Source organism: Trichoderma citrinoviride, assembly GCF_003025115.1.
Source record: "Trichoderma citrinoviride strain TUCIM 6016 unplaced genomic scaffold BBK36scaffold_7, whole genome shotgun sequence".
Classification (NCBI taxonomy): domain Eukaryota; kingdom Fungi; phylum Ascomycota; class Sordariomycetes; order Hypocreales; family Hypocreaceae; genus Trichoderma; species Trichoderma citrinoviride.
The window spans coordinates 1-131183 of NW_020194715.1; the positions used below are offsets into that span (position 1 = coordinate 1).

A 131183-nucleotide genomic window follows, 5' to 3' on the forward strand; every position below is an offset into this window, starting at 1 on the left:
TTAATACTTACTTACTAACTAACTAACTTACTTACTTACTTACTTACTTACTTACTTACTTACTTACTTACTTACTTACTTACTTACTTACTTACTTACTTATACTATTATACTACTTACTTACTTATACTACTATACTATACTTACTATAACTAACTATACTTACTACCCTTACTATAACTACTATACTTACTACCTTTTTTTATTATACTTACTTACTTACTTACTATACTTATATATATTATATACTTATACTATTATACTGCTTACTATATTACTATACTATAGCCTTATACCCCCCCTTTAACCCTCTCTCCTTTTTACTGCTTTCTTTATATACTTAATAAGCAAGCATAGGCTTACTTACCTGCTTTTATCTTTAGCCTTTATCCTTTTACTTTTACTAACTTTACTATTTACCTTAAAGGCTAGCCTTTTATATAGTAGTAGTAGTGCTAGCTGCCTTTTCTTTATAGCTATCTGCTTAATGCTTTATAGTAAAGCTAAGCAGAAGAAGAAAAGAAGGGAAAGAAAGAAAGAGGAGGGAGAGGGAATTATAGTATAGTAAGTATATAGCTCTCTTATAGTTTAAAGAGGTAGGCTTAGGCTGCTGCTATAGTAATAGTAATAGTAGTAGTAGTAGTAGTAGTTAGTATATTAATATATAGGGTAGGTAGTAGGTAGTTATACTTTTATATAGATAGGGTAAAGTATATAAAGTATATATAGTATATAAGGCTAGCTTTATAATAAGGGGGGGTTTCTAGTTCTAGGGTTTTACTATAGGGCTAGTTATTTATTAAGCCCTAGGCTATTAAGTGCTGCTACTATAGCCTGGTAGGGTTATATAAAGCTTTACACTATGCAGCCGCTGCGCATAGGCCACCTATTTTATTAAGTGCTGCTAGCACTTAATATAGATTAGAGGCTAAGGTTATTTATATATTATTTATTACTTTTAGTTATACTAGTTTATAACCTTACTTATAATATAGTCTTAATAAAAGACTTTATTATAGTTATTTTTATTCTTCTTACTATATTTTATAATAAATAGGTTTTATTTTATATTAGCTTTTATAAAAAGAAAATCTAATACTATTAAATTATTTATGCTTTAATAGTATTATAGTTATTATTTATTTTATAATTTCTTACTAATAGCTACTTTTATAAGAATTACTAGTATAAGTCCTTTTTTAGTTCTTTTACTATATAGTATAAGCTTATTTATAGCTCTTTTAGCTATTTTATTAATTAAAGAGTAAAGTAAGATTATATTAAAGATTACTAGTTCTTAATTATTAAAGTAATAACTATAGTTATATTTAGTATTATTAGTATTTTAAGATTTATATCCTTTATAATATTTTTATTTTAGTTTTTTTATTCTTATAGCTTTTATAATCTTATTATTTACTTTTAATTCTTAAATTATTTTCTTTTTAAGCTAAGAGTTATTAATTTAAAGATTATTAATAAGTTAAGCTATTTTTAAGTTTAAAATACTATTATTTCTAAATTTACTATTATTTAATAGTTATATAGCTAAAGTATTAAGATATTTCTTATTTCTTAGTTTCTTTAAAAACTATCCTAATCCCTCTTTTTTACTAAGGTAAATCCTATAATTATTATTATAATATATAGTTTAACTAAAATATTTATAATTTATAATAAGCGCTATAGTATTAATATTTCTTTTCTCTTATAGCTTAAGAATAAGTAACTACTTCTTATTATTATTCCTCTTTAAGCTATAGTAGAATTTTATAATATATCCCTTTTTGCTATAATTATAGTATTTAATATTCTTTTAGTTATACTTTTTATAATTAATAGTATTTAAGTCTATTAGTTTAAGGTATTTATTATTTATAAATATAATATCTCTTTTTTTACTTTAGTTAAGATAACTCTTTTAATTAAAGTAGTAGTTTTTATTATTTAATTTTAACTTTTTTTATTATTTTTTTAACCTTTTAGCATATTAGTAGTTATTAATAGTAATTACTATTTATAAGTATTTTATAAAGGTTTTAAGTTAATCTAGTTTATATAATTTATTTTTAACTTTAGTCTTTAAGCTATTATAATATAATGCTATCTTAGCTTTTTTTAAGTAGTTAACTTTAGTAAGAAGTTAAATAAACTAAATAGTATATTTAAATAAAGCGCCTTTTTACTTAATATATAAAAGTTTTTACTTAGCTTTATATATTTTATTAACTAATTTAAGGGTTTTTTTAATTTAATTTATAAAACCTTTAAAGTTTTTAAAAGTAGCTTAGGTTTTTAATTATTAATTAGCTTTAGTATACTTATAATAGTCTTTTATAAGTAGCTTAAATTAATCTTTAGTAGCTTTAGTAAAGCAAGTTTTAATATACTTAATTTTATTATTATCCTTATTAAATATTTCCTTAAATAGTTTAAAGTAGTTATTAAGGTTTATAAAAAATTATTAAATCTTATATAGGCTGCTATTAAACTTTTTAAGGTGCTAGGCTTTAATAATTTCCTTAAGTTTTTTTTTATATTTTTAATTAAGGCATTTTTTAAGAGTATTAATAATTCCTTATTAAATCTTAAGTTCTTTTATAAGTTTTTTTATAGTAATAGGTTCTTCCTGTTTTTAAAAGGCTGCTTTAAAAATACTTATTTTATCTTTAAATTTAATATTACTATTAGAATATTAAGATATTTACTTTAACTATTACTTTAAAGTAATACTTCTTTATTACTTTACTACTTAAGGGTTTAAGGTAACCTTTTAAATAGGAGTTATTATTATATAATAAACTAGTGTCTTTATAATTAGTAAGAATAGTCTTTCTTAAAGGATAAACTTAAGGTTTAAGGGTTTATATTAGCAGAAAGGTTAGGTTAAATATATTAGCAGTAACTTATTATATAGCTAGTAATATAAGCAGTAAATATCTAGGTTTTAATTTAATTATATTATTATTACTATACTACTTATATAATAATAACTGTTTATTTAAACTATTTAAATAAGTAATATAAATAAATCCTTATATAACTAGTTATCTTAATATCCTTAATATACTTAATCCTTAAGTTTATTAAGTTATCCTTAACTTACTTAATAGTTAAGTTTATTAAGTAGTTCTTAATTAGTTAAATAGCCTAATATTTATCTAGTGCTATTTATTAAAGGTGGCCTATTATTATAACTATAAGGTTAAGTTATAATATTACTGCCTTATTAAGTTAAGAAGCAGTAATTTATACTTTTATCTTATTATTTAAGATAGTTACTAAGAAATACTTAAAGTATATTTTTATATTTATAAAAAACACTTTAGTCTTTTTTATATTTTTATTATATATAGCTAGTATTAATAGCTTAATAATTTCTTTAAGTTATTTTTTATTATACTAAGCTTATATATTATTAATTAATAATACTTACTACTAGTTTAGTTAAGCTTTTAAAGTTATAATAGTAACTTATTATTAAGCTTACTCTTAGTTTACTTATTAAACTAAGGCTTTAAGAGTTATAAGTTATTAAAGAGCTGTGTTTTTAGCTATATTTTAAGCTATTTGCTTAAAATCTAATTATATTAAAGTTATTATATTAACTTATTACTATTACTTTTTTATATAAATAATACTTTTCTTATACTTTACTACTTAAGGGTCTAAAGTAACCTTCTAAATAAAAGTTATTATTATATAATAAATTAATATCTTTATAATTAATAAAAATAGTCTTTTTTAAGGGATAAACTAAAGGTTTAAGGGTTTATATTAGTAAAGAGGTTAGGTTAAATATATTAGTAGTAACTTATTATATAGTTAGTAATACCTTTAGTAAATATTTAGGTTTTAATTTAATTATATTATTATTACTATACTACTTATATAATAATAACTATTTATTTAAACTATTTAAATAAGTAATATAAATATATTCTTATATAGCTAGTTATCTTAATATCCTTAATATACTTAATCCTTAAGTTTATTAAGTTATTCTTAATTTACTTAATAGTTAAGTTTATTAAGTAGTTCTTAATTAGTTAAATAGCCTAATATTTATCTAGTGCTGTTTACTAAAGGTGGCCTACTATTATAACTATAAGGTTAGGTTATAATATATAATTAGATTAAAACTTAGATATTTACTAAAGGTATTACTAGCTATATAATAAGTTACTGCTAATATATTTAACTTAACCTCTTTATTAATATAAACCCTTAAACCTTAGGTTTATCCTTTAAGAAGACTGTTCTTACTAATTATAAAGACACTAGTTTATTATATTAAAGCTAATATATAATTTATTTAAAAAGCTTTATAATTTATAAAATCTTAATTCTTATATTATTTATAATTATTTTTTAATATTTTATTTAGTATTTAGCTATTACTTTAATATTCTCTTTATATTTCTTTATATTTTACTTATAATATACTTTTATATATTACTTAATTATAAGTAAAAATCCTCTTTAATTATAATATATAAGACTGCTTATTACCTTTATATCTCTACTGCAAGATATACTCAAGCTCTGTTAAAATGTCTTCTATAACAGCTTTAGAGATAAGTTTGCAATTTCCTTCAAATTCAAGATCAAGGCTGCCTCCTCGTGGTGTAGCATAAATCTCCGGACGGCTGCGGGGAAGCAGTGGCCGCTCGTAAAATGAGATAGCGCTACGCGATCCAAGGAATGAGAAATCACTTTGTTCTTCTTGCTGGAATGAAGTCCGCCAACCGAAATCCATTGCATTGTCAGGCCAGTCAGTGCAGTTCTTGATAATCTCAACCATTCCTGCGGCTTCATGTAATGAGTCCTCGATAAATCGGCTGTGTAGTTGCGAGGCAACGTCTGTGAGCGCGCTATTCGAGTCTAGGGTCACTCGTACTGGAACCTCTGTCATGCAGGGGCCAACGACGTTTTGAAGACGGCTTGGTAGCATGGAACGGCCAGTCACAAGACGACCAAAGACTAGATCCGTTTGTCCGAACTGGCGTGATAGGACGATTGCACAGGCCGCGTGGAATACAACCGCCGGCGTGAAACCTCCATGGTTCTGACTATTCGGTATTGGAATTGTCTTCTTTATTGTCAGCCTATCGTCGGTTGTATACGTCTCATGTGCTGGACTGATAGAGCTCCATGCTGGGAATTTTGAGCCCCGGAGTCTAGAGGTCCAGTACAGCTCGCTTTCTTTCTTTTTCGCTTCTTTGAGCGAAATGTACTCAGCAAAGGACGGCGTAGCTGGCATATGCTGCTGCTGATAGATAGATGATAGCGTTTGGAGAACTAATCCCCAACTGAAACCATCAAATTGGGCATGCGAGATTCTGAATACAAGTTTGTGTTTGCCGGAAGAATGTTGGACGCTGATAAAGCGAATGAATGACTGACCTAGGCTCCGTGGCCTTTTGAGGTCCTGCTCGCAAATGCCGTTTGTGAATGTCAATATGTCTTCATTGCGTGCGTCGACATGATCGTATGTTGGCCTGAAGCCCGACAATAAGACCTGCCAAAACTGACCCTGAGCCTGGATAAAAACGGTGTGCAGAATGTCGAAATAGTCCACAAGTTCTAAACAGGCACGCTCAAGCCTTACAAAGTCGATGTCCACAGGCAAGTCGAAAATCCAGTGAGGGTATCTGCTTGGCGGATCTTCGAGGGCATCTTGAATTGAGCGCTGTTGGAAATCCGTCGCGGGTAACACGTTCTTGACGGATTTATACACAACGTCCAGCACTGGCTTGACATATTTCTCGATGAAAGCATGACTGCTGTCGGTTTTGATAAAAGCGAACGGCGGTGCCGACTCGGGAAGTTCGTCTGTGACGACCTCGTCGACCAGTAACGCCAATTCAGATAGACGAGGCGCCTTGAATATGTCCGCGACAGTCAAGGACAAATTTTGCTCGCGCGCCGCCGATACCAAGCGCATCGCGGCAATGGACTCGCCGCCGATGTGAAGGAAGCTGCTGTCAGCAGTGATACTTTCGGCATTGATCTCGAGAACGGAAGACCACAAAGCCTGCAACTTCTTTTCCATTACAGTAGACGGCATGTGGCTCGTTTTGCCCCGCGATTGTGATCTGGCCAGCTGCTCAAGGGTTCGCTTGCTTCCCAGTTCTCTCAGCGCTCTGCGATCGGTTTTATTCGTTGTCGTCATGGGAATATTCTCAACATGTATATATGCTCCAGGTACCATGCTATAAAGCAAGCGTTAGTCAATATGTATATATGATATGCATGAGTCGACTTGATGGGTTCAGATGCTCTCCCCAACATGGCATTGCACCCCATTCTTTCAACACCACTGCAGATAGAGCCAGGGGCGAATGCTTACTACTGTGGGACACGATCCCATAACTTTCCTTCCAGGCCGTCAATAATAAGCCTGAACCTTGACTGCAAATCGTCCTCGGACTCGCTTGGGTCATCTCTTCGAAGACTGAAGAAAACGGCTAGGATCGGGTTGAGACTGTTTCGCGGGACGAGGATTTCCGCGGCGATGCCGTCGCACAAGCCGGGGTCTAGACAGCAACGCACATGATATTCGACTTCGGCCAGCTCGATTCGCTGTCCACGAAGCTTGATCAACCCGTCTTTGCGGCCAACAAAGTCCATAGAGCCATCCGAGTTGTACCGTAAAAGATCGCCGGTCTTGTAGAGGGTCCCGTGGCGACCACCTCGCAGAAGCCACGCGGGATCCTGAATATAAGCTGCCTTGGTCTTGTTGGTATCATGGAAATATCCTTTGCTAACGGTTGGCCCCTCTATCATGAGCTCTCCCACAGTGCCAATCGCGGCAAGGCGATCAGGTTGGCCTGGTTGAACGAGCCATGTCCTCGCACCGAACGCATGTCCGACGTAATTATTGCGTGTCTTCGAGTCGAGCAACGCAAAGGACAGTGCTTGAGCGCATTCTGCAGGGCCGTAAATTCCCAGGATGGTATCCGCCTGAGTCCATCTCGCTACTTCAGAGGCCTGGATCGGCTCTCCCCCCATTGCCAAGGTCCTTATGCCTGGCATTGAGGATGGCGCCAAGGCTCGGGCCACCGATGGCGTGAAGTAAACATAATCGCACTCCATTCTATTGAGAGCACCCGAAATGTCATTCTTGCGCTCCCACTCCGAAGGAATACACAGACAGCCTCCGCAAATTAATGTTTGCAAATGGTTGGACCAGGAGACATCGAAGCTATATGACACAAAGTCGAAGACGCGGGTTCCGGTGCGTATATGCAGGATGTCCCGCTGATGTATCGCCGCGGAGGCAAAGTTTTCATGTGTTGTTAGGATACCTTTCGGCACACCCGTCGATCCGCTGGTGAAGACAACTGCATATTTGGGATTATTAACGTCAGCATGCTTACTGTTTAGAAGAAAAGGGAGGCGACAGAGCTATACGTACCGTATAAGATGTCGGACGGATGAACTTTGGGCAGCATGTATGAGGCGTCCGCCGGAATGCGACTACCATCAACGGCTACCACGGCAGCATCGGAGAGGCGGCTCGCCAACGCTTCATTGCTCATAGAACACAGTATAAGCGCAGGACTTACCTGCTGGACAATGGACCTCAGTCGTGACTCCGGCTGAGTCGAGTCCATTGCAATCGCTGTCGCGCCAGCCCGCATGGCCCCTAGAGCTGCGACCGGATACCACATGGACTTTTCGAAGCAGAGAGGTATTATGCTGCCTGGCGTGACTCCAAGGGAAATCAAATGAGATGCCAGGCGGTGTGACATGTTATCGAGCTCTGCGTATGATAGGTGCCCATCCCAAGAACAGATGGCTGGTGCTTGAGGCTGGCGCTTCATTGTTCTCCCAATCAAATCGTGAACGCAGTCTTGGACGGCGGCGGGCACCGAACCATTCCAAGCCCACAATTCTCGGAGGTCTTGCGGACTAAGGACATCGATATCATCCACTTTCCGAGTACTCGAGGCGCAAATCTGGCGCAAAACATGCTCGAGCTGACGGGCTATTCGATCCATTTGCGGCGCATCCATCACCTTGGAGTCAAAGCTAATCTCTAGCTTGAGGCCATCGGACTGTGTCAACTGACACATAACCATCACTGCATTAGGATTAAAGTCGTCGAGGCCATCGTGGGTAGAGACTACTTCAGGCTTGTGCTGGAATAGCCCATCACCCTCATTCGCATAGTCCGTCTCGCTCGGTGGCTGTACCACCAATAGGGTGTTAAAGCGGCTTGCGCGTTCGGTGTCTGCATTAATTCTGCGGATATGGAGAAGTTCCGTTTGTTCAAAAGCGATTGTAGTGATTGCGTGAGATTGCACCCTTTGCAGCAATCTATCCACAGTATCATTTGGCTCGATCTTCACTCTCACGGGAACAGCGTTGATGAGAGGCGCAATCATGCGATCGAGGCCGACCAGCGGAGCCTGTCGCCCCGTGACCATTGCCCCGAAGATCACATCGTTCGAATCGGTATAGCGAGCTGTGAGGATTGACCAGGCTGCTCGGATTACTGCCGGGCACAAATGTCAGTCATGGGAACCGGAATGGCAAAACCAGAGCGGTCATCTCATCAAGTACTTACTGGTGGAGGCAGTGGCTTCTCCCTTCTGCCACTCAATGTCTTTTATATGGCGCCTCACGGTACAGTCGGCCTTTGGCCGGTAGGTCTGATGGGGTAGTGTTGGAAATGGGATTGCCTCCAGCTCCGAAAACTGATCACTCCAGAACCTTTTTGCCTCCTCATCATCGACTTCCATGATATGCTGGATGAACTGCTGAAAGGGGGCCACGGGATCGTCGTTTATTTTACCGGCATATGCTTTGGACACTTCTGAAAGAAGCAGGTTCAAGGAGTAGCCATCATAGATTGCATGATGTTGAGTGATGAGACAGAAACGCCCTTCAACCCGGGGGCCTTGGACAACCGCGAGTCTTGTCAGGCGCTTGCCAAGCCCCATTGAGTGGCGCTGGTCATGCTGAAGGTATGTCTCGACGCTCTCATAGGTATGCCACTCCATCGGCTCTCTTACCTGCACTTGCACAAGGCCCTCCTGAGGAGCATCGACTATTCTATATCGCAGAATAGGCGCCGACGTCTCACTCACGCTTTTCCAAGCCAACTGCAGACGCTCAATATCAACATCGTCCCTCAGCCGCAAAGAAAATCGGGCGACATATGAAGTTTCTGACTTCGCCGTCATTGACAGAAGGGATTTCTGGACTCCGGTACACGGGAAGACGTCCTCGATCTGCGAGCCATCGATGCCGCACTGCTTACCTATACGCTCGATAGTTTGGTCTTTCTGGTCGGGTCTTTTTAACAAAGAGAACGGCTCAAGTGTCTTATCGTAACCCCCGGGGTTTGCTGACTCTGTCGAAGTCATGAGTTTTGCCATTTCAGAGAGTCGTGCCGCCTCGAGGATGTTTCGGACCGTCAGGTTGAATCCTTGGGTACGAGCCATAGCGACCAATCTCATGGCAGATATTGAATCTCCTCCAAGTCGTAAAAAGCTACTGCTTTTCCGAATCTTTTCCGCCGAAACCCCCAGCACAGCCATCCATAATTCTTGCAGACAAGACTCCGACTCAGTAAGCTGCGAATCGCCGCTACTTGCAGATTCCCCCGGCCATGCAAAGTGGTCCAGCGTCAACTTGGACCCCAAGACACGCAACTTCTTCCGATCTGTTTTGCCACTCGAGCTTAGTGGGATGTATTCCAGAGGTATAAAGGCTGTGGGCACCATATATGCTGGTAATCGCTGTCGCAAATCGTACTCCAAGTCATCTAGAGTATCCCTGATATTGATTTCCTCCTCGGTCGGTCCCATCTGCAGAAACGCGACCAATGCTGTTCTCCCAGTGGCCTTGGGCGTCACGACTTCTGCAACGGCGGTTTGGACTCCTAGGCTGGTAGGCAAGCAGTCGCGTATATGGTGCTCTACTTCAGTGAGCTCAATGCGCTGCCCTCGAAGCTTGACCTGAGTATCTTTTCTCCCAACAAAGATGAAGGACCCGTCAGTAGGGTCGTATCTCACAAGATCACCTGTTTTGTATAACCGACCACGCCTTCCAGGTATAGCTCCTGACGGACTTCCGTTGCGAAGCCATTCAGGGTCTTCGATAAAGGCGCCCTTTGCCTTCTCCTGGTCACCCAAATAGCCTTTGCCAACCAAAGCCCCCTCCAGATAGAGCTCCCCAACTGTCCCGATTGGTGATAAGCGCTCACTGCATTCCGGATCGACAATCCAAGCAACGACTCCTACTGGCTTGCCAATGGACAGTCTTGACGGCATCGGATCCGGCACGCTATAGTATAAGGTGCCTGCAGAGCATTCGGCTGGGCCGTAGGATACAAACACGTTCGCATATGGTAGCCAGCGTAAAACGTCATCCTTTGTGACTTCTTCCCCTCCTAGATGAACATTTCGTAGCGTTGGAGCTTGCGAAGAGTCGATCAAACGTGCCGTTGAAGGGGTGAGAAAGATGTCTGTGGCACAAAACTTCCGGATGCTTCCTGTCAGGTCATTCTTCCTTTCTTCGTCACTCGGGATACATAGTGTTCCACCAGCGGTAAGAACGTGGAAAGCGCTCCAGTACGAGGCGTCAAACGCGTAGGATGAAAAGTCGTACATACGCGAGCTGTTGCCAAGTCTCAGAACACTTCGCTGATGAAGTACTGCACTGCTGAAGTTCATGTGCTGCATGAGACAGCCCTTGGGCATGCCGGTGCTTCCACTTGTGAAGATAGCATATAGCAAGTCAGCGGGGCTAACATATGGCAGCTGTTTGGCAGCCTTTTCAGTCATAGCGTCTTGAATGAAGCTCGAGCTGCCTCCAACGATCAGAGTTTCCACACCAAAGGAAGCACCGAGTTTGCTTTGAAGAGCAGAAGTGACCACCAGCTTCGGATTCACTTGTTTCATCATAGCGTCGAGGCGCGATCCCGGTAAGGTGGGATCTAGGAGAAGCACAGCGCCTCCTGCTTGGATAACACCCAGAAACGCTATTATGGCGAACTTGGACTTCTCGAAGCAGACTGGAACGATCATATTGCGCTCAACGCCCATCTCAATTAAGCGGTAGGCGACGGCGTTGGCGAGGCGGTCGAGAAGCTCGTAGCTCAACTCACCATCCCATGCCGAAACTGCCGTGGCACCAGGCTGCGCCTGGGCAATCTCTTCGATGAGATGATGGACGCATGCTGGAATGATTTCCGGCCGATCGGCATTCCACTCCCATATCTCGTTGAGGTCTTGATCTGTTGCTATCATGACTTCGCCAGCTGGAGCCGCATCCATAGAATGGGAGCACAGCTTCTTCAGCAACTGTTGAAAGCTCGTTGCCATTCTCTGTACCGTTTCGACCTCGATGGCGGCAGAGTCAAAGCAGAACTCCAATTGCAGTTCATCCTCAGCTAGGGTGGCGATGAGAGAAAGCGCATACGAGACGAATCCATGGTAGCGATGATTTCCCATCTCGAGATCATCGTGGCCCCTAGTGGAAACAAACAACGCGCTGCCCCTCGACGTTTGTTCCTGGGGCTGTATGACCAGAAAAGATTGGAATTGGCACGCTTGCTGCGCTTCCTCGCTGATCAGGCGTATTGCGGATAGGCCCGTTTGTTCGTAAGGGATCATCTCAATTGCTTGGCGCTGCACCGCTTCAAGCAACTCGATAATGCTTCCACCATCAACCTTTGCTCTTATGGGCACAGTGGCAATTGTGGGACCTGCCAGTCTCTCAATCCCTTTGACAGGCGCCTTGCGTCCATCCACAACTGTTCCGAATACGACATCCGTTGAATTGGAGTATTGTGAGCATAGGAGGGCGAATGCTGTTCGCACCACTGTGGAAGGTGTTATGTCATCACTTCTCCAGGATACTTCCTGGATGGCATGAGATAGAACAGAAGTTGTCCGTGGCTGGTAAGTTGGGAACGGTAAGACAGGAAACTGCGAAGCCTCCAAGTCCTTGAACTGATCACTCCAGAAGCTGGCCTCTGCATTCTTGTCTCTAGCGCCGATATACTCGACAAAGACTTGAAAGGGACGGTGGATAAAGGACCCTTCACCCTGGTAGAAGTGCTCTAATGCTTCCAATATTAACGGTGCAGCATGACCATCATAGATGGAATGGTGCATCGTCAAGGCAAAGTAGCTGTCGACAGAAAGCGAGATACTTTCTTGACGACTTGGAATTAACACGCATCTCATGAGGGGAAGTCCAAGCCCCATGGGAAGTTGTTCTTCCTCTCGGAGGTATTCTTCAATGCTATATGCATCAGTCCAGCACTGGGTTTCGCGGACAATAACCTGTAACAGGCCTTGTCCTGGCAGATCGACAATACGTGTCCGTAGAACAGGCAGCGTCAGTACCACTCGTTCCCATGCCCGCTTGAAACGAGCGATGTCGATCGATGGCTTCAGTTTCCAAACGTTGCGACCGGTGTAGTCCCCCTTACATTTCGTGGTGAGGGCTAGTAGCCCTTCTTGTAATGGCGTGCAAGGAAACAGATCTTCGACATCTTCCTTCGCAATGTGGCATAGCAAAGCTGCTTGCCCACGCAGGAACTCGAGAGCTGATGTTTTAGCAAGGAGTGTATAAGGGGCGGTGATATTCTTGTGATAGTCCTGGTCTTCTGTCGGAAGATGCTTTGCCATATGCGACAAGACTGGGTGCTGAAAGATCCCGGCCACTGTTAACAACAAGTTTTGCTGACTGGCAAGTCCGACCAAGCGCATGGCCTGGATGGAATCGCCATATCTGAGAAAGCTATCATTTGCTGAGATCTTCCTGGCGTCTATCCCAAGAACAAGTGACCATAGCTCTCTGAGTCTCAGCTCCGCCGCAGTCGTCGGCTCTTTCCAAGTGCTGGCGGACTCTGCACGGGGAGGGTTGAACTCGGCGCCAATCTGCAGCAGTCGAGTGCGGTCTCTCTTCCCAGTCTGCGTCGTCGGCATGGCGGTAACTGGTATGTAGTAAGAGGGGATAGCATATGCCGGCAAGACAGCTTTGAGCTTGTCATTTAATCCAGCCACCAGTCTCTCCATTTCATCTTGGGTAGGAGCATCGACGAATGCAACCAGGGTGAGGTTGCCGCTGTGTTTCGGCACGACTGCGTCGACTACTATCTGGACATTGTCCTTATCAGAGATGCACCGCCGTATGGACTGTTCCACCTCTTGCGGAGCCACAAGTTGACCACGAATCTTGAGCTGGTAGTCTTTCCTACCCATGAAGATGAGATCGCCATTGTCGTCATACTTGGCTAGGTCGCCCGTACGATAGATGCGCCCAGATCTTCCTGGATACTCTGTTCTCCGCCCCAATTTCATGAAGCCCGGATCTCTGCAGAATGAAAGCTCGGTTCTTGTCCGATTCCCAAGATAACCATCAGCGCAAACGGGCCCTTCCAGCGCAATCTCGCCGACCGCGCCGAAAGGCACTAACCTGTTGCAATTTCTTGGGTCAACGAGCCAGCAGAAACTGGGATTGTTCGAGTTAATTCGCGCAATAACACCGCTTTTCCAAGTTTCGTCGTCAACGGCGCAGAAAGCGGCTGCAGAACACTCGACAGGTCCGTACCAATTGATGATTCGTTGGCTTTTGCCCTTCCACTTCTCGGTGTCCTGCCGAGTAAGGTTCTCGCCAGCGAATACGAGGGATGACAGGCAGGGGACATCTTCAGGACGAAGAAGTCGGGCCGCCGATGGAGTGACGTTGATGTGGTTGACTTTGAAGCTGCTGATAGTGGCTGGTAAACTATCCAGCCTCTGAGATTCCGACGGAATGCATACACACCCTGAGCTGGCAAGAGCAGACATGACTTCGATGGTGCCGACGTCAAAGTCGTATGATGCAAACTGGAAGATCCGCGAGGATGCGTCAATAGACAGATGTTTACTATGCGCTCTTACATTTCCAGCAAGTGCTTCATGACTCCAGAGTATCTGTTTTGGCTCTCCTGTGCTGCCAGACGAGACCAAGATGGCAGCTGGATCGCTCGTTTGGACTGCTGGTAGCCGCATTGGTATGCTTGAATCGGGCGTTGCCAGGAGCTTTTCGGTAGTAAAGCAGCGAACATGCCGAGATATAATGTCCACAAGAGACGGAGAGACCACTGCCAACTGGACTTTGGCAACTTCGAACACGGTGGCAAGTCGACGGTCCGGAACGTTGACGGACTGCAACATACTCACGGCACCTGCTTTAAGAACAGCAAGTTGAGCTACAGCGACCCATTTCGACTTTTCAAAGAACAGAGCGATGACGGAGCCTTTCGCAACTCCGCACTGCATCAGCTTTCGACAAAGAGCGGTTGATAGGTCGTCGAGTTCCCGGTGCGAAAACCGTCCGTCCCAGGCATCAATGACTATCTTATCCGGGTACTCTCCTGCTGCTTGCGATATCATTTCATGAACACACGTGCTTGTCTTGGCAGGGAGCTCCAGATTTTGGCTCCAGAAGAAGTCCAGGTCTTCACTGCTTGCTGTCTGAATAGCGTCCAGCTTGGCCGCTATCATATCCTCTGAGCACATCTGTCGGAGCACAGTCTCGAACTGACTCGTCATGCGATCCATTTGCCGCTTGCTCAGGATGTTGTTGTCAAAGCTTATCCGTAAGTGCACCCCATCTGCGACTAGCTCGCAAATGATCATCAGAGCGTACGTGTTAAAGGGATCAGTGCCCTGCGTGCTCAGACTCGATGAGTAACTTCGCGCTTTGAACAGTAGGCTATCTTCGTGCAGACTCTTTCCTTCGGCCACAGGCTGAACCACAAGCAGAGTCTGGAGGAATGAGGACTCCAGGCGATTACGGAGTTGTTGAATATTCTGTAAGCCGAACTGCTCATACGGTGTGATTTCTATCATTTGGCGTTGCAGGCGCTCATGGAAAGACGCAACTGTCTCGTCCCAATCAATCGAAATGGCGATAGGCACTGTCGATATTGTCGGGCCAACGCAGTGTTCTATGCCCCTTAGGCTTGCTTGTCGCCCACTGACTGTCAGGCCGAACATCACATCAGCAGATGAAGTGTATTGAGCTGCCAAAAGCGCCCAAGAGGAACGTAATATAGTCGACGGCGTGGTCCCTGTGCGTGGCCACTCCAGCGATATGGAACGCTCAAGATGATCGTTCGCCTGCGGCTGGTAGTCTGACGATGGCAGAGATGGGAACTGTCGAGGCTCCAAGTTGGCAAGTTGGCCTTCCCAGAAACTTGCTGCCTGTTGGGAACTTATTTGACTGATATGATGGATGAAGTTTTGGAAAGGTGTAACCGTTAATCCAGGCTCGCCAAGATACTGCGACTCTATCTCATCAAGGATCACCTTCAATGAATAGCCGTCATAAGTGCAGTGATGTATCGTCAAGATAAAGTTGCGGTCTATAATGGCCGCCCGGCATAATTCTGTCCCCAGGCCCATAGGCTCCAGTTCATCGTTGCGAACATAAGAATCAACGTCCGGGCCGGACCGCATAGAGGAATCCTCGAGGACTACCTGCACCAGCCCCTGGTCGGGGAAATCGACGATTCGCGTTCTCAGTATCGGCAATTTTCGAACCGTAGCCAGCCATGCCCGTTGAAGTCGATCGGCGTCAACGTCAGCTTGTAGCCCTAGCACACTCCGTGAAATGTATTGACCAGGCTTCTTGGCCCCCAGGGCCAGTAAGCCTTGCTGGAGCGATGTGCATGGGTAAATGTCAACAACTTTGGCTTCCGGGACTGAGCACAGCGTAGCAGCATACGACAGACTCTCAGCCTCACCTATGCCATTTCCCAGGAGTGAGAATGGGCGTAACTCTTCTTCGGGAGAGGTACTGTCGCTCGTTATCCTGAGTGCCATTTTCTCGAGCTGCGGCGCCTCAAAGACGTCTGCCACAGTCAGCAGCAAGCCTTGTTTGCGAGCGGTTGCTACCAGCCGCATGGCCCCAATGGAATCTCCCCCTAGGCGGAAAAAGTTGTCATTGGCAACTATGGCATCGCGGTCGATGCCTATGATCTGGCACCAAAACTGCTGCAGCTTCGTTTCCATCGCCCCGGATGGCTTTCGTGTTTCCCGGCGAAAAGGCTGCATAGATGCTATTTCTTCGTGGGTTAAAGAACTCCCAAAAAGGCGCAACCGCTGCCTATCTGCCTTTCCGGAGTGGTTCATGGGAATCTGGTCGATGGGGATGTAGACCCTAGGTATCATGAAGGACGGGAGGTGGTTCGCCATTTCCGCCTCTAGTTGGTCGGCCGGCACAACCTGCTTGATGAAGTTTGCAACATCTCCCATCTGATCCAGGGAGCCGGTAGGACTGATAAACAAAGCCAAGGTGTCATTGCCGCTGTCGGACGGAGAAATGATTTCAGCCACCACTGCCACGTCTCGACGGACTGATAGAAAAGTTTGGGCGCACATTTCGACCTCATTCAGATCTATTCTCTGCCCTCTGATCTTTCTCTGTGAGTCTTGTTTGCGGTTGAGAAAGAGAATGCTTCCATCTGCGTCATACTTCACCAGATCACCGGTTCGATAAAGACGCCCACGTACTGGAGTTGATTCATGGGTGTCGCGACAAAGCCAAACTGGAGAAAGGAAAGCCTCTTCGTTTAACCTGAGTCCATCTTTACCCGCGTAGCTTGCGAGAATTGGTCCTTCGATACATAGTTCTGCGATTGTACCGATTGCAGCCAAAATATTAGGGTTTTTTGGATCGACAAGCCAAGTGATGCCGAACTTGCTCGTGCCGACGATACCGTTTTTCCATGTCTTCTCATCGACCAAGTATGACGTTGCAACGGAGGCCTCCGCTGGCCCGTACCAATTATATACAGAGTCGAGCTTTTGCGCCCACCTGAACGCAGCCTTGCGCTGCAGCTTTTCACCTGCAAAAACCAAGGTTTTCAACAAGGGCACTTCGTCGGGACCGAGACTTTCAGACACAGAAGGCGTCAGACATAGCCAGTTTGACCTTGCATCATTAATCGCTCCGGCGAGTCGGTTCGTCCTGTCTGACTCGGACGGAACGCACAAACATCCTCCTACCGCTAATGTTGCAAGCGATTCCACCGTACTGACATCGAACTCGTAGCCAGCGAACTGGAACACCCTGCTACTGGCAGTAATGTTGAAAGAATTGATGGCTGCCTGGATGTTTGTGGACAGAGTCCTGTGGCTCCATAAGATCGGCTTGGGCGTGCCAGTTGAGCCAGAGGTGAAGAGTATGAGGGCGGGGTCCGAAGGGCGGCTCTCCCGCGGCAATAATACTCGATGCCACTCCTCATCGCCAGTTTCAGTCAGCTCAGTGAGAAGCAGGGCTGGTATGAGCCCCTGGAACCGAGATGCATCAGACGAGTCTGCCACGATTGCGATGGCAGGCTGTAGCTTGTCGACGACAGCCTGTGCCCGATTGCTTGACAGGGGTGCAGACATTGGCAGCACGATTGCTCCCATTTTGAGGGCGGATATCATGCATACAACCATCCATGGCGATTTCTCGAAGCTTAGTACGACAATAGAACCGGGACTGACACCTTCTGCCTGGAGACGGGACGCCAGACGGTTTGAAGTACTCTCTAACTGTCGATAGGTGAATTGTCTATCTCCCGCCGAAATGGCGGTGGCGTTTGGGCGGCATAGAATCTGCTGGTCTATCATGTCTGTTACCAGTTCATCGGATGGCTCCGACGAAGTCGTGTTCCATTCCCATAGCTGCTGGACATCGCGCTCGCTGCTGGCGGAAATATCGCGCAACGTAATCTTGGCCGGTTGTTCGGTGCAGAGTTGTCTGAGCAAGTGCTCGAACTGATGGGCAAAATGATGGGCTTGCGTCTCTTTGATGGCGCCTGAATCATAGTTCATCTTGAGCGTTACTCCCGAGCCATCTAGATGACAAATAATCAGCAATGCATACGAGTTATAGCCGCCCAGGCTTTCATCTTGTCCGTCTTTAGCAACCAGGCTGAACGAAGTCATCGAGACCTCCATGTTGGGCCTAACAATTATGCTCTTTGGTTGGGAAAACAGGCCATCTTTTTCTTCGCCCGTTTCTCGCGTAGCGGGTTGGATAACGAGGAGGACTTGGAATTGGCTTGCGTCTTCATTTTCGCCCTGGGCACGGTGAATACGCTGGAGACCAAACTGTTCATAGACCGAGAGCTCAACGGCGTGCTGTTGTATTTGTTGCAGGAGATTCTCTGCAGTATAGTCCCACTGAAACTTGGTTCGCACAGGAATCGTGGCAATTGTAGGACCGGCAATGCGTTCTATGCCAGGAACGGGCGCTTGTCTGCCGCTTACAGTAACTCCATACTTGACATCGTTGGAGTTGGTATACGACGCGAGAAGTAGTACAAGTGCCGAATGTATGATCGATGACGGTGTAATGCCGGTGCGTGGCCACTGCAGTCTGGTGACGCGATGACTTATATCAAGCTTCTCCTCTGGCACATATCCTGGAGCTGGGAAAATGGTGGCATCCAAATTGGAGAACTGTGATCTCCAGAAGTCTGACGCTTCTTGGCAGTTTGAAGACAGCACGTGCTTGATGAATGGTTGAAAGGGTTCAAGGGGCTGTACCCTTTTCCCTCCCTGCTGATAGTAAGCCTCTAGGGAATTCAGTATAAGCGCTATACACCATCCGTCAAAAATTGCGTGATGCATTTCAAGGACGAGACGAAACGGCTCGCCCTTTATCAAGCCTGCTCGGCAAAGGGGAGCCCCTAAGCCCATGGTCTCTGCGACGCCCATGAAGTTATCGATATCCCGAAACTGCCGAAGCTGCGTATTCTTGTCCGTAACGATGACTTGTACAAGTCCCTCTCCAGATACGTCCACGATCCTTGTTCGTAGAATCGGTGTACATGTGACGGTACTACCCCATGCCTTCTGTAGCTGCCCAATGTTGATGGTTTTTGGTAAATCAAAAGCAGTTCGGGAAACGTAATCCATGCTCATTGTGCTGTCGACTTTGTTCGTCATTGCCAGTAGACCTTCCTGCAGAGGCGTGCATGGGAACACGTCCTCAATCTGAGTCGTGTCAATGCCACATAGGTCTGCAATCTCCTCGCAGATATCTGTAGCGCTCCTTGCCCCAGTCAGCATGGAGAACGGCTTGATGATGTCAATGCCAACAGTTATGGGCCGGTTCAGGGTCATCTGAGCGAGATCACCGAGGGTTGAGCCGGTGAAAATGTCTGCAACAGTCAACGAGAAGCCACTTTCTCGAGCTTTTGCAACTACACGCATTGCAGCTACCGAGTCCCCTCCAAGGCGAAGGAAACGATCAGTTGTGCTGATAAGTCCTGCGTCTAAGTTTAAGACATCTGCCCATATCCTGCTAAGCTGTTTCTCCCTGTCAGTGGAAGGTTTAGAATAGTCCCCAGTCGACAAAAGCCTTGATTGCCACGCAACGATCTCGTTCCACGACAGAGAGCTCCCCATTTGGCGCAACGCGCGACGGTCCACCTTCCCAGTCGAGGCAACGGGTATATCATCAATCGGCAGGTAGACGCTAGGGATCATGAAGGCTGGCAGCACGTCCCTTAACCCGTCTGCGAGGACGTCTAGCCTCTGCTTGACCTGTCCAGCATCGGTGTCTTTGGTTAAGACAAACAAGACCAAGGTGGATGTCTCGCTTCGCCGAGGTTGTATCACATCAACGATGATGGGAGGAGAGTCGTCTAGGCAAGCCCGCACATGATGCTCAACGTCGCCAATTTCGACCCTTTGGCCCCTGATTTTCAGCTGCGACGCATCCTTCCGGCCCACGAACAGTAGTTTGCCGTCAGATCTGTATTTCACAAGGTCACCAGTCTTGTAAAGTCTGCCACGCCGGCCGGGATGCTTGTTGCTTCCAGCAGCTAGCCACGTAGGGTCACTGATAAATGCTGCCGCCGTCTTTGCTTGGTCCGACAAATATCCCTGGCCGACCATCGGGCCTTCGAGATACAGTTCGCCAACAGACCCTACAGAGACAAGGCAATTGCTGTCATCGGGGTGGACGACCCACGTAGAAAACCCGACTCCTACCCCAATGTCAGGGCGACTTTTCAGGTCCTTGCTCAAGACGGAGAAGGCGCATTTGAATGTACATTCGGTAGGCCCATATGTGTTAAGCAGCCTCACTCGCCCAGCCCAATCAGTCACATTTTGACGATACGGCATTTCGCCACTCAAAAGTACAGTCTCCAGTGTTGGAGGTATTGTACTTATTGTTCGCAAAATAGTTGGCGTGATGTTGATCAAGGTCGCGCTGAAATTCGCGATTGAAGATGAAAGGTCGTTCACCATATCTTGCTCCGCAGCAACGCAAAGGCAGCCTCCCGCACATAACGTGTGGAGAAAATTGCTCCATGCCACGTCGAATGAATAGGGTGCAAAGTCATATACGCGAGATCCTCGATGAAACCCAAGCTCCTTGCCTTGGTAGTGAACGGTGCTTCTGACATTTGAATGGCTAATGCATGCGCCTTTCGGCTGACCCGTAGTTCCTCTGTATGTGAATAAGGTCAATTTGGAATCGGGGAGATGAAAAGCGGTATTGCGCTAAAGAAGACAGCGGCAAAGACGGTGCGGCTTCACTTACGAAGTAAAGGAAATATAGACAGTATCAGATGGTGAGACAGCAGGCAGCGCGGGCGACTCCTCCTCTCTTGGGAGCACTAAGACATCCAATAAGTCGTCATCGAGTTGGAGCACTTGCACATTTGCCAGTAGAGACGCTCTAGAAGCAAATGTTGCTGATGCAATGATGATTCTGGGTTGAGACTGGTGGACAATTGATCGTAGCCTTGTATCAGGCTGGGTGCCATCAAGCGCAATTGCGCTGCAGCCTGCGTTGATGACGCCCAGCATGGCGACGCAAGTCCATTTTGATTTAGGAAACAATATCGGTATTCTTGACTTTGGCTCAATGCCGGACTGGAGAATGCGCTGGGCGACTTCGTTGGCCAAAATGTGCAGCTGTGAATAGGTAAAGTCTCCATCCCATCCGCAAACCGCCGGAGCGTCAGGCTGACTCTGAGCTACGTCTGCAATGAGATGGTGGACGCAGCCTTGTATAGGAGGTGGTATCGAAGCATTCCAACTCCAAATCTGGTCAAGATCTTGTTGTGAGGCAGAAGCGCCGCCGGAGTCGACGGGCACGGGTCGTTCATCCGCGATGATGTTGGCGGAGCCATCAAGGTGTGGCATTTCAGACATGGTCGACGGTGCAGACATTATCAACAGTCGTCACCTTGAGTTGCCTTCTCGGTGCGGGTGACACGTTCGAAGAGGCGAGACTTTTACACCAGGAAACAAACAAACACTCCACCACCGGCAGGCAATCAAGCCAGCGTTGGATTTAATCGCTCCGTCCCCGGAATCTGCAGAGCTGTCGAGTGGAGGGTTGCAACTGTTTGCTTCCTGATTGTAATTTTCGCGAACCAACTGCGCAGTATCAGCTCGTGCTTTTCGCAATGTCCACTGGCCTGGTAACACGACATGGAAAGGGAATAATGTAGAGGATAAGATCACGATGCTGAATGTTGTTCTTCTGAACAAAATGCTCTCTAGAAGAGTGGGCTTGGGTCTCTAATTTCCTTCAGACTACTATACATCAGGTAGTTTCTGGATACAGGATCGCCTGCTTTTAGTCGTTCCTCGTTTTATCGGCTCTAGAATGGTAGGATTCTTGCGCTTGCGCTTACTATGGAGCACCTCCTTCTGCCTTTGAGCCATTCAACATAGGTAAGGTACAAGTATAATATAGCATACCTTCCTTCCGCATCTCACACACATCTGTCAGTACCTATTCCCACCTTGCGGTGAGCCTGACAGTGGAGAACTACACAGTACAACTATTGCAGGCGGTTACAGAGTAATTGATTCCCTCGATGCAAGTATCTTAGCTCTCTCGATGGGCCATTCCCGTATGTAGAAGATTCTCCGTGAATCGTAAAAAGACCATGCAGTAGCTGGCGGACATGGGCAAGCAACTCTGGGCAAATCTGCAATTTCTGTGACCAATTCCACCTCGTATACTAGGTGCTCCCTGAAGTTGTATGGAGATCTAGCAGATTGTTTCCCCGTAATTGTGTGTGGAGTTACCAAAAGATCGTTCAACAGCCCAGGCTATAAACCCTCCCACCACATAGTTCCGAGCCGTCCCGGCGCCATGGCGCGACTTTGATCACTCTGACAAACACCCCCCCTTCTTCCCACCCCCGGGGCCATGAGAGCTCCCGCATGTTAAATACCGACTTGATATGATGGGATGATGACAACGAGCATAGCAGTATTACTATCAGGGATACTGGGACGGCACGCTGCGAGTGCCTGACGAACATTCAGTTATCTATCACACACCAAATCATGTTCCAGCAGCTCGATTTCTCCGTCTTTCACAGCGATAATGCCGCTGAGAGGGAGGGGCTTTGCAGTCAACTGGTGTCGAACCTGAAGCAATTTGGTTTCGCTCGATTGGTCAACGTTGGCATTCCGCTGGGAGACATTGACAGAGCCTTCGAAATAGTTGAGCAATGCTTTTTGTGTCCACCAGTGCAATGCGCGCACGCTGCTAACCATTCACCAGAGCCGAGTTTTTTTCCAACTACCCTTGAGCGAGAAGTTGAAATCTCCCCACCCTCCCACAGCCAACCCCCACAGAGGTTACAGTGCATTCGGCATTGAGAACGTCTCAGCCATCTCAAATCACGGCACATGCATAGCAAGGCCTCTGCTCAAAGACATGAAGGTTTGCTTGCCCATTGCAAGTCGGGGGCTTCAGTGTACGGCTTCAGTGTACGCGGCTTTCGCATGCTTCGAGCTGATGAGCAACCCGGTCGATTAGGAGTCTTACGACATTGGGTCCCAAGAAGATGCGCTCTATGACAATATATGGCCGCCCCCCGGTGTGCACGACGCGTTTCAACCGGCTTTCACATCCTTCTTCTCAACCTGCTATCGCGCTCAACTGTCCATCCTGAAAGCCATCTCCATTGGGCTGGCGCTCCCCGAGCAAACTTTGAGCCAGCTTCACACGGAACAAGCCAACGAGCTACGCTTGACCCATTATCCTACCGTGCCACGTGGTGATTTTTCCCACTCAACTCGCATTGCCGCTCACACTGATTTCGGTACCATTACTTTATTATTCCAGGACGACGTCGGTGGATTGCGTAAGGATCATGTTCCACCCTCTTGCTTCACAGGCGGCGCAAATCCTCCATCTCCCAAGCGCCGTCATCTCACCAGCTCCTAGTCCCCATCTGGCAGCTGCTAACAGTTATGTTCTAGAAGTGGAGTTGCCGTCCGGAAGTGGGAAGTTTGTTGATATCGCGAGTGGAGGACGATATGAGTGCATTCTCAATGTCGGAGACTGCCTGCACTTGTGGACCGGTTTGCGTAGCGCGAGACATCGCGTGCATTTACCTGCTTCGGGTAACGCAGGTAAGACGGCGGATTCAGAGGATGATGTGGTTGACGAACGCTACTCCATCGCCTACTTCGCCAAGCCCAATCGATCAGCGAGTTTGCGTCCTTTACTGCAAGACGCAGGGGCAAGGGCAGAAGGTGTGTCATATATGACCGCCGGCGAGTTTCAACAAATGAGAATATCAGGAACGTATTAGCTTTTTGTGCAACTTACTTAGGTATGGAATAGGAGATTGAAGCGTTCACCAGAAGCCGTCTTGCCATACCATCCAGTACTAAACTAGGCACGAACAGCAGATCATTTTTGGAAAACACAATTAGCGGTCGTGAAGATACCAAGTGTATGTAAACACACGTATCTCAGAGTAACCTTGTATACAAAATACAGATTTGTCTGTGTATAGGGTAAATACTATTGACGGTAGGTAAGCAAAGTTGAAGTACAAGTAGGTATTTGTCAAATAGTCAATTCTCCATCCTGCTGTGTAGTAGTACTGCTGTGTGTAGTAGTACTGCTGTCTTCTTTACAAGTTCTACTTCCCTGATACCCATGTCTAAGTCTGTGGAATCATTCCAGTAGTTCCTGTAAGCCCCACGGACATGGATGCAATGAAGCCGAAGACATAGCACGCTATGCCAATAATGAATGGGAATCCGAGATACAGCTGGCTATCCCATCCAAGCGCCATTGCAAAGGATTGGTTGAGTATGAACGCACCGGAGGCTGATCCTATGCCATCACAAACGGCAATAACAGCGTAGAGAATAGATATGTGCTCACGCCTGGCCAAATCAGTTAGAAGGGACTGCAAGGCTGGCCGTGCGCCGCAGCCCAGCGTGAACACTAATAACCCTGTGGCAATCATGTCAGTGGGTGTAAATTACTGACAAATTACGCTGGGAGAACGACATATCGCTTCGTAAAATATACGTACCCAAGACAAAGCCCCCCAAGGCTTGGGATAACGCCATTATGAGGCAGCCGAGACTCATAGCGATGAAGCCATATCGAGCAATGAAGAGGTCCACCTTTGCGGGTACGGCATGAAACTTGCCTTGGCTGACATTCTTGAGGATTGGCAGAATGGCGGCAAGCACGATCAAGCTTTCCGCTGCTTGAATGGACAAGGCGCGACTAGCCTGGCCTCAACAGTCAGAAGACAGCTCAACCAGCCGCGATGTATTTTGTACTAGATGCGCAGGGAGTATATAGTACTCACTGATGCAAGTGGCAAATCGAACTTCTTGGGAATATACTGAAGCATTAGCTCGGTGATAGGGTTTACGAGCTTGGCTACCGGGACTGTCACCAGCAGCGCAATCACATTCCAGTCGTGTAGGAGTTCAGAGAGGATGTGACTGCTCTTTCGAAGAAGGCTGTCAGTCGTCGCCTCGAGGATTTTTGCTGCTGGTTCTCCCTCTGCCAGTCTGTCTGGCTCGTATGCGGAACCTTGCGTTTGTCGTGTAGACGGATGAGCGGCGCCGGGACGGATTATGCAAAGCGTGGCCAAGCATAGAAGGCCGACGGGAAAATTCAGCAGCATCGGCGTAAACAAGAGCTCACGGTCAAGTAGCTCCGCAGCAATCGTGATTGATATGATTTCAGTGATGAGCTGTACCGCCATGAAGAAGAAGAAGCACAAGGATCTGTTGCTGGCATGAGCCCCGATGTCCCCATATCAAGATGCTGACCCATCGGTGCGAGGAGCTAACTTACCGGCTTGCATGTGGAGTGCTCTTCGCTGCGATTGAGTAGATAATTGACGAAAGAATTGGAGATCCACCACCGATTACCCTGAACAGCGGTGCCAACACGACGCTTCGGATGGGGAGCAATTGCCAGCAGTAACACACAATGATGATCCACGCACATGAGAGCAGATATCCTACCACATTGATCCCGGCGACTAAGCGTTCGCCCAAGTGGTCAATAAGCAGGCCATATGGGAGCGTAAAGACCAGGCCGACAATTGCTTCCAGGGTTCCCAAGTAGCCCCGCAAGTGGGCGAGTTGCTGTTGAATGCTCGGTAGTTTGCAGAGGATTTCCGGGATGTTTTTGTGATAATCATTATCGTCAGACCCGGGACCATTCTGGAGATAGTGCTCACGACAAATTCCCAGTTCAATCAGCCGAACTGTGGAGATGTACTTCAGAATGTCCGCAAATGCATATAAGACGAGAAAAGCTGCAGCCAAACCGACATTTCGGAGAGCGTCCTTGCCCCAGCCGAGCCCGTATGTGCGCTGCTGGTCATCCTGGGTGTGTATGTGTTCTTGGGGTTCCTGAATGAGTGGCGAAGCCTCTGCGTCCTCATCTGGCGAGGGCATTGTTAAACGTTGTCTTAACGTTGCATCACTGCCTCGAACAGTGAAGAAGATCCTTCCTTTTCTTGTTTCCTTTTGTAGGCAATGATATCGACATTAGCCGCGCTTACTCTTCTTACACATTTCTGTCGTGGTTCGTCCGTTTGTGGGAGATCCGCCTCTATAAACTAGACCGATACTAGTGAGATCCCTCGCGCTCCACTACGGATTCGTAATACTAAGATAAGGAGACAGGGAACCAGCTTACACTGCATTAGGGAGGTGCATTGGCGTGATGTTTCCGGGCGAGCAGTGATGGAACCTTTGTAAATGCCGAGTTTGATGAATTGGAGGCAAAGGGAGCAAGTGCGGATTTAGATCTATTTTCGATTCTCCGGGGAAGCACCCCATGTAGTAGCAGCAATTCGTAATCATACATCGTACCTGATTAACGGTCGTATCCTAGACCAGAAACGAACTTCTCCTGCATTGGCGTTATGTAAGAAGAATGACCCGAATCCGAGGTTCAGAATCAGAGGGGCGTCCTTCTTATTTCCCTTTTGACTCCTTTCTTGACATACAGCCTAGTGCAAGGTCTGGGTTGTATCTGAGGTTGTGACTTTATTAAGAATCGTTAGTTGATATCCCACCCGGCTATAATAAGTTCAAAAGAGGAACAGTGTTCATATACTTACTGTTTTCAGTGATCGCTTGTCCAATATTGCAATGAAGATTATCTCCTAGCTTTGACCTATTCATCCCTCACAGCTGCTCTGCACCCAGTTACAAGAGCACATTTGCTTTGATTATCGAGCCATAACAGCTACCAGATATGGAACCAAGTACGTCAGCGCCTAGCCGGCTCACGTTCATAGGCGGCGGTTGTCTTGCCCAGGCTCTTATACGTGGGATTTATTCAACAAGTAGTAGCTGGAAAGATGATTGCAAAATCTCCGTCACAGCGCGTCGGCAGGAGCAAGTCAGGGAGTTGAGAGCAAGATTCCCTCTGGCAACTGTTTCAAACAACAATCTAGATGCCGCCATATGGAGTACAGCCGCTTCAAAACGCCCCGACACACACGTTGTCTTCATTTGTACTCTGCCGATAGATGTGCCACAGGTTTGTCTGGAGTTGGCTGGCATCGTCGAAACTCTGGATGTGACATCGAGACCTACCGTTGTTACAATGTGCCCCGGGATTTCAGTGGCCCAGGTCCAGAGCTGGCTTCCAAAGGAAACCCCAGTTGTGAGATCTATGCCTAATACACCCGTCATGTGTCGCCAAGGGGCAACCGCTTTGTTCCCAAGCGAAAGCGCGCTCCCCCGGATAGAGCTTGTGGCCACAGTTTTCCGCGCAGTTTCGCCAGCAATCAGCATCCTTCCAAAGGAATCCTTGCTTGATGTTGTAGCAGCAATATCAGGGTATGTAACCATTAATAGCTCACTTCCTGTTCCCCCATAGCCCTTTGGCCAGATCAGGAGCAAAAGCTATATCAGCCGTGTTACAAGCTGCTTTCAATAACCCTTTGTGTACATCTGCTAACTCGTCCAAGTTCCGCTCCAGCACACTTTTACTATCTCATCGAGTCCATGATCTCTGTTGCGGTATCTCATGGCTTGTCCAAAGACATGGCAAGGAGTTTGATCGTTCAGTCTTGCGTCGGCTCTGGTCTGTTATCGCAAGGTATTGACAGATCTATACACGATCTGAGGAAAGACGTATGTGTACCAGGAGGAAGTACAGAGAAAGCCATCAGCCATCTCGCGGCAAATGGCTTTCCAAAAATCGTTCATGAAGCCGTTGAAAAAAGCCTACAGGCAAACTGGGATATGGCAAATGTTGGCTGAGGGCGTAACAACGACGGGGGACTGCATTACCCCCAAAGGTATGCAGCAGAGTGCACGCCCGTGCCGTGAAGCCGAAAACTCTAGAAACCCTGGAAGGAGACTATTGAGTCAAAGAGCACTATACATAAATTTACAGACTTTCAATCGCCTATGCAATGACTGTAATAACGAACGTTGGGGTATCGCTTTTACAGTGAGACGGGGACCGAACAATATTCTGAGAGAAACATATCATGCACATTGGAAAAAGCTAATGTAATATACACAACAGCATCATCAAAGCTGAGTTACCAAAAGGAAAAGTTCAAGCTAGTTTTAGGGACCTTCTCCCAGGCTTTGTAGGTTCACTAACTCGTAATAGCGGCCCTTGTGTTGCATAAGGTCATGATGAGTTCCGCTCTCAACTACATGGCCCTCGTCGAATACGTAAATGGTGTCGGCTTTTCTTATAGTACTGAGGCGATGAGCCACCGCGATGGTTGTGCGGCCTCGGGCAGCGGCATCTAGAGCTGCTTGTACAACCATCTCCGACTCTGAGTCAAGAGCCGAAGTTGCTTCGTCAAGAAGGAGAATTTTTGGATCTCGAAGAAGGGCTCGGGCAATTGCAACACGTTGTTTTTGGCCGCCGGATAGCATGCTACCCTTACTGCCGACCAATGTGTCTAGACCTTCTCTGTACTGCCGGTCAATATAACGCACGACGGAGCCGGACTATCGTCGGGGAAGAAGAGAGGTTCGAAGGGGAATGGGATGAACACATACGGAAGCGAAAGAATGAAGTCGTAGATATTGGCCTCCTTACACGCCTTGATGACCGCATCTTCAGTTACCTGCAGATCGTTGCTGCCCAGGAGAATATTGCTTCGGATCGTGCCCCGACATAGTAATGGCTCCTGACTGACGAGAGCAAGCTGGCTTCGATACGAGTTAACGTTCAGCTGTGAAATATCTTTTCCGTCAACATATATATGGCCCGAAGAAATATCGTAGAAGCGCTCTAAGAGCGCAATGGTTGTGCTTTTGCCACACCCGCTGGCACCAACTAATGCGACGAATTGCCCTGGTTTGGCTGTAAAGCTCAGACCCGCCAGCACAGGCTGTGTGGGACGCGTAGGATATCGGAAATGCACATTACAAAACTCGATAGAGCCCTGGATGTTGGCAATGACCTCGCCCTCTTTGGACCACACATCAATGAGAGGCTTGCGGTCGAAGAGTTTTTTCAGCTCGGCAGCTGCATTCTTGGCCTTTCCAATATCAGGCGCGTTGGAAAAAATTGAGCCGGCGGCTTGGGCACCGTATATAACCTCGCTGAAACAAACGAAGAACTGGAAAATTGTATACTCGTGCTTACCAAGGAGCGTACCACCGTACCAAAATCCTAAAGCCATGCAGAAGAACGTGAGTGCTTGCGATAGCGCATAAAAAAAGGAAGATTTAAACACCGATAGAAAACTAGCTCGTGCCTGACTTGCGAGCTGGCCTTGATATGTAGCGAGGACATCGTCTTCGCGACAGAGCGAAGCTACGGTGCGAATAGCTGCGGTTGCCTCGCAGGCATAGCTAGCGGACGCCTCATAGGCCTTCTTGGACTGTGCTTGGAATCGAGCAAGCATCGAGACTCTCCAAAATCCGCAGAACAAGAGCACGGGCACGATTGAGATACAAACCAAGGCCAGTTTCCACCCAATAACCAGGGCAACGACCATGGACGCCGTAAGAGTTGTCGACACCATGAAGATTGTGCCTAGTGTTACTCCACTAATGCCAGACAGATGCTTCGTCTCGGTGGAGAGAAAGGACGTCAGGGCACCAGTCGAATGCTCATCGAAAAAGGCAATGTCTTGCCGCAGTAAGACTTTGAACGCCTTACTTCTGGCGCGGCGGAGCAGCTTCTCTGAGCTGATCCCCAAGCAAATGCCTTGTATCGAGAAGAGGAAAAATTGAGCGATACCGAGTATGAAAAGCATCAGGGACCAAAAATTAGCATCGCGTCGGAGCTTCTTGTACAATTCTGGTGGTAAAGCTAATGTGTTGATGGCTTTGGAGTAAATGACAGCCTGAGACGGCTGGCCGCAACCTGCCAGAATCGCGAAAATGAGGCCAACAATCATGAGTAGGAGCTCAGGTCGATTGAAAGACGCGGTGAACTTGACCAAAGTCCAAGGCGAGTAGTGCTTTTCGGCCTTGGCTGTCTCTCTGGCTGACGAGATGGTTGCTCGAGACGCCGTCTCTTGCTCTTTGGTTCTGGCCGCTAATGGCTTTTCATTGTAGGCCGCGGCGAAACTTCCACTTTGAAAGGATGCAACGCGGGCCGCCTTCTCTGTGCACTCGTTCAAGATTACGGCTCCTTGACCCTGTGCGGACAGGCTTGCTGTATATTGCGCTTCGTTGATGTCGCCCAGTCTCTGTGCCTCAACGAGTTTGAAGTATTCGCCTTCTAGAGACAGTAGCTCTTCATGAGTTCCTTGCTCCGCAATCTCGCCGTGAACCATAACGACAATGTTGTCAGCTGCTTTTATTGTCGAAAGCCGATGTGCGATGATGATAGTCGTACGCCCCTTGGCAGCTTTATCGAGTGCTGCTTGCACGACTTCTTCTGATTTGGTGTCCAAGGCTGAAGTGGCCTCGTCGAGGAGGAGAATCTTCGGGTCGCTCACGATTGCACGGGCGATGGCAACACGCTGTTTTTGGCCGCCTGAGAGTAAGAACCCCTGTTCCCCCACATGGGTCTCGTATCCGTCAGGCAGAGACGTAATAAAGGCATGTGCGTTGGCCATCTCGGCCGCCTCTTCAATGCGCTTTCGTGTCAGTTCTGGAGGTTCATTCTCAAGCGGAGTGCCGGTAAGCCCAAACTTGATATTCTCGAAGATTGTCGCAGAAAAGAGTATAGGCTCCTGACCAACTAGCGAAATTTGGTTTCGAAGCCATCGGAGGTTCAGGGATTGTATGTTGTGTCCGTCCAGCAGGATCTCGCCGCTTACAGGGCTGTAAAAGCGCTCGAGTAACCCGATAATGGTGCTTTTGCCGGACCCAGAAGGACCCACGAGCGCGGTTGTGCGACCTGCTGGGACGAGAAGACTTATGCTCTTCACCACTGTAACTTCAGGCCGAGAAGGATATATATGCCTCACATTTCGCAATTCTATGCTGCCTATTACCTGCGTAAGCCTCTTGCCAACGTCGGAAGTCGGGTCAAGAGGTGATTGGCGATCAATGGTGCTGTATATCTTAGCTGCTGCTGCCACCGCGTTATTGAAAGCCTGGCTATTTGGAGCGACGTTTCCGAGAGAGTAGGAGCCAGTGAGAATGGCCATCAAGATGGTCAAGATTTGGCCAACGTCCGCTTCGCCATTGATCAGGAAGCGCGAGCCTTGCCAAAAACCGAGACCGTAATTCCAGAACATGACGGCGTAAAGAGACCCGATCATGGCTGCTTGTATAAGTTGCATCCTGACGCCCTGTCTCTCAGCCGTTCTCAGATATGTGTCGTATTGTTCTGCGAGCCGCTCGTGGTTCCCAAATGCGGTGACCGTTCGAATTGATCTAATCACCTCTTCGGCAACAGTGCTGCCACTGGCAACGCTCTGAAAAGACCGCTTGCCGAAACGAATGATGAGACTGGAGCCGCCACTCATGACCGACAGCAGACACACAATTGTCGACGTGCAGATTAGTGCGAGTTTCCAATACTTAACGTAGGCAATGATGAATGCAGTGACAAACGTTGCCACAGCCGTCAAGGTGAGGCCAATCTTCTGGGAGATGCCGTCTTGGATAATATTGGTGTCAGCTGTTATCCGTGTGGTGATCTCTCCGGCTCCAAGATTGTCGAAGTAGGCAATGTTCTGGCGCAGAATGGCCCTGAGATATTCTTGTCGGATTTTCTGGGTGATCCGCTCCCCAGTGTATATGAAACCCACAGTTGATATGTAGACTGTTGCTAACTCGGCAATGCCAATGTAGACGAAGTACAAAACGTTCTTGTTCAACTGTGCCTCGAAGTCATGGTATGCGATAGTATCGAGAGATACCCGTTGGAATGCAGAAGTCAACTGACCGAACAGAATCTGCTCAGAACACATCGCGTTTAGCAAAACCAGAAGATGTTAGCCGACTCGAATGACTCTATAGAAATCACATACGGATAAGAGAGGAAGAACAGCACCCGCAGCAATAGCACTGATAGCGCTAATGCCGATAAGAAGGCAGTCCCAAAAGTCCGCATAACGATAGAGTGCCAAATAGCTCGGCTCAACAATAGGTGAATCAAGCTGGTTCCTGATGATTTGCTTCTCAGCCTCCCCAGCGAATGTCGAGTTGTTCGTGGGCGATTGCGGTAATGCAAGTGGACAGTCGTTGGCTTCTGCGCCCACAGCTTCCCCCAATGTCATTCGCAAAGGGCCGCCGGTGGCATGATTGGAGATTGCGGCTTCTCGTGAGGGTCCGTTATCTTGCTCGCCCTGTGAATCGTCCATGGTTCGTCGCACTATTTCGTTGATATATATACAACCGCCATACTTTAATCCCTCCGTGTATTATGGTGACTGAGGCAGGGTGAATAAAATAAACCGATAGAGATGTTATGAGTGGAGAAGGAGGGAGCTCGGTGGAAAATGAGACGAAGGGCCTAAGGGTCCGTTCGCCCATAAATACCTGGACGACTGGCAAGATAAAAATCGGGGCTGTCAAACTGCAGCAGTCATCTCCAAGACCCCTGCTAGAACTTTTGCCACGATGGATAGCGCTGAAGGCACAATTTGGCGATTGGGTACGAAATAGTACTACTACATTATTACTATGGACGATTTACGCGGGTAGACATGAGCGTATACGCGTCCTCCTGCCTTAGATAAGGTATACTAAGCGATACCGTTCTATATAAGTCGAGCCTGGAGTTCACTGAGGTGAAGCAAGGATGATACCATTAAGGATGAACCGGAAAATCGATCAAGTCGTGACCCTTCGACGAGTAACCGGCTGCATATCGATCACCAAATGGCTGCATCCAATTGTCTGATAGACGTTAGTATGCGCCCTCAGGCCAAGAGCCAGATTCTCTCACCGTAAGTTGTGTCCGGTTTAGTCATGCAAAGATGAATAATGGACTCATTGAAATTAGAGCCAAAGCTGGTGCGTGGGAATTGTTCGACCAGTGCGTTCCAGTCAGACTGTGTTATTGGCAGCGATGGCCCCAAAAAGTCTGTCACTGCACCTTTGCTCACAAGCTGCACCTCGGGCTCTTTGTAATCGGCGATGGTGAAAGTGGAATGCAGAGCAATAGAATCCCACAGTAATTGCAGTCGGTGACTGTCCCATGCTTGGCCAATCTTGTGCTCCTCAACGAACTGTCTTGCGGCGAAAGCGCCGTCGACTTCAAATCGCCGATCTGGGGTAACAACTGAAGAGTTCACAGCTGGGTCTAGACCGATATCATGAAGGAGAGAGGCTACCGCATGCACTTCCAGATCAATGATCTCGCGGAGAGTCTCATTGCTGTTGATTATGATAGTCGACAGCAACCAGGATCTCATGACATGGTTGTAAATAGAATCAATGGTGTGGTCGCGAGCGAAGGCTTGTGCATCACGGACCAGCGGCGTGTCTATAACGGTGACGCCCGCGATTGTCATCGTACTTTGACAAGCGACGAGAGACGCATGACTTCCTGCAAATAAGCTTCCAGAGAAGATCAAAAAGGCAGTCATAGTCTTGACGGTGCAACAAAGCATTTTGTTAGAGTAAATCGGGGTGAGCTGGACAGGTTGGGATACATCAGATTGAACAGCAGCAGGGGACGTGTATACATACATACACACATAGGTATATATATATGCCATCGTTAACTCACCAGGAGTAAATCGGGACTGATTGATTCCAAATCATGACGATGATGGGCAATTTCTTTCGACAAGACGCGCGCTTGAGACAATGATTTGTTTTTCACATACGGTTTCTAGACTCTTGATAGCATTCGAAGCTAGGTCTTCCCGCGTATGTGACCGGGGTACAGCTTTCCTGGTCTGGACAGTGAAATCATTATCAGCGCTATTCAGCTGAAAAATGTGCCTCGACTTTCTGTAGTAAAATTGCAGATGCATCTTCACTGTCTTCATCACATAGGAAGAGGTGACGCACACTATATCTCAAGTTTTCCGGATGTTACCTTGTTCAAGTGTGATTGGAGCATTTGACTTAATAAGGAGTGCCCGATACCTGTCCATGCCGAAAGCCAGCACCCGTAATTTCTAGAGCAATGAAAATCCTGTGGATACTAGCAAAGTGCATATCTCCATCTCTCTCTACTGACAAGTTAGCCGATGATACCTACACTCATCATCAACCGATTGATAAGTCTTTAGAAGTTTGCAAATCAAACCTCATCAATACCACGTAAGGCCTCTCACCGACAAAGACTACTAAGGAAAAGGAAAGCAATCCTCAGTATCTATCTTTTTTTATATGTTTTTGCATAGTCACAAGATATGCTGTAGTCTATATGCAATCCTGTTAAACAGAACTTACATAGTATTCCCTATAAGGATAACAATGTCGTTAAGACATCAGCGGGGTTTCGTTTTATATCCAACAAATTCAAATGAGCTTATAACTTCAAGAGGCAGGACAAACAAAGTGTTGGAAAAAAGGGGCACCAACATAGGAAGTATCAATACATAGGCAGGCAGGGGGTCAATCCAGCTGTAGGCATAAGTAGGAGCTACAATCCGGTCTAGTTGTAGAGAGACAAGCAAGACAATTGACATACTTTTCAACACAAAGGATTCGCTCTTTGCAAGAGGTAACCAAATACAAGGGGACCATAACAATCCAAGCTTATCTAGAACTTCTTCATATAGCATCTACAATCGTGTTGTCCTTCGTACCACAGGAGCGCTTTAAAGAACAAAAGGTGGCCTGGCATGCCTCCGCCATGCCTTCTATTATGCATTATGCAGGAGGAGATTTGCGTAGTTTGGCACCATATTGCATATTCGCGTCTTGGCGGTGGGTGGTAGACTAACATCAAACCCGCTAAAAAAAGGTGGCATTCCTCTGAGAGTATTTAAGGCACTTTCAACAACCCATTGTTATATTAGTTGGTGGTAGAAGCGTTTTGGAAGTGACAAGAGAGCCTTAGGATGCATAACTAGCTTGCTAGGAAGGGCTTCGCTAGACGCGGTAGCGTAGGCAACCTCAGGACTCGTTAAGTCACTACAGTTTGTAGAATGTACATTCTAGACTCTGCTCGCCTACAATTGCTGTGATGAAGCCGCCACAACGCCAAAGGAGCGCGGTCCCAGGTACATTCTGGCAGCCAGGCTTTCCACATACAAGCACTCCGTACCTTAAGAGATAAAGCAGTGCTCTGGCGCCTCTTCAGAGTATTGACTGTTCACCCCCCAAGCGTCGGGTCAATCCGGAAACTACAAAGTCTTTGATGCAGGTCAGAGTAGGGCAGCCCAGTCAAGGTAATATTGATTAGTCGAAGATCCACAGCATAAGGAACTCGAGAACGATGCCAGGGATTCTTGACTTTTGCGTCACGTGGGCCTGCCTGGTTCTTTTTCCTCTAAGTATAAGGGATGAGGCATTTTCAGCTTACCAAGTTCTCATCTTCTAGCAGTTACAATCGCCCAGCAAGCCTGACATACAGCAGTATCTATATGATAGCGACTGCCTCTCGCGTCTTATGAGTCCAGGCATATACGAGGTCAGACATCACACAGCTGGGAACAGCTGCTGGTATGATGCTCAGCAAGTGGAAGCAATTTATCCAATCGGTCGAAGAGGATGACTGGACAAATGTGGAAGACAAGGCGGAAAGAAAACGAATACAGAATAGGCTTGCGCAGAGGGCTCATAGTTCGTGATTTCCGTTACCGAGGCATCGCTGGTGGTGCCGTAGTGCCGCATCTGAACTTTAGTGTCTAGGATCCAAATTCGAGCGACAACGGAAGTCTAGGGCCACGGGATCTTCGAAAGCTTCAACGAAAGAAAATTTAGTCCCAAATACTCGCGGGGGCGCTAACACCAACGCGGAGCAAAGACAAAAGGCCTTGGAGAAGAGCCTAAGGTCAGCGAACGCCGAGATACTCCCTGTTTCTACGACGGCTCTATCGCATATCAACTCGTCGACCACAAATTGCGACAGAAATTGCGACAGGTTAGAACAGATACTGGATCTTGAACCACATCTGTAAGCTTTCAATCTTGGTGGGAGACCACTTCACTTCACAGGGCTGAAAACCTTTAGAATCCAACGAAACGAAGATCGATTAGGACCTCTATCATCAGTCAAGGCGGATCTAGCGATTACTATGCCCGGAATGCAAACTTTGGCCGCTCTCTTGACGAACAGATATATTCTTTCAATCGACTGCAGCCAGCTGATTCCCGCCATCCATATACACCCTTCTACTTCCACTCCGCCTGCACTGACACCCACTAATCTCCAAGCCCACACAACACATCTCCCGTTTATTGACTTGATTCCATTCCCACAATTCCGGGATAGTCTTCTGTGCGCTGGAGATTTACTTGATGCTCGCAATTTTTGGAATGATCTAGTGTCCGGTAAGATCAAAGTTTGGGGAAAGACCCCTTGGGATCGAAGAGGCTGGGAGATGCAAGAAGACTTTGTAGACAGATGGCGTTGGGTGATAACTGATGATATCTTGGAGGAGACGAACTTTTGGAGAGTGTCTAGAGATGAAGCACCTCTTCTGCCGCGGTTGGCTGAGAACTAGAACAAGAGTGTATTTCAGCAGCTAATTGAGTTTGAAACTTCCAATCATTCGGAGCCTCCCAAGTGATCCAGGTAAGCATGCCCATGTGCACCTCCAATATGCCCAAACATCAGCCTTACCAACTCAATCGTCGAGTGTAGATTCATGGTTCCCAGAGCCCCAGATCGCAAAATTTATGTGAGAGCTCTATGTATTTAAGCGAACTTTTCGCAACATGTTTTACACAAGAAGCAGTCTCAAGTTTGTGAAGAACAATTGCGCTCAAAGCTGGCAGGTCGCAGCTATATGCTGGACATTGCCCTGCTTGAGAAGGTTGATATACATATGCTCCCAAACTGACCTTACTCAGTTAGGCATGTCTGGCAATCCATTGGCCCCGAATTATTAAGCGCGTAGAATCATCTGACTATTCTGACTACCAGGTATTCTGACCGTTCTGACCGTTCTGACCGTTCTGACCGTTCTGACCACAATTGACAGTCAAAGTATGAAGCCATGCTGTTATATGCCACAGACTTGGCTCCCAACCTCGTCATGTTAGCTCAGCATGACGATTTGAGTTGTTGATTTGTAAGGAGGAGTTGGCTAGATGCAGAGGAGGATATCAGGCAGAAAAGACATGGTTGACCTGATCCGGCCGGCCTGCGGATGTCCCAATGGCAGTAGGCCAGGCCTCGAAAGTTGAATCCTTCACTATTGCAGAGCATATGTATAAGGACATCGCCAATCGTTAGACAAAGGATTCAACTTGTGAATACAAAATATTCCTACCAATTCCCTTACATTTGAGCTTCTCTAGCAGACCACCACGCTCTCTGCTTCGATTCATACATCATGTCCGAACAACCTAAGTGGCTAAGCGCGCCGCATTCAGCGCAGACGGTTCGGGTTCGACTTATCGAGGAGATCGGGACGCTGAGCCTTCCGTCGGCATTGTTTCTGGACCCAGTTTCAGAAGGTCACGAAGTCACGAGCGGACCGGCCTTGGCGTTTCTGATTGAAAACAAGACTTTGGGAAAGATGGCTCTCTTTGACCTGGGCATCCGGAAGGACTGGTGGAACCTGCCACCGAACGTTCGAGATTCGCTTGCCTTTTGCGTCGGCGTCAAGGTGGAGAAAGGTGTCCCTGAAGTACTGAGAGACGCTGGCATATCGCTGCAAGATATCGACGATATTATCTGGAGTCACTCACACCTCGACCATAGGGGAGATGTATCGCTCTTCCCACCAACCACGACTCTGCATTATGGGAAAAAATTGGCGGCCTTGAAGCCTGAATCTACGGGTGCGGCAGAAGCTGTATTCTTAGCGTCGGATTTCGCTGGGCGTCCTAACAAGGAGGTCGACTTCAGCGATTCCACCTTTACAATTGGCGGCTTTCCTGCGCTTGATTTCTATGGTGATGGATCATTTTATCTTCTTGATACTCCCGGCCACGATCATGGTCATATAAGTGCTCTGGCTAGGACCACTAGCACAGCCGCGGGACAAGAGAAGGATACTTTTATTCTCCTATCTGGAGATGCTTGTCATTTCTGCGGCGTCCTGAGACCAAACGCTTCGCATCCGTTCCCAAGCCGCGAGTTTCCCGACAACGGTGTTGGACTTGCAGGCGTCGAAAGACCCGAAGTGCTACTAATGCGCCATCCCCAGTTCCCTCAATTTTCAGATGGGAGGGATTTGGTGAACGAAGCGGCTCGTACCACAGCATGGTACCGTGTTTCAAAAGGCCAACTCTCTACATTCGTAGATCCGGTAGTGGGTCAAGCCACAGCAGATCGTCTGAGAGAAGCGTTTGATGAAGCCAACAATGTTTTTGTTGCCCTAGCTCACGACACGAGTCTCCTTGTACATGTCAACGGAACGCCTCTGCTGCCCACGCTCAACAAAGCTCCGCAGGAAGACCTGAATGGCTGGTATCTGGAAGGTTGGAAAGATCGGCTTTACTGGACTTGGACTGACCAGCTGGGTAAGACAGATGGGAATGGAAAAGTAGATGCCCCAAAGCCGCTGGTAGTGGGATTTTGGATGCATGGGGTGAAGTACGACAAAGTCCAGGAGGTGATTGAACATGCATAGGTAGTCGAATACGCACTCCAGTACTTCACAGCATGGGATATTGGTTTGCATGTTATCATATTGCTTTAGCAGCCTACGGAGTAGCACGTCGTGCCTATTCATCATCTGCTGTTTGTAAGCACAATGATTAGCAGCTTAATTGGAAGATTAAGGCACCGTATTTGACAAAGTCATGCGTAGCAAATGTGCAAGTTTGGATAACATGATACAAGAGACACACAAGCTTACCAGCACAACCTCGTCATTTCAAGTTTCGATGTCTCGACTTGAGGAGAAGCCGAGAATGACCATATATGCCCAAATGGGCGTCTCAGAATAGTCTGCTGTTGCACATCTGTTGTGCTTGTTTCCTTGTCTGTTGTCAGTAGGGAAGAAGTGGTACATTGGATACGACTAGTAGTATGGGTATCCCGGGCAGTCAATTTGACGTTGAGTCACCAATCAGGGAGGAGAGACAAATCAGTGCGGTACATGGGCACCGACGAGCCGAGGCCACATTCTGCAGGGTATGTTCTGTTCAGCGACTCGATTGGCAGCCTCGGACTTTAGTTACTCCACTGCCTAGAGACGGCTGACGCACCAACGAGGGGAGATCCAAATTTTGCTACAATCCGTAAACTCGACGCCATCCAAGTTGTACGTGAAAAGAGCTCATCTGAGAGCTGTCCGTTTAAGCGCTGCATCCCACTCTGCACGTGGAGCACAATGGCACACTCCAAATCAACAAAGCGGAAGCGAAGTGCTCAAGAGAAACTCTCTCAAAAGCACATCAAGGTCGAAAAGGCAACATCAGCTGTTGCTACGTTACCTGAAGATGAGCGAGTCGAGATCAAGCGCCTACAGACAGTAATTTCGGATGAGGAGCTAGACATCACGATCGAGACACTTACAACTCTAGCACAACATCCAAGCTTGACAAAGTCCAAGCTCTGCAGGAACCTTCGGACGGCTGTCTATGACTTCCGCCAATCATGTACCACCGGTGTCAATGCCACCAGTAAGTCTGCTTCTTGCTACAGCACTTGACGCAACGGATGGAATCTAAAGTGCTCTCTAGAGGATAGTGCCAACTTGACGGCGCGCGTGTCTGCCGCACTTGCTGATGAGAGATTCCTCGAAGCGAGGATCTTGCTTGCCGAGATGCGGCTCCGAAGAGAAGAGCCCAAACTGGGAGCGCTGTGTCGTTGGGTGCGAGATCTTGACGTTGTGACGCAGCCAAAAGGCGTGAGCATAGATAATCCGAAACGGTCGCCCAAAGACGAGGAGCTCCTCTGTGTACTAGATGCTGTGCTACGTGTCAGCTGCCCAGTTGATCACAGTGTCGGTGTCACGAAGCCTCTACCTGGATCTTCCTCTCGCATAGCATTCCAAGCCACGTGGGATGTACGTCCCTCTGTTCAGCCACAACACGTTTATGATTCTGTTCTGGATCGGACTATCTTCTCTTCGGTACCAAGCTCAGTCGCTTCTTCTCTTCGCATCATCGAGACAACACCTGGCCACCTCCGCAACCCCCCCAATTACCATCCAGCGGTTCTGTATGCTTCTCAGCCCGATACCGTTCTGCTGTCACCGGAAATTCCCCAAATAACGCTTCACAAGCATCCGAACGTTCCCAATCTCAGTCTTGCGACGAATCTTCTTTCGCCTGAAGAATGCAAAGCCATCATTGCTGTCGGCGAAACGGTCGGTTTCCTTCCAGACACGCCAATACGCGAGGGTGGCGATAGTAGTGTTTTGGCACACAACTTTTACTGGATCATCGATACCGCATTTCACGACAAGCTTTGGTCGCGAATCGCTCCCTTTGTGCCATCCTCGGTTGATGGCCGCTTGGCCCGTGGCCTGAACAGACGTTTCCGCGTGTACCGATATGTTCCCGGCGCTGAATACCGATGCCATATCGACGGAGCTTGGCCACCCTCCGGCATCCGACCAGACGATACGTATGTGTACGACGATTCGCCTTTTGGAAAGAAGCAGAGCTCGTTATTTACGTTCTTATTGTATCTCAACGATGAGTTTGAAGGAGGAGAAACCACCTTTTTCATCCCAGCACCCATTGAAGGCACACTGAATGCCTACCGAGTACGCCCTGTCATGGGCGGCGTCGCCATATTTCCCCATGGAGAGACGCGAGGGGCTTTGCTGCATGAAGGATCAAGCGTGACAAAGGGCGCCAAGTATATTATAAGGACAGACATTGAGTATGATATAGATCCCTCACAATAGGCTTGGACGGCTTTGCTGTGAGACGAGTCTTTGCACCACGCACCTTTAGCGGCTGGCATCATTCTACCGGGAAAGCGCAGTGTATCGTATCATGACAACAGGTTTCCCGTGATACGCATTGTTTCAGTGAGAAGCATGCTACGGAATGGCTCAGTGACGCGGTATTTGCAATCATATACATGTATCTATCAAGCTATATACTTGGTGACGTTTTTACAGCTTGCATCTAGATGCGCACCGCCATTTCTATATACATAGGTAGAGAAGGTAAGGTATGTACATTATCAAGGGGGTATGTAAAGGTAATTCGTGGCTTTGTGCTCGCATAAATGCAGCTTAGTCGACATTGCAGCGTCCGTTGGTGCAGACAAGGGCATCAGAACAATCGTCGTCCGTGCCGCAGCTGGCACCTTGGCAGTGGCCCTCCCAGCTGCAAGATGATGGAGGTGGAGTCGAACCGCTACCCGAACCGCCACCGCATGTACCACTGATGCAAGTAAGGTCATCGGAGCAATCATCATCTGTGCCGCAGCTGGCACCTGCGCAGTGGCCTGCCCAGCTGCAAGTGCCACCACCATTGCCCGGGTTGCTGCCGCCGCCGTTTCCTGGATTGCTTCCACCGCCATTGACGGGACCGGTTGGTTGCCCGGGAGCGTTGGTATCGAAGTTGTACAGGGTCTCGTCCAGGATTTGCCAGGAGATGTCGATATGACCGGCATTGCATGCGTTTGAGTTCAAGGCATCAAGGGCCGAAAAGCTGAAGTCCAAGCCAGGAGCTCCATTAGGATTCCACTGGGTGTTGGTAGAGGATCCGGTGCCACATCGCTCACAGCCATCACCGATGAAAAATGGCGTGCTAGATGGCTGTCCGTTAACACTGACCACAACCCGTCTACCGCAATACTTGGCCAAGTTTCCGGCCAGAAGGGTGTGGTTCATAGCAACGAGGTTGTTGCTACCCACGTTGTTCAAGGTCCAGGGGAGAAACTGGCTGCATTCGACAAATCCCGTATTCATGTTCGTGAAATCGGCAAAGCAGGATTGGGGATGCTCAATATCGTAATAGTAGGTTCCAAAGCCGTTTCCGGAGTTGATAACCGACTGTCCAAGTGCCAGTTTGGCAAACAGGCCAACAGACGCGATAGTTTCAGCCCTCATATTTGCGGTTCGATAGATGAATATTGTAGAATGACCTTAAGGGAGTGGTGATGAAGATTGATCTATTGGAGGAGAAGTGCTGCCGGTATCTAGTTGATCAGAAGACGTTGGAGATACTCGGATACTTATAGCTCAAAGTGGTACACAGAAGCATTAGGAGTAATAGAGAGTAGACGGCCTGAAGAAACATACGAGAGGTTCAAGCATGTAATCCCATTGAATAAAGCTATTTACACACTATAGATTGATATAAGCTTATGAGCACCGTCGTCCTGCCATTCTAGGCCACACAAACATGCAAAGGACAATATTATCTGGCACTAGGAAAACCTTGCACCCAGAAATTACACTCGTAAATGGAATCGGAACTCAATCTGCCTTCCTCTTTGGAAGAACAGCTTCCAATCGCGTGTTAGACATAAGACGACCGGGGTCCATCAACAACGGGTCATCCTTGCGGAAGAGAAATTAATGGCCCCACCGACGCCGAGGGAAAATGACCTTTTAGCAGTACGGAGTAAATGGTGGTGCTTTGTATGGAATCTCTTTTGCTTCCCCTGAGGTTTGAATTGGAACGACTTATGGGAGCGGTAAAGCTACAGTTTGCACACTTCGTATAATCGTTTACAGCGAACTGCAAATATTCTTGCTCTAGCATTTATATCAGGCTGACCAACAGTTGGAAGGACACTAACACATGCATTATACAGTGTTCGCACCCTACCGCTCTTTCCTCCTGCATGCGATGTATAGATTTCGAGCTTTGCAGCCGCTGGAATGATTTAACAAGAGGCATGCGACAGGTAAGGTAGACAGGACAACTTTCTAAAATGCACAGCACTGAAACAAGGCCTCTTTCTATACAGAGTGACAATACGTATCATCAGACGTCAGGCTCTCGTACCTAACTAACGTAGTGATAGTACGGCAATAATGCTCGTGCTTATCGTAGTCCTCTCCTGCTTCTACAGTGCAAATTCACGTGTTCTTAAGGCAGCCCGCGATAGATGCAAAAACGGAGGTGCATTAGACACATCTAAGGTAGACTAGTGCCACCATGCCCAATCTAGAGGGATTTGCCTCACTGCCACCACCTTACTCGCCTGCAGTATTAAGTCAAGTTGTCCTTTTGCTCTGCGTTCTGGCCGAGTTGTGAATCTCGCCAACGCTCAGTTGTAGGCAATGGAGCTGACATCAATGACAATCCACTCGATCTCGCCGCATATTGGACTGCTGCTCATGCAATGATGCAGAGTTTCTAGCCGGCAGCATGTCTTTAATCGCAAGACATACGATGGTATGCTTTCTTGTTTAGTTTGTCTTCATGTAGTACGACCTGTCTCACACTGAGACTCTTTTTGTAATATGTATGAATTATTCCGGCTTATGACTGTCATTGCCGTTTAGAGCTGATAAGATGTCTCAAGTCTCTGGAGGTTTAGTGCTGACTTGATTTAGCCCAGCAAGGCGAGTTTGCGAACAGGTGGGATTCAATCAGCTGTCGTGATGAAGAGAATCCAAGATGTGTCTGCATGTTCTATTCTTCCTCTGTTTATAGCCCCTCTGTTTTCAATAGCTGCTTCAACCAATCTTTTTTCCTCGAACCAGCAGAGTATCCCTCAGCCAACGTGCCCTCTGTAGGATACGGCTCGCGCCGTGATTGGTTGTACTCAGAGCTTCCTGATTAATCCACGCACTCAACCTTCCACATTAAGCTTACTTTAGCGCGTGGCGTGGAATAACACAGGGGACGACTGGAAGGAATTCTCACCGCTTTGAACCTTTTCCGCATCTGGCAACACCCCATCCTACAAGCTCGTATTCCATGAAGGTGCCTTATGTTACGATGTATTAGAGTGCAAGTATATAAGGCTATTGTGCAATACAGATTGTAGAAGCATTGGTCTCTACCTGGTCCAATAATTCGTCCACCAGAGTTTTGAACAGCCGTTGTCACAATGCATTCTCCGACTTTCTTCACACTTCTCGCCACGGGAACTGCTTCTCTAGCTTACACTATTCCTGCCAATCTTCAAGCCATATACAATGCCCACAAGGTCTGGACTACTTGATACATCCGCGAAATTCAGTCTATACGAGGCAGATCCTGACGTTGATACATTAGGCGGGAACTTGCGCTAAACCACTGTCTGGAACCTCTTCTTCTGGAGCTGTCTTCTGCGGAGATATTCCCAACGCCATATTCTTGAAGGGAAGCTCCGGAAACTATGACAACATGGACGTCGACTGCGATGGCGCCGATGATAAGGCCGGCGATTGCTCCAATGACCCCACGGGATACGGCGAGACAGCATTCAAAGACACTGTGCAGTCATATGGCATCCCGGATTTGAACGCAAACATTCACCCATACGTGGTTGTTAACGAGAAGCCCTTTTTTGATGGCCAGCAGTATATCAAGCCCCTGAGCGTTATGGCTGTCGTTTGCAACAATCAGGTGGTAAGTTTGATTCTGTCTTCTCTTTGCCGTACCATATTTTTTGCAGGGCGGTATATCCCCTGCCACAAACCCACTGTCACAGGTTACTAAAATCATGAGTCTCAGTGGTATGGTATCTGGGGCGACACCAACACAGAACCAACAACCGGGGAGGCATCGATTTCACTTGCCCAGCTTTGTTTCCCCAACGAGCATCTTAACGGCGACTTCGGACATGGCGCAAAGGATGTTCTTTATATCGGATTCATCGGCGACGATACCGTTCCAGGCAAAAATGGTGCCAAGTGGAATGCTCAAAATGTTTCTGAATTCGAAGCAAGCATCAAGTCTTTGGGAGACAAGCTCGTCCAGGGCCTTGGCGGGAACAACGGCGGCACCACACCTCCTCCAACCACCTGTTCTTGGGAGGGTCACTGCATCGGCGCCTCCTGCGGCTCCGATGATGACTGCTCTGATGACTACGTTTGCTCCAGTGGCAAGTGTGCCGCGGATGGTGGCAGTGGTACTCCTCCCCCTCCCCCTCCTACCACCTGCTCTTGGGAGGGCCACTGCATCGGCGCCTCTTGTGGCTCTGATGACGATTGCTCGGATGATTATGTCTGCAAGAGTGGCAAGTGTGCTGCGGATTCATGAGTCTCGAAGATCCGACATTCTCTTTCTTTTCCATGAATGGAGCATGAGTTATGAGAACCTCTTTATACACTCAAATTTGAAGTATATGAGATAGCCGACGCTCTATGCTTCGGCAACTTACACCTTTATATAATTCAATAAGAGTAAGAGAAAGTGTCACACATATTGGTGATGTGTATCTGGAATGCTATAGTACATATTGTCAAACGATACTCTGCATCATGCTGAATTCAATGAACAGCCTCAAATGCCTCAAGTTTTAGTTATAACAGCGGACTAAAAATTCCTCTTGGCCTGATATTGCGTCGATGTCATCGGATATTATATTATGCTTAGGGTAACCCTCAGGCGTTGCTTCTGTGACGACCTCATGGACTATCTATGTCTCTAGGTTCTTTCCGGAGCCGTTGGTGGAGCCATTAGGAATACCGCCTCTGGCATTGTCTGCGCAGCTCTCATTCTCCCCAACTCCTTGCATATCTCCCTGCAATGGCACAGCCTCCAGCGAGAGATAACCGAGATTTCTGTTGTTTAGCATTATTCTACCTGCTTGGTAGCTGCAAATGTCACTTCCGATAAGAGCTACACTGTATCACGCACGTCCTTCTCATTCCCACACTGCCAATTTGGGCTGTGCCAATGTTTGCAATGTTTGCATTAGAGAACATTGAACTGAGAGACGAATAGAAAGGCAAAATTTGTTTATTACGGTGGAACAATCAGATACAGCCCAGGGCTACCATATCTCGTGACTCATTAGTACCTATGTAGTTGCGGATACTTGAATTGCGAGATGACTGACAGTGGCGTATATTAGGCGGGTTAGAGCGTCCTAAATGGGTAATCGATGAGTCGACGAAACCACTGCTTGCTAGTTGTCACGGGGTAAATGACTGTCACAGTGCAAGCACTGTATCTTGCTGAATAGCTGGCTGGAGGTGACTGTTAATATATATACCTTATATTGAAGGCAGTTTTGCTCATTAACTGGACAACATTGCGAACTCCAAGATCTCCTGGACGGCCTCGTGCTGCTCGACATATCATACTCTTACTACTCCTACCGGCGTCAAGCCGCTAAGCCATGGAATTCTGACCGCCGGAGCTACCAGCGAGCAACTGACAGCGAGAATGGGAGATGAATTCCCATCTTTCTGTAGATTATGCAATATACCACTGGCTGGCTCAAACGAATGGCGACAGCATGCAAAGAGTGATTCACAGTACGCTTCACGACCACAGAGGAACAGTTAGAGTACTGATCTTTTCTGTGTTTACAGTGTCTACAACCTTCGTGTGAAAATAGCAGAACCTGGGACCATTGTGCTGCCCTTATTGTCGTCAAATGGAAGAGTGGCTGTTGAGGCAGAGGGCGATACTCCCCATGATGGCGACAACGATGATGTCATTCCAAAGCCTTCCGAAATACCGGAAATAGATCCTGCACGATGTCTCTTCTGCGGTGCACGAAATGGCACCTTTGAGAGCAATCTCGCACATATGTCCAAGGAGCACAGCTTCGTTATACCATATCAAGACTACTTGGAAGTCGAACCAGAGACACTTGTTGAATACCTCCAGGTTGCTATTTACGGATACGGCGAGTGCATCCTTTGCGCCACGCGCCGTAATACTGTCGAAGGAATTCAGCACCATATGATGGCCAAGGGCCATTGCCGCTTGAACTTTGCCTCGAACGTCACAGACCTCTACAATATTCCGGAAAAGAAATTTCAAGCTGCCGGAGAGTTATTGCGACTGCCGTCAGGCAGACTAACCGGTCCCCGTGGTTCATCAACTGGAGGAACTCTTCGAATGAGAGGACGTTCGCTAGGAGAGAGCCGCCGTATGGAGCCTATAAGGTCACCGCTGAGGACGCCATCACATGAATCAAAGCTTATTGCGACAGAGTCTGATTATACTATAGCGGCCTCGCAAACCCAGCTCTCACGACTGTCCCGAGGTGATCAGCAAAGTCTGGCTCATTTGTCCAACCACGAATTGAGATCACTACTTGCCATAAGTGCAAGGCATGTCAATCAGTCAAATAGAGAAGAGAGAGACGCAGAACTCAAGCTTGGGATAGCAGGAAACATGAGCTTAACGGGGAACTTTAGAATGGACACATCTAAGCGATTCAGAGGCCCTTGGGGATAGACCGAAAGGAGAGTCAACTATCACTTAGATCTTGAGGCTACTAAATGTGTCATTAGCTTACACTATAAGTAGGTGTGCAGTATAGGAATGCAGGTGTAGGCGCAGGAATTTTCCTATATGCATAGACCATTACGGTTTGAATAGAGATTCTCTACGGTTTGAATAGGAGGACTCCCTGGAATATTTTCTGACGCTGTACTTGGTCATATTATCGCCTATCTTTGATTTACAACTGCCGATGCGTTGTCTCAATGTATTCAAGCGTCAGATGCAAGATGGCGTCAGACTAAGACGAGAGGGGGTCCATGAGAGCTTACGGGATGCAATGATCGTTCCGAGGCGCGCCACAATAACGCCCTGTCGCCGAGAGAAGAGCTGAAAGCCTTTCAGTTGCGTCTGGGTAGTACTAGGTATACATACACACATACATACCTAAAGGAGCACACCTATTCTCCGTACGAAGCACCTTGTTATTTCAATGGACGTGTAGTGCAATGTACTCAAGGTCTATAACGGCTTCTTCATCTAAGCAATGAAAGAAGGGGCAAAGCAAGCATCGCTCTCGTATGTAGCAACAATGTCATTATTCAACGTAATGCTGAAAGGCAGTTCGCGTCGCAGACCAAGGCGCTGCGAGTTGTCGGGAACGGTAGCACACAGACCGGGCGGCCGATATATGTAAAACAGCCACACACACTTTTGCGTCAACTACCTTAGATACCTACTAGGTACTTGTAAGATCTCATGCGCTCGACCTGTTCGGGATGCAACCCCTCGATTCCTTACGCAATTGCTACGCTCTTCGGACCTTGCCCCGAAGTTTGGCCTGGAAGTGAGCATGCTGCGAGGAATTAGCATGTAGATGAGCCGTCTCAGTACCTAGTACTTATCTTAACAGCTAAGGTACCTGAGGTAAGGTATCTGGTAGTAGTCGTACCTAAGGTACCCAAGGTAGTAGGTAGAAGTAGATACATCATCGAATTGGAACCTCAATGCCTCATGACGCACTGCTTCTCCGCATCCGAAGTCGAATGGGTGCCCGAACAGGGTAACCATCTCCAACCACCACTTCCATGCTTTGATCCTGAGGACGCTATAATGGCCGCTTCTCTAAACGTTTGAGTTGCCGCCATGTTCGTAATATTTAAGGGCAGTTCTCCCGTGCATCGCTATCTTTCAATTCCATTCTCGTGTCTCGCTTGGATCATTCCTTGGCTCGAAGTCTTTGCCTCGAGAAAGTCATGCGCGGTAGCTTGTATTCCGCATGTTTATGGCTATTTTACAAGCACAAGCATTTGACACAAAAGGAGAACATTCGAACCATGTCTACTCATTATGATGCCATCGTCATTGGCTCTGGCCAAGGCGGCACGCCGCTCAGCATGGCTTTTGCGAAGGCGCAGCACAAAACGGCGCTGATTGAGAGCTCGCATGTCGGCGGGTGCTGCATCAACGAAGGATGTACGCCGACCAAGACAATGATTGCGTCTGGAAGAGTTGCGTATCTAGCGCAGCGAGGTCCTCAGTATGGCATATACACCGGTGATCAAGCTGATGCTGCACAGAATTATGTCAATGTCAAGATGGAGGTTGTGAGGCAGCGGAAGCGCGACATCGTCGATAGTTTTCGCTCCGGTAGTGAGCGCAGAATACGCGAAGCCGGAGTCGATCTGATCTTTGGTACCGCATGTTTCAAGGACGAGCGCACAGTCCATGTACGCACCCTTGACGGCCCTGAGATGAGCCTCACGACCGATCGTGTTTTCATCTGTAGTGGAGAGCGCCCGGCGACACCAAAGATTGACGGGTTCGATGCTGCTGCTTTCCCATCCGGCGTTGTACTGGACTCAACCTCGATACAGGAGCTGGGGGTGGTGCCCTCTCATCTCGTGGTGGTGGGTGGAGGCTATATTGGGCTCGAATTTGGCCAGCTCTTTCGCCGACTAGGTGCTGCTGTTACTGTCATCCAGCGAGGCGCACAGCTACTGTCCCGCGAAGATGCGGATGTCGCCCAAGCCATGCTTAGTGTGCTGAAAGAAGACGGTGTCCGAGTTCTTCTTGATGCGACCCCTACGGCAATTCGTCCTGCTGGCAATCAAGATCCCGCTACAGCGGCCGTCGTATCAGTCGCAGTGTCAGGTCAGGACGGTCAATCGGAGCTGCAGGCATCTCATGTCCTGTTTGCTGCCGGTCGTGTACCCAACACGGAGACACTGAACCTCAGCGCTGCCAATATCGAGACTACGGCTCGCGGCCACATCATCACCGACGCGCAGCTACGCACAACCAACCCCCGAGTCTGGGCTCTTGGCGACGTCAAAGGTGGGCCTGCTTTTACACATGTCTCGTATGACGACTTCCGCTTGCTGCGCACCAACTTGCTTGAGCAGGGGAACCTCACAGTAAGTGAGCGTCTTATACCGTACGTTGTCTATACCGATCCGCAGCTTGGGCACGTCGGGCTTCATGAGCACGAAGCTCGCGAACAATATCCGAGTCGCAAGATCCAGGTCGCCAGCATGCCAATGTCGTATGTCGCACGAGCCCTGGAAACGGACGAGACTAGAGGCTTGATGAAAGCAGTTGTTGATGCTGAATCGCAGAGGATTCTCGGATTCACCTGCTTAGGTATCGAGGGTGGTGAGATCATGAGTTTAGTGGAGATGGCAATGATCGGGGGAGTTAAATGGACGGCATTGAGAGATGCCATATGGGCCCATCCCTCACTAGCAGAGAGCTTGAATAATCTCTGGGGTTCTTTGAAATGAAGTCGTTAGAACTTACGAAGCATAAGTTACCATAGCCAGTCCATCCTTCCAATTAGGTTTGCTCTAGCATATGGCGGCAATTATGACATGTTGGCTGAGGCCTACAAGCTTGACTCACCAGGTACTCTAGATAAATGCGAAATCAGTCTTCACTTTCACGTCCGAATAATTACAAGAGCCTTACTCAATGGAGTAAAGAGGGAGAGGCAAACAGGTATTGACTTTTGAATCTCTGGTCTCCCCGAATCCTTCCCATCTGGGTGGAGATAAGACGTGCCAGGGAAGTTCGAAACGACTTCAAACAGCCAAGCTATTGTTCACTATGTGCAGTCTTTGATCACTGTGCGATGGCCATGATATTAGTGAGCGCTCGGCCATTGTTTCTGCACAGAGAAGAGAAAAAAAAAAGTAAAATATCCAGCTGTGGCAGCCAAAACGTCTAAGCAAACACTGCGAGCGATCACAAGATATGATCACGCAAAACTATCACCTCTCAACTGCTCCAATATCTCAAGCCCCGTCACAGAGTCCACCCTTTCATTGATCCCACCATTGCCGACCTCACAAGCAGATTTGTCGCCATCACAGGGGCGCTCAAGGGTATTGACAAAGGCACCCTGCGGGCCTTTGTGACTGCTGGCTGTTCCCAGATTGCAAATGTCTGCACGGTCCGGTTTGGGTATGTTGTAAAGGCCATCAAAGAGGCATCAACCAATGAAGGGCACCCTGAGCCTCTGGTTCTTAGTTCATGCGTGGACGTCATCTCAGAAGATTCAGTCCGGACTTCTGCTGGCATTTCGCTGAGAAATTATCCGGCTGCGTCGGCATTCTCATCTGCAATGGGGTTCACGTTGAGAAAGGGTAGAGTCTTGATGAATTGCAGCCCGTCGACTGTGGACGTCATGGGAAGTCAACTGGAAGGGCTCAAACCTCTGTCACCTATGTCTCATCCGTTGTTACTCCTGTCGGAAACGAAGACAGCCATCTACTATAGCAGCGTCGGTAGCCACCATATCGTACCAGGTGCCTCAAATTATCGAACTTCCAAGTTTGCAATTGCTCTTTTGACTGAGTTTTCTCGATACGAAGTACTATTAACAAGGCTTAACTGCGAGATACCTACTCGCCGATGGAGTTGCTACGAAATTTGCTCGAACATGCCAGGATAGTTGCAGTTTGGCATGAGCGATCTCCCAGAATGCCTGGCTTATATATTCATGCAGTTATGCACAAAAAAAAAAAAAAAAAAAAAAAAAAAAAAAAAAAAAAAAAAATAATTAGCTGATTGATCAGTTTAGCTGGAATGCTAGGCAAGCTAGGATATGGAAGGACTTGAGGAAAAGGACTGTGAACCTTTCCAAGAGAACTTGCGAGACACTCGACCAATCAGCTTATTGCGGTTTGCTATCTCGGGTTATAGGTGGCCGCGAGTTGGGAATGATGTGACAAATATGACCAATCGCTACACTGCTTTCACGCAAACTGCTTCATTCGGTACGTGGAGCTGATCACCCGAGGACAAGTTCTTCAAGAAATCCTTGTGCAGTAATACCTCGTATTGTCCCAAAACGGAGTTGCTTTGCTGAATTAGCCCCATGACTTCCTCACATCTTCTCTTTACTATCTCCAACGGTCTGATATGAATGTAGTTTCAATTACGCATTATAAAGAGAGCTGACTTAGTTTCTCTGCGGTGTTGTCTCTCTTTTGTATCCACCACTTCCGGGTACCAGGTCTGCAGTCATGGGACGCGATATCAAAACTGCCCGAGCAGTTGACCGGGGGATGCCCTGTAAACGTATAATCATGTTTGTGAGAAGGAAGACCTTAAGAGGCAATGTATGTTTATCTACCTTGGCTCAAGCGAAATAAAAATAAGTTTTTTTTTCTTTTTTTTTTATATAACGCTGTGTAAGCTCTCAAGTTTGACAGCGCAACTACGCATATGACGAGGATGAGCCAAGAATCACAACATCCCAGCTTTTGAACACTTTAGGCGAAATACCGAGCACATCTGCTAGATTTGCGGTCTGAATTAAGCTATAGATCCCGTCATAAGATCCAGTAGTGCCTATTTACCCATAGAGGAGGAAAGGACCGATAAGCTACATGTGGACTGGACCAAGCATTATTGGTCGGATTAAATACACATGCCGAATTGGGGTTCATCTGTCGGTAATAAGTTACCGTTACTGCAAGATTGCAGTTGTTGCGCTATTATGCCCGCCACTCGCAACGGTAACGTTTTTTAGCCTACCAAACTACGTAGGTGATACTAACATATGGATTCGAAATCCTTGATTGAGCAAGGTTTATTGCCGCATACAGGACGTATATGGCATTCGAAATGAGACCCCTGGCGATTGCGTGAATAGAGCACGATATCGCTCAATGAGGAGGCCAGCAATTGCGTGATAACTCCGGCAACTTCCCTCATACGTCTTCGACGTTTATGTAATTGAAGGTTTTCATCTTCTGCGTCGCTGGTATGTCATGATCTCGGGGTAGCTTCCAACCGACATCTCTCACAAAGCAGGAGCATTGGGCGGTGGGTGACAATCGGCAAGTATAAGATGTGCTCTACCTGCTCTCTCAACTGGGCTCTTGTGCTCATACACTGCACCAACCGATAAGATCCAGCACGTGGTCGGACATTGAGATCATGAAGTTCCTGACAGCTTGGGCTTTGTTGGCGCCACTGGTGGCTTCGCGCGTTGCCAACGTAAACTCGCCAAGTCCGCGTTCGGAGAAAGTCAGCTATGATGGATATCATGTCTACAGCATCACAGCAACCGACAAGAGCCAGTTCGAATTCCTTGAGAAGAGATTCGCCGCCTACCCTACGGAGGTCACGAGCCGCGGATTTGAAGTGGCGATTCCACCTAGTGAAATCCAGAGCTTCAATGAATTGGGCCTCATTACGCAGCTTCTTAGCGATGATCTCGGAGAGTTGATTCGACGGGAGAACAAGACCCCAACGTACAATCACGGGCATCACAAAGCCGGCAAGCTCCCAGACTTGAACTGGTACGATACCTATCACGATTATGAAGATCATCTCCAGTATTGGGATGACCTAGTTGCCGCCTTTCCCAAGAATAGCAAGAAATACGACATTGGCTCTTCGTATGAGAACCGCTCCATCTATGCTTTTCACTTATTTGGCGACAAGGGCAAGAAGGGGAACAAGCCTATCATCCTGTGGCATGCCACTGTCCACGCCAGGGAGTGGATCACCACCTTGGTACGACTGCTACACGCTCAAAAGAAATCTACTTAAAAAGCAGCAATAGTCTAATCGTGGTGACCGCAGGTGATTGAATACTGGGCGTGGCAACTGATCAACGGATACAAGGCTCAAGACAAGGAAATCATAAAGTTCCTAGACTACTACGACTTCTGGCTTGTTCCTTTCCATAACCCAGACGGCAAGTTGAAATTTATCACGCTTTGTCGGTATGGCCGGGTAGTACTAATGCAACACCTCCATATAGGCTTTGCATACACGCAGACAACAGATCGCATGTGGCGTAAGAACCGATTGCCTCGGAGCAATACCACTTGCGTGGGCACTGACCTGAATCGCAACTGGAAGTTTGAATGGGGCGGCGAGCCGGGTACTGGCGCCGCATCTACCGATCCGTGCGACAGCACTTTCCAAGGACTGAGCCCGGGCGATACCCCCGAGAATATTGCCGTATCTGGACTTTCCAACAAACTTGGGAAATCACCCAAGGGGATTCGCTCCTACATTGATCTGCACAGCTACGGCCAGAAGATTCTGACGCCGCCTGGGTGGACTTGCAACACCTCACAGTATCCCGCCACGCTCCCTCGCATGCTTGAGATTGCCGGAGGCTTTGCAAATGCCGTGCAGGCATACGATAGCCGCAACGAGACCTACCAGTACGGCACAGGCTGCGATATTGAGTACTACTCAGCTGGCAACGGCCGTGATCACCACTATGGTGCTTACGGCGCTAACCACTCTTGGACTCTGGAGTTAGACCCGGTGACATCTGGCCAGGGTGGTTTTGTCTTGCCCCCTGAGAACATTTGGCCAGTTGTCAAGGAGCAGTGGGCCGGAGAGCTGTGGCTACTGAACAATGTTTGGCAGAATTAGTGTACCAATAGTCGTACCGAGATTGGCCTCAAATAGCGTTTGATCAATAAGTATCAAGGGAGATTGAGTCTTACGCTCAATGGTCCTGTCCCTCGACCTTGTGGTATATCTTCTCCCCATTCAGATACCTCTGCCTGTCAGTAGAGGTCCGACTAAGAATAAGACTCTCGCCATCTATGAGCCAGTTCAACTTACAGGTAGCTACTCCGTACCATGTACCTGTTCGTTCTATTTCGTTCGTTTGTTCCTGCCAAGCCGGGGCCAGCCCCATCCGCTCCCATGGATGTCTATCTCCGGCTAGTATAATAACTAACTACCTTAGTGCAGCTTGGCTCTATTCTCCCAAGTACAGGCACTTCCTCAACGCCAATACCATACTACTTTAGGTACCTATCTATAGGCTAGAAAATTGTCTACAATTCTATCCTGGGTCGACATAGTGTAAACCTACTTAATACTATGTTGTCCAGGTCTTAGCCAGGCACGCAGAGGAGCCCGTGAATGCGCTGGCGGGAACAGCCACGTGGTGATCAAGTCCACACCAGAGCTCCGGGTATCCATAAGGTAAGGTAGGTAGGGCTGAGAACCGGTTACTGTTAGCCGTAGTAAGGTACTTTAGTACCACAGATTATCGCCAGAGTAGGTACCTAAGGGGTAAGACCCCGCGCGAAGCACAAAGCTCTTAATCTACATAGTACCTATGTAGCATCCGCACGGATCCTCTTGCGCGTGGTTGTGGAAGAATTCTGGGATTACCCACAGCCTTGTCATCCAGCATACCAAAAACGATGGATTTCGGTCATCCGCAAAGATGAGAAAGGACTTGAGCCAAGCCTGCAATAGACACAAGTGCTTTGCTTGACACTGCGCTCTTTTCTAAGTGTGGGTACGCAGAATATCCAACAGAATGGTGCATTTGGTATTCTCTGCCTGAGACGGCTCAGCTGCACTGCTTGTCGTGGAACTGAAAAGTCGGGATGACTGGTATTTCTATATTCCGGTCAGGATCGCAGGATCTCTGCTGTGGCGGCCGTGCTTCCCTTTAGGGAGAGTCGTCCACCGACGCAAAACTGCTCGTGCACGATGGACGCGCCCCTGGACATCGACAGGCTCCTTTGGGAACAAACGCCCCTGAGGTGCTCTGCGTTACAAATCCATCGGGGCGATGTAGCATATTCAGCCCTCAGCTAATGGGAAGTGTTACGCAACCAATGGCCTCCCCAACTTTAGGCCAAACGTGCGTATGGGATATATCTGTGTATGTATGCCTCGCCCTGGGGTGCGACCAGCTAAAAATGGAGCGTTGTTTCTTACCTAGGTACACTTCTCCAATAAAGTATGTTTGGGGGAACATCGCGGTCACCGTCATTCAGGATCCTAAGCGAAAGTTATATGCCAGATTGGCTCCAAAGGGCCTTCATTCCACACGGGCCTCTTTTGGGAAAGACGGTGTTTGGGGTCGGTAGTGCGTGTAAGAGATGGGACCAATTGCCCCCAACTCGTGCGTCTAATTGGGTCATGTAGTACCCTTCGTCTTATTGTTAGGCTGCTCAGCCCTGCGGTGTGCTTCATTAGAACTGACTGAAGAAATAGAAATAACGTCGGCTCCCCTCTTCGTAATTCATCCCTGAAGCTTTCTTATTCGAGTCTTTTTAACCAAGCATCTGGACAACAATCCCAGGCCAGTAGGCGAGCTTGAGAATAATTATTGCTACTTCATCAATCGTCAAGATGGAAGATCTTTAAAAGGGGCCTGGAGAGACGACGTAGGCGAGGGCACCGAATGCTGATGAAAGCGCCAACCTGGATGACGGAGGCTATCGCATTTTCGAGAAGGACTAGAGAGCTGGAGGTGGCCGCTTGTTTTCATCTGTTTGATGTTGACCATGCTGATTATCGGTACGTTGAAGCCGCAGCTTTAAACTTCATCTAACCACCGTGGCACCTAACTTCCACCAGGCTACGATGTCAGTAATGTTGCAAACGTCCAAACATCCATCTATGAGGCCTTTGGTAACGTCGAGCTTCTTCCTTGGGTTGCCGTTGGATACAGTACCCTGAGTGCTGCGACTACTCCCTTGTGGCGCAAGATGACCCTCGTCTTTCCGCTCAAGGTAGTAGTCTTTCTTGTCGCGGAAGCCCTGATGCTCATTGGATTAATCTTGGCCGGTACCGCCTCCAATATTGACATTGTAATTATTGGGCGTGTCATCACTGGATTTGGATCAGCTGGAGGCGTCCTATCGTGAGTAATGGTCTGAGAAGGGGAGGTACGATAGAATATCATGGCGAGGCTGACCCTCATACAGAGGCAGCATCTACGTCTTGCTTCTCACCACACCGTTAGAATACACTCGATACGTCGAAGTTATGGGCGTCTCCTAGGCGGTAGGCCTTGTACTTGGGCCACTAGTTGGAGGTGCTTTTGCTGGGAATCAGCATGCTACCTGGCGCTGGGTAAGCCTGGTTCTACCTTGGGGCCAAAACTCAAGATTGGGAACTGATGGATTTCTTCACAGGCCATGTACATTAATATGCCATTGATTGGCGTCATTCTTGCGCTCGCAGTCAGCAGTCTCCCCAACCTCCCATCGGAGCTCAACACATTGACATGGTCCAAGTTTGCCAGCATCGACTGGCTTGGCAGACTGTTGCATTTTTCCTTCATCGTACTCTTCAGTCTTGTTGTAGTATTCAGCGGTTCGACTTGGGACTGGGACTTCTTTGGCACAATCATTGTCTGGACCCTTGCCGGAATTGTCTTCATCTGTTATATAGTGCAGCAACTTGTTCCCCTCTTCATGACCCGAGAGCACCAAGCCTTGCCTGTCGGCCTGTTCTTACAAGATAAGAACTTCTTTTTCATCTGACTCTCTACCTTGGCCGCCGGAGGCTCGTACGGGATCGCGCTCTATTACACGCCCTTGTTCTTTGCCTTTATCCGAGGTCTGAGCCCCATAGATGCCGCTGTCCGTCTTTTGCCCTACAACTGCAGTTTTATTGCCTCCACCATCTTGTTTGCCGGTCTCTTGCCTCGAATCCGCGTTTTCCCGCCCTTTTACATTTTGAGCGGCGCTATGATGATGGCTGGGGCTGGGGGAATGTCTGTTCTGAAGCAAGATACCCCCAGCAGCAGGATCCTAGACCTTAATATTCTCAGTGGAATCAGCGTTGGTCTCATCTGGCAGACTGGAAATGCAGTCATGTCCCGGCTGGTCCAAGACGTACCCCGGCTTGATAAGAGTAATCTGGTCGAGGTGGCATGCAACGATGCGCGAAAAAAAGTCTCTCCGTCAAGACACTTCCATATTACCTATTCTCTCGCAGTTATTCGGCGTTTCGGTTGCCCTGTCCCGCGCTGGCTGCCTTTTTCAGAACGTTGGATATAGCAAGCTGTACGGCTCCATCAGTGGTTTTGGCCATTTCAGCAGCAGGGAGATCCGAGACGCTCTGGCGGGCATCGACTCCAGCATCTTTCGGCCTGGACAGGACCCTCGTGTTGTCGGTCTCGCTATCAAGGGTATTATATAGACGATTGCGAAGATACAGTGGGTTGCATATGCAGGAGGCGCTGTTACGTTCTTCTTGGGTTGTTTCATGAGCTGGGAAAAGCTAGACTTCGAAGTTCCCACCCTAGGTAGGCGACAGCGAGAAAGCAGCCGGCTATTCTTCTGAGAACACCATCTAAAGCCAATGCTTTGTCGACTTTAGTTTGTTTTTTTTACCTAGCCTTCTATATCCAGACGTTAGAGCCTTCGTGTGGACATACTTGTGTTACACTTTCGGACGCTTTGTTACCATCGGGAAGCCCCATGCCATCTCCTCGCAGTGCCTTGGGGTATAGATTGGTACCTTATTGAACAGTGGAAACAGTAAGTACACTTATACTATTTCTATCACTCTCGTCTCTTCAAGTTCCCATAGGACGCATCGTATGCCAAGACCCTCAAGGGCTTTACAAGATTTGCATCAAAAGGAGTTGCATCTCCTATGGTCCTGCATTATGCTCGATATGACCCGCATTGCGACAGAATTTGAATGTCACGTAGTGTAATGTACGGTCTGATGGACAATCAAAAGCAGCGTCCGAATTGTAGACGAAGATCGGCAATTCAAGGCGACGCTAACCTGAACAAAGACGCCGTGTTGAGACCACTGAGAGCGAATATCACTCGTTGATGAAAGAGGCGACCAGGAGACTCGGCAGTGTCTTATCGATCAAGACACCGGAGTATCAGAGTCTGAAAACACGAGTCTATATGATCTTTTGTGGACCAGAGGTTAAACTTATGTACTTGTGTCTCGCGCTTGTACACCCGATGTTTGCAATGCATATGCGCCACGAGGAGGCAAGCTTCCCTGTCTCCATCGATTGCCTTGCTTCATATGGCTCTTCGCGAGCTCAATTCTGCGGGGGCGGATTCTTGCTTCTGCTCCTCGCTTCGTACTTCCGCCACCACGTTGCGCTGTTGGCCCACATTGCTAGAGAGTTCCCATTTGATTAGCACAACGACAAGTCTGGGCATATATACTGTCGCAAATCAGGTTGCAGACTGGGAAAAGGGATGTGGTAATTACCTGCATTGAATAAAGCGAACGCTTCTATTGCCATTGAGTTACACTGTTAGTACAACCGCAGTTCCCCAAGTAAGGTATCTTAGGGTCCATGAGCATCTCACCGGCGTCCCAGTGGCCCTGGGCATAGCCCTCACTGTCCAGGCCATCCTCCCCTTTGGCCACTTGATAGAGGCAGTCCTTGCTTGAAGCCGTTCTCTCTACCATCGCGCCTCTCACACAATCTATGTCATCTGTTTCACCGGAGATGCGTCAGCATACATGACGGGTAGCGGAACGATTGTGGCTTACCGAGTTCGCGGCCTGCGGCGGTAAATGATCTCGAGTGCGACAATTCATGAATGATAGTTGAGACGAGGGGGCTGCCCAGCCAGCTGATCCCTAAGCCTTCTCTCATCAGTGTTTTCAATGCCTCTTTCTGGTATGTCGTGGGGGAGCCTCCCCTCGGGACATGTAGCCGTCGTAGTTCGAGGCCGTCGTTGATATTCTTCGCCTCAACTTCCCTGAACTTGTCATGCCCTACCTCACAGATGCACATGTGTTCGTCAAAAGTGTCATATTCGCCGCGCATCACGTATGCATCCATTCCTTCGAGAGTTGGGACAGCGAATTCCCCCCAGAATCGCTCCTTTTGGTCCCGGCTTTGTTGACACACTTCTTTAATTCCAACAAAGCGACGTTGTCCGGCCCACACGCTGTGCGGTCCTGCAAGCATTGCCAAAACATAATCACCATCAGTCTCGGCTTCGGATTAATAGTAAATTAGTTCTGGTTTAATTCGTGCTAGGATTTCCTTAACAAGACTCACGATTCGTTTTTGTCGGGTTGGCTGATGAACAGTATATGGTCAGCTAATAAGAATCTCATGCGGATACAAGGCTGGGGATGGTCTCACCCTCGGTGTAATTCCGCCCGTCATTAAGTGCTTCGAATAAGAACTCGTATTCGTCACAATGCACCAATAAAGTGGGATATCCGGGGTTAGCTTCGCCTCGGTTGTACTTTTGCAAGGCTCTACTCATGAATTGTGCCACAGCTAGCAAGTCAAGAGAGGGTCAGAAGCAACCATGGAAGCGAGTACGATGGGAAGTAGGTACTTGCCGTGCGTGTGTAGAACTGCGTCATATGCATCTTCATGTGTTCCTGGCCTATCGGGGTCGGCCAGTCTGTGGATGAAGAAGTTGTATGTCGAAAAGACATTGTCTTCGTCAAACGATCGGCTCCATTTATGAACCTTGTTTGGCAAGAGTCGACCAGAGCCATCGGGCACGAACATGGAAATGAGGAGTTCGAGTTCACGGACTGTGTTTGTCACCTAGAATAAACGTGAACACTTGTCCTAGCAACGGTTAGAAAACGGAAGTATGTCTTCTCACAATCTGTTCGGCGTCGACAAATGCCTCTTCAACATAGTCTATGAATCTAGGATCGGCGCAAAGCATCAAGGCATCTTGCTTCGCATTTTTTCCCCTCGAGAAAATTGACGGGTAGTTTGCCCTCGGAGATTCAGCTGGCATAGACGCTGTGCCCAGTGTGAGAGCTAGAAGCGTGAATAGATGAACGAAGAAGGAGTACGGCCGTGCCATGATTGCTAGCGGGCAGCCAAAGAGCACGAGAAATACCGATATAATGTATCCAGATGCTGGTCTTCGTTGTAGATACACAGACAAGCATTATATGTATAGCACGGCTATGAAACCCTCTCGAGATCAGACGTCTACTTAAGAAACTTTTTCAGCTATCTGCTCCACCTGGATGATCCACGCTTCTGCAGTCTGTGCTTCTAGAATGTTTACAACGCTGTTAGGGAAATTGCATCGAGCATAGGCCAATGTATTGTTTTTTAAAATAGCTTATTGTCATACCCCTTGAGTGCTTGAGCTCGAACCAAGTTGACAAGAAAAAAAGTCGCCGCCAATAATAGCCTAACAACCAACGCTTTGATTGAGACGACCAGAAAGAGAAAAGGACGGGGAAGGAACGTTGCCACTGTCAAGTCCATGGACAAGTTCCATATCTCATATGATTGCAAAGTGGGGAAAGGGTTTGATCAAGAAAAGTTATAACGTCAAGCTATACGCTGCTCTTCATGTTAACAGCCGACACTCGACATCTCGGCTAGGCTAATCTTTCACCAACACGACCTGCCAGAAATTCCTTCAGCTTCTATTTGAAGACTGGGACCATCTTTATTAGGTGTAATTCCTTCTTCTCGGCGGAAATATGCCTTGGATAAGTCCTGGGGGTATTGCGTGGTGGTTTGCTTCGGCCACTGCGATAGCCAGCTTTCACGGCGTCTCGGCAACTGCCAACGAAGCGGACGCTTTTCAGTCACAGTTGAATCTCTGCCCGCTTTCATGTTCCGACAAGAGTCCTGACCAATGGAGTGTATACTCCTCTTTCGAAAGGCTCTCGCAATGCGACCAACCCGTGCTCTTTGACCTGGCAATACACACTCCGATCAACGACAAGACCAACTCTGTGCTGATTCGTGCCTGTACGACCTCTTCAGTGGACGGGGTATCTCAGCATGAATCAGGCGCTGCAAAGCAAGAACTGGAGGTGTGCGGCGGCACTTTTGTTGAATCCAAAGTCCCGCTCATTATTTCGCAAAATACTGGCAATTCCACGACCCAAGCCGGAACCGGCGTGGTCACCATACTCGACGAGCTCAAGGAATACGCACGCAAGACTGTGGCTACCACTGGCTGTACCAAAGACAACAACATTATGCTAGGCTATTTTGATGGAGCGGTTGTTGCCATCTACGCCGGAAAGGCACTGTCCTCAGCCACTATCCCGTCCGTGGTTGATCATCTGCTTGAGGAGTATAAGGAGCAGGGCTCGGTCCCGTCCGGTACGCTGGCACAGATCTGCGACCAAAATAGCGACATGGATCACACTGCCGGAGTGGCAGTGGCCCTTGAAGCAGATATTGGCAACGTTCAATCGGCGCTGTTGTCTTGGAATCGGGGCGAGTGTGCCAAGGACAAGTCCGGCACAAACTCCCGCGAGCTCGTCATTAGCCAGATTCCTCTCCCAGCGATCAACGCCAAAGCTTCAAACTCATCGTCGATTGGGACACCCGCAGGAAAGCTCCAGGCTTTGGACAGCAAGGTTGACGGCAAATACTGCAGCATGAGGAAAATTGCCGCTGGCGATTCATGTGCCTCCATAGCAAAAGCTTGCAAGATCTCCGTCACTGACTTCCTCAAGTACAACGGAGTCAAGGGGAATGGAAACGACTGGTGCAAGAAACTGCAGGCGGGAAAGAATATCTGCTGTTCATCTGGCGCAAGCAAGCCGCTCCCTGAGGCTAATGGAGAGTGCTTTACCTATGCAATCAAAGCAGGAGACGACTGTTCAGCCATTGGCATGCCTTGGAATCTGACACCAAAGGACATCGAGGCCTTCAACCAGAAGATCACCTGGGGATGGAGAGGATGCCCCAACTTGACTGTCGGTCTCAAGATCTGCCTCAGCAAGGGGTCGCCGCCAATGCCTGCGCCTGTGTCTAATGCTGTGTGCGGTCCCCAAAAGCCCGGCACTGTCAAACCTGGGCAGGTCAAGGACGCGTTCGAGCTGGCGAAGCTCAACCCGTGTCCTCTCAACTCCTGCTGCAATGTTTGGGGACAGTGTGGAATCGACCCTCTCTTTTGCACAAAGGCAGATGGACCGACGGGAAACCCCGGAACTGCGCCGGCTGGCTCCAATGGATGTATCTCAAACTGTGGCACCGGTATTGTCAACAATGCCAAATCTCCATCTGGTGGGTTCCAGCGCATCGGCTACTACGAAGCCTTCAACTGGGAGCGCCCTTGCCTGCACATGGAATCGAAGTTGGCCAATACCGACAAGTATACCCACATGCACTGGGCATTCGGCGATATCAAGAGTGACTTTTCGGTCTACATCAATGATACACACCACCAGTGGGATGGGTTCATGGGCCTGAAGAACGTCAAGAAGATCGTATCATTCGGCGGCTGGGGATTTTCTACCGGTGTCGCGTCTTATGATGTCCTCCGCAAAGCCATGACTCCCGAGAACCGAGAACGTTTTGTGTCTAATCTCGTAGCTTTCGCTAAGAAAATGGGCATTGATGGCATTGATATTGACTGGGAATATCCTGGCGTGAGTTGGGCCCTCGTCTCGCTAATCGCAATACTCATTGTTGCTATGACACCCCTATACTGACCTTGTATCCCATGCGTCTAGGCACCTGATATCCCGGGCATTCCCAAAGGGCTTCCCTCGGATGGTCCGAACTATCTTGAGACCCTTCGTGCCTTGAGAAAAGCTTTACCGACCAAATACTCGCTCTCCATTGCCGTCCCCGCCTCCTACTGGTATCTGAGACCCTTTCCTATCCGAGAAATGTCAGAATCTGTCGACTATATTGTCTACATGACGTATGATCTTCATGGCAAGTAGTAGAGCCTCTCGCCAAACGTTACTTCGCCGACTCGACGACTAACCTAGGTGAACAGGCCAGTGGGACGTTGGAAATACGTGGGCCATGTCTGAGTGTCCCAGCGGAAATTGCTTAAGGAGCCACGTCAACCAGACAGAGGTCGTTTTGGCGCTCTCTATGAGTAAGTCCGACTTGATACTTCCCGTTCCACTACAAAGGTCCAAAATTAGGCGGTGCCGCTAACTTGCCACCTGTCAGTTACCAAAGCTGGCGTCAGTGCGAGCAAGGTCGTCGTTGGCGAATCAAGCTACGGAAGATCCTTCAAGATGGCCAAAGCTGGGTGCACGGGGCCTCTATGCAAGTTTACTGGTGCCAACGGCAAATCAGAGGCAGCAGCGGGGAGGTGCACAAACGCACGAGGGTATCTCGCTAATGCTGAGATCAACGAGATCATTTCCAAGTCCAAGGGACATCCAAAGACATGGTATGACAAGGACTCAGCATCAGATTATCTGGTCTACAACGGTAAGTTCTTGCATGACCCACAATTCCCCTGACGCTCGCTTTCACAATATTGATCAATGTCCACGCAGATGTTGAGTGGGTTGCCTACATGTCCGATAAGACGAAGGAAAGCCGCCGCGAGAAATGGAAAGGGCTCAATTTCCGCGGAACGGTTGACTGGGCGGTTGACCTCCAGGAGTTCAACGTGACGGACACCACCGGCCCGCACGGCGGAGAACATAACAATCAGACCGGTTGTATCAACGTCTTTGACAACATGATCTGGGACTGGGTCAACCCTTCTATCGAAGCAGGCATCGGATGCACCAATATTCTCCAGCCGTCACCTCTGCCGACCACGGTCACACTCACGGCATATACGACACTTACTCTTCAGTCGGGGACGAAGCTGAGCACCACAGTCGTATCTGCACCGTTCTCCATCTCAGAGGTCAGCTACCAGCCATTTATTATTCACTACTCGGATCTGCTTAGCAAAAGTGATGGAGAACTGGTTACCTATAACCCAACTCCCCAGATAACACCAGACCCCATTACGATTCAAATTCCCGACGGCTGGACTGTCACCGGAGGCCTCTCGCCGTCGCCCGGATCGGGGCCCGGATCCCGGCCTGGGTCGAGTTCGGGACCTGGAAAGGCAACCAGCACCACGTCGGACGATGTGGCCGGCTACTTACTGCCGATCACATTTTATCCCACCATCAGCTACCGGATTCCGTCAATACTGACTCCCAAGCCCCCGGCTCCAACAAAGCTCCCTGCTGATGACGACCACCCCATCGATACACCGAACCCTTCAGCTTCATCTCAACGTCCGGGCGATGGCCAGAATTCAAGCGTTAGTCCAAATCCCCATAGTAACGGCCAAAATCCCAGCAACACTCAGAAGCCTACTGGCAACGGCCCAGACCCAAGCAACACGAACAATCCTCCCGCTTCAACTAAGCGCCCCGGGGATGACCAGCATCCAACGCCCACGCCTGCTCCTAGTGGCGACATTGACTGCAAGGATGATTCATGCACAAGGGGCCGGGACTGCGAGAGTGACGATTGTCTGCGTGGAGGAGATTGTGAGGGCGCAAACTGCGTGGAGGGCGGCAAGTGCCGAGGCAAAAGATGTATTAGCGGCGGCAACTGCAAAGGACCCAAATGCAAGATCGGAGGACCTTGTGAGGGCGAGCAATGCGAGAAGGGGGGCGGATGCGCCAAAACGCTCTTTGGAGACTGCGGTAGCGGAGGCTGTCAGGGGGCGCGTTGCTTCCCTAAGAAAGACTGCTTCGGCGCCCAATGCGAGCGGCTCACGATCAAGCCCCTTCCTAACCCCGACCCCAACAGCACCCCAGCAATCCCTCCCAAGCCGACTTGTCTCCTGGACTGTCCGAAGCTCCCCGATTGTCCTGACTGGGACCCGCTGTGCAATCAGCCCTGTGGTTTTAATGCTTGTCCTGCCCATCGGAGGCCAACTGGCAAGGCCTGTACGTCGCTACAAACGGGTCGAGACTGCACTGAGTTCGTCAGTAGCACTCGGGTGAAGACGAAGCCAACCACCAGTTGGTCGACCACTACTCGAACACTCTGCGAGACTGTAGTCGATTGCGAGGCTGCCGACGTCACCGCGACGACAACCATCTCAACCACTGGCACAGCTGTGGCAGTCGTGACGCCGACGCTTGACCCTTTCTTCGGAGTAGACTATGCAAATGAGGACATGTCGTCTATCGAAGCCGATCAAGAATCGTACTTCTCCGCGCTCGAAACACCAAAGACGACGACGACTTCGGCCGAGCCTACCTCGACGGAGATTGCTCCTACGGAAACCACTACGGACGGGCCTACCTCGACAGTTGGGCCAAATGACCTGGTATGCGGATATGCCTTCTACGTCGCGTTCATGCGATTTGATATCACCAAGCTAGTCGGCGATTGGGTTTGGGATGACGAGGGCGAAAAGCTCAAGCACGAGCTCAAGGGTTGTGGTGCCCTTACTGGGTGGGAATGGTTCAAGCGAGATGATAACTCGCGAGAGGTTCGGTTCAATCTTCCACTCTTCCTCACAGGGGGATGCGTAGAGAGCGCGATAAAGAGTGCAGGCGGTCCCAAGATCTCATGCATCTCTGCTACCTAAGGTAGATAGGTACATGTAGCGGGCACATATGTACCGACTCCCCTGCGCTTTAACCGCAATTGAAGTCCTTGTTCGAAGAGTTGCGCCCATCACCTATGTAATACACTGTACTACAGACAGACTACGTAGATAGCTAGATAAGTAGAGTCGTCATCAGTGGTATACGGAGTACGTCTGGGCATTTACCCGCTTGGCAGGTAGACGGCAAGCAGATCACAGTTCGGTAATCTACAAGCATCACGTCTTGCAGGCCCCATGCTGATGCCATGCGGCGCCAATATCTCAAGACTTAGATGGCATGCTATTGGGTGCCTCAATACGCAGTATCTTCGCACCATACGAGGTACTCAGCAAACGGGTGCGCCGGTCTCACATGGTGCCGTAAGCTTGTCTCACGGAGAGTCGGTGCTGTGCGGGGTATATGCGTGCATTAGTATCAAGCATCCGATAAATCGCGAAATTGCATCAAGATGCGCATGGATCGCGTATTGGTCAGACATAAAAGGCCTACCCACCTCTTCCTTTCTGCTTGCTATTGTCGACGAAGTAGTGGAAAATTTTATTCAACAAGAGTTTTCAAATATTTCACCAGCTGTTGGACCTGACAGAATGACGGCTTCTATCAAGCTTTATACCAACCACGGTTGCCCCTGTTCGTGCTCTATAAATAAGGGGAAGGAAAAGTTGAGAACAACAAACACTGACATGAGGGCTATCAGGGGCCCACCGAGCCCATATCGCCTTAGCTGAGCTCAAGCTACCGTTTGAGGAGGAAATAATCGATCTGAGCGTTCCCCGTACCGCGGACTACCTGGCTGTCAATCCCCGTGGTCTCGTCCCAAGCCTTTCATACAATGGCCATATCATCACAGAATCCGCCATTGTTGCTCAATTTTTGGCTGATGCTTATCCATCTCATTTGATCCCAAACAGTGGCACACCTGAGACAGCTCTTGCTCGTGCCAGGATTAACTTCTTTGTCGACACATTCTTCAGCAAGGCGCACCCCCACTATCACAAGGCTCTTTTTGCTAAGTCCGAAGAAGAAGCTGAGCAGGCTGCTGCTGAATTTGTGAAGCAGCTTGAGAAAGAAGTTGAACCGCTGTTGGGTGATGCAGGCCCCTACTTTGCAGGAAGTAAAACACTGACGTTGGCCGAGGTAAATTGTCCGGAAAGGGAAAATCCGAAGGGGGAGATGAAGAGGCTGCTATTTGCGGTAGCTCTGCTAACTTGATGGCAGGTGCTCACCGGTTCATTCATCCTGCGATTGTTGGCTTTACCAAAGAACGGTGTCGGACCAGAAACACTGGTCAAGGATCTGCCTGCCAAGACGCCCAACTTCTATAAATGGGCGACGGCTGTGGTGGAGCATCCTAGCGTGAATGGCATCTGGGACGAGGAAAGTGTTGTGGCCAAGACAAAGGCACGCCTGGCAAAGCTGAAGATTTGAATATGACGTTGGGTTGGCATGGCCCTCGTTTACATCACTTGATCACTCAATGCGGAGGGGTTATTGTATTGTTATACGCAGCCTCTATTGTCCGCAGGGCAACTTTTGCCGAATAGCCCAGGGGAAATTCCCTGAGAATGCTGGACATTGCCTATATCGTACTAAAGCTACTGCTGATCAGGCACAATCAACTAAGCATTGTGAAGTCAAGGCAGCGTAGTATCTGTGGACATGTCGGAGACTGCCACCTTTGATTTCACGTTTCTAGGTCGTATTGACAGAGAATTTAGATACGCAGATGTACATGAAAATAGTATCCTCTCCCAAAGTTAGGTCAGCTATCAGACCCATTAAATACTGCTCACTCTGAATGTGACTTTGCTTACAGGTTAATTACACCATACTCTTGCCGTTTCGATTACCCACCAGTCCAAGATTCCATACCTATTCCACTTTATCACGGTCCGTGGGCAGTCTCTTCCTCTCTGTTGTTGCTTTGTAAGCTGGTCTGCTGGCTTTATTGCTAGGATTGATAATCATCTAAGCGATTCTATAGCAGTCGAGGTGTTCTGCTTCGACTGTTACCGTTTTATGTGCACTACCCAGATCGCTGCCCCTTGCTCATCGAGGTCTATGAGAAACGTTCATACCGCTACTACGAACAGGGCAGCGCATATTCCCAACAACACCTTATAGACAACGAAAGATACATTGGAGCCGTCTATATGCTTGGGCCTACGAACGTAATCGTTGTCAAATTTCAATAGCCCTTCAACAGAAAAAAAGGCCATGAGGTCGATAAGTCGCAGTTGCAGTCTCCAAATCCCGGCAGCACCACCTGCAGAATCGCGGCACCTCCGCACCGCAGTGGGGTAAGCTCGGGATCAATGGCGTGCTCACTGCATGTGCTACTGGAGTGCAGAAATCTCACCTGTGATCCGTCGACAGCTTCACGCTTTCAACGCCTGATCGGGATCGGGCACGACGCATTAACAACACAGGAGGAGAATCCAAAGAGAAACTGCACGTCTTCTGCCATGACTCAGGTCATCATGCCCGCTGTCTCGAGTCCCCAAGACGACCTGCAGACCGTTGTGGAAACTCGAACTCGGGAATGGCACTTTCACATATATTTCCTGCTGCAATCGCCTGCGGAAACGGCCGCAGCACTTGCGCTCCGTGACGCTGTGCTAAGGCTTCGTCGCGACGGTGAGTCAATGCTGGGCCGATCTCCAGGCTGGAAATTGAGCATACTTTATAGGTGCTTTCGTTGCCGTTCCTCTTCATAGGGTGAACAAGGAGCCCATCGGGCCTCATCCTGCTGGGTCGTACGAGAGTAAGTACAGATGGCACATTCTATGCGTAGGTACGCGAACCCAAACATAGCCGTTAGCTAATTCTCGATCCAAGTCTGGGTTCCCGACTCGTCGTTCTCCGATGTTTTCTTCTACCTGGCCACAAATCGGGGAGCTTTAAGGTGAGATTTTTCACCCTTCCCGACACCTTTTACAAGTCACCGATGTTTCCACGTTACATATCGGTCGGTATCTGACGAACCGACCAGTATCCTCGTTCATCCTCTAACCTCACAACAACGCCGAGACCATGAATCTCGCAATGCCTGGTTGGGCACGCCGTGGCCCATTTACCTAGACGGATTGCCTCGCGAGAGTAGCGAGGTACCCCTTCAGTACCCCCAGCTGCGCCTTGGCTGGTCCAGTGCAGCGGAACACGAGATCTCGCTAGATGAAAGGCGAAAGAGGGGAGCGAAGGTAGAGGCTTTGCTGGCCAATGATGTCGAGGCGGCTCCGGCTCCCCCGATCTGATACAACTTGGATATTCGTGCCCAAAAAACTCCAAAGCCAAAAGGTACGAGGGTTATCTTATTTGCTCAACCGCAGAGACAATTGATATGTAGAAAATATATTTGAGGATACTATATAAAGAGCAAAAAGGGTTCATCTTTGCGGTTTTCGCCTGCTTTTTTCCCATACACACCCAGTCAAATGGGATCGACGTGTCCATTTGGGCTTGAGTGTCCATACCGCATTTCATCATTTCGAGCTGACGTCTATGTCCCGCAAGGTTCGCTCGCATTTCCGCTCATTTGGCGAGATCAGGCGCCACTGGCAGATACGACTAATGGTGGCCTCGGTCACAATTCGCTTTCATTTCGGTGTGATTCCCAACTTATGATCACTTACATAAGTTACTTCCGTCTCCCGAATCTGCCTCGCGATCGCCTCAACACCGTTTACAATTACCAGGACTAGGGAATCACGCATTGCTCCGCATCCTCCACTAGCTGCTATAAACCGCCCGAGCTGCAGCAGTCATCCAGTCTACATGTAGGTAGGAAAGGAATTAGCGTCCGTCCCTACCTACCTTACTTGCAGCCGAAATGAGTACCTATGCGAATTTTCTCGTTAACTCCACGGAGCTGCTGCATGAAGATCTTGACCTCTTACGCAATATTGTACAACTTGAACTTGTTGACCTCTGCCTGAAGTTATGCTAAGGTCATCCAGCTGAGCTTTGATCTGCAATCGATTGATTAGGTAGTCATTACAGTACATGTAGACTGGGACATGAGCCAGCTTTCGATCATTGCTGTATTATGGAGTACCGTTGAGTACTTTGAGCGACAACTTGTAATGCCACGTACAGAAGCTCATATAGACTTGATAGACACCTCCCGACTGCTGTGACGCCCATGCGAATGCTGTTGCTCGATAAAGACTCAAACAACCTCATGCACCAACCCTCGGCTCAGTTCATCTCCAGATATACGTTGTTGCAAATATCCCCAAATACTTGCATGGCGTGAGAGAAATAATCCTGCACAGTTTGGATCCTGGCGGCCAAGTCCCGACCCAGGGGCAGAACCCTTTCCGCCTCGTGGTTTTTACCAACTCCTTCCCCAACAACCACTTCATAGACCGCTTTCATCGCTTTATCCTTATCCCCATTTGGAGCAAATTTACCCGTTGACATAAGTTCCATGAGCCTTTCAGCCATGGAGCCCTTGTAGTCCTCGGGCAGCGGATTCTGGCCTAGAATAGTTGCGTTACCCATGCCTGTATTGAAGGTTCCAAGCAGAACCGTCAACACGCGGATATTGAAGGCCTCAACTTCCTTTGCCAGCGCCTTTGCCATGCCTTTATGTTGATCAGTTAGGTATTTCCACCCTTTCAAAAGCGATCTATAAAAGTGCTTGACATACAATCTAGTGCACCTTTTCCAGCAGCATAAGCGCCCATGGATGGATTGGCCTCCAAAGCAGCACCACTGCTGATGTTCACGATGACTCCGAATTTGCGTTGACGCTGGTGCTTGACAGCAGATCTGATCAGACGGCTGGGGCCGAAGTATAGAGTCTCCATCAAATCGCGGACCTCTTTGTCGGTGAAGTTCTCCACGACGTTATAGATGCAGAATCCTGCATTGCTCACAAGAACATCAATGGGCTGGCCTTGCGCCTCAAGCTCATCGATGACCATCCCGCAGTTGAGGTCATTGACATCAAGCTTAAGCCATCTACCACCTTTACCTTCAACTTCAGAAATGAGTTCGGGCGTCTTTGAAGGCTCACGAGAAGTCGCAATGAGATTGTGGCCGTTGGCCTGGACGATGCGGGCCAGTGACAAGCCAAACCCAGATGAACATCCGGTGATGAGCCAAGTAAGGGGCCTCCCTGGGGTTGTCGCTTGGGCTGCCATGGTCAGACTCTTTCGTACCCGTGGAATGGAGCTGTAGATGATGGAAAGTTTGAGAAAAGGCGTCAGAGTGAAAGGCAGAGGAGCGCTTTATACACGTCTTAACCACCGGTGTTCGACAATGTTCATGCTGCAGTCTGTACAATTGATCTCGCTATGCTCGGACTTAAAATCACTTGAACACCATACTCCCGAGCTTGAGTCGACGATTTGTAGACGTGATGTTCTAAATCTTGGTTGTTAAGCTACTGCGGTGGACTGAAGCAATATTTCGGACTGATTCAATTTCCTTTTTCGGAAGACTTTCCGGAGAATGTCCCCACTAGAACTCGGCGGGGAATCAGCCGTGCAGTTCCCATTTTCCATCCCGCGCGCATGGGAGGAGTTACAATAGTACATGTATGCGGACGACAAGACTTAACGCCATAGCCAACGTTTTAGCTATACATTGGGCGTTAAATCAGATGTAGGCAAGGCGGAATGAATACATCATGAATGGGTCAAGGGACTTGTTAGTCCAAAGCGCCAATCCAAAGTCAAAGACACAACAGCTTTCTCTTTGTACGCATAGCCCTCTGCGCATGCCCAATTTCCACGAATTCCTCGACACTATACGTCTTTGACGGCCAAAAGACGAGAGAAATACAGAAAAAAATGCCGTAGCAAATCTCTTAGTTCAAGACTGTGTTTCTACCTGGTAGAGTCTGGCACTGATCGTAGTAACGCAGTATCAGCCCACAAAAGAGAACTACGTTCTGTATATCGAAATAACCTAACCAATGAGGTTCAAGCAGAAGACGCTCACCTACTTCACAGGGTCCTCGTCAGAGTGGACGCCACTGAAGGCCAAGAGTTGTAGTGTCCAAGTGATATTGAAGGTAGCATACGATGTGTAGAAACCTGTCATGCTATATGGTGTTGTGTTCTGTTTAAGCCACGGTGGTAGAGTTGAATCCTAGATTTAACATTTCGTATCTGATGGCATTAGAATCCCACCCGCTCCCAGTTCCAAACTCCGTCCAACGTACCCAAATCTATCCCCAAGATTCCAGCACTATCCGCCGCTAGATTATCCTCTAGCAGCCGCAGCTCCTCGTTGGAGAAAGCTTCGAAACGGTCATCCGACTCAGGGGGAGAGCCAACACCCGACCCAGTGCTGCGCCTTCGGATTTTCCCAGTGACCTCGGTCTCTTCAATCAATTCCCTTCCCAGCAGAGTCAGGTTGATGCGATCTCGAAAAGTTGATAGTATGCTCCATGTCGCGTCACCCATCCTGGTGAACCCACGAAGTCTGCGAGAGATGTGTAATGCTTGCCCAACCGCATGTACGACTTCCATCCGTCTAGGAATCACTGTTCGACTGACATCGTGCATTAGCAAAGAACACAAGAGTGCTGCGTTGTCAAAGGGACAAAATGCAACCATGAAGTATTTCGAATGCTGCGGAAAGCAAAGTTCAAAGATGTCTTTGCTCACGGCCATGGCCTGCAGACTAAGATCAACAATCCGGTGTAGGAGCATCATAGTTTCGGGTGTAATGCGTGCCCCTGCAAAGCTTATTTCTGAGAAGGCTCCAGAAGTGATTAAGGTAGACCGTAGGAGCAACAGTTGGGTCATGTAGCCTACACAGTGCAGCTGTAGACGTTGGAAGGGTATGTACGGATATTCTCCATCCCAGCGCTTCACTGGGTCGACAACCCTGAAGGCCGGTGGCAGGGAAGACATCCAGGCTTCAACAAATTCCAGCTTGCCCGGGCCATGTGTGCCATCCGCCCGGTCGCCTTCTTCCAACTGCCTTGCAAGCTGGTTCTCAAGTAACTTAGCAACAATGAGAGATGGGACCTCGGGGAGAGTCCTCTGATGGTCCAGTTTTGGATTGGGCAGCGGCACAGTAGTATCTGATTGTATCATGGGGGGGCGGTTGAAGTTTGCGGCCATGTATCTGATGCAAGCTAAGTCAGCATCGACCTCCATGCCAAGGTCAGGCCAACACACCTCTCCCATGTGTACAGGGCACACCATAACCTTCGCCTCATTTCCAAGTCGAACTCGTTTATCTCCTCGGAGTGGACATCTATATGAACACCTGGAAGCACCAAGGTTAGCCTAGAATTTAAATAGATACCTTGCGCTGAAGGAACAGGCATATTACTCATTTCTTGAACCAGTCTCACGGTAGCACCAAGCTCGTGCCATGATCGGACAAAGTCAGCTTCACCTTTATGCCATGTAGCGGCTAAGAAGGACTGTTGCGCATTAACGAGATCGCCACAGCGCGGTGATAGAAAGGCGCTGATGGTCTGCGCAGCATCGTGGTAAGTCCTGCTGAGATTCTGGACAGAGTCACCCAAGTCGACCTCCAGCTGTAGCGAAGTCTCTTGTGAGAGGAACTGTGAAGAGTTGGCGCAAATTCGAAGGATGAGGCAAGTTAATCCGATAGCTGACTCGCTCTGTGCTCTACGTCGATGAGACCACCAGTTGACATAAGCAATCATAAACGAAGGCTGGTGGAGGATTCCGTAGTGGTAGTTGACGTTGTCGAAAAAGTTTTTGATCAGTACATCAGTGTATGGCCTAGGCGAAACGATGCGAGAAGCCTTCAATACTGGCTCAGGGACAGCATTCGGGGACTCCGTGTATTGGGCCTTTGGCTAGTTAGCCGACATCCAAGAGGAGCGATAATCCGCCTTCTTACCGTGATGCCGCCAAACACCGCATCGTTCTTCGCATACATGTAGCCTAACATGTGCATCGCGGATGCCGGACTCATAGCCTGATCGCTATCTTCCGGCGTCTCGGATACGACGGCTGGCGAGGTGTAGCTTGAAGCACATCCGTCGAAGCGCTCATCTGCTGCTGGTTTTGGGTCGCTTGAGTGAACCGGCACCTGTGTGGTATTTGCCTGCTGGAGCAATGATTACAGGGCCATTGACGGTCGCATTTCTTCTTCAACTTGCGGCACTCGAGGCATGCAGTTACGCTTCGGCCTCGACCGCGCTTGGTCATGGTCTTTCCCGGATCCATTGAGTATTGTTGTCGTTGGCATACAAAGTGTAACCTTTTGGACAATGAATTCGTGCATTGCTGCTGTTCGCCGCCCGGCCGTGATATAGCGGGGAAATGGGCGATCTGTCGGGATGCGGAAAAGAAAGTGGATAGCGGAGTTGCTGACAGATTCCCGAGTAACGGCGGGTTCATCCCAGTGATGTCGGAAAATGGCAGTAGAAAACGCTGGATAAGACGGTCCAGCCGTCTATAAAAACATGCAATACAGGTGTAGAATTAAATCGGAAACACCGAACACAAGCGCCTGGTCTTTAACAAGACAACAAGCATACAGGTTACCACTTGTCGCAGCATCAATAGTTGACTATCGCTAACAGATATCAACAACCGACACCATGGCTCCCCTCGTTTGGTTCATTACCGGAGCAAACACCGGCTTTGGTCTCATGCTTGCCCATCTGGCCCTTTCCAAAGGCGATGCCATCATTGCAACTGCCAGGAGCCTCTCGAAGTTCCCAGAATCTCTCACAAAGAACCCGAATGCCGACTTGGTGGAAACTGAAGTTACTGCGCCGGCCGCTAGCATTTCCAGGCTCGTCAATGCAGCTGTCGAGAGGCACGGACGGATCGATATCCTCGTTAACAATGCTGGCTTCGGTCATTTCGGCGCTGTGGAGGAAGTTTCTGAGGAGGAGTCGCGCTATCAATTTGATGTGAACTTCTTCGGGCTCCTCAATTTCACAAGAGCAGTGATCCCGCATATGCGAAGGCAGGGAGCCGGTGTCATTGTACAGCTCTCGAGTGGCGTGGGTATTCTCGGTCCTCAAGGAGCTCCGATTTATACGGCCTCCAAGTTTGCCGTTGAGGGGTTGAGCGAAGCCATGGCCCACGAGCTCAAGCCATTCGGAATTCGCGTTCACATTGTTGAACCTGGCGTCTTCCGAACGGACTTTTTAAAGTCGATTGCACAGGGCCAGAATGTGAGCCAACATGTGGAAGGGTATGCGAATATGGAAACGCTGCTGTCTGGTCTGCATGAGAAGCAGCCCGGAAACCCGGAAGCTGGCATTCAGCGCATTTACGAACTTGCCACAGGGACGGGAATGGCAACAGGGCTTGAGGATCAGCTTCGGTTTCCGCTGGGCTCAGACTGTTATGCTATGCTGGAAGCGAAGATTGGCATGCTCAGGGAGACTGCGGAGAAGATGAAGCCCATTGCGCTGAGCACAGATTATGTATATGAAGAAGTCTTCAGGGATGGCATGCTCCCGGACTAGAACTACATTGCGAAGTACATAAAGTCGTTCGTTGCCCAAAATTGCTCGGAAGTCTTTGGCGAGTTAATTTGTCTGATGTTTTACATACTTCGACCTGAGCCATCGAGTTGGAGTGAAATACTGGGGTTTCAACAGCCGGAAAATTAGAGGCCCGCCACTCAGCTTCTGACTTCTAGGCTACGGAGCACACAATGCAACATATCCAGGGTTACCTGTGTTTAGTGATCCATCTCTCTGCAGCTTGGTGGATAATAACTAAGCGAGTTAATTTGGAGATTTCTCGGGCTTGCCACATTGTGAAGACAACAGCACGTATGTGTGAAGCAGGCTGAGGAATAGCCGAGACGGAAGACTGTTATTTTAGCCCTATGGTGATGTTGGATGTGCTCTCTGTGCTCCTGCGCATCATGTGCAGGAACCCGCCATGATGTGCTACAGAGGGTAAGTTTAAAACAAAAAGACAGAGGGTAAGTTTTGAAAAAAAAAAAAAAGCCATGACTTCGTTGTTGTGCAAGAGAAGCTTCTCCGAGATCTTTTTTCAAATCATCAGAACAAGTAATAGACTTTGTACGAGATAGTTCCTTCGGCATACTAGGTAGGTAAGTATGTCATATGAGTTATCAAGATTGGTCGTACATGTGCGGCGTGATTAGCTCCGAGCTGCGGACCAACAGATTGGTAACGTTCACATTGGGACTTGTAAACTCGGTAATCATCCCCTCAATGTGCACTCCACACCTTCAATGCCGACGGCCCTAACCGACTTCCGGTATGTCTTAATTTCGATAGGCCTCCAGTGTGGGATGGAGATATTGTTTGAGTCCATCACCGGGAGATGGCATCATCAGCTGTCCAACCGATAATTCAGCAGAGGGTAAAACTACCTACCCAGAGGGGTCTAAGGAGGTCCACAAAGAGGCTTAACAGAAGGCTACTAAGGGGTGAACATCCCACGTATTGTAATTGCACATAGATGAAATCTGATGACTGGTTCGTTTTACTCTGGTGTAGGTAGCCATCCCGGTAACTAAGAAAGCATTCCGACGAATTATGACATGGCCCTGGCAAATACCATGTATGCTCATGCCAACAGAAGGCTAGCTTATTAGAGCGCATAACTAAGGTAGGGGGCGAAGCAGCTAATGAACCTGACCTCGGCGCTTAAGTTGAGCCACAGCCTCCAATTGAGTAAGCAGCCAAGCGGCGTACGCTGGAGTCCAAGCTGTTTTACTTTGTCTCTTCACATGTGCGCTTTACCCAGCTACGGTGGTCTATACAATTGGGTTGTCGACTGGTTCATTGCTTGATCTAACATGGAGTTGCTACATAAGTGTGTCAGGCCTCCAGCTTTTCCTAGCAAGCGAGCCGTTGCAGTATCAACAGAGCTTCATACCAGCCCACACAATTTGAAGCTCGAATTAAACCATTCAAAGTGGTGAAGAGGCGGTCAGCATCTTGTCAGTCACGGTCTATGGACAGTTGCAACCGCAAAGCCCGCAACAGGTATCGGTGCATCCAGGGAAGTCGTTATAACAGTTTCCGGGATCGTGAAGGTCGCTCTGCAGAATTTGGTGAGTTATCTGTACGGCTTTAGTTCACGAAAATCAACTTACGTCACAGGCAACGAACTAAATATGTCTATCAGCATCATGAACAAAATACTACTGGCTGTATATATCACTGGGTGTCACTTACGCAGTCGCAATCGGTAGCTTTCAGAGTGGCTGCAGAGGCAACGCCAATGAAGACGGCGAGAAGAACACGCAGCTGCATTTTGGTCGAGGGGTTTTCGTAGAATATAGGTCTTTGGATTTGGAAGAAGAGATGGCGTTAGAAAGGTATCAAGACGTAAGGGGGCACGCCAGCCCTTTATATATTCCCAGAAAACCTTCAAGTGGATCCGCCGGACATTTGAGATCGTCACGGCCGGCAAGACAATCTATCCGATTCTGGGGTCAAGGTGGACAAGAAGCCTTGCATATCTGCATCCCAGTTGGCTATTGGGAATGATTGGTCAGTGACAATAACATTCAGACATGGATGTATGAGAAGCAATCACCTAAAGCGTTAAACGAAGTAGTAACGAAGTAGTTTTGGATAAAGTCTCCGCCGTACATCACCCAGCCTGCCTGGTTACAGGCTAAAGATACTCCGGGCCATAATACCTTCAGAACCAGATCTTTGCGTATCCAAGAATGAGCAGACGAATTACTAGCGCCAACGTCGGCACACATTTTTAGTTTCCTCCACCAACGGTTCAGCATTCTTAGAATAAAGTTAATTCAATAGAGGGACATATGCTCTGTCTTGATATATCGTATCACCCCCTAGCCATCGAGATGTGTGGTGACCGATGAGTAGATCTGATTTACTCAGATCGAGCTCTCAAGATCATGGAAAGTACCTCAAGGGCATGGAAAGTACGAAGAGTCCGCATGCTCATCACAACTAGTAATTCAGCATCCCTCATGCCCCAAAACGTAGCTAGTAAGCAATATTACGGCAATACTGTGCGTGTCGCTGAATGCATTCGTAAAAGAACGGTTGCGAACTTACCTTACCATTCAACTCTTCAGTGATCAACTCTTGTATACTATGAATGCATGGATTTGGATCCTCGTTATAGGCGTACAAAGTAAAACAAGAAGGCGAAACATGGAAAACTCAATATATAATAGCCTAGGATGCAAATGGCTGCCCAAGTCCAAGTGAGTTGGGGTACGGCTTCCTGTTCTCAGATAGCTCAAGGGTGTACTAATCTCGGAATAAGGATGGGTAAGTATGTAGGTCACCTTATTAAGGCAACGAAATTCACTACGAAGTGTAATCACAACAATATTTCTTATTGGACGAAAAAGACTAGTAACTGAAAGGAATATTAGCACTTGCCTATAAGCTTTTTAGTCAATAGCTACATTTCTAGAAGCGTCAATCTTTTGGATCTTGACCGGGCCTTGCGCTCATGCTGGAGCAATGGCAATAAGTTCAAATTCAAGTCAGTGCGTCGTTTCAGGGGTAACACGAGCATTCACAAGATCAACATGCAATAACAAAGGGGCAGTCCTATCTACACAGCTCGAAATTCCAATTTGCACAGTTATTATCAGGAGCACACCATGTGTTATATCAGAAGAGTCCTGATTACAGTGTATGCTTATGGCACATCTCGTGTCCCGATAGAGGAACATGATCAGCCTCAACTTTAAGGCGTCAACTTCATCAGTGTTATCATCGCAAGCCTAGAGCTGCGGTTGCAATTACAGCAGCAGCCCTATGCTTCTTTAGGGGTCACATGTAGCTTATAGCACAGGCCATAACTGTTTAAAGAGGAATATTCGATTGTGCAAATAGGACTACTCTCATAAAGAGCAGAAGATGCTTTACGAATGAGGACTGAGCTATATTTTATATACCTGGCTCTTATATATGTAGAACAAAGCTATGTACAACTCCCATATATCTACACAGATGTGGGTTAAATATGGTACCATGAAGTAGAAGCGAATACCGGCACGTGCGCTGGAATCAACGCACACACTCGGTTTCAACGCAGCTCACTGCTGCATGTATTTAGTTAGTAGTAATACCACAGCTACCAGGATTGTTGTCGCAGTTGCACCCGTTAGGAGCGTTGACCCAGCCGGTCAGACGGTTAGCAATATCACTGGCGTAGCAGTGAGTGGCGATGCCGTTCTGGAGCTGCCCAGTGCTCGAGATCGAGCCCGAGTTGTAAATACGGGCGGCACGGTAGAAGGCCGAAACATCGTTGCGGCCAGACTGGTTGATGCAGTTGGCGAGGCCATCGCCGCTGCTGGTACCTGCAGTACCTTCGCTGATCATTTGGTAAATGGTGGCTGAAGGGCATGGGTTCTGCACTCTGCCATTCTCGTTACAAGTGGCAGAGCCGTTGTGGTCTTGCATCAGACCCGGGTTCCTGACGCCCCCGTTTGTCGTATGAACGCGAACACACCCTAATGAACTGTTAGGAGGCCAGACTCGAGTAGCGAAGCGGAATTCATACCGTGGGATTCTTGCATAATGACGGCCAGGATAAGTCTGTGGTCCACTCCGGTCGCCGCTGCCGCTTGCTTTGACAATATTATAAGTCGGTCATTCATAAAATGCAATATGGTTTTCGAGCTTACCTGGATACCATCCCAAATAGCACCAACTTCAGGGCCGCTATCGTTGGGCTGGGGTGTAGGCAGGTTTGCGCAGGCGGCAAACATCTGGTTCTTGTAATTATCAAACATGTTCTGGAAGGAAACCCAGCGGCTCTGGTCAGGCCAGCCGGCGCCGGTGCTTCCGTCTCCCCAGTACATGGTGTAAGTGTCCACACCGTTGCCGACTCCATCCTGGATGTTAGAGTTGTCGAAGCGAGCTACACCGTTGGTGACCCTTTCGCCAGTTGCGCGGGCCTCCAGTTTGTTGCCAACTGCAGGAGCGTCAACCGTCTTTGACACAGGATCATTGGTAGACTTTGATGGCATGTAGTTGCCGCCATTTGGCTTCTTGGGGGAGAAATCGACAGTGTCGGGGACAGGACCTGTCGGTCCCAAATCGATGGAAGGAGGGTAAGGGACCGCCATAGCGGCGCCCACCAGTAGTGAAGCAACGATAGCCTTGTTGACCATGATGAGATGTTTTGTTGAATATAGAGGGCTTGAAGGAGTATGCGAATTGAAGGTCCTTCCTTGACTATCGTTGATGGCCTGGCTGAAGGGGATGGAATCTTGGACCAGACAGCAGGGAGTTCGGCCATTATATATTCATGTTAGAAAACTCTGAGGCTCTAAGTCCGTCTTTGAACCCCAACCTAGCTTCCCCTAAGAGCAAGCTTCAACGTAACTCATAAGCTTCGTCCGCTTGCGACAAGTCCGGTCTTACGTTCTATTTTCCCACAGAAGTAGTCATGCAGTCTGCTTATACTGCTACCAATGTGATAGAAAGGCAGGGACATGGATGTGTCAATGCCACCACTAGCACTCTCAGACTTCCGATTCTGGTATTTGTCTAACACCACTTCTTCTCAGGCTTGCTGAAACTCGGCACCACCTATACGCCAAGTCTCCCCATGTTGCCCTGGGGCATGTCACTCTGTCATCTCTGGTAACACCCACTTTCGTTCCAGCGGGCAAGGCTGATGCCAACTCCGTTAGTAAGTGATGGAATCCCCCCACCTAGGCGTTAGGGTAGAAAGATGCTAATATGGCTACGGAGCAGTTCGCTTTCCTGGTAATAGTAACAAGTAGTAGTAGCATTTTTTATAGTAGTATTCCGCATCATAAGCGTACTTCTCGCGCATTGGAAAGATTACTGAACAGGTCCTACCGAGGCGCTGCAGTCAGGTACTATTCTCCTGTTTCTGCGGTGCATTGGAAAGTATGTGCAGGTTGCGAAGGAAGCTGAGCGTCAAGTGAAATTCAGTGGATCGCAACAGCTAGCTCGCCGGCTGGACCCGGATGTGCAAGTCACATACCTGAATCGTATCTGGAGCAAACTATCAGTCTATGCAGCCTCCAGGGGCTTCATGTCGCCTGTGTGAGTCGCAAAAGTGCAACCACACAGCCCCAGTAGTCTATCCTAAGCAATCTTGCGAAGCAGCAACGTTAAGTTTAGCATAACAATAAGCTACCTCACATTAGCTTGGCGGCTCAGGAACCCGTGTGGAGCCTCGGTGCACTGGCTCGGTAAATTCCACGGCCAAATGAAACTTGGCATTGGTCAGCTTGTTAGCCCTAATCCGGCAGGTAACGAGATCCGAGCTGTTACCTTTAGAGAAGGTGAGGCTGCAGTTGGTGAGATTGAGGACAAAGTACTACACAATCTGAGCAATGAGGATAAGAGTAAGTACATATCGTTCACGGTTCCCTCGGGCTGGCTTGATTTGACGCTGTTTGCGAGCAGATTCTTCCCGGTGATCGAACAGCGGCTTATTCACCTTGTTGCTTACCGACATGGCTCAATGCTTCCTGCCAGCAGAATAATTTCCTCAAGTCGCTCTCACTTCTTCGGTGTGGCATGCTGGCTAGACTACTCACTATGTTTAGACTCGACTTTAATTACCACTTCCCTTGGGAAAGTACTAGTTGCTCCCTTGGTCTCATAGATGGATATCGAGGATAGACGCCAGCTTCTGTATCCGGCAAGACTTCATGGAACGCTAATAGCAACTATTTCCAGTATCTGTCCGCAGCAATCCCGAATGCCCTCTGTTGGTTGCATCTGAATGCATGCGTTAAAACGCCATTTTCGTTAATGCAACTCTTGGCGTGCTTTCCAAGGACATTCATCACCGCTAAAGGTTGGCTCCTGCCTAAGCGAGCGAGACTTACAAGTCGGGGGAGTAGGAATGCTTTTGCTCTTTGATGAAGCTACCGTGTGAATGTGCACTTAGGATATCGTAGCACTGCTACCTATTGAATACTAAACTGGCACTGTTTGTTACACTCGGCTGTATGGAGTAGAGAGTTCGCAGATACGAGAGTGTGAAAAGAATATATAATAAATCGAGGGAAACCGTTGGCTTCAAGTGACTGTAACAGAGAATCTATTTCACCTACTTAAAAAAGCCAAGGGCATAGATGATGAGTCCTACAGACACATGATGTTCATTGCTATAACATTCCAGCAAATGATTACTCGTACGGGGTCCAGTAAGCACGACAGTCTTCTCACACCCCCTTTCCTAGGTGACCGCGTTAAGAACTTTCAATGAGTACGTATCTAGCACGAGGTCAAACCAGCATTAGCCACCAACAAGTGCCATAAGTCAGACGACGTGATTAAAGACGACCTACAGGCCACTTCCGGTTAATTATCGCAAAGTCATTCAATACAGCCTAGAGTGTCCAGCTCCTGTCAACACTTCATAATGAGTGTCACATTATCACATTCCTCGTATTGGGACAGATACAGTGCTATCGAGGTTGAACTTGAAAATGGAGGAGCAGATTTCATACTTGAATTGCTACACGAAGATTAACTAAGACATAGGACCTATAGCAAATAGACCTTCACATATTGCATTGTTGCTAGGAAGGGCACAATGATGGCAATTGTTGAACCAATTGCCACATAAGTCGCTGTTCTCACATCTTCTTTTGTGTCTGACGTGCTCCTCTAACTACTTGTCTCTCCCCTTTTGTAAGACCTAATCGCAGTCAGACACTATCACGTGTTGCTGAATTATGTTATTGTACAGTTACGGACGTAGAAAAGGAGGACTACGAGGAAACTGCGACAGCTTCATCCTTTCTTAAAGCACATGGAATTATAGTCCAATCTCTTGGTTTTCATCACATCTCTGTTTCATCTTCTTCACTTCTCGCCACCTGCAGCTTTGGATCTACACCCTCAAACCCGCAACTCTGCCGCACAGCTTCGACTTTCAGTGTCACTTATATTGAGCAGCTAACATGACATGAGGTCACACTATGTGTTACGTTAGAGTGCAGCTGGATTGGAGCCTATCCCTGAATAATTGTATATATAGTTACGAGGGCAGCAGATATATATGTACATGGACTTCCTTCCGGGTATAGTCTTCGCCGTCGCCAGTAGATGGAAATGATGATCACAAATATAGACGATAGCCTTCAAGATCATACTACGCACGAATAGGTACACAGGACTATGCAGCATCACCGAGATGCCCATGCCGTTTCCAGACGACCAGTCCTTGCTGCTGGTATATGATGTATTCCTTTGATTATTTAGTTATTTGTTTCTTTACCACTCTGCGTTTCTACTATTAAGTCTCTGGCTAGTGTCTCCAGTCCTTAGTCTCATTAGGCCCTGTGCTTCAATATAGATCTCTCGCTAAGTCTTCACCTTATTCATCACAAATATTTCTCCTGCACTTTCCCTAACCTCTTAATCAGCTTAAGGACGGTAGTAAAATGATAACTTTCTCGACCCTTTCTGCACCACCGCCTGTGCTACCATGAGAAGGCTGTGGATCATGCTTGGAATCCCCAGAGCAAAAGTTTCTCAGCCTATGTGGTGAGAAAGTCTACAATGACGAATAGACGTCACTCCGATATTCAGCCTTTATTCAAACACAATATCGGCCGGCCAATTGAAAGGGCAGAGTTCACTGGCCAACCTACGTTCATAGCATATCACACGCTGACATTGAGTTAATACCAAGCAACTGAAAGTGTCTGGGGGACTCTAAAGCTTACACATTGGATCTCGACGAGCCAGAGCACACGTCAAGGTGTCTACAATGGCCGCGAGGAACCCATTCATTCCAAGCATCGCACTACCTCCTTGCATAGCGACCATCCTGTTTGCGGCTTCGATGTGCTGTCTTGAGACTTCTCTGTCACCGAGGTTGAGCTGTCTCAAAAGCTTAGCATCAGCCTCGCCAAAGTGTACCGGGTGAAACCCACCTCGTCTGCTGCTAACAAAGATGCCTGGGCTATTGTCGAGTCGCCCACATGAAGATTTTGGATGGCGAGCAGTTCACTCATAGATCGAAGGCAAACGAGCTTGTAATATGTGGCCAGCTGTACATAACGGCTGTTCTTGTCTTGTTCGAAAAGGCTCCGGCAGGCGGCAAGTAATATCGCGCTCAGCAATCCAGGATTTGCAAGGGCAACAGGGAACAACTCGGTGAACATAAATCGTTTCCACACCTTAGAGTCCGTGTATTTCTGGCAGTGGCGTTTGCCAAAGGGGATGACAACGCTAACGTCTGAGCATGGTGTAAGCCAAGTCAATGCGCAACAAGGTTCAAATGAATCATTATCGGTATGTACACTGTTGGGCTGACTGATATACTTACAGTGATGGATAAGAAACTGCTGAGTCGAATTGACCCTGGTTCCATACAAGGAGTAGATGTTCTTGGAGACTGAAGTAAATGGTGACGTTTCCAAGATAGAAGGCTGAGAGACGCGAGGAAAATGCAGAATTATTTCACGATTGGTTCCAGTCCCCCCTCCATTGCCTCTAGAACTGGCGTTTGAGTCTTCCGCCAATCCAGAGCGGCTAATGCTAGCCGACGAAACGGAGTCCGTCGCGGCTATTGGGAGTGTTTGGCTGCCTCCTTCGTGCTTGTTCCTCTCATGTTGGTGCTCGTTCATTCGCTGCCTTCGTATCCTTGCATGACCGTGCCGCGCCGCATGTGACTTTGCTGCCTTGTGTGAAGAAATGGCGCTTCCTTTAACAGGGTCCGTGAGGTACACAAAATGCACCTTTCCCCGTGAAGGTAAACTCATAGCGACTTGCTGAGTCGCTGAGTTGGCAGAGTTGGCTGAGTCGCTGAGTCGCTGAGTCGCTGAGTCGCTGAGTCGCTGAGTCGCTGTTAATGGACGCTGAAGAGATTATGTGAATACTTGCACTTTTGGGCAATTCAATGATTGGGAACAGAGCAAGTGAGACTAATTCATTCCGTCACAAGTACTGTGTATGTATGCATCTGAGAGTCAAGTTACGTATACAATGAAGGAGATGATAAAGCCAGAACCGAACTGTTGCTACGGGATCCTATGAAATTCCACCCTAGGCCATATCAGGCGTTGCCAAGTCGTGCAGTTTCCTAATTCGGAGTCCCGAAGCCTGCCGATTCTTTGCCGGCATTCTACCAACTCCTTGCTCTCGTAATCAGGCCGAGTCATGCAATGATGGGCGAATGGGATTTCATCGAAGATTGTCCAGATATTGCCGGATTACCAATAATAAGCCGAATGATCTAGCCCCGTACAACGTGACCTCAGCTTCAAAAGGCATAAGGTATCTCATCCGCGCCAGCTTCCATGTACAAGGCATCGAAGGCTTCGGCAGCATCATCCGGGAGGGGCCCCACCTCGGCAATGTCGAGATTAGAATTAAGTTGATCGATAGTCGACGCGCCGATGATGATAGAGTCGCCGTACTTTGCATCGAGAGCACTGTGATAAACGGTCCATCTCAAAGCAGCAGCATGGCCACTGATGCCGTGCTTGGTAGCAACAGCCAAGGCGTTTTCGGTTGCGGCCTCAATTGAGGGCTTAAGATACAAAGCTGAGTAGAAACCTCCGAGGAACGTCTGCATTTCCATGTCAATTATTCACAATTGACAAAACACTTGTTTCACCTGGAAGACTTACCGACTTGTCAAACCGACCGCCCTCTTTACCGGTCTTGTAATTTCCAGCAAAGAAGCCTCCCCCAGCAGGACTATTTCAAGTGTCAGCTTATCGCCGCATTCTGGCTCCTCTTCCCCTTTTTCGTGATGTTGGACCAATTCACAACACGCAGAGATAGTATGCCGCCACATACCTCCATGCATAAAAAGCCATGTTGTTTTTGCGCAGGAGAGGGAACAGTTCCTTCTCTCCACCTCGGACAAGGGGATTGTATTGCCCCTGGTAGACGCTCGGCTTCACGAAACCCCTACCCTCGCAGATTTTGATGACCTGTGCGACTTCACCTGCCGTAAAATTGGAGAGTCCAAACTGTTTGAACTTTCCCTCCTTGTAAGCCTTGTCAATGGCCTCACAGGTCTCCTCAAAGGGGGTTGCTCTATCCGGTTGATGGAGATACACGATGTTTATCTGGTCGATCTTCAGTTCTTTAAGCGAAGTGTTGATATCCTCAGCAACTCTCTCCCTCTTGTGGCTCCCAGGCTCGCGGGACTTCACTTTGGTGTCGATAATGAACCGTTTTCCTGCCTCAACTGCACCAAGTCTTGGTTCTGAAGTGCCAGGCGCCCCAGTAGAATAATTGCGCGCGGTGTCGATTTGCTTGTACCCTCGCTTGTAAAAGGCGTCCAGGTACGCGTTTACCTGATTGGGCGTGTCATATCGGACAGTCTTGTCAATCTTGCTGTCGCCAATCTGGAAAACAAGAGTTAGAGTATGGTCAACAGGTCATTTTTAGAGAGGGACAAGTACGTTGCCTGCTCCGGCGATAATGTTGACGGGTGACTTGGCGGCCATCTGGAACTTCAGCGTTTATCAATGTGGCTGTTACCGGACTTTGCGTCGAGTGGTGATGCTGTAGATTCACTTCCATCGTGCTTGGATGTGCTTCTTTATATCTTCAATGAACAGCTCCTCGAGGCCAATTACCAACCAATGGCTTCTTGTCTCTAAATTCCCGCATTGCAGACCTTCAATAATTGCTTTGAAATCCTCTGGAAAGAAATATCTCACTGCCCAGACCATAGAATGAATATCAATGACCAGTGGAAGTTCTTGGCTTGTGGGCACAAGTGGTGAAGCCTATCGCGTCTTCGGCAGCCTATGCTAAATGTAGCAACTGCAAGGGTCAACAGCGAGAAACTGACGCCGTATACTTATGGACAATGAATCTGCTCTAAACAATATTTACGTCAATTGTCTACTTGCCAAACACATCCCCTGAAAGCAAAATAAGTAAAATCGTCTCTTTCTTGAAGGGACAGTCTCGAAATGGCAACTGCCAGATCGGTCTAGCTTCGGCATATTCACAGCTTTTCTGCGGCTTGAGGATGAGGATTGATAATCAACATTAATGGGTGGCTTGTTGAAAATCCTCCACCATTGGTCCTCTACGTGTTGTCTTCAGTAGACATCTAGAGGCCGGGTATGGCATAACCCCGAGGTGTTTCTCTACCTAACATTTACCATCATTCCTTAATGAGCGTCAATTAGCTTACACGCATGACACTACTAGTGCAACTTGCTGCCTTATAACTCTCCCAGAGTTATCGCATGGACATGCATTTGTCACTGAGTGTTTCATCATCGTAGCTTCTCTGCAAATCTCACCAACATACGTAAACCGCGATTGCCAGCGAAAGAGAAAGTCGGCTGAGTACAAATATGGTTACAAAATCAATGATTTTTTCAATCAGATACTACCATTTCATGACCTCAAAAAGTCATTCCGAGATTGTATTAATCACGACACCAAATGCAACTACCGCTCATTTTCACAATCTTCTTTGTTCTACGATAGGCCAGTAGACTCACAAGTTTTGATGACTGGGAGCATCAGCGCATTGCTTGAAAATGTCAGCATTCACTTGCGATATACTGCTGGCCTCCGCAGAAGACTTTAAAAAGTGTCTTGAACTACCTTAATATTCCTTCTACCTACATATTGTCACACGATATGGGAGCCGGCATAGCAACGGCTTTGGCTGTCAAGCACCCCAATCTCGTTCGGAGGCTTGTCGTGACGGAGTTATGTATGCCAACTGGCAATCAGCATTCTTCTCAGTCACGGACGCTGCCGATTTCCCCATAGCCGATGACAAGAAGCAAAGGCTGGAATGGTATTTCTAGCACGGCGGTTGCTCCAGCGCAACGAGTTTCTCCGAAGATGTTGTGAATCTATAAGCAATATTGTACAAGAGTAAGCCATTGCAATACCAAACTTGGGCAAATGGCTATGTGAGAACTTAGGCAGCATTTGCCATCTCTATGGTTCATCCTCTACCATTCACTATGTGTCTTTCTTGTAATTCTTCAAATTTTCAATTTGGTTGGTGACTCGGATAAGTCCACCCACAGTGCTGCAGATTTAGAAGAAGTTGGTCGGGGTCTTCGTGCCAGGGCATCTCGGCGCTCATAGTCTGCCAGCCGTCTTCCATGTAGGATGTTGCTGAGCACATCTGATCATATATCGTACTGCCGAGGATGTGGCTGTCCGCTAGAGGCGGAGGTAAAAAGTTCTGAGGCTCAGTACCTCCGTGGTTCGTTTCGGTGTTAGCGGATATTGTCATTGACGAGCTGCCGTTACACAGGGAAGCCAGCTGTGATCTTCCGGTAAAAGTAGCATCCAAGGACATGGAAGAGGATATTATGTGCTGTAACCCTTTTGCAAGAATCGGGACTTGTGGGAGGGGTTTGGCTTGCTTGGGCTTCATTGCCAAGAGGCATTCAACGGCTTTCTGCATATATGGGAGATGAATTGCGCGCCGCGATGCATTTGAGAGCATGTCAAAGCCGAGGACAAAGCAAGCTCCCTCGAGGAAGGATGCCATGTATACCGTTCCCTGCATTTGCATTAGCTGCCTTTGCCTATGACTGGATCAAAGATTCTTAACATACTCTGCAATTCTCATCCAGCTCGCAAGTCTTAGTTATCAGCCGCACGCATTTTTGAGCAGTATCTAAACAGCTCTCACACACGCCCTTCAGCCATGCAAGCTTGTCAAGCTTGATCAATGCTGGAGTTCTAAGGGTAGGCGGTATGAGATCTAGCTTTGCTCTCAATATCAGGAAGGGTCGAAAGAGCAATAAGTGAGTATGATGGTACACTTGAATTGAGCAAATACAGTCAGTACTGGGCATTAGTGACTGCACCGGCGTTCTACTTACTTGCGGCTATTGTTGTCAAGCAGAAGCTCGATTCCCCTGTACATGATACTCTGTCTGGTTCAAGGCCGATTTCCTTGCGCTGCTCATCGGCAAAGTTGCGCAGCTGACCACGAATCTCATTTACCGCATCCCACATGCGTACCAAAGAATCGTAGCGGCGGTTGTAAATTTGATCAGCGCAATGGGACACAATTTTCGTCAGCTTGACCAAGGCGGCCATAATCTTGTCGTCGGTCGGGATAGGGATATCGCAGCCAAGCTCGGAGATGGATGTCTGGCGTCCAAGAATGAAGCAAACCCAGCTGGACGTGAGACTAAGTCAGCCATATGGTTAGAAGCCCAATTGTGGGATCAAGGACTACTGACACTTCCCAAACGTACGTACACCAGAATGCTAGCCTACGCTGAGCAGCATCTTCCGGCTTATTTCGAACGTTGACTCCCCTATGGAGACCCGCTGCAATTGCTTTTCTCGCCGCATTTCCCGTGTGCATAAAGCCAGAGTGTGGTTTTGATCTCTCGATTCGGAATTGCGCAAGCATCAGCTCCAAGTGGATAGACTGAATATTCACATGTTCATTGGCGCGTTTCGCGTTTATCTTCACCCCGTTGAAAAGGTCTTTTGCGATGTTCTCCTCCCCCTTCATGGATGCACCCACCGCAATCGCAGCAAGTATCACCATGCTTTCCAGTGAATCGAAGGGACAGAGGCCAGGCGAAGAGTACATTTGTGACAGACGCTGCCTGAATAGGTCCTTGGTGACAATGGGGAGCATATGCCAATAAGTAGAGAGATACCGTTCAAGGAGTTCTTTGGACAACTCTTCCGATGGAAGCGCAGTGAAGTAAACCCCGGCAGAAGGCATAAAATTGGTTGAGTCTGCCAGGTCGCCGAAAAACAGGTATTGGTAGTCGAAATGTTCTAGCCCAGGGCCGACTTGGGCCACCTCTTCGTCTCTACCTAGGGGCTTTTGAGCGCCGCACATCTGACTATACACCAGGTGCATGATTGAGAAATTCGAAGACGGCCCATAGTGCAGTTGAAAGCTGTACGAAGGCAGTGGGAGTGCTGCTATGCTGTGGACATGAAACCCATGGTTGCTCTCGACCTCGGATTGATGACTGCGATTTCCTCGGCTCTCCGAAGATGTAACGTGATTAGTCTCCTCTGACAGTGGCCTGGGTTTCATTCTTGATCTCTTCAGGCGATTTCGGACCTTGAAGCGGTACACACACTGCATGTTGCGCTTCAAACATCGACAACAGGGTGTTCCGCCCTCGCAGCGAATTTTCCGAAGCCGACATTCCTCGCACGCTTTGCTAATGTTTGTCATGGCGGCAACAGACGGTATTCACGGTCGAAAGCAAGGAGGGAATGAGAAGGGATTCGGTCTGAGAAATGAAGGCCGTGAGTTGAAGTATCTCCGTCTCCAACCGGCTATAATTGTAGACGATGGGATGCCAATAGACGGACACGCGTTTGCTGCTTAAGGATTCATTAGTCAGGGTGGCATCTATGCAGTAATAAAGAGCTTTTGCGTTCACGAAGTTGACACCTGCTTAGCTGACAGAAGCAGAACCTGGAGAATCCTTTCGGATCAACGTGATTGGCGCCTCGCGTCTCTTGTCCAGAGCAAAGTTTTTGTTGCACAGAGCAGGAAAAGCTCTTTCGTATTCCCGCGTGTTCCGTCGAAATTACGACGCACTGGCTAGGCTTTGTATCAGCGGGGTTGGCGGACGAAAACAAGATGAAGCCGTTCGATATTTCCGTATTTCCGCTTGGGCTTCAGACAATATCAGCCATTGTTTGGCTCTGCAACGTACTGATGGTCAGTTTTGGCATCAAGTACGTGATGCTGTGGGACGGTATGAGTCGTCGATACATGTCCGCCTTAGATAGCAAACAGGGAGGCAGATTCATCGGTGCAAGTAGGATCAACAAGGGTTCGCTTGGACGACATGATGAAGTGCATTGTACAGTCAAATGCCCGAGGGACAAGCAGATTTCAGCTTGCATTGAAGAATCGCCGGCTCGCAGCAAAAAGCAATTTCGTTCTACAACAAAGTCCATGTTTGTCGGCCGCACAATGGTCTCTGAGCCGCCGAACACCCGATGGCTATGCCATGTGAACCAGACTCCCCGGCTGCTCCACCCTGGGAGGGCACGGCATCGTACGTAGGCCTGCCTTGAGGATGGATAGGCCGTTCCTCGACACCCAGGCACTCGGATAGCGTTGGCTAGACGGATCAAGCCATCCATGTCCGCGAATATGGTACTCCGCGCCAATAGGAAGGAATTTAGCCATTCCGCCAGTCCTCCGATTCAGTAAACTCACAGCGATTAGAAGGTTCGCTATTATATACAGGGGTGCAGCCTATGTTCTTGTTCTGGTAGCCCGTTTGACCAGATGTGGTACTGTAGACACACATTCCACCGGGTTCCTATTGCTTGCTTCGTGAATTACGTCAAATCTCTACAGATGAGAAGATAATTGATCGAACAATGTACTTGTTAGAAGCTGCTTTACATGCTGGCTATTATGCGAGCTGAGGGTGCTCTCACGTTGGGCCGGCATAGTTTGGCTGTTTGAACCTTAACAGCTTGCCGTATGCGTGCGCCTTCTCAACGCCGTCAGTACGGGCTCTCATTGCACGCGGATATGACGGGACAGCCTTGCTGCCCGGCTAATACAATGTGTAGACGAGGTGCTGCAATCGCGATGAACTCCAGAGCCGCCTCCCGTCGGTCGAGCGCGTGTTACGCTCAGCTGCGGAGGTCAATAACCGCTTGAAGGTGAACGAACACCGCTAGGCGAAAAGGACCGCCATTATCCCGGGCTTTCAGTGGCCGAGCATCTATTACATCAGCGGCCCGTAGTTGTTAAAGCCGGTCAGGGCCGAATCGTCACCCGCAGTGCGGAGAACAGGAAAGGTACCCTACCAGAATACAGATTGCTACCGCGACAGAAAGCTCGCCAATTACGAAGTACACAAACGAAGAGAAACCAGTCGTTGACTGAGAGCAGGATACTGCCTTTTGTAGGGGCTCGGTAAAAAGGAAATGCTGACCATTGATGTATAAAGTCAAAGTGGATACTCTTGGTTGCGTGCATTGTGCGTCGAAGACGAATCTCACAGAGCGCCAAACGTCAGTTATAGTGGGCCATATTGAATTGTATCGAATTAGCAGCGGATTACATGTATGTACCTTTCTTCGGATTTTTAAGGGTGCTGGCGCCTCTAAACAGGATACAACAATTGCAAACTATACACATACTCGCCATACCATTGGGAATCTGACCCTTAGAAAAGGAAGCTTCGGTTGAATCAGTCCCAGAATGTCGGTCCCGGCTCCAAATCCCGTCGTGGCGCCTGACCATGTTCACGCGCTGCTTAATCGTCTGCATCAAGAGTCACTTGCACAAGAAGCAGCTCTCCCGTCTACATATCTGAGCTCTCGCGATGGATTCGATGAGCTAATGCGAGACAAGTTCATTGCACTGGACCAAGACAAGTGCCACTTCGTCTATCAGCTGGCCAGAGCCACCGGGGCTCGCAATATCGTCGAGATTGGCACCAGCTTTGGCGTGAGCACGATATATCTTGCGTTGGCCATCGGTAGTAATCTTGAACATCTCGGTGGCGAGGGTATAGTCATCGCCACGGAAAAAGAGCATACAAAGGCAGAGAAGGCTCGTCAGTACTGGAAGGAAGCTGGTGAGGATCTCGTGATGCGTCACGTCGATCTGAGAGAAGGGGATCTCCTCGAGACACTGAAGAACAACATCCCGCAGGTCGATCTAGTTCTTCTGGATAGTGAGTTAGACGTTAGCTTTGCCAGAAGGGCTCATTTCTGACTGACATCTAGTCTGGGCTCCGGTTGCCCTGCCTGCCCTGAAGCTTCTAGAGCCGAAGCTCAGGTCCGGGGCCGTTGTCATCATTGATAATTCAATTGCTTCCGCCACACGATATAAGGAGCTCTTGGACCATTTGAGGTCCTCGGCGAGCGGCTATACAAATCTGACTCTCCCTTATTCCAAGGGCTTAGAGATGTGTGTCAAGATCCAATAAGAGGACCATTCAACCATCTTTACCCCCCCCAACTTGAACTAGACAAGACAGCATATCTAGAAGAGGAACCGAACCTGATCGTTCTTGTTCTCCTCTATAAGAACATTGTGTGAGGCGATGTCCACCTGTACTTTGCCAAGTCAGGGCCATTATTATCTGAACCCCCTCTCGCACTTCCTTGAGACTGCCATGCTTTGCCACCACTACTTTCATCTTGTCTTTAGCACTGGGCTCGTAACTCTTGCAACCTTCGTTCCGCAGTCCCCGACGATCAACGCATTAGATGTTGCCTCATCCACTCCGACTCTCGTAGCGGACTCCCGGAGAGTTAACATCATTCTCACTTCTCCATTGCTCGGCTGATCTCCTTCTGTGCACTCTTGGGCCGGGTTCGCGTTCTGTAGGTGCAGTCTCGGGACTCTCGAAGCCTTTTACAGTCTCCTTCGCTTGAGCCATGCACGTAACAATATTATCAGCAGCCCTCGATTTCTCGTCGTAAATCAGCACACATACCTATCCTGGAGTCTATCAGATGCCGCGGGCCCTGGAACGACCCTGGGAGGTTGACGCGGGGTAACGGAAGCTCAAGTGCGGGGTAATCAGAACAGAAGATTGGATGAATTCCTCAGCGACGAGCTAGGCCTGATACAAATGGTACTAATGAATTGAAGTAAGTCGATGTAACATGAACATATGCTTGCACGGCTTCGTCAAAACACGCCCGCGATAACCTCTCCGTGTTGTTTCTCATATGGCTCCTCAACAGAATTGACCAATAATCAGAAGCTCGAAATAGAATTGCTTAATATTGGTATCATCGCTCGTCCATGCCTTCATATACGAAATATCTGACCTCTTCAGTCCAAAATGGGCAGCAGGCCCTTGTCCTGGGCCTCCTTGACGAGTTTGTTATAAATCTCGACCTTCTCCTCATACTCCTTGATCAAGTCCTCTTGCGACTCTTCCCGCTTACCAGGAGAAGCATCGCCGCCTCCGAATGCTCTCACTGCAGCGTAGTAGACATCGGCAAGAGCGTCACAAACGGACTCCACGCTGGATGTCTGGCACTGGTAGTAGAGGCTATTCCATTATTCTTAGCATTCACTATTCTCGCGGCAAGGCAACTTCCTTAACTCACTCGTCCTTAAAGTTGTTGTCAATGTTGAGCTTGCCGCTCTCGGTGAATCGGTTCTGACTGCGGTAGTTCTGGTAGCCAAAATCGTGGCGATAGCAGGCAGGAATGAAGGGGAATCCAAAGGGGTTATCAGGCGAGTCTGTGCAGCCGTCTGACGACCAATCAAGATTGGAGGGGTTCTTTGCGTCGCGGTGTGTGATGAAGTCGGGTAGAGAGATGTCGAAGAGAAGCTGGTCCGTGATGGCTGTGATGCTTCCCTGCCGTTTAGCCAAGGGCGAGCTTGGCAGCGCCAGAACTGCCGGAGCAAGGGCGAAGAGGACAGCTGTGAACTTCATGATCAACAGAAGGCAGCTTCTGAGATAACAAGTCTGGTGAGGGTTATAGACAACTCCTCTTCTCGGCATTCAAGAGCGGACGAGTCATTCTTTTATACACCACCGCCATCTCCATTCTCAGAGTCACATTAGCCATCTGTGGCCCAATACTACCTTTGTCCCGTCGCCCACGTAATTGAATCTCTCAAACTAGCTTAGAATCGGGGTAGAGCACACGCCGAGTGGTCACGGTTTTTTCCAGCAGTCTGAAACATCATCACAGACCTGCCCGATGGAGGACGTGCCAACCATCATGCCAAGGACCTTGTGCGTTAGCCTTCCACATCCCGAAATGGTGGCTGATCGCCCACGCACGGCTCCGCCCGTTCTGGTTGGGTGATGCTTGAAATGAGCCGGTCACGGGAATGGCAAGGCGTCGGCCTGTTGACATGTTTCAGGATAGCGGCGCGGATGATCCGCAAAAGCCTATTCTTACGTGCGCGAATAACGTTGCGTGATGCTAAGCTGGAGCTGCTGCCCAGGTACAGTATCATTCCTAGTCGATGTGGGAACAGAAGGTGGGAAGGCATGAAAGGATTGGCTGAGAGCCAAGGGAGAGCGGGAGTCAAGAGATAGTTGTAGATGAATCCAGAGTCATTTACAAATAGGATGGGTCTCTTCTGCACTAGGGCGAATCGTGTAGACGAAAAGGATTTACTTCTGAAGATTTCGGGATTATATATTGAGGAGCACCTCGTCCGAATTGTAATACAGAGCTTCGTCCTGAGAAGCTACCAACAGACTCAAATTTGTCAGGACGGCCGTTGTGATTCACTGACCGGCATACCGCCATAGGTTTTGGCCGAATTCGCAAGTGTATTGCACAGTCCTGCAGGATGTTAATCTCTAATTAATATAAAGTTCCTGCACTTTCTTAGCAGTAGATAATACTCTGTAGCTGATCTTATGATGTTCTGTCTGCATCCCGTCTAAGGATTTCTGCTACTCTCGCAAGGGCAATTGAGGCCCGGACCCATCGCCAGGCGATCGCTTCTGTAGTAAAGCCCCAAAGAAACGCTAGAAGCCGGTAACAAGTCTCGCATATGAGTCTTCAACCCGACCATTGCGAAAGAAAGAAACAAGTTATCATTGTGTAAACACGGTCGATGAAAAGAGTTGCCTCCCCTGGAATAACATTGTGTTCTCTTGGCTTGACTTCCGGAGCGTGTTGCCAGACAACTGGACGTGATGAAGTTGATTTTAGCTTGGCCAATGATCCTGTCGCAGATCATCAGCTCACTGATCAAAGCCCTAGCAATCCCTGAGCCCCCTAGATGGTGTACAGGCATCTACATGTAGGTATTCCTTCCAAGTCCTTGCCAATAGCAACCATTTGAGCTGGTTGAATCAGCTACAGATAGATATACCATGCGCACAAGCACATATCAAACATGTCTGATCGTCTGATACTAATTGAGTGAAGTCCTGTGCTCGACCAGACCTGCCAGCTTCTGAAGCTTATACACAGAACGAATATGAGCTGCTAAGTATGCTGATACTAGTAGTTCCAGTACTTTGTACGCACCTAGCAGGTGGTACAGCACCATCGCCTCCTCTCATGTGCTTCCTCAGAGCTGAGGCAAGATGGCGTCGATCGGAGAATGTAATAAAGGATGGTCTGCGTGCGGCGTCGGAATTGATGACGCCTGCCTTTATCGTCTTGAGATCCCAAGACCGCACATAAATCAGTCTGGGTTGCTACATACTTCGAACCCCCATCACGAAAAGAGCATGCTTCGCCGCACCGTGCCAACCAGTTGGAACATGGTCAGACCCCGGAGGCTGAAATCGTCAACATATCAAAATTGAGCTTCCTACGAAGTAGCTGTATCCTAACTCACTGTTAGTGGTAATACTAGCAGCTGGAACCTAGTCAGTACAGGTACAATAGCGAGCTCCTCGCTCCTACGCATTGTAACGTGAGGCATTGAAAGCAGCTCATTCGCGGGTGTTTCGACAGTCACAATACCTCTTCCACCCATGGCGCCTCGTGATTTGAGGCAATTTTGCCTCCACGGCCGCTACTTTCTCAGACGATATTACTTCGTGCTACTGCACCACTGCAGTCTTCAAAAGGGCCCAGCGATCAATCTACGAGTCTGAGTACTCCAAATCTGTTACCGCCCGTCCATCAGACTGAAGCACAATCAGCTACTAAATATCGCGGCTTACCTTAGGGTTCGTAGCAAGAGGGGTTGGATCCCTGAAAGCGCACTGGCTTCTCTATAAGGCAGCTGGAAAATCCATGAGACACGGGACATCATGTCCGCTTTCGGGTAAAAAAGTCGTATCTTGCAGATGGATCATTTAATCCATATCCTCTTCAGTAGGCCAGACTGGAAAACGTGAGTTATGTGTGCTCATTGATATCGGTGATGAAATCAAGCCGTCTACCTCTGGAGAAGCAGCGCGCATCATCCCACGGAGATTATCGCATGTTAACCATTGTTTCGTTTACGTGAGAGACAGCTTTCTGCCGGATAGCTGGCAGGATGTGTCACTGGCTTCTGGTGCAGGATTCGGTGGTGGTGGAGGTTTACTGAGACATAGGTAGAGAGAGCTAGCGCCAGTTCCTCCGCTCCAAGGATCTAATCACGAACATCTTACATACCCGTACTCGTTCGCTTTTCTCCAACATGCCCCTCAGCACCTGCATCGGCCGAGTACCAAACCCATGCAGTCCATATGTATTTTGTCGCTATGCTCTTGCATTTAGAGTGTTGTGCTATGCACCCACTGTTGGATAGGTACATAGGTAAGGCAGAATATGAAGCAAGAACCCAGCAGAGGTTGATCCGGCAGTCACCTCTGCCCAGAGCCAGACAGAATACTGCTTGTAGTACTATGTATTACTATGTAACTGGCCGTCGGCCGCAGCTGACCTGGGTATAATGAATTCAAGAGCGCGTCCATCTTCCTGGTTTCAGCCATCGCGCATCGGTCTGGTCTCTATGGATCAGTAGTGGAGATGCTATGCAGAGAGGAGCGTGCTTCTTGCACTCGGAACAGCAGGGTCGGATTTCCAACGATAAGGCCTTTGCCGGTCATATCTCAAATTGCCTGCCATGCTCAGCTCCGACCGCTTCGGTCTTATTGGTCATTGCCTAGTCAGCTTCTGATGCTTGAGGCAGGCCTCACCGCAGGGCTCTGCGGTACCCAAACCCAGAGCAAGTAGCGACATGATACTATATCTAGACTCCAATCCTCCGTATCTCATGGGGTGCTGGTGGGCCTGACAGGGCCGCTTGGCAGAGGCGGCATGTTATCGCCTCCCCGTACTTCGACTATGGTGGCTGATGACTAGGTAGGATAACGCCCATCATCGTGAGATGGTGTTTGCTCATCTTATTACTGTGAGACACGTCCATGGGGGCACAGCATGCTCCCCAGCTTGCTAGTCACATACAGGCCTCACTCTCGTCCGCCACCGTGTTACCTACAAGTAGCCAATTTCGCATTCATAATGCTATGTTCGGGCCTATTTGCAGTCGCAATCAAGTATTACTACAACGCTTCGTTGTTAGAGAACAAGCTTCTGGCCCGCTATGGTATGGATTATGAGGTACATAGCTCCACGCCTTGTATCTTCATTTCCCGCCCACCTCAGGCATTTCAAAGATCTTGATTCTGGCTTTTTCTGTCATTCCTCGCGGTGAAGCCGGAGTATTAAAATCGCAGCTCCCTTTAACTTCCATTACGACCGTTCTCGATCAGTAGATCTCTAGCTTGCACTTCCCACACTCTAACTCTCACCGTCCAAGCAACTATCTCAACGTGCCGGTCATGGGATTCCTGTCGGAAACAGGACCATGGAGATCGTCGGAGGGACTTGTGACTTTTGCGGTCGCATTTGCAATTTTTACAGTAAGTGATTGAACCAATAAGTAGGCTTTGAACAAGAAGCGATGCTAACTAATGGTCAATTCACCAGGATGGGATGATATACGATCTGGTTATACCGTTTCTACCTGAGCTCTTCACGGGTCGACTCAAAAGACCTCCAGAAGAAGGTAGAAGCCCCATCACATGCCATACCCGAGCTGCGAGATCTTGAGTTTCCGCTGACGTAGTCGTCGATCAAAAGTCGATTACTGGGCTGCGCTATCTCTCGAGTCCTTCGGAATGGCACTGCTTATCACCAACTGTAAGTCAACCCAATTTCTCACTCAGCAGCAACAGCCATCCCTAGAATAAGATGTTGTTGACGCATTGATTCGCGCCACAAAAGGGATCGCTGGGTACATCGACGGAGGCATCGCCAAAAGTCGCCCATTCCTCGTTGGCATCGGCGTCATGCTTGTCGCCACCCTGCTCTTCTTCCTCAGCAAGAATCCGTACCTCATCATCTTCGCCCGCGCGCTGCAGGGGGCCTCCGAGGCCCTCGTTTGGGTGTCCGGCATCGCTTTCCTGGTCTCTCAGGTAGACGAAGCAAATCTGGGAGTGTGCATGGGCTACACGACGCTTGGTGCAACAGTTGGGGAGCTGATGGGACCTATTGTAGGGGGCTATCTCTATGAAAGCCTAGGGCACTGGGCTGTTTTTGCCGTTGTCGAGGTGGTAATTGCGATTGATATCGTTCTCCGCCTTCTTGTCAAAGACAAGGATAAGGACTCGGCATCGCAGGAGCAAGACCTGGTGGACGCCGCCAAAGGGCTTTCGGAAGCGGATGCGCTACTTGGAACCTCTACGGCAGTATCTCACGGAACGCTACATGCATGCAATCACACCTCGTCGACGGATCTGGAACGAGGAGTAGGGGATGATCGATCGGCTCTTTCTGGAACGACCGACTGCCAAGACGACGATGATATAGCAGCAATGAGGACGCTGGGATGGAACTGGCTGTCCAGCGTCTCGGGGGCGGCCATGGCATGTGTCGTTCGGTCAGCCTTGGAAGCCGTAAGCTCACTTACACGCATTATCAACTCATTTATTGGGTTTTGTGCTAACGCGCACCAACAGACCATCCCAATCTATGTCCTTCGTCATTTTGGCTGGACCTCATCTGCTGGTGGAGGCGTCATGTTCGCATTGCTTCTGCCCATGGTCGGCGGTCCCCTTGTTGGCAGGTATACAACTTTGTACGGCCCTCGATGGTTCAGCACGGTATCAGCGCTTGCGTGCGGAGTCTTCATGGTCACTCTTGGCTTCCTCACTGGAGACGACACGACAACTCGCATTCTCTTCGTGGTGAACGTGGGATCCATCGGCCTCTGCATCTCTCTCGCCACTACGACTCAAACGACTGCCATATCTGCCGCCGCACAGAGACTCGAGACTCTGAGGAGCCGCATTCGAGCCAGCGGCGCAGAGCTGAGTTGGGAACTGAAAGTGTTGACTCCAGGCATGATGCTTAGCGGTCTGAGCACGGCATGGGCCTTGGGCCTCTTCCTCGGTCCAGCCTGCGGAAACATTTTCCACTTTAGCACAAACCAGGAGTGGATGCACTTGTGCTGTTTCCTGGGCATGCTGTCTGTGTTGAGCGGGGTCTATTGCTCCTTTACGTGGACAAGATGGCGTTGAGTTTGCGATTGCTCTTCTGCACTGGCGACGTACGATTTATGATAAGGTATATATATATGAGTCAAGAATGAAAAAGCATTTGTCTGCGTTCCAAGGCCAGGAGATGTCGATCCTATGAAGCGGGAAAGGAATGGACAAAAAGACGAAAAAAAAAAAAAAAAAAAAAAAAAAAAAAGAGATTCAGGCGAGATAGCAATTGCACGTTTCGATCGTGCGACCTCCGGGTTATGAGCCCGGCGCGCTTCCACTGCGCCAAATTGCTTTTGATTCGCTTGATGGGATTTAAGCGTTGTAAATTCGCTACGTATGGGTGGATGAGAAAAAGACTCGGGAGTGGGGAATAGCTTCAAGAACGGCCCTGATGGGGTTGTCAACTCAGAACCCGGTAAATGAAGAATGCAATAGGCCATTTTGTAAGCTTCTCAATGATGGAAAGCCTATGAATAGTGGACATGTCAAATCTGTCTTAGATCCTGCCTGCCAAAATAGACACGGGGGGTTAATGTGCCAATTTGATGGTGGTGCCCCAAATTGCAGCCTTGCATACTCATACGTCGATAACTACATGTACACAGTCCACCAAGAACTACTCGAATGCTGACCAAGACGACAATGGCCAGCATGACAAAAGAGCCTGCTGATGTTCATGGAGAGTACAAGAAGACAAGCGTATTGCTTTCAATTCTGTGTTCTATTGCATAGTTTGCTTTTCTTGCTGGCATTACAGGCTTCTCACCGCAAACAACCTTGATGTCTTCCCCACAGTCCATCAAGGTCCATCCAACATCATCGACTAGGTTCCTAGCTCACCAACAAAGATAGCTTGTCGGATTATTGGAACATGTATATCACGTAGGAAAGGCGAATGCAATTCGGCCATCAAGGTTCTCTCTGCTAAACGGGACGGAAAGATATTAGGAGCAAGGGACCTAAAGCATTTCAATCATGAAGAAACAGTTACGAGTACTCCTCTCCTTCAGGCCTACACAACTTTCCCCCACCACATACAGAAAACGAGGAAGAGCCAGTACCCATGAGCGAAACAATAAACGAAGTATACGATGTCATCATCGTCGGTGCAGGCCCCTGCGGTCTCGCCACAGCTTCTCGGCTCCGTGAGCACACTCCAGCCGCCCTCTTCACGGACGAGGAGCACCGCCGTTACCACTGGATTGGCAAGTACGGCAAGCAAGTCGCCCTCAAGCACGTAAAAAGTGGCAAAATCTCCCAGGCTCAACACTCGAAAGCTTCTCGCCCCGAATACAAGATGCTCGTGTTGGACGCCACGGACAACAAGTGGCTCGGCCGATGGAACCACCTCTTCAAGACATATGACATCTCCCACTTGCGAAGTCCGATGCTCTGGCACGTGGATCCGCTGGATAGAGACGCGCTTCTGGCTCACGCATACTATCACCAGCGAGAAGATGAGCTTGTCGAGATTCGCAATTGTGTGGGCAAAGAGATTAGCAAGCATGCGAGCAAAAAGATGGCCAAACGCCAAGTGTGTGGTGGCAAGTATGAAAACTCCTCTACCTCACGATTCCTCGCATAAGGCGCTGACAATGGAAACACCAGACAGGAGGCAAGGATCGATATCAATCTTCGAGATCGAAACGACTACTACACGCCATCCCAGGCCCTCTTCAGCGACCATTGCGCGCAAGTCGCCGGACGATACGATCTTGGAGGGCAACTGATCCGCAAGGAAACACTGCAAGACATTGACTATGGTGAAGTCAGGGGCGTTTCGGTAGATGGCGCAAAGCTTTTCACTATCACCACCGACAAGACCAGGCAATACTACGCCAAAGCGGTCGTCCTTGCCGTCGGCCCAGCAAATACACCCAAGATCCCTCCGCTCCCGTCAGCTCCCTTCACAGCCGGCGGCACGATCCCCCAGGCGTGCCACAGTATGCAAATCAAGCAGTTTCCCGACGCTCTTGTCCAATCACGCATTGCCGCCGGCTCTTCGACCAATATCCTCATCATTGGCGGCGGCCTCACCTCTGCACAGCTCGCTGTGTTGGCCCTGAAAAAGGGCGTGACCAAAGTATGGCACCTCATGCGAGGTCCTTTGAGGATCAAGCACTTCGACGTCGACCTTTCATGGATGGGCAAATACAAAAACGCCGAACAAGCACGTTTCTGGACAGCAGACTCGGATCTTGAGCGCCTCGCCATCATAAAGGAGGCCCGCGGTGGCGGCAGCCTCACGCCTCTTTACTACAAGAAAGTGAAGAAGTGCATCGCAGCCGGCACCATAGAGCTACGCAACCATACCACGCTCGTGGACGCAGAACTCAAGGACATAGATGGTTCGACTTTCTGGTCCGTCAAGACGGAGCCGCCCATTGCCGGATTGCCAGCTTTTGACTACATATATTTCGCGACGGGGATCCAAACGGACTTTACTTGCCTGCCGTATCTGCAAACAATGCTACATAAATACCCCATACACGGGCATGGTGGGTTCCCTTGCATCAATGAGGATCTCATGTGGAAAGATGGTATACCTCTATTCTTGGCTGGACGGTTGGGAGCTCTTCAGATTGGGCCAGCAGCACCGAATATCGGGGGAGCAAAAGTTGCGGCAGAGAGAGTGGCATGGGCCATTGAAGATATGATCAAGCCAGATTCATACCAAGAGGATCATGAAGAGAACAGTGGACTAGCGAGTTATCTCTCGGGCCATGGAAACATGTACAGCATTTTACGGGAGGAGAACAACTAAAGCGAGAACACGGATAATCGTAGGAATTTTATACAGGCTCTCAAAGTCCATCTTTTTCTCACCTTTTGTCTCTCTCAGGTGCATAGATTCATGCATGTGTCAAGTATCACTGCCATGATTGTGACAGCAGAGGAAGCGCTTTCTTATTGTATCATTAATCTTAGGTACTCAGGGTAATATCATGTCTTGCATAAAAAGGAAAGGTTCCTCCTTCTCAGCCTCCAGTAACTCTCCACAGCCATTCCTCAAGTTTGTGAGAAGTCCAAAGCAGCGTCCTACGGCAATATATATCCCAAATCTATTCAAACTCGGTCAGCATTGCCGCTGCTATCGTCGAGGCCTGCAAGGTGGCCGTCTCGCTTGAGCATGACGTGCTTTTGCAGAGCAGCACGCGGCGGCCACTTGGCGTTGAAGACTTCGTCCATCTCCTCCAGAGTGCGGCCGCGAGTCTCGACACCGAAGACAAACCAGCAAAAGGCGTAAATGAGATTGAGGCCGACGAAGATGAGATAGTAGCGCCAATTGATGGCCTCGAGGGCGACGGCGGTGACGTAGGTGTTGTAGAGGTTGGCGCAGTTGGAAAAGATGACGTGCTAAGAGAGAGGGATGTAAGGTCAGCAAAGTCGACAGCAAAGAAGACGGCGTAGATGTGTCTCAACTTACGACTCCCATACCCTTGGCACGGGTAGGAGTGGCCAAAACTTCGGCGCAATAGGTGGCAGTCAGGGGAGTGTAAACGAACGAGTAGACACAGCCAAAGAGGAAGATCTAAATGGGCACAGTTAGCATAAGTCGCTGCCGCTCTGAACCGGCAAGAAAATGGGTACTGACCATGGCAACACCACCGTTGGAAAAGGCCGTGCTGATGCCGTCCGATCCGTTCTCAAACTTGGCGGAGAATCCAGTGACAGCACCGAAGAGGCCGGCCAAGACAAGACTTCCGATCCAGAGCTTGGTACGGCGACCGATCTTGTCATTAGTAGCAGAACCAGCAACAGCGCCCGCGCAGGAAACGATCGCGTTGGCAAAGGACAGCAACAGACGACGCTCAACCGAAATGATACCGAGAAGCTTGTACATGGAGGGCAGATAGTACGTCAGGACAGAGTTTCCAGACAGCTGTGCGAAGAAGGACATGAAGGCCATCATGGTGAATCGCCAGCGGGCGTTGTGGTCCTTGATCAGCGCCCAGTAGTCCCAGATGCTGGACGCCTTCTGTAGCTCGATCGAGGCCTCGAACTCGCGCAGCTCGAGCTGCACCATGGGGTGGTTCATGTCACCGCCTCCGTGGTACTTGGCCAGGATGGCAGCGGCCCGTTCTTTCTTTCCCCACATGGTGAGCCATCGAGGGGATTCGGGGATGAAGAGCGCGCCGATGAAGATGAAGAACGGAGGGATGAGCTGGAGGCCCAGGGGAAGGCGGAAGGCGAGGGTGCTGTTGTTCTTCGCAGCAGCATAGGCGACGCCGAGAGCGAGAATGGAGCCGGTGTAGAAGACTGTGGCATTGGGCCTCCTGTTAGCAAGCCAGAAGACGTATGAGGACTGGGTTATGAGCACTGGGTATGGCGTTCTACGCACAGGTGTTGTAGTAACCGACGACCCGGGCTCGCCACTGGGGAGGAGCGAGCTCAAGGGCGTATGTGGGCGCAGACGAAGTCCCGATAGAGACGCCAAATCCAAGGACGAAACGGCCTCCGAGCAGGTAGGCATCCGTCTTGGAGGCTGTTTGGACAATGGCTCCAACCATGATGAAGAGGGATCCCGACATCATGCCGGCTCGACGACCCCACTGGTCGCAAATCAGTCCGGTGAAGAGAGAGCCGACCATGTTGCCGATGGTATAGATCATGAAGATGCTAAGAGAAGGTTACTTGTAAGTGACTACTTCATACAATAGCATTCAGAAAGCGTCTGGCAGAACGAGTAAACTTACATGCCGGTGGCAGAGCCGAGCTCCGTATGGTGAAAGTACGCCTTGTACTGATCCATGGCATTGATGGAACTGAAAATGGACTGCAGGATGGTCAGCCATGATGCCTCGAATGCTGGCTACAAATTGTCGCCAGACATGCTGCTTTCCCTTGACTTACACCGTCGAAACCAGATGACGTCGCGTTCAAGGCCGCCACAAGCAGAATAAAGTACAGCTGGATGCTTGTTCGCGACCAGGGATTCATTGGCGCCGCAGTGACCGTCTCGTGATAGTGAGTGTTTCCCTGCACCTCGGTGACGCTTCCGATGGCGGTCTTGTCGATAGTGTCACCGTTAATCGAGCCATGGTCAATGACCGGCTCAGGCCGCGACTCATCCTTTTCCGCCATTGTTCCGGCTCGTCTCGTTGCTTTCTCTTTGGGAGCAGTCCCTGTTTCCTCTGACTGCCTTTGGTCCTCTGCGGAGCTTGTGGCGTATCTGCCTGCTATTGACACTTCAAACAGCAGCGTCCAGAGCAAGGAGAGGGAGGAGGCTGGCGAACGCAAGGGAGACGGCAATACTGACAGCGGGCCGAGATCTCTTTATGGTTTTGAGCACACCCAGCATGAACAGGCAATACCCGGCAATGGTGGCAGACCAAGGTCTACGGCAATCAAGTCAACTTATTCCCCATGCTCCACGACACGAGAGCCACGAGGCAAAATCCCAATTCAGGACAAGGGTATGTAACAAGGCCTCTGAGATGTACACACACGTAGGTCGCAATCAAGGACCCATACGGTCTTCAACCACACTTGTCTATCAAGCCGGGGCACCAAGAAAGAAAGGCCCATCTTGCTGTCTGCAAAGCTGCTTCTGTGTCACTGAGGAGCAGGGGCAATGCCAGCCAGGAAAGGCGCCACACGACTTCTCTTTGGCGCCTCCGCAGAGTCTTTCCCCCCATCTTTTGTTCCCCCACCGAGCGCCGGGGATCAATAAGCCCTCGAACCATTGAGCTGGGCTCAAGGCTAGCGGCGGCAAGTCTCTGGAGAACGCGGAGAGACGGGGTAAGCAACAGAGGTATTGTACGCTGTACTCTGGCTTGTAAGATGCATGAGCGTACGTACAAATTACCGCATATGGCTTAGTTGAAGGCAATGGGTCATTCAGTGGTTGATTCGTCTTCACAGACGAGCGTTAAACCGGCTATTTCACCAGGTTCCGTCCAAGGAACCCCACAGGAAGATGATGCTTTTGACAGCTGCATGGATGCATTTTACAATCTTCAATGAGGCTTACATTGTGTGTGATTGATCCCTAGAGGATTTTAGCTGGGTTGCCTCAACCGCGATCATATTGTTCAGATACGGAAGCCGTACCGAGGGGCTGTCTGGAGCCTGTATTACATGGTTCGCGACTTGCATGTATCTCGACGCAACTTGGCGGATGACCCCCAACCCAAAGACGGCCAAACTCACCGAACCTGGTGAATGCGGGTTGAGATGGCGCTGGTCATTCGCCCTCTGCGCTGTACGTTTGTGTGCGTTTAAACTCTACATTTTTACTCTGCATTCGTACAAGCACGTCGGTATCATGCCATTTTGGCGGAAGCTCTTCTTGTAAATAGTCTGGCTTACGGTTGATCACGTACGAACCGTTTCTATCACACAACCGTCTTGATGTTAATGCATAAGCGATATGAACTTGTCCGTTGACGTCTGTTCTCATTTCCTCAATCTCAAGCGGCAAACAAGAGCAAGAGGCCGTCGAAAGAGGTGTGGCCCAATCCATAAATGGACATGGTCACGGCCATGATCCCTCCTATGTCAATCACCGTACTGTCGTTGGTCAGTTCTACTCCGTACTTCTTTCACCGTCGTAATCCTACTAGATAGCTCCAACCTCCTCATTCGAGGTTCCCGGTTTATCATTTCCTTGCTAGTACGGAGTACACCCTGATCAGTAATGTTCACGCGCCCACCATTCGTTATCTGCGTGCATTTTTTATTCCTTCTTCCAGCTATCATACTTGCTGAGTTCATGCTTCTACTTCGTATCTAGTACTCTCTATCTAGTATCTCTATATCTCCAACACCGAACGACTGCCAGCTGTATCTCTTCGGAAGACATTCCGTGATAAACCCCACCTGCCCAAACCCCCGTGTACCACCCCAACGTTGCGAAGCACATCTTGGCACAAGTTTTCCCTATTTGTATTGTACCTCATCGTCAGCAGGCGTAAGAGTCCTAATCAGAACGTTCCATCCCGGCGAGGCCTGGCCTTGCGTCTCGACCCCCCACGGAATGCCGCTTTGACACCCATGGAAGGGCGAACAAGAAGGTGCGTAAGGCTCCCGCCTACAGTCAGCCAAGGCGAGATCCTCATCACATACTAGCTTGTAGTAAATAGTACTTTTTATCTCCAAAGCCGTCCACAGCGGAGAACAAGCTGAAGAGACTCAATGATAGCTTGAATGCGATGGCTTTAGCTGCATCGGATGTTATCTTGAGCCTCCACATAGAGCTCTTGAGACTCTTGAAGCTTTTCTCACGCCCTACGTAAGACTGTCGTCTCATGAGCAGCTGGACTGTGGGTGTCGTTGTGCCTGCTATTTTTGACCCTTGGGGATCCCCCGCACACGGCCAACACTTGGAGATATCTCCAGCTTGGAAACATCCTGGCCGCGCCCTGCGGTTCCCCCACAGATTCATGAGGGCTGCATTGTTCGCACGAAACAAGCTCTCTGGCAAGACTGAAAAGGTGAGTCCTTTCAATGTCCATGGATACCAGAGGATGGGTGAGTTCTTGGCTATGGTCTGCTTCTGTTCGTCCTCTACCGTTTTCTCATCCTCTCCCGTTTTCTCATCCTCTCATCGTTTCGTGGGGTCTGGAAACACGCTATTGAAGGCCTCAACTTCGGACGTCGTCTTGTGCGGCCCTTTCTCTTTCTACGTCGTTCGCCTTGGGCGACCAATACCACGTGGGAGCTTTCAGCCAGACATTTCGTTAATCGACGCGGAATCACAGACTGCTTGACTTTTGTTCCGATGTTTTCGTAGAAGAGTGGCATACAGATCGAATAGCTTCTCGTCGGTCCAGTTTCTAATAGATCTTATTGGGGCGCGAGCTTGCTTCAGCTGGAGTGGCGAGATGGTCAAAGGCGATTCTACGCGTATTTATAAGGCTGAACAGTCGTTGCAACTGCAGGGTCTGGGATGATCTCTACGTGTGCAATGCGATCATAGGTACCTACAATTCTCCCAGGTTTCTTCTCGTTCAAAGTTTTTATTGACCTTCTTTACGACGATTTCGTCCAATCATTCTTCAAGCGGTGCGCCCTGGAGTATATCTGGAAACGTTCAGCCGACAGCATGGGAATGGTGATATCAAGGGTCTGCGGATGAGTCACTCAAGCAGCTTCGTATCGGGTTATTTTCACCGTCTGCAACTCACTGGCAAGCGACATGCTGACAGGTTTGCCGAGCATTGTAGACATGGACAAGACGAATAGCTCTGGTGAATCACCAACAGCATCATCTTCCACAGTGGTCGGGAAGGCCGGCTAAATGCTCAATTTTGAGCGGTTCAAATCTCACGTTAAGTCCTCCTCTCTGACGCTGGGAGCCAGTCGTCGACAGGCTGCGCATGCCGGGTCATGTCCGACATTCAAGCAAACCAGGGTCGCGCGTCTAAGTCGCCTACTCTTTACATACAAGTTTTGGCGATATCCAGTCGTCTTTGTAAAAGGATGAAGGCATTAGGCCTATTTCCTACGGAGAAATGCCTCGGCATCTAAGCTTCACTACCGGAGCCCGGAGCAATTATATCCTCTTTCCCATCAGAGGAACTAGTAGCCGATCCGCCTCCAAAGTGAGACCCGACCCGCCGCGTTGTTGTTTGAGCGAGCGAGCGTAGGACAGGGGTTACGAAGCTTCCGTATAGAGTTAAGTTGGAATCGCCGTGTCCGACGAAGCGCAGTCAGAGTGAAATCTTTGCGCATGAGAAAGCCACATCCTCATTCTAAAATACCTACTATATTACACGAACATGAAAAGTTGAGGTGATCACAAATCTCCCCTCCCAAGCACAAATTCCGCCTCTCGACCACTTTTGCCGGGTCTCGTTCCGCAGTTCAGATACAAAGTCCTACGCCACGAAGCTACTTGTAGCGAGTTCCATTCGCTGCGAGACTCGGCCCAAAGCCACATTGGCCCAGCTGGACCAGTCTTCTCTCAGCCAACCAAGTCATTCGGAGGTCTGGTCAACTCTAATAGCCGGCTCCGATTGACGAGTTATTAGTTTCAAACGAAGCAAAAGGACTCCGGACAACCCAATAGAGCAATCAAACAGCAACAAGATGCCTCTCTTCTCCAAACTTGCCACCGGCGCCGTGGGAGCCATCCACGTCTATATCGTCGTCCTCGAAATGTTCCTCTGGGACACTCCCCGTGGCCACAAGGCCTTCAAGCTGGCCCCCGACTTTGCCACCAAGACAAGAGTGTTGGCGGCCAACCAGGGCCTCTACAACGGCTTCCTGGCCGCGGGGCTCTTCTGGGGGCTCGCACAACCGGTGGAAGAGTTTGCGGCGCAGATCAGGCTGTTCTTTTTGGGGTGTGTAGGAGTCGCCGGCGTGTATGGCGCAGCGACGGCGAGCAGGAAGATTCTGTTTGTTCAGGCTGTCCCAGCCGCGGTTTCTATAGCGGCCATGATGCTTGGGTTTTAAGGGCGAGGTGGGTTGCATATGTACATACTTGTAAATAACTACGTAGCATTAAATGAAGGCCTTAACTATCGGAAACCTTGCGCTTCCTGAGGTACAATGAACATGATTGATATTTGATCTATGCCTGTTTCTTTGCGGTTTTATTAGAGATAAAATCCAATAATACCGACGTGATACTCCAATCACGCGCATGCTGCTGAATTGACGCAAATTGTAAGGTTAGCTAAGGTAGACGTGAAGTACATGTAGAGGTGGCCCGTGCGGGTCGCGACATCCAGACGCGATCCCCATTAGTAACTTTAATCTCGATCAGATCAGATCAAGCGGCCAAGCTGGTAGCAGCAGATTGACAGAATCGATCCTGCGTCAGATCAATCATGCCTGCTGCAAAACGCGCAAGACAGCCAGCGAGAAATTCAGCAGCAGTGGCGAATACAGGCTCAGCGCGCTCATCACGCTCATTACGTTCATCAGAACGGAAAGATGCCGCGTCAAGCAGCGGTTCCGACTTTGAGGTCCAGGACGATGACAGCCGTCCAGAAAAGCCCAGCAGGAAAAGGCCCAAGATAGCAACGGCTTCAACGGCTTCTGGTTCTTCACGCCCAGTCAAATTTGACAGCTCCCTCTCCAGAAGTCTCTTCGCGCAGGAAGCCAGGAAAGCGACAAAAGAGGAAACATGTCTCCCGCCATCGCGCCAGCACTCCATCCTATACCACAGACCTCTCCTCTTGGATGAACAAGTTGGATCTCGGGGCCGCAAGGCGCTGCTCTCGTGGTTCGACTCAGTTAGTCAATCGCGGTCCATGCCATGGAGGAAAGCGTGGGTTGACCCCAAAACGATATCAGACCCAGCCGAGCTCCGAAAGACACTCGAAAAACGCGCGTACGAGGTCTGGATTAGCGAAATCATGCTGCAGCAGACGCGCGTGGCCGTCGTCATTGACTACTGGAGCCGCTGGATGGCCAAGTGGCCGACAATTCACGATCTAGCAGCTGCAAAGCCGGAGGACGTCCTGTCCGCGTGGAGCGGGCTTGGATACTACAGCCGCGCGACAAGGATACATGAAGCAGCGAAGCTGGCCGTCGGTGACCCAGACATGGATGGCCTTTTGCCGTCTTCTGCAAAGGATCTCGAGGCCAAGATACCCGGTGTTGGACGGTATACCGCCGGCGCCATCTCATGCATCGTATTTGGCCGCGCGGAGCCAATGGTTGACGGCAACGTGCTGCGGGTGTTGAGCAGGCAGCTAGGCATACACGGCAATATCAAGACGGGCAAAGCCGTCATCGACGCTATCTGGGCAGCGGCGGATGCCATGGTGAAAGCGACTTCCGAGCTGGACAGTGTCGATGGCGAGACGAGCTCCGAACCCAACGACAGACCGGGGCGATGGGGTCAGGCGCTGATGGAGCTGGGCAGCACCATCTGCACCCTGAATCCCAATTGCTCCCAGTGTCCGATTACGGCGACGTGTCGCGTTTATAAGGAGGGCGAGCTTAAAGCCAGCAAATCAAAGGAGAAGCCAAAGAGGATAGCGGACATTGAAGACGCAGCATGCATTCTATGCGAACCGTTTGAGGACGGCGAACGAGACAGCGATGACGACTCTACCCAAGACAAAAGCCGCAGCACCGGCACCAACAAGATAGAAGCAAGGCAGGGCAAGCAAGCAACACTAGCAGCGTTTGCTTTTACGAGGAAACCCGCCAAAGGCGCTTCATCCTCTTCCTCTCCTTCAGCGACGTCTGCGGCCCCTTCCAAAGCAACGATGGACACCATCACCGCCCACGCCCGCCGATTCCCCGTCAAGGCCATCAAAAAGGCAGTCCGTGAAGAAGAAACGCTCGTCTGCGCGATCCGCCGAAGCGATGGCCAATACCTCATCCACCGCCGGCCACTCAAAGGCCTTCTGGCTGGGCTCTGGGAATTTCCCAGCCAACTGCTTGAGCAGTCGACGAAACCAGACAAGAGGAAGCGAGAGCAGCTAGCTATGGGTTATGTATCAAGTTTGTTGGGTGGTAGCAAAGGAACAAAGAAGAAGCCGACGAGAATATCATGCGCGGGAGAGCTTGGCAGTGTGCCCTGGTTATTCTCGCACATCAAGCTAACGATGCATGTGTTCTTGTTCGAAGTGGGTGACGATGCTGAGGTGACAGGTGATGAAGAACAGCCGAGACGGTGGGTGGCTGGTTCTGATGTTGATGCAGAGTCCATGGGAACGGGGATGCGCAAGTGCTGGGAGATGGTAAATAATGCATTGAAAGAGCTGTAGGCAATCTCATGGGACTTTATAGGACGGCGAACAGGGCAACCGGTACACGCGTATTGAGACGGGATCAGGCGTTCTGGTGTGAGGTTTCGAAGCATTGGCCACTGATTGTGCCTGTGGAACTGGATTCAATAGACCCGACGGCCCGAATGCGAATAGAAACGTAGTCAAACTAGAAATACGATAACATTTGCAACATTCTTCTTTCTTCAGGAATATGCATCAGTAACTGGCTATGATACAGGAAGCGTATGGTAAAATGGTGCTAGGGGGCCATGCAGCAAATATGAATACAATTGGGGTCGCACAGCGGAAAGGGTTCACCAGGTGATAAGGCCAATTCTCATAGACGTGGTGCTCTGAGAAGAAAAGAAGTTTTATGAAGAGAGTACTTGATTGACTGTTGGACACGGATTTAATTCCCCTTCCCAAGTTTTCAAAGTCTAGGGTAGGCATGTGCAGGTTAACCCATTGCAGTCGATTACTACATGTACTTTAGCTGGAGAAAGGGGCTGCGGTGGAGGCTTTTGGTGATAAGCCAGATTTCTTCCCCGCCCTTTTCCGCTCTCCCAACCTTTGGAATACTCCATCTGGCCTGTCTGCAAAGGTAAGTGGAACATTGAGGCAGAAGCAAAGTTCGAGACCAGCGGCGGGATGAGCCGCAGTCGACAGGAACGCAACCCGCCTTGGATCAATTGCTAACAGTACCCGGCTGTTGTCTTTCCTGGCAGCAGGTGTTCGCAGTTTCGCACGTGCTCCTCTCGACCGACGCCCCCCCGAGACCCCCTATTGTTGGAATCCGGATCGTGCCGAATTCCTGCTGTGCCACTCAGCCGCCCGCCTCCTGTCTCTCTCTCCCTCCCGCGCACAAATCGATACACGCACGCACACAGCAGCAGCCATGTCTGGTCTCGACGCCCCCGATATCGTGGCCGCGTACGACGACGTGCGCAACGACAAGAAGGACACCAACTGGATGCTCCTGTCGTACGCGGCGCCGGTGGGCAACAAGCTGACGCTGACGCAGACGGGCAGCGGCGGGCTCGAGGAGCTGGTGCAGGCACTGGACGACGGGCAGGTGCAGTACGGCTACGTGCGCATCGAGTACGCAAACGACAAGGAGAGCACGCGCGTCAAGTTTGTGCTGGCGGTGTGGATCGGCAAGAACACAAAGGTGATGCGCAAGGCGCGCGTCAGCGTCGAGAGCGGCGACGTCAAGAAGGCGCTGCAGCACCACCACCTGGCGATTACGGCGGAGGAGAGGTCGGAGCTGAGGGAGGACGACCTTGTGAAGCTGTTGCGGAAGTCTGGCGGTGCCGATTACAACGGTGGACGGGGTTAATATTGGAGAGAGGACTGATATCGAGGAGGGGGAACGGCATGCGATAGAGGGGGGGGAAGAAGGAAGAGACAGAGGAGGCAATGGATAGATGGACATAGAATGCGAGGACGAGGCCAAAAGCTGGATATCGACATAGACTACATATACGTGACTAGTACTTAGTTTGATGGCATGACGATGACATGATCACAAGACGGAGCACGCGTATAGAAGGAGTGAGAGATGGGCAATTCTTCGTTTGAAGTCTGATGGAAAGGGAGAAAAGGAAAAGCAGGAAACAGGTAACATAAGTAAAGGAGATTGTAAAGAAGCAGCAAGTTGCCGGTGCTGTCGAAGTGGATAGCACAGATGGGTCGAGACGAGCCGGAGATTATCTCACGTCCAGCCACATCCAGACTCTGATGGACCACGCTTATCACTAACAGACAGACCAACGAGACGGGCTAAGATGGACTGGCCTTTTGGTCATCTCGTACTTGTACTACATGCAAAGCATTGTTCAGAGATAGACATGCGGTGAGCATATACGATATAGAGTAGTATATCAGGTAGGATTGCAGAAAGGTGCTCCGTACTCGTATTGAGTGAACAGATGAGGCGAGTTCATCGTTACATTCTGAAGTGTCCTGTCTGATTTCTGGGCTCTCGCAAGGTAACGCGGGAGAGTGACTGGTGACTCTCAATCGATGATGTCCTTGAAATGAGGGGACTCCCACATCTTCGTGCTAATAGAATTGGCTGACTGTAATATCAACTGCCTGATAACAAACGGCATCTCTATCGTGTCCCTGTCAGGGACTTTTTCTCGCCAGATTTTGTTGAATCCAAGTCGACGCCGAGAGCCCATGCCGCTCTGGGCCTAGCGCAGAGGTGCGTGCAATATTTCCTAAACGGCCCACCGAGGGACGGCCTGTTGCGGCTTAGCGTCCACGCTCTGGCCTGAGGCCTCGACTTTCTGTGTCGAGATTTGCATGTGCTTGCGGGTCTCTCGTCTGCCGGTGACAGTTTCTTTCGATTATTCATGATGCTCCTGTTCGTCTGCTCGTCTTCTTTTCTACGGATAGATGCATACCGATTCATGAGCTATTGTCCGGCAAAGCCAAGGATCACATGTTCCTGGCTTTCTAGCGTATATTGCAGGAACTACGATGTATGTACAAGCGTTGCCCAACCCAACAGCTAATCATCGACGCAACAAGACTGGCTCGATCTGGGAATCTGCATCAAACCGCCACTGGTCAGCATCCTAATCGCGTGTAGATCCTGCATGGCGCCCTGCATTGCACCGGCCTGAGACTTCCATTCTGAGAAAAAGATGAGACAGAGAAGAGACAGTCCTTTCTCTTTAACCCAAGTGTCGCTTCTCTGACGTCGTAAGTGCCAGCCCCGAAAGGCTTTCGGTCAACATGGAATGGAGTGTCACAGCCCGCTTCTGAACCCCCAGCACCTGTGCTTGCAAACCGCTAGTAACGGGGACCGCCTACAGCCACTAAGCGTCCGCTGAAGGGCCCCAACTCGCCTCCCCCTGATGAATCCAGCCTAGGCCGGCTGCTAGCCTGGGGAACGGCGGCCCCAATGATATCAACTGCTCCATTGCATTAAACCCCAGCCAGAAAGAATCCCATGATGGCGCTTTTTTCCGTCAGTTTCCACTGGCCAAGGGAAATTCCAGGTCGAGGACGCGTATCCACAAGGCCGGACTCTGGGGGAAAGAAGAGACGAGTGTCTTATGGTTTCAAGGAACCGTGAGAGTGAGACTAGGGCTTCACTCCAGCTTTTCTCCAGGCTGTCACGAGTAATGAGACTGAGGATCATCCAATAGTCAGCCAAACGGAGTTCCATGCCGAGAAGCACAATCCAGGAACTTTGTCGCTCTGTCCATCTTTAGCGCAACGATCAATGGGCTCTGGCCAAAGCCCCGCCGCCAATCAAGTCCTTTCAGTTGCAGGTTTTTTACGCTTTCTGGGCCATAGTTTCTCTCCTCTCTCTCTCTCTCCTCCGTCAAACTTTGGACTTTTCCTCTTTCCTCCTCCCTCTTCCTCCATCGTTGAGCGGCAGCCTTCTTCAGAATACTTTTCATCATATGGCATCTCCATAGACGCAATATATACCAGCGTAGCAGTCTATTGCTACCTCCAGCAGCTCCAGCTCTATCTCGGGCACGCGACAATCTTCGGATGCGGCCTAGGGCGCATTATTGGCACGAACCCTCAGCTCGTTTACAACGTACTATGACAGCATCCCGGTTGCACTGCTTACTTGCATGAGCCCCGGCGCTACTGTCGAAGCCTTCTCAACAATCCATTATCGCATTTCCCTGGGGCCACACTTAAGCCTCGTCTATTCTTCTCTTCCTTACTCTTACTCTTTCGCTCTTCTCTCTCTTCCTCCTCCTCCTCCTCCTCCTCCTCCTCCTCCTCTTCTTCTTCTCTTTCCCCCCTCCATGATATCGTCATCATCGAGCTTCTCCTCCTGAGCGTCCTCTTCCCCTCCCCTCCTTCTCGCCCGCCATGTCGTCCTCCTCCTCGGCCAACAAGCCGAAGGCAGACCCGACCCTCGTCGACTCCAAGCTCGAGAGCCACCAGCGCCTCGACAATGTCCAGGAATCAGCCGACCACCTCCTCGAGACGCTGGGGTACACCCCCGAACTGTCGCGCAACCGATCCACGGCCCAGGTCGCATTCATGTCCTTCGTCCTCGCGTCGATCCCGTACGGCCTCGCCACAACGCTATACTATCCCCTGGTCGGAGGCGGTCCGGTGGACATCATCTGGGGCTGGGTTCTGGTGTCATTGATCATAGTCTGCGTTGCGGCATCTCTGGGTGAAATCACCAGTGTCTATCCCACGGCCGGAGGTAACCAACCCCCCTGCGCCCAATCGCACAATGTTGAATGCGCGCATACTAATATTGGAAATCCGCAGGCGTCTACTACCAAGCCTTTATGCTGGCGTCCCCCAAGTGGAGGCGCATTGCATCCTGGATCACCGGCTGGCTATTTGTCGTCGGCAACATCACCATCACTCTGGCCGTCAACTTTGGCAGCACGTTGTTCTTCGTCTCTTGCATCAATGTGTTTGAAAAGGAGCCCGGCGTCGGAATCTTTGCGGGTGAACCCTGGCAGGTGTTCCTCATCTTCTTGGCTCTGACGCTGTTTTGCAATGCTGTCTCTGCTCTCGGCAACAAGTGGCTTCCTTGGTTGGACGTGAGTATTTCTTCCCCGCGATATCTCGGTTCCTGATATAGAGCGGCGGAGACCTTGATAAACATGGTATAGGCTACTATACCGAAGGTCTCCTTTCCTCATCGTTATGTGAAATCAACAACTTGCTAACTGTTAAAAGACCGCCGCCGTGTTTTGGACCTTTGCCGGTGTCATTGCCATCCTCATCAGCATCCTCGTCATTGCCAAGAACGGCCGGCACGAGGCCAAGTGGGTGTTTGGCCATTTCGAGTCCTTTTCTGGCTGGCCCAGTGGCTGGTCTTTCTGTGTTGGTCTCCTTCACGCCGCCTATGCCACTTCTTCGACTGGAATGATTATCTCGTGAGTTGATCGTGCCTGCGCTTTTGGCTTCTCGAATCTGCGACTAACAAGACTCAGCATGTGCGAGGAAGTCAGAGACCCTGCCACCCAGGTCCCCAAGGCCATGGTTGTCACCATCTTCTTCAACACTATTGCCGGCCTTCTCTTCCTCATTCCCCTTGTCTTCGTGCTTCCCGACCTCGGAATGCTTGCCGCACTCGCCTCCGGCCAGCCCGTGCCTCCCATCATCAAATCCGCCGTGGGATCTTCCGGTGGTGCCATTGGCCTTCTCATCCCCATCATGGTCCTCGCCGTCATCTGCGGCATTGGTTGTACGACAGCCGCGTCTCGCTGCACGTGGGCCTTTGCTCGTGACGGTGCCATTCCCGGGTCCAAATGGTGGATTAAGGTCAACAAGACCCTTGACGTGCCGCTCAACGCCATGATGCTCAGCATGGCCGTGCAAATCATCCTCGGAGTCATTTACTTTGGCTCTACTGCCGCCTTCAATGCCTTCTCCGGCGTTGGTGTCATTTGTCTGACTGCTGCATATGCAACGCCCGTTGCCATCAGTCTGCTCAGCGGAAGGAAGCAGGTCCGCAAGGGCAAGTTCTATCTCGGCCAGCTGGGTGCTTTCTGCAACGTCATCACCGTCGGTATGTGAATCTGGTCTTCTTCCTCCCCTTCGTGGGTTTGATACTGATACTGATCCTTTCAACAGCCTGGTCCCTGCTTGCTCTGCCGCTTTTCTGCATGCCGACCATCATTCCCGTCACCGCCCAAACGGTCAACTATGCTCCCGTTGTTTTTGTTGCCGCGACGGCCGTCTCCGGCATCTGGTACTGGGCTTGGGGCAACAAGAACTATGCCGGCCCTCCCGTTCACGAAGATTGAGCCGCTTTTCACCGTTTTCGATGTTGTTTTTCCTTGAAGAAGAGACAAATTTAGAGGATCAGGATACCCAAGAGTTGGCGTTTTTTGTGAGGCAGTCGGATACATGTGACAATGATTGGAGCGGGATTTACATAGTTGTCTGAATAAAATGATATTCTAGAATCCTGTTCCCCGGCGTCAAGTTGTTGACTTTACTAGGATTGGTTCAGCAACAGGTTCATGTCAGCGTTCAGGCGGGAGGTTGTCCTTATCAGAATTTCACGAATGAAGGTGGTTCTTGCGAGAGCTGCACACGCAAGGGTAAGAACCGGTGCCCTTCCCTTCGCAAATCCAACCGTACGCTGAGATATGGAGCTAGGGTTAGTAGAGCTTCTCTCCGTACGAGGCAAGCAAAGGAGCAAGCAGTCCGTTTGCACGACGACAGATACGGGATACGGTTTCAATTCTCAGGTGGAAAAAGGAGAATGAGCAAACATTATCAGTCCGTCACACGACGGAATAGTATCGATTATACGTACGCCCGTCCGCCCCGATGTATGCACTGAGCCGTATAGTCATGTACATGCCATTCAGACTTCATACCATGTCATGCCATGATGCATCTTCGCAAGGATGGATGCAGTGGCTGTTTCTCGGCCGGGATGTATACCTAAGCGAACAATGTCAGAAATGTGAATTTTGAGTTATCAGCTCCGGTCTGCAGAGTCCCCCGACTTTACTGCACGCCCCGTCGCAACCTTATCAGACACCTCGAAAAAGCCACTCTCGTCTGCTGACTTGAGAATCAATCAGACGACGAATTCCATTATCAAGGAAGCGGCGACGAAGCGAGATCAGCGCATCATGCAGGGCGATGAGCTGGCAAGAGAGAGCCGAGCGGAGGAATTGAAGATTTAAGGTGGTCGATCTTCGAAGGTCATCGATCCTCAAAGATGAAACACCTAAACAGCGTGGGGGACTCAACACGTCACAGTACCGTTTCTTCCACGTTCACCGAGGCTATGCCAGACAAACAAAGCTCGTCACTTGACCTTTTGCCTTCACATGAGGACAGCATCGGCATCTCAGACGGTGTTGCTAGCGGCCTACCTGTACGGAGAGACACACTCGTGCAGCAAGCTCTGCCACTTTCCCAAATCATCCTCCCGCAGCTGTCAGGTCGGTGAGAGCACGATGCTTTTCTGGGGAACCCTCCTCATGCAAACTATGAGGACTGACTCGAAGACTTCCCCAGAATATGTACGGTATGAGCTAGACCAACAGTTGCATACATATATGGACTCGTACTGCTACTTTGTCCATGGCAATGAATCTAAACCGAAAGAGAAGATATATATCCAAAGACAGGCACGGGCAATGCATACCCCCTGGAAAGTATAAACCCTCGAGGGGCTTCAGTCGAATGCATCGCCAAAACGACACGCACGTCACGCCTACCGCTCGTAAACGCACTCGAGGGAGAAGGAAAGCCGCCAGTGCCGCACCCCAGAATCAGGACATGCATTGATGTGTGATCGAAGGAGCATAATCCAAGCACCTGGAACCGACGAGAGAAGCAGGGTGAAGATGCAAAACGAGTCCTATCAGAGCTATTAGCCCCTTACTGCAGCATCACCCATACATGCCCAAAATGGAGCAACAGAGACGCAGACATGCTCGTGATGATGTTACGGAAAACAGTCAGTTGACGACGAAGTGGACTGGGCACAATGCCGTGTCTTTTCCTCTACTTCATCCCAAAAGTTTGTTCATTCTTAACGTCCATGACCGGAGTTTCATCCCAAAAGGTGAAAACGTGTAAGCCACTCCAGGGTAACGACGGATGCGAGCGTTCATGCTGCCTCGAAAACCACAAGAGTAGCGGTCAAGACGGAAAGGAATGTACCAAGCACGCACGTATGTATGTCTGAGTTGGCCGACCAGGACAAAGCCGGAAACCCACCGATTTTGCCTTGGAGTCCCCTGCTTCCCCCGTCTTGACGATACTCGGCTCCAAAACGAGGCCTCCTTACAGAAAATCTACATACCTGACGGAGGCACGGCAAGACGTACAATCGCAAAGGGTCGGGCTGTAATAGAATGCGCGACTCCAGCTGCTCGTCAGATGATTCAAAACACTGCCCGTTATCGCGACCTGCCGCTCTCAGCTTAGAGTCCGGGCACTTCCTAGATGACGTCGCCCGTCTGTCATTACAAAGACGGCATAAGCGAAGAGACAAAAAGAGACTTGCCGTCAAGGCCTTTGAATTAATGATTTTATCCGTTGAAATTGCTCGTGAGAGCAAAAACGAATGAAACGAAGGGAAGTGAAGCTATTCGAAACAGCTAAAAAGCACGACTGCCCGACTCCTGCAATTGTTTTGGCCAAGCGTCCCCTCTGCCCTCCTTCCTGGCCTTGGAAATCGGTAGACGCCCGTTCATTAAATGATAGGGAGGGATGCCAATATACGCTCGAATAGATGACCATTCATCCACCACCGACAGCGGGTGGGGTGGGATGCGTGTTTGGGGTATGCAGCGTGAACATGCACACTCCGTTTCTGCTCACACATGCCTTTGAGATTACTACTAGCTCCGACTGGCGACAGTACTTTGAGGTAAGGGGAGACAGAAAAGTAGCATCACGTTGACGAAGTGGTTGTAGTAAGTCTTGATACTCCCAATGTTCGTCAGGCTGCCCAAGACGGCAAAACGAACCATGTGCCTGTGAGCAGCATCTTCCAGGCCGCATCAGCGTGGCGCCGGCTCGCGAAAGCGAGTCTGGGCCTGGCGAAGACCATACGAGACTGAATCAAACGCACAAGTGCAACAACCGGTCGCCCATTTGCTATTTTGCCTTTACGCCAATGCTGCAGAAGAGCGGCAATAGCTTCGTTTTCTGCAATTTAGAATCTGCAACTTCACATCTCCAAAGTGCGGGGAAAGCACGTTGGCAAGATGACTACATGTGCTGATTCGTACTGTTTATACTTCCTGGGGAACATAATATAACGGAAGCAGGGCAAGGAATTTTTCTAACTGAGGGGTGTGTGGTGCTGGAATTGAAGCATGACACCCGTCGATAACACTTCTCTGGATGGACGGGACGAAATGCTTACAGCCTGACCGGCGTTAGCTCCGTTTTCCAGCCCTCTTCCTTTCCGCGCCGTCCGTCGTCGGGGTTCTCAGAAAACGGCATGTACAGGTACTATTGGTCAATGGTAAGTAGTAGGGTAGATAGATAGCAACGCGGAGTAGCAAGCAGAAGAGATATAGCAGCGACATTAGCAGCGGCAGCATGCGCTTGGAATCCCATCAGCCCCCAACCGACGGCGCCAATTCGAAGTCGGTGTGACGGCCGGCTGCCCCTAGGGCGAGGAGATGCTCAAAGGGGTGTGTAGTGTACGTGTACGCGTGCGTGTGATATCTACCCAAGTGGTGTGTCTGGTGGTGTGAAGTGTTTGAGAAGGACGAAGAAGAGGAAAGAGAGCGCTGGTTGAAGCTTGTCTTTGAGCCGTCTCTCGAGCTGCATGATACCAATGGAATCAGACTGATATCAAAGCTGAACCCACAGCAGTAAACGAGCTCTCCAGCAACAACAAAGAGCTAATTGCCTTATTCGGCCATCAGAGCCCATTGATCAGCGTTTGTCACGGCCGAGCAGATACTCCCACATCCCAGGATATCCCCATATCCCCCCCAGTGCATTGACACAAACGGAGGAGCCACAAAAAGAGTGCCCAAGTCCATGTCCGTTAGGAAAACGCGATGATCGTCGCGAATCCACCGCGGTGACCGGACAGGGTACGTATTTTCTCGATCCTCCATACTGATCCATGATCAGGGCTGGATCAGTCAATGCACCTCATCACCGATCTATGTAGAGGGGCGAAAAAAGGAAAAATAAAGAAAACAGAAGCTTCGCCGTGTTCGCAAGGGCGTTTGGGCCTCAATGGAATCTCACCCGGATTCGCTAACAACACGTCCGGTTACGAGAGAGGCGGCTGAGAAAGATTGTAAGAAGTGTACGGAGTAATTGGGGGGGAAGCAGGAAGAAGTATTGCGCAAGGGAGAGGTGGCTTTTTTTGCCCTCCGAGGCAAAGAAACGATGTCACTATGCATGAGTAATAACAAACGGGCTGAACGAGGAGCAGGACGACGGCCGGCTGCGGCGGGACGTTCGACTCTCATCTTGGGGGTGTGTAACACGCCATACTCGCACGATTGGGAGGCTTGCCTGTGTGTTTCTCTCATGGACGGTAGGTATGCTTTATTATCTTGCTCACAGCGAATGGCCAAATATAATACGAAGCCTCAATCTATTTCGAGCTGCACGAAGCGCAATATGAGAGAAGCGGCGCGCACATCCTCCCCGGTTGTGGCGCGAGATGGTGGGCAAGACCCTTTGGATTTTCCTGTTTATCACGGCCAAGAAGATGTAGATTGACAGCCCTTTCGCTCATGGCAAAGTCCAGAATTCCGGATTTTCGCGGTGGCACATTCGGATGGGTTGTCTGCCAATTAGTAGGGTCCCTGATGTTCGCTGCGCCGCCCATCACTTTAAATTCTGTGGCTCTCGACGGTGGTATTCTTGACGCTCGTCGCGGGACGATCACGGCTTCTAGACTGCTTTCTTCACGATGTTTTTCTCTTGTTTTCCATCTTGGCGCCTTCGCGATATCCGAGTCAGCGTGCTTGTACCTGTACCGGTGGCGAACTGATTTTCAAGATACGAAGTGAATGCTACACACTTGACATTCAGTCCCCATAGTATTCGGGCAATTTTACTTCATCGCGCTTCAATCCCAACAATCTGACGCCTTCCAGTCCCTCAGCTCGTCCATCCCGTCTCCTGCTCGAAATCTCCGCGAACTTCAACATGAGCCCCCCCGACTCCCATCTCCTACACAGAGGAGAAAAGGTCGCAGAATGGAGCTCGGCAAGCATCAGCATGTCGTCATCAAGCATGCAAAAACCAAGGCAGAGAGCACCAACAAGCGGAAAATATCAGCACCAAAGACAGATGGAGCGCCCCGCCTCTAATGCTACGGGCCACGGTCATCCCTGTCCTCTTCCGTGCAGCAACGGTAGCAGCAGCAAGCACGCAAACCTTTGAAACTTGAAACGCTAACAGGGCGGCTACACAAGGGGTACGAGGTCCGTTGAGGCCGACCGACGACAGAAGACGTGCCGTTCATGCTTCGAAAAGGAAGCCTTTACCACTACTGACGCTACTACGGAGTCCTCCTGCTGGGATTTGAATCTCGGTGGACCGCTCGTGCAGCAAGGACCGCAGATTGTGTTGCAGGGCGTCAAACTGGATGCCTTTTGCTCCACGCCGAGCCAGACAGAGGTCCCCATCTCGACATGACCTTGTTAGTGCTCGTTCAAGTAGGAGCTGTACGAATCAGTACAGCTCACCTCTGTCCTCCCACCTGTCGTCCCTCCAAGCCGACTAGTGGACTAGCATGGCATGAACCCGCGGCGAACGATGCAGACTCGAGTGGTCAAGTGCCACCAGTCCTTACTTTTGCGCTGCCAGCATATTAACAAACGCTCCATGGCTGAATATCATGAGGGTTCCCTCCTCCTCCCCGGGGAAGCATGCCGCAATATCATTGATAGTTGCCAGCAAGACTGAAGATGGCAACCCTCATTTTACCCCGCGCTGTTCTTGGGGGTCTTATGCACGTGCAATCAAAGGTAAAATCCCTGAAGCGTTCGATATCTGATAGATGCTACATACTACGAGCAGTGGCAGGATGGATGAGACGCGGGCTGTGGTGAAGCATGTGATTTCCTGTTATCAGCTCCCTCTCTTTTGTTGGAGGTTGGGTGATTTACAGTAAACGAGCTCTGGGCGCCACATTGCGGAGCAGCAAGATGCAGATGCAGGGCGACCAAGACTAAAACAACCGCTACACATTGCTAGATGTGACAACATCCCCACGAGGGAGGAGACAGAGACAAAGATAGGTAAGGAGTACATTCCCAGTAGACCAGATGGGATGGAGTAGAGGTACGAAGTCTGAGGATAAGTTGGAAACCCCTGGCGCCAATGGAACCGATACATGGAGCAAAGCCAAGAGAGAAAAGCCCCTCCTCCGTAGCTTGTGCGCCATGTTACGGGGTAAAAAACCAGGTGGGGAAGGGAGGGAAGGATTGAAGACGCCATCGACCGTTTCTGTTGGCTGGCCGGCTGGTGGCTAGGGTGGTGGCTAGGGTGGCAGCGAGATGGACGAGATGCACGACAAAGGCGCAATGGTGGTTGCATTTCGTGGCTTGACCGGGGGGAACTCCTCGTCGTCGTCGTCGTCGTCGTTGCAGCAGCTTGTCGAACCACGAGACCCCATCCCTGGGCTGATATTGCAGACTTGGTAGATATTGGACATTCAGCCACTCGATTGACATAGATTGAGGTCTCATGAGATTGGATGATCCGGAGCTCGGCCGGCGCTTTGGCAAGACATTTCGGACTTGCATGCTGATCACTAACAAAGCTCTACAACGCTTGTGTGTATTCAGTACTCCAACGACAATCCACGACCCGAGTAAACGGGTCTCGCATCAGCGAATTCTCTAGGAGCTGCCTCCGGCTGGTGGATCAAGCTCCAGGAGAGGAGGATTATCTCCACGGATTGAGAATCTCCTCCGCGTCTCCTCACAACTCTCTTTCTCCCCTCTGGCCATCCGGGTCCCAGTTGGAGCTTCCGTTCCCCAGGGGGTGTACAAAAATAGAGGAGGGGGAGAAAGCTCCCACAACAAGAGCATCTCGCCCAATCGTTGGACCTGGACATCTTTGTTGGATGGGCTGCCACTTCATTTGATTGGGGAGATCTTTTGGATGGCACCGTATCCACCAGCAACGAACCCAAGCCAGGCCGTCCATCCATAGCCCCTCTTCGACACGGCATGACAAAGACGAGAGACGTGTGAACGAGCGAGCGAACGAGTGGGTTTGGCTGGCTTTGCTTGCCATGTCTGCCTGCGTGCTGCATCCTCTCTCAGCCTTTCCCACTCACACACTTCTTCCAAACCCTCCCACTCACACCCCCGAACGAACTGCTACTACTGTTACTACACGACTCGGTGTGGATATGGTAATACCAAACCGCTGCTAGCTTCCTGCGTCGTTGCCTTGGAATCTGCGGCTTGTAGAACTCCTTGTGCCGCGCGACCCAATCTCCCTTACATTGGTTCGCGGCATGCGGCAATGGAGATAAGTCTGGAAGGACGGTGTGATGGCTGCTGCGTGATGCGGAAAGGGACCTCGCCATCGTGCCGGGAGGCGTTTCTCTTTTCATCTAATTGTGTCCCTCCTGCTCTCGCCACAGGGGTCCAGTCCATTCCATTGCATTGCGTGTCGGAGGCAAAAAGAAGACGACGAGGAAGACGTTCGTTTTCATGGCGTTGATGAGTGTGTTGATGAGCTTCTTGCTTCTTGATCCTTCTCCCTCCTTCCCACCCTCTCCTCCATCACGAAGAGAAGGACGGAGGAGGTGGGCTTGGATTGCTAATGTGCGTTCCATGTTGCTGTGCCATCCATCTCGAGCAGCCAGAATACGTCTTCCCTCCTGCTTCGCTACTACTCCCATACATTCATACGTACTCACACTTACACGTACATACCTGCTCAAGTCCAAGGGTCAGCTGCCTCCATATCCCCCGCAGGTCTCATGGGTTAAAGTGCTAGCAGCGTACGTCCAAAGGTGGTCGTGTCGAGATGGATAATTCACGTGCCTACCGTTTGCATGCATGGGCAACGGCGACTATCGATGCTCTGCTGATGCTCGCCATACCCGCGCGCGCATGTGCTTGCTGCCGGTCACAGGTATGAGTACATCGTACCAGCTCATACATGTCACTCCGAGCAAGTCATCTCGTCCAAGCTACATGGCATGGCATCGCATGGCATGGCATGAGCATGGTCTGGCGGAGCGGATGCCGCCCGAGCTCAGATCCTTGCGTCCATGTCAGCCCTCGCCAAGGCAAGGTCTCTCTCGTCGGACTCCCACAAGTGTGATACATACAGTACATGCATGCAAACGCCTGCTCGCTCTTATCGGGTCGGCACACACACGAGTGGTTCTGCTGAGCTGCGCATGGCTGGAAGCGCCGACACGTTCAAAAGCCCGCAGTCCGACTGTGCGTCTCTCGGGTCGGGGAGACATGCATCCATGCCCATACATGCTCATACATGGCATGATACACGAGACAGACGTGCTTGCGAACCCCTCCAAGTGCTCGCATTCACAGTGGTGTCGACGTCGGGAGGGTACTTGTGTGTACAGCCAGCTTTCGCAGGCGCAAACCGCATCCCGTGCCTCAATCTCGTTGATCCTTCGCACACCGGCCCCAGTTTGGTGGTACTCACTTGTACACATACCGGTACCACCACCAACTCAACTCCTCCCACAAGTCCGGCGGCAGAGGTATCGTGAGGTGGGGCAGCCGGCCACGGGAGTTTGTGGGTACGGATCGCTCCGACTTGCATGGCCGCGGCTTTGGGCTTTGGGCCTCTGTCGGATGTCTTCAACGTCGGCTAGAGGCATACTCGTACATGGCCTGAACGGCCGACGGGATGCAAGTGATATGTGCCTCTTGGGCATTGATGCCAGATGCCCATCTCGCACATAGGTGAGATATAATGTCTCGGTGGTACCGAGTACTTGCACAACATGGAATGGTCTCGGAGCGACAGCCGGGGCTTGCTTGCTGGTGATAGATAAGCCGTCCGAGGGTCGGAGATTTTGTGCGGCGGCCTTCTCCTGCTATCGGAAGTGGATGTGCCGTGCGCGGAGATGAGTGAGCAACGGATTCAGTCAGATGCGAGGTGCCATGGACTGGCTCTGCCGAGTGAGGATATTCAAGCAGAGTCATTTCGGAAGAACGACATTAGGAGACGGGATACCAAACAAATTGGAAAGATTCACCTGTTCCTTGGCATGCCAATTCAGCTCTTCGAATCTTCAGCCCAAGCAGCCTCTCCTTTTGGGGCTTGTCCGCCGCAGGAGCTGGTTGGTGCGTTAGTCCCAACATATTCCATCTCTGGAATCGACAGAAGAGCTAACACCCCCTGCTTAGCGTCCATGGCAGCCTCACAAGGGGCAAAGATTTCGATCGAACCATGGCCGTGAAACTCGCTAAGCCAGCGGCCCCCGGCTCAGTTGCTGAGACGAGAGGGCGTTTGTTTGTTTCTTGAGACGACGAAATTGCAAATTCCAGCTCCAATGATAGTATCCAACTCTGGCTTCGCCGACTACCTTGCACGGCACGTAGGGAGCAGCTACCGGGGGGAGGGGCTGATTTGCAGCGGCAATGCGACGTGAGGTATCACAATCACAGGAGATTGAGCCAAGAGGGAAAAAAAAAGGGAGAGGAAGATAGAGGAGAAAGGGTAGAAACAGCCTTTGGGTCCGGTTTCAGGTGGCGTGCATCGACGCACCCGAGTCCTTTTACCAGGCGTCCAGAGAACCATGTAATGGCATGATAGTAGGGAAGCAAGTACTTCTAAAACTTCGTACAGCAAGCCTTCTTCTGCTCATTATCACCTGAAGAGGGAACGCTGGGAAATTTTTTACTGTCCCGTCTCTCTGCGGCCTGGATGTCGGTGAGCCCATGGCCAAAGCTGGAGGAATGTGGCTGCAAGGTTTACGGTGCGGCCAGCGCTAAACACCAAGCCGATGATAGCGTCGCCGCGGAGCTTCGCCACCGGGTCGGTAGCCCATTCTATCCGGCGGCGTTGAGGTTGATGCCATTCGGGACTCGATTTGGAAGTAGTTTCGCGGCGTCGTCGTTGTTGTCGTTCGCTGTGCCTGGCCCGGGGCTTCCTGTTCTTCCTTTTCTTCCTCGGTCTAGCCGCTCACAGCTCTGGCTCGGGCGTGCCTCAGGCGGTGACTCAGATGGCTTGCGAATTGCACAACAAGCATCACGACATCTTCCCCTGGTGGCCTTCCAGACAACAGCTTCGTGGGCAGGTGCCAGCATCGTGCTTGTGCCCTGTTTGCTTACACTACCATGTGAAAGCCGCTCCCTTTGGTGGATCGTGTTAGGGAGATACGAGGGCGGCGGCTGGTGTCGCCGACTTCTGCAGTTGTCCCTACGTATCAGAAACTTGTCGTGCTCCCCTCCCACCTCCGCACCCATGCCAGCATAGAGTGGTCCAGTTCTAATTTTTCCTCGCTTACTGTTGGCTGGTGGAGATGCGGCTGCAAGGCGTGAAACTAGTCATCGTCTTGCCCGCTGCCTTCGCTGCACGGACAAAGCTTGCATCGGATTGTGTGTATGTTGGTAGGTATATGTACTTCGTATAATCGACTGTATACGTGCGAAGTAGGTCAGGTATGCAACAAGGAATATGTACGAGGACGACGACGACACCGGTAGTGTGACCTACCGACCTATTACTCATACGACCTTGAGGGCAGCCCTCGAGAGGATGACTTGCAGTGCCAGTGACCCGAGCTGCTGTTGTGCCTTTTCAGATGGGAACCATTGTTCAAACTGACTCGCTGGCGAGCAAGCACTGCAACGCGCTGCAACGCTACGCCGTGATAGTGGTACATCTGGCCGACGAACGCGGAGGAGGGCAAGGAGGAGACGCTGCTGCTTGTTGGGGATGGTCTCACCATGCTATGCCCTGCCACCCTCCCGCTTACAACGCCGTGCAGATGCTGTGAGGACTGGCTGGCAGAGCTACAAGGCCAATCTCTGGACGTGGGAGCAGGGCCCTTGGGCGCCTAAGAGCAAACGAGTGGCCACAAGTGAATCCCGTCTCCGCGATCTTGACGACGAGGTCGTGGCGGGCGGCAAAGGCTGAGCGCTCTTTGTGTGCTTGGGCCGCTAGCCGGCGAGATTGGCCAAGACAAGCTCCCGTCATCTATCTTGTACACCATCAGCAACTGCCCATGTCCGGAGTACGAGGACAGTAGGTGGTAATATGAAGCCGAGTAAGCGTGGATTACACGGGCTGCAAAGTACTTGCATGCTGGTCATATGTAATGCCATGCCAGTCAGCCCTCGGGCTCGAACGCCGCCGTGTGAGTGCGGATAAGTCAGGCAAGGCAGGTGCTTGATATGTAGGTGCGGTGTTTTAAGCATGCGGAGATGTGCGTTTGCCCGTGGTCAGGCGCTTCGACAGAGTGAGTGACGCCTGTCGCTAGCATCATGTACGGAGCACAGGCGTCATGTAGGAGCATGTACGGCGCATGTACGAGGCAGGTAGACGACTTTCGAGATGCGAGATGATGTGCTGGGCAGCAGTAAAGGGCTTGGAACCTCAGCTCAGCTCCAGGCAAGCATCTAACTATTATCTGTATGCATTTCTGCCCGTTTGTCGATAGCAAGATCCAGCCGCATGCGAATGGTGTGCATGCCAAGCAGGAGTTCCCACGGGTCTTTTTTCTGTACTCCATATGCCTGTATTACATGTATCTACTACTACAAGAAAGGGAAAGGGAATCTTAGTACTAGTACAGGACGTTAGCCGAGCAGGCAATTACTCGTAGGTAATGGCTTTCGAGACGACGTGCTTCGAGCCTCGAGCTCCAGGCTCTGGGCTGCGTACAGGTACTTTTGCTGCGGGCTGCTGGCATTCAGTTGCTGGTACCGGTACAATGAATCACACGCAGCAGCGGGTAGCAGTGGCACGGCACGGGAGCGTGCAACTGGAGATGATGGGGATTGCTGGGGATGATGGGGATGGTCGATATCGAGCAGCAAGGATCTGTGTCAAGAAGGTTTTGGCCGTCGTTGAGATTCAGTGTATCAAAGCCAAGGCTGGCGTCTGCTAGCGCTGGCGAGACCGACAAGCCACCCCTGGTACTATCAGTGGCCCGTGCATGTGGCTTGCCCTGGCCCCACCAGCGGGAACTGGGAGCCCGACAATTGGTCTGTGCGCGCCCGTCCTTATCTCTTGGCGCGCTGACAAAGCCCAGTGTGGCTGACGATGGAGAAGCTTGTGCCTTGGAAAGCACCGCCTTGTGGGTACGGGGTACGTACCGCCTCGGGGGAGGAGAAGAGAATGGGAAAAATTAAGGTCAGAAGAAAATTGGAGATGGAGGGGTTCAAGATGCACGCCCTCTTCAGCTGCGACTCGATTCGATCGTGATGGCCTCTCGCGCCCATCCCGTTCATTGGTCGTGGTGTTTTCTGTTATTCACGCTGGACCTGCTATTTGCCTCATCCGATAAAAGGACGCTCCAATGCCGCGCTCTCGACGGAACACCTCCGGCCAACGGTCGCTGCCTGACTCGAGTCAAAGCCATCATCACACAGCCGTGCCGTGCCGCAGACAGGCAGGCAGACAGAGAGACGAGACAGATGCAGATGCTACGGGAGAGCTGCCTACTCTCGGATAGCTCTGGACACAGCTCGCATGCGCGTCAAGCCCGAGCCGGCCATGCCTCGACAGCAATTGGAGCCAATTGAGCCCGAACCAGCTCCATCCTTGGGCGCGCAGGCATTGCAGCGCCGCAGCAGAAGCAGCGCAGAGCAAGACATGCACTCGCTAAAGGAGCTGCATTCTCTGCATTGGGAAGCATGACGAGCCCGAGTTCGACAGCCTGGGGAAGGCCTTTCGGTCCGTCGTGGGGAAGATGCGAGTTGGGCTCCGGGGGAGGGGACGCTGGCCTTTCTCTGCATCGTTCTGGAGAGCCGTCAGCTGTTCCTCGTGAGATGTGAGCCAGATGGATGGACTGACCGGCTGGCTCTCGAGGGGCCCGGATCCGGGGCGGACACCCGAGCAGACGGGCTCACCACTTCGGCGTCTCAGGGAAGATGCTAGTTCGCTCGATCTACTCCGCAGCAACCCAGCGTCCCTTCCGGCGCCTCCCACTTTTATTTTCTCTGGGAGAGAGAAAGAAGAACACAGAGGGACAGAGAAGACAGCCATCTAATACGCCAGATACATACGAGTGCACCAGACGAACCGCAGGTCGCAACAGAGACAAAGATACCCATGGTGAAACAGGAAGGCCACGCCGCGGAATGCATCGCGGCGTTGCCTCGCCCATGGCCTGATTGGAGGGCGCTGACTGAGCGAGCCTCAGCAACGTCATCATCTCGACATCTAACAGCTAACCCGAGCCTGGCCACTGCCAATCAGCAGCCGAGAATCGTCGGCATGGACCTGCTCTGGCGAGAGAACAGGGGTATGATATTCAACGGACCACAGCGTCGGGCGCCACACCAGGACCGGGTCTGATGCCGGAGAGTCCACTCCATCCATCCTCGTCCGCTTGCTCGCTGCTTGCTGCTAGTAGTGGTATTTCCAGCCCGTGCCATGCCATGCCATGGATGCCAATCCAGCCCATGTCATTCAACCAAAGCTTCCCCCCTTGCGCCAAAAGACAAAAATTCTCCTTCGAAAAGCCTACCGGTGTGTGCGTGGGCTTTTTGGGAGCTGGATGGGCAGACTCGCAGCAAACCGTCGCAGAAACCGGCAGCCGTTTCTGTCTTTGCTTTTCGATTTGGTATTCCCCCTCGATTCTGTTTCTCCATTCTGCTGCAGGGCCTCGCAGCACAGGGCAAGGAATCAATTGGGAGGGAAAAGAGGGCCTAGGAATGGAGCGAGAGAATTACTACGAGACGACAGCTACAAGCTGCCGGGAGTGGGAGGTAGCAGTACTCGTACTTGTACGGAGCGACATGCGATGCACGGAGCCTGCAGTGCAAGGCTGCAAGCAAGAAAAATACCCTGAACGCCTTTTGTCCCCCAGTCGCCCCCTTCAATGCCATTCGGCTGGCCTGTGAGCCAACAAGGGCTCGAGTCTGCCACAAAAATTGCAAATTTCATCTGTCTGGCAAGCTCCATTGATGCTTTGATTACAAGGCAAAGCCGCGCTGGTCTTTGTTTCTTCTTGCGAATGAAACACGCATCTGAATGGAAACCATCCGCATGGGCACATCAGACGGCATTCGTACGCTACGGCTACAGGTGAGTACCCGTAATAAGCTCGAGCTTGTTTGGCAAGTCGTGAGTATTCCGCGCAATGGCACTCAGGTCCCTGCACGTAGCTGTACATTTCACAACGAGTCGCAGCAGCATCCCCAACTGCGTAAGCAGACAACCTTGAGGCCTAGGGAGCTCCAAAAGGGCAGTGTTTTGCACGAGGCTAATTCTCCTCGGAGCTGGCGAGATGCTCGCAAGAGCGAGCACCAGTACTGCAGCCAGTATACCCGAACATTACCGCCAGTGCCAGGGAGCCGGACAAGCTGATGCTAACATGAACCGGCAGCCTCAGTTGTCGTCTCCATGGCCCTATCCGGCTTCACCGGTTATCCGTGTGGCCACGAGGGAGACCGAAGAATGGGAGCAGAAGAAGCTAAGGAACTAGCTGGGCGGATGGAGAAGTGACCCAAGTACTTCGTATGACGGACTACGGACTACATATTACGATACTGCACGACTA

The 131183-nt window shown here is 49.6% G+C and overlaps 36 protein-coding genes and 1 non-coding gene across 37 annotated transcripts; 22 read left to right on the forward strand and 15 right to left on the reverse strand.

Annotated features, from left to right (window-relative positions):
- Positions 1-4522: 4522 nt before the first annotated feature.
- On the reverse strand, positions 4523-21173 carry BBK36DRAFT_1118665 (acetyl-CoA synthetase-like protein; the record flags this gene model as incomplete). Its single annotated transcript, XM_024890498.1, has 6 exons — positions 4523-6215; positions 6416-7346; positions 7421-8503; positions 8576-14688; positions 14722-20472; positions 20566-21173. 6 exons carry the CDS (start codon positions 21171-21173, stop codon positions 4523-4525), a joined length of 16179 nt encoding a protein of 5392 aa, XP_024749407.1.
- A 1161-nt stretch (positions 21174-22334) lies between these two features.
- On the forward strand, positions 22335-23593 carry BBK36DRAFT_1119086 (Clavaminate synthase-like protein; the record flags this gene model as incomplete). Its single annotated transcript, XM_024890549.1, has 4 exons — positions 22335-22493; positions 22555-22716; positions 22813-23140; positions 23259-23593. The coding sequence occupies 4 exons, from the start codon at positions 22335-22337 to the stop codon at positions 23591-23593; spliced, it is 984 nt and encodes a 327-aa protein (XP_024749408.1).
- Positions 23594-23950: 357 nt separating this feature from the next.
- On the reverse strand, positions 23951-25724 carry BBK36DRAFT_1119443 (MFS general substrate transporter; the record flags this gene model as incomplete). Its single annotated transcript, XM_024890591.1, has 4 exons — positions 23951-24249; positions 24332-24536; positions 24617-25043; positions 25114-25724. The coding sequence occupies 4 exons, from the start codon at positions 25722-25724 to the stop codon at positions 23951-23953; spliced, it is 1542 nt and encodes a 513-aa protein (XP_024749409.1).
- An 808-nt stretch (positions 25725-26532) lies between these two features.
- Positions 26533-27548, forward strand: BBK36DRAFT_1168720 (coenzyme F420-dependent NADP oxidoreductase; the record flags this gene model as incomplete). The annotated part of the gene is made up of 3 exons (XM_024895216.1): positions 26533-27122; positions 27254-27347; positions 27519-27548. The coding sequence occupies 3 exons, from the start codon at positions 26533-26535 to the stop codon at positions 27546-27548; spliced, it is 714 nt and encodes a 237-aa protein (XP_024749410.1).
- Positions 27549-27863: 315 nt separating this feature from the next.
- Positions 27864-32026, reverse strand: BBK36DRAFT_65772 (P-loop containing nucleoside triphosphate hydrolase protein; the record flags this gene model as incomplete). Its single annotated transcript, XM_024898449.1, has 4 exons — positions 27864-28221; positions 28311-31618; positions 31694-31849; positions 31925-32026. 4 exons carry the CDS (start codon positions 32024-32026, stop codon positions 27864-27866), a joined length of 3924 nt encoding a protein of 1307 aa, XP_024749411.1.
- Positions 32027-32475: 449 nt separating this feature from the next.
- BBK36DRAFT_1168722 (hypothetical protein) lies at positions 32476-33181 on the reverse strand (the record flags this gene model as incomplete). The annotated part of the gene is made up of 2 exons (XM_024895217.1): positions 32476-32564; positions 32614-33181. The coding sequence occupies 2 exons, from the start codon at positions 33179-33181 to the stop codon at positions 32476-32478; spliced, it is 657 nt and encodes a 218-aa protein (XP_024749412.1).
- Positions 33182-35974: 2793 nt separating this feature from the next.
- Positions 35975-36274, forward strand: BBK36DRAFT_1100172 (hypothetical protein; the record flags this gene model as incomplete). The annotated part of the gene is made up of 1 exon (XM_024889144.1): positions 35975-36274. A coding segment is annotated over one exon (300 nt), but the record flags the coding sequence as incomplete, so codon positions are not given.
- Positions 36275-37129: 855 nt separating this feature from the next.
- On the forward strand, positions 37130-38374 carry BBK36DRAFT_19803 (hypothetical protein; the record flags this gene model as incomplete). The annotated part of the gene is made up of 1 exon (XM_024897887.1): positions 37130-38374. One exon carries the CDS (start codon positions 37130-37132, stop codon positions 38372-38374), a length of 1245 nt encoding a protein of 414 aa, XP_024749414.1.
- A 705-nt stretch (positions 38375-39079) lies between these two features.
- Positions 39080-40606, forward strand: BBK36DRAFT_1200041 (hypothetical protein; the record flags this gene model as incomplete). Its single annotated transcript, XM_024897112.1, has 2 exons — positions 39080-39371; positions 39432-40606. 2 exons carry the CDS (start codon positions 39080-39082, stop codon positions 40604-40606), a joined length of 1467 nt encoding a protein of 488 aa, XP_024749415.1.
- Positions 40607-40832: 226 nt separating this feature from the next.
- Positions 40833-41764, reverse strand: BBK36DRAFT_1168725 (hypothetical protein; the record flags this gene model as incomplete). Its single annotated transcript, XM_024895218.1, has 2 exons — positions 40833-40852; positions 41083-41764. 2 exons carry the CDS (start codon positions 41762-41764, stop codon positions 40833-40835), a joined length of 702 nt encoding a protein of 233 aa, XP_024749416.1.
- A 1958-nt stretch (positions 41765-43722) lies between these two features.
- On the forward strand, positions 43723-44858 carry BBK36DRAFT_65774 (glycoside hydrolase family 75 protein; the record flags this gene model as incomplete). The annotated part of the gene is made up of 4 exons (XM_024898450.1): positions 43723-43821; positions 43890-44225; positions 44331-44570; positions 44706-44858. The coding sequence occupies 4 exons, from the start codon at positions 43723-43725 to the stop codon at positions 44856-44858; spliced, it is 828 nt and encodes a 275-aa protein (XP_024749417.1).
- A 1131-nt stretch (positions 44859-45989) lies between these two features.
- Positions 45990-47015, forward strand: BBK36DRAFT_1119608 (hypothetical protein; the record flags this gene model as incomplete). The annotated part of the gene is made up of 2 exons (XM_024890610.1): positions 45990-46081; positions 46139-47015. 2 exons carry the CDS (start codon positions 45990-45992, stop codon positions 47013-47015), a joined length of 969 nt encoding a protein of 322 aa, XP_024749418.1.
- Positions 47016-48337: 1322 nt separating this feature from the next.
- BBK36DRAFT_1118962 (Pyruvate/2-oxoglutarate dehydrogenase) lies at positions 48338-49783 on the forward strand (the record flags this gene model as incomplete). Its single annotated transcript, XM_024890537.1, has 1 exon — positions 48338-49783. The coding sequence occupies one exon, from the start codon at positions 48338-48340 to the stop codon at positions 49781-49783; it is 1446 nt and encodes a 481-aa protein (XP_024749419.1).
- Positions 49784-52445: 2662 nt separating this feature from the next.
- On the forward strand, positions 52446-53906 carry BBK36DRAFT_1159164 (Zn-dependent exopeptidase; the record flags this gene model as incomplete). Its single annotated transcript, XM_024894173.1, has 3 exons — positions 52446-53027; positions 53097-53235; positions 53278-53906. The coding sequence occupies 3 exons, from the start codon at positions 52446-52448 to the stop codon at positions 53904-53906; spliced, it is 1350 nt and encodes a 449-aa protein (XP_024749420.1).
- A 1478-nt stretch (positions 53907-55384) lies between these two features.
- Positions 55385-57581, forward strand: BBK36DRAFT_1168730 (hypothetical protein; the record flags this gene model as incomplete). The annotated part of the gene is made up of 8 exons (XM_024895219.1): positions 55385-55407; positions 55723-55805; positions 55866-56151; positions 56222-56282; positions 56426-56675; positions 56799-57163; positions 57234-57407; positions 57438-57581. The coding sequence occupies 8 exons, from the start codon at positions 55385-55387 to the stop codon at positions 57579-57581; spliced, it is 1386 nt and encodes a 461-aa protein (XP_024749421.1).
- A 927-nt stretch (positions 57582-58508) lies between these two features.
- Positions 58509-60067, reverse strand: BBK36DRAFT_1119160 (hypothetical protein; the record flags this gene model as incomplete). Its single annotated transcript, XM_024890558.1, has 6 exons — positions 58509-58681; positions 58773-59225; positions 59290-59332; positions 59357-59482; positions 59599-59796; positions 59858-60067. 6 exons carry the CDS (start codon positions 60065-60067, stop codon positions 58509-58511), a joined length of 1203 nt encoding a protein of 400 aa, XP_024749422.1.
- Positions 60068-60704: 637 nt separating this feature from the next.
- BBK36DRAFT_1200054 (glycoside hydrolase family 18 protein) lies at positions 60705-65545 on the forward strand (the record flags this gene model as incomplete). Its single annotated transcript, XM_024897113.1, has 5 exons — positions 60705-62615; positions 62700-62911; positions 63018-63076; positions 63154-63420; positions 63489-65545. The coding sequence occupies 5 exons, from the start codon at positions 60705-60707 to the stop codon at positions 65543-65545; spliced, it is 4506 nt and encodes a 1501-aa protein (XP_024749423.1).
- Positions 65546-66154: 609 nt separating this feature from the next.
- BBK36DRAFT_1168732 (thioredoxin-like protein) lies at positions 66155-66995 on the forward strand (the record flags this gene model as incomplete). The annotated part of the gene is made up of 3 exons (XM_024895220.1): positions 66155-66197; positions 66265-66704; positions 66786-66995. 3 exons carry the CDS (start codon positions 66155-66157, stop codon positions 66993-66995), a joined length of 693 nt encoding a protein of 230 aa, XP_024749424.1.
- A 1037-nt stretch (positions 66996-68032) lies between these two features.
- Positions 68033-68821, forward strand: BBK36DRAFT_1119033 (hypothetical protein; the record flags this gene model as incomplete). The annotated part of the gene is made up of 4 exons (XM_024890544.1): positions 68033-68204; positions 68257-68331; positions 68406-68472; positions 68560-68821. The coding sequence occupies 4 exons, from the start codon at positions 68033-68035 to the stop codon at positions 68819-68821; spliced, it is 576 nt and encodes a 191-aa protein (XP_024749425.1).
- Positions 68822-69764: 943 nt separating this feature from the next.
- BBK36DRAFT_1200060 (NAD(P)-binding protein) lies at positions 69765-70714 on the reverse strand (the record flags this gene model as incomplete). The annotated part of the gene is made up of 2 exons (XM_024897114.1): positions 69765-70153; positions 70219-70714. The coding sequence occupies 2 exons, from the start codon at positions 70712-70714 to the stop codon at positions 69765-69767; spliced, it is 885 nt and encodes a 294-aa protein (XP_024749426.1).
- Positions 70715-71695: 981 nt separating this feature from the next.
- Positions 71696-73735, reverse strand: BBK36DRAFT_1168735 (N-terminal binuclear Zn cluster-containing/DNA binding domain-containing protein; the record flags this gene model as incomplete). The annotated part of the gene is made up of 5 exons (XM_024895221.1): positions 71696-72653; positions 72707-72797; positions 72864-73362; positions 73407-73505; positions 73544-73735. 5 exons carry the CDS (start codon positions 73733-73735, stop codon positions 71696-71698), a joined length of 1839 nt encoding a protein of 612 aa, XP_024749427.1.
- Positions 73736-74112: 377 nt separating this feature from the next.
- Positions 74113-74994, forward strand: BBK36DRAFT_52917 (NAD(P)-binding protein; the record flags this gene model as incomplete). Its single annotated transcript, XM_024898212.1, has 1 exon — positions 74113-74994. One exon carries the CDS (start codon positions 74113-74115, stop codon positions 74992-74994), a length of 882 nt encoding a protein of 293 aa, XP_024749428.1.
- A 3570-nt stretch (positions 74995-78564) lies between these two features.
- BBK36DRAFT_1118999 (glycoside hydrolase) lies at positions 78565-79583 on the reverse strand (the record flags this gene model as incomplete). Its single annotated transcript, XM_024890539.1, has 3 exons — positions 78565-78965; positions 79016-79082; positions 79140-79583. The coding sequence occupies 3 exons, from the start codon at positions 79581-79583 to the stop codon at positions 78565-78567; spliced, it is 912 nt and encodes a 303-aa protein (XP_024749429.1).
- A 619-nt stretch (positions 79584-80202) lies between these two features.
- On the forward strand, positions 80203-80915 carry BBK36DRAFT_1140981 (hypothetical protein; the record flags this gene model as incomplete). Its single annotated transcript, XM_024893415.1, has 5 exons — positions 80203-80235; positions 80339-80535; positions 80640-80684; positions 80827-80840; positions 80902-80915. The coding sequence occupies 5 exons, from the start codon at positions 80203-80205 to the stop codon at positions 80913-80915; spliced, it is 303 nt and encodes a 100-aa protein (XP_024749430.1).
- A 2254-nt stretch (positions 80916-83169) lies between these two features.
- Positions 83170-84221, reverse strand: BBK36DRAFT_1118811 (hypothetical protein; the record flags this gene model as incomplete). The annotated part of the gene is made up of 3 exons (XM_024890517.1): positions 83170-83337; positions 83391-83695; positions 83786-84221. 3 exons carry the CDS (start codon positions 84219-84221, stop codon positions 83170-83172), a joined length of 909 nt encoding a protein of 302 aa, XP_024749431.1.
- Positions 84222-84721: 500 nt separating this feature from the next.
- Positions 84722-85922, reverse strand: BBK36DRAFT_1159172 (Aldo/keto reductase; the record flags this gene model as incomplete). The annotated part of the gene is made up of 4 exons (XM_024894174.1): positions 84722-85030; positions 85092-85161; positions 85264-85820; positions 85878-85922. The coding sequence occupies 4 exons, from the start codon at positions 85920-85922 to the stop codon at positions 84722-84724; spliced, it is 981 nt and encodes a 326-aa protein (XP_024749432.1).
- Positions 85923-87185: 1263 nt separating this feature from the next.
- BBK36DRAFT_1168740 (hypothetical protein) lies at positions 87186-90463 on the reverse strand (the record flags this gene model as incomplete). Its single annotated transcript, XM_024895222.1, has 6 exons — positions 87186-87302; positions 87806-87967; positions 88068-88231; positions 88293-88594; positions 88659-89612; positions 90459-90463. The coding sequence occupies 6 exons, from the start codon at positions 90461-90463 to the stop codon at positions 87186-87188; spliced, it is 1704 nt and encodes a 567-aa protein (XP_024749433.1).
- Positions 90464-91630: 1167 nt separating this feature from the next.
- Positions 91631-92363, forward strand: BBK36DRAFT_1118951 (S-adenosyl-L-methionine-dependent methyltransferase; the record flags this gene model as incomplete). Its single annotated transcript, XM_024890535.1, has 2 exons — positions 91631-92108; positions 92161-92363. 2 exons carry the CDS (start codon positions 91631-91633, stop codon positions 92361-92363), a joined length of 681 nt encoding a protein of 226 aa, XP_024749434.1.
- Positions 92364-93220: 857 nt separating this feature from the next.
- Positions 93221-93833, reverse strand: BBK36DRAFT_1119729 (hypothetical protein; the record flags this gene model as incomplete). Its single annotated transcript, XM_024890622.1, has 2 exons — positions 93221-93443; positions 93502-93833. The coding sequence occupies 2 exons, from the start codon at positions 93831-93833 to the stop codon at positions 93221-93223; spliced, it is 555 nt and encodes a 184-aa protein (XP_024749435.1).
- A 3848-nt stretch (positions 93834-97681) lies between these two features.
- BBK36DRAFT_1200071 (MFS general substrate transporter) lies at positions 97682-99395 on the forward strand (the record flags this gene model as incomplete). The annotated part of the gene is made up of 4 exons (XM_024897115.1): positions 97682-97736; positions 97957-98016; positions 98101-98771; positions 98835-99395. 4 exons carry the CDS (start codon positions 97682-97684, stop codon positions 99393-99395), a joined length of 1347 nt encoding a protein of 448 aa, XP_024749436.1.
- Positions 99396-99585: 190 nt separating this feature from the next.
- On the reverse strand, positions 99586-99657 carry BBK36DRAFT_t97. Its single transcript has one exon. It is a non-coding gene; the product is annotated as a tRNA-Met (tRNA).
- Positions 99658-100428: 771 nt separating this feature from the next.
- BBK36DRAFT_1118938 (FAD/NAD(P)-binding domain-containing protein) lies at positions 100429-102129 on the forward strand (the record flags this gene model as incomplete). The annotated part of the gene is made up of 2 exons (XM_024890534.1): positions 100429-100913; positions 100974-102129. The coding sequence occupies 2 exons, from the start codon at positions 100429-100431 to the stop codon at positions 102127-102129; spliced, it is 1641 nt and encodes a 546-aa protein (XP_024749437.1).
- A 302-nt stretch (positions 102130-102431) lies between these two features.
- On the reverse strand, positions 102432-104450 carry BBK36DRAFT_1168745 (general substrate transporter; the record flags this gene model as incomplete). The annotated part of the gene is made up of 6 exons (XM_024895223.1): positions 102432-102722; positions 102793-102897; positions 102961-103625; positions 103708-103985; positions 104063-104109; positions 104220-104450. 6 exons carry the CDS (start codon positions 104448-104450, stop codon positions 102432-102434), a joined length of 1617 nt encoding a protein of 538 aa, XP_024749438.1.
- A 3948-nt stretch (positions 104451-108398) lies between these two features.
- On the forward strand, positions 108399-111037 carry BBK36DRAFT_1200084 (DNA glycosylase; the record flags this gene model as incomplete). The annotated part of the gene is made up of 2 exons (XM_024897116.1): positions 108399-108706; positions 109261-111037. 2 exons carry the CDS (start codon positions 108399-108401, stop codon positions 111035-111037), a joined length of 2085 nt encoding a protein of 694 aa, XP_024749439.1.
- A 597-nt stretch (positions 111038-111634) lies between these two features.
- Positions 111635-112377, forward strand: BBK36DRAFT_1135312 (actin depolymerizing protein; the record flags this gene model as incomplete). Its single annotated transcript, XM_024892597.1, has 2 exons — positions 111635-111873; positions 111925-112377. The coding sequence occupies exon 2, from the start codon at positions 111936-111938 to the stop codon at positions 112374-112376; it is 441 nt and encodes a 146-aa protein (XP_024749440.1). The 5' UTR covers positions 111635-111873; positions 111925-111935.
- Positions 112378-114811: 2434 nt separating this feature from the next.
- Positions 114812-116907, forward strand: BBK36DRAFT_1135313 (amino acid permease). The gene is made up of 5 exons (XM_024892598.1): positions 114812-115232; positions 115301-115581; positions 115721-115920; positions 115978-116555; positions 116621-116907. Exons 1-5 carry the CDS (start codon positions 114887-114889, stop codon positions 116791-116793), a joined length of 1578 nt encoding a protein of 525 aa, XP_024749441.1. The 5' UTR covers positions 114812-114886; the 3' UTR covers positions 116794-116907.
- Positions 116908-126974: 10067 nt separating this feature from the next.
- On the forward strand, positions 126975-127591 carry BBK36DRAFT_1140993 (hypothetical protein; the record flags this gene model as incomplete). Its single annotated transcript, XM_024893416.1, has 4 exons — positions 126975-127062; positions 127109-127113; positions 127330-127393; positions 127443-127591. The coding sequence occupies 4 exons, from the start codon at positions 126975-126977 to the stop codon at positions 127589-127591; spliced, it is 306 nt and encodes a 101-aa protein (XP_024749442.1).
- Between the last annotated feature and the right edge of the window lie 3592 nt (positions 127592-131183).

Coding starts and splice junctions, on each gene's coding strand:
- BBK36DRAFT_1135313 (XM_024892598.1), top strand. CDS start 114,887: ATGTCGTCCTCCTCCTCGGCCAACAAGCCGAAGGCAGACCCGACCCTC. Junction 115,582..115,720: donor AGTGGCTTCCTTGGTTGGAC/GTGAGTATTTCT, acceptor AACTGTTAAAAG/ACCGCCGCCGTGTTTTGGAC. Junction 116,556..116,620: donor CTGCAACGTCATCACCGTCG/GTATGTGAATCT, acceptor TCCTTTCAACAG/CCTGGTCCCTGCTTGCTCTG.